This window comes from Electrona antarctica, assembly GCF_951216825.1.
Source record: "Electrona antarctica genome assembly, chromosome: 21".
Taxonomy (NCBI): Eukaryota; Metazoa; Chordata; class Actinopteri; order Myctophiformes; family Myctophidae; genus Electrona; species Electrona antarctica.
Window position 1 is genome coordinate 23018013 of NC_136802.1, and position 129534 is coordinate 23147546.

Here is a 129534-nt window from a genome sequence, read left to right on the forward strand (position 1 = left end):
CGCACCCTGAGGAACAAGGACTTCTACAATGTCAATGGCTCTGTGTACTGTAAAGAGGATTACATGGTAAGATGATGATTTGTCTCTGTTGCAGATGCACAACATCATGTCATAATCAGAGTTTCCAAAACATTTGAAAATAAATTAACTGTTTGGTAACAGTGCTACTTCCTGTTGCAGTTCTCGGGATTCCAGGCAGCTGCCGAGAAGTGTAATGTGTGTGGCCACCTTATTTTAGAACAGGTGAGGTGTGTGTGTGTGTGTGTGTGTGTGTTTTTATGGCTAAGATGCCCACGAGTCTTGGAGCTCGAGTCTGGAGTCTTTGGGGTTGAGCCCGAGTCGAGTCTAGAGTCTTTGGGGGTCGAGTACGAGTCGAGTCTCAAATCATTAGCCTCTAAACGTCTCTGAAGTAGATGTCTCCATTTAGTTTCCACTGAGTAACGGAGTTATGTCCAACTGTCCGTTCGAAATGTTTATTATCCATCTTATTCGTGCAATGGTCCAAAACAGAGCTACATTTATAAGTGACAACTTATAGCTGCGGCTATTTAATATCTCTAAGTTTACGGTTTACATCATTCAGTCTCTCAAACCCATGGCTTGTTCCAACGTGCGTCGTCTGTTATCCACCAAAAAAAACAGAGATACAAGTTGTCCACACGCCGTTTCAATGCGTGTTGACAGCTTGCAGATCTGTTATTTTGGACACAATCAATGATGCACGACGCGTGATGGCTACAACTAAGCATTTTTGTAACCAAATAAGCCTGTAGGTAGTGGTACTGTAACATTACTTGCCTGGTGGGCAACATATGCACAATTGCGCTGCAGGAGGGGAAAGGACAGGGATGGGATTGGATAATTTTTTCGGGCATTTCATTCATTAATGTGGGTCCAAAAATACGGTAATGACTCGTCGATACTCCACGAGTCATTTGAGAGTCGTCGAGTCTGGAGTCTTTGAGGGGGGAGTCCGAGTCTAGTCCCATTTGTGGCGACTCGAGTAGAAGACTAACTAGAGTCGCCATCTCTGGTCTATGTAAGGGAAGGGTGTCTGTGTCTATTCTGGGCATGTGATAATAGGCGAACATTTTGGGAAAATAGCAGATCTACAAGCTCACAATGATGTTTTGTAGGGTACACTTGTACAAGAAGATGTATTGTTTTTTTTAGATATGTATGCGTTTGTTTGGCACATGGTACCTCATTGTTAACAGAGTGCATTGGGCTGTGTGGTCAGATCCTTCAGGCTATGGGGAACTCGTATCACCCTGGCTGTTTCCGCTGCGTGGTTTGTTCCAAGGCTCTAGACGGCGTGCCCTTCACCGTGGACCAACACAGCAACATCTACTGCGTGGCCGACTACAACAAGTGAGAGACATGTTTTAAAAAACTGTCATTCTGATGTTACCCAGGAACGTTATGCTTCATGTGACCACTAACGCATATCTGTCCCATTTATAGGTGTTTAACCACATGAATTCTGGGGTGAACATTAGGCAAAAATCGACATGCTCGGAACGTGTTGCGAACCTGTGTACTATTCGTAAAATTATAGACTATACTGCTGTTTTCGGCTGCAAGATTAGGGAATAAAGGAGGCGGGCCTAGAAGTACAGACCCTTGCGGGACTCCTGTCAATAAAGTATATAGGGTTTAAATGTTAATGATGACAAGGAGGGGAAATGCCACATGTAATTTTATTTCCTGCAGGAATGTCACAGTACACGCATAATGTCCTTTCCTCAGCACTGTTCTCTTACACAAATTGCTATAACTAAATTAGTACTCTTGGTTTCTTTTATTGTTTTCACAGGACTTTTGCTCCAAAGTGCGCTGCATGTTTACAACCTATCTTACCTACTGAGGTAGGTGTGCCAAGTTTTTTTTTTGTGTGTTTCTTTAAGTGTAGTCACTTCTCTGTGGTGGGTGAAAATGTTTAATCAAACAGTCAATTATACAATGCAAGAGTTTATCACATATTAGCCATTTACTGTAATCGGATATCTGAATAATACAGCAACATGCAGTACAATAGATGGGTAGATGGATGAGATGGATTACTTTACCTAGCTGTTGAAACACTCAAGAAACCAGAATTATTTCTTTTTGCTATCAATTTGACTTGAACACTGGTGAATACTTTGGAGAACTCTGTACATTGCCAGTTACTACATGCATGCATACAGATTCAGTGGATGCATGTTGAAGGCTGACCAAATGAACCAACAATGTGTTTTTTTGGCTGTGGTGTTTGGCTTGTACTCTCTCTTGAGACCTTTGTCAAATAGTGTTTGCTAATACTGCTCATGGTTTGTTAGCCTACCTAAGAGCCAGCTGGGTGGGGTTTGCCAAGTGGGGCAATGCAATGACTGCTAGTAAGTTGCAAGTAAGTCAGTGTTGTATAAGCTACATTCTGTGACAACGATCATGATTAACCCCACCCAAGTGGTACTCCATGGACGATAAACAAATTCACATAATCAAGTGTAAATAGTATTTGAGCCATGTACTGTAGCTCCCCCTTTGTACCTCCAGTGTCTGTTGACTTCTGATCTCACCACTGTTTTTTATTTTACATCACAGGGCAGCGAGGAGATCCTCAGGGTGGTGTCTATGAACAAAGACTATCACTTTGAGTGCTACCACTGTGAGGTCAGTATGGCCTTTGGCTCATGTTTTACTTTTACAATAAGAAAACGCATTGTTCAACAACTGTTATTTCCTATTATTGATTATGGTTATGTAATTGATCAGAACACTGTAGATTTGTTTTGAGGTGTCCGTACCGGACACATCGTGTCATGTATGACACTTAAAAATTGGTTAACTCCTCAAGCGTGGAGACATTTACACTGGCTGCTTTTTCTTTTTAAGTGTATTTACTTTAACTACAATGGTCAAGAGGTGCACGCACATCCACAAATTTCAACGGGTGCAGGATCCAAAAGAATAACTAAGGAAGGAAAGAGGAGATCCGCACACCGTTTTAAAAGCTCCTAAAACTATTTATTGACAACAGAGTGGAAAACAATACAACGTTTCGGCCTCGGGGGGCCTTCGTCAGGTATACTGACGAAGGTATATTTTACTTTAACTATCCATCATATTTAAAACAGCCATTACTTCCATATAACTCTAGATACCCTCTTAGACATACTCAACAACTTTAGTTTACTGTGCCCAAAACATTGAATGAAATTGGGAGACGTGCTTTTCAGTTTAAAGCTCCATTTGACTGGAACAACTTTCGTTGATCAATTCCCTCATTTAATATTTTCAAGGCTTCATTGGCTGCCAACCTGAAACCCATCTGTAGTTGTTTCTGATTTATATTTGATGTATGTATTTTTGGTGGGGATATGTATACTTCAATGCTTGAATATTCAAATTATTTTACTGTTATTATGATTATTATTCCCATTATTATTTTCATTACTATTAGTATTATTGTTTGAAAGGTGTTTCATTGCAGATGTTACTGGTCTCAGATGTAAAGTGTTTTGAAGAGGTTGGGAGAGCCTCTGTGTATGTCCTCGATGTTATGCTTACTGTTTGTTGACATGTTTGATGTTTTGTCTATGTGTTGTGCCCGAGGATGATGGCTCTCAAGGGGATATCCTTTAAATAAAATGATGTAACATTTAACCACATGAACCCTCACACCGCTATTCTGGGCATGTACACAAAAATTTGTGAACATTCGTCAAAAATGGCCGATCTATAAGCTCACAATGTCATATTAAGTATAAATTAGCCATTATGCTTTTGTGAAGAAGTGTCAAGCAACATCATGTCATTCAACATTTTCAGAGCATGAACTGGGCTTTAGTTATCTTAATTTTTAGATGCTGAATTCAGTTGTGATGCCTTAAATGTCCATTCTTTGTTGACAACATGTGGGCAACGTTCCAGCCTGATCAGAGCCCCATTGGCTTATAAACTTAAATATTTCAAAAGGTATAACATTAGTAGAAGTGCCTTTGTGCCCTTCTGGAATTGTACATGAGAAATTTGGAACTAATCAGTCCAGCAGTTTGCAAGATTATAGACTGCTAGACTGCTGCAGTGCACACCATAATTACTCAGAATCTCCAATAGATTATAGAATCAATAGATAGAAAAACAGGACCCAGTAGATTAATTGAATATATTGTGGTCGTTTCTTAACACCTTGTAATGCCATAAAATCAATGATACCATCACATAAGTGACAGTATGATCACCCAGAATGGTCACTGCACTGTACCTGGTATGTTGCAGTGATTGCAATATTTCACATGAATATAGATAAGTAACTTAAGGAGAGGCGCCGTGAATCCATGGAGGGGTGCCCTGGGCGCTAGCCCCTCTCGGGACCCCCCGGTTGAGCTCTTTTTATCGTTCACCCGTAGGGTCCCTCTGCAGTTCGTAAGCCCACAATAGGACGCAGCTGTACATAACCTCCGTTGCGGCCGTGCTGCGGCCTGGTGGTGGTGGTGAGATGTTTCAAAAGAAGCATAAATCGGCTATAGGAGACAACGGAAACGTCAGAGAATTTTCCTTTGGCGCAGAAGCCGTTAAGTACTTTGTTTGACCGTTTTGGCTGCTCTGAAATTCTCTCTTCCTTCCTTCCTTGACTTCCTTATTGACTTCCCATTGTACCGCCTCCAGCACCGGGACTGGCTAGCTGAGACAGAGCAGATCAGAGGCAGGAACTTAGGGACGCGCAGCTAGCCAGTCCCGGTGCTGGAGGCGGTACAATGGGAAGTCAATAAGGAAGTCAAGGAAGGAAGAGAGAATTTCAGAGCAGCCAAAACGGTCAAACAAAGATTAAAAATACTTTATGGCTTCTGCGCCAAAATGAAAATTCTCTGACGTTTCCGCTGTCTCCTATAGCCGATTTATGCTTCTTTTGAAACATCTCACCACCAGGCCGCAGCACGGCCGCAACGGAGGGTATGTACAGCTGCGTCCTATTGTGGGCTTACGAACTGCAGAGGGACCCTACGTAAAGTAACATCCAAATTTCAGAAACTTTACGGAGGGTTCCGAGAGGGGCTACCTGGGCGCAGCCATAGCTGCAGTGTACCATTAAGCACAGCTTTACACTGCAGCACTGATTAGCTACACCTGGAGGGTACTGCTCCATGGATTTGTCTATATAAATACTAATGGAACAGTTAAATAGGTGACTCCCAAGGATGTAGTGTAACTTGTCAGTTTTAAAGCATTGTCAACTATTAACACACTTGAACTCCTTTTGAAAAATCATGTATGTGACCATTTAGAAAAACAGGTAGCACATACATTCTTCCATCAACCTGTGACATGTGCAAAAGATGTTTCCAAATGGGCAGTTGAGGTGTTATCCTCCTAGACCATTGCCATGTAGTGTGTAATAATGGATGTCTTACTATCTTTCTTTTCTCTCACCCATCATCCACAGGAGTGTGGGAAACAGCTGTCAGATAAGCCAGGCTCCCAGTGCTTTCCCCTGGACACTCATCTCCTCTGTCATTCCTGTCACATGAATAGAGTGTGCACCCCTCACAACGTTCCCGCTCACAACACACACTGAGGAACTCATTCCTGTCACACAAATCGTGTGCACCGATCATAACGTTCCCCCTCACAACGCATTGAGGAACTGGATGCAGCTGTGTGCAAAGTGCAAACTCGTCACCCTTATCTCTTCCAACATTCTTTGAATCACTCACACTTCAGATATACACATTCTTTGTTTCAAGGTCATTGTGGACGGTTCTAATTTCTCCAGTTTTATTTTGAACTATATGAACTGATACATGACTTTGTTGACATTTTTTTTGTACAGTATGTATGACTTGACTCACCTTGGATCAGTTCCTTAATCAGATGTATTTCCTGCTGTATCTTAGTTGTTTTTTGTACTATCACTGTACCATAGTTATGAGGGAACGGGAAAGAAAACAAACTACTGCTTTTACCCCCATGGCTACTGTTTGCTGTAGAAGAACAAGGGAATTTGCTTAACAGTTTTGTATATTTAATATTGCTAGCAAACAATTTGCACTTAATTTACTTTTGTTTATTGTATGAGATTTGTCAAGTGAACAAGTACAATGAGAAAAACATTCCTGTATTTCACTCTGGTGTAATTAAATATTTCTTTTTTGAGTGTTCAAAATGTATTGCCTACATTGTAGATGCAAGTATGGACCTGTAGGTGGCAGTCAACTTAACTCCAGCCAAACTTAACTAGATAACCATTCAACCCCACCCCACTATGGTATTGACTACACACTCCAAAGACTTAAGGTTACAATTTAAGCTGATAAACTATTTGTACAGCACTTTGACATGAAATGCAGCTCAAAGTGCTTTACAGAGCAAGAGAACAAAAGCAAAGGTAAAACATTAAAATAGTAGCAGTAATGCAATACAGTGGACAAGAATAACAAGGATTTTAAAAGTAGGTGTAAATGTCTACAGAGGCTGCCTGTTGAAGGTATAGTGGGAGTTTGTTCCACTCATCGGTCCATAGAAGCAGAACGCTGCTTCACCATGTTTTTAGTTGCCTTTTTTAAGCAGGCCAGCAGTGGAGGACCTGAGGGGACATATCTAGGCAGGCAGTCGTATGGGTTCCCTCATTTGATGAATTTAGCAATGGCAACCTAACTGAAAATGTGTATTAGCAGGAGAAACTCACTCATTTTAAAACAAAACACTATAGCGATTACTCAGAAAATAGCCGCAACCTTTTAACAAAATACTTTGTTTGAAACATACCACTTGCACTACCTTGATTAAATGTATCCATTACTTCATGATCTGCTCTGGAAGTCATACGCCACAATCTCATGAGCCAAGAAAGGCAAGCAGATGCATTTGATCATTCAAGTTTAAATTTATTTTTATGCTTTACATCCAGCAATTACAGGAGAATAAAAGTAAAATAAAAAAAAAGTCAACTTAAATCAAACTTTGCACTAATAAAAATGTAACAATATTTTTTTTTTCTTTTAAAGGATAAACTCTTTGAATTTTCCCAGACCTCAAGGAGAGCAAGGTCAGGGTAGGCATTTCTGAAAAGGGAATCAGTGCAGGGAAGACTTGCTTCCTGTCATTCTACAGATCCATATGTCCATGGTCCAGAATGTTATCCCCTCACCAAACATGAACCCGCTATAGACAGACAATATGTCCACTTCTATAATCAACACACACAACACTATGTCCTTCATTATCGACAAGACTTTGTCTTAACAGTGTTCTGACTGTAGCAGTTTTAGTGGAGGGACTTCAATTCACACACATGCTTAATGTGCTTCAAACACAACCGTCCATGAAAAAAAGAAAAGAAAAATTAACTAAAATAATGTACAAAAATCTGAGAAAACAAACCTTCACATCATTCTACAACAGAGGTCTGTAAAAATTGGTAGGGGACACACACAACTTAGCATTGAAAAATAGTCTACTAACATTGATTGTGGAACATTTTTGAGGGGTCAGATTCTATTTTGAGAGAGGATTATTACAGGGCACCAAGGAGGAAGGAACTGTGCACCCGCAGAACTAAAATAAAGAGGCGGGCCCCTCCAAACCTCAGTGAGGCCAAGACTAAAGGGAGCCAGCGTAACCAACGCCCTCTATACATCTGTTCTGCTGGACTGGGGCACTTAGCAGTACTACATATCATAGAAATAATGGAGGACACACTGCCATCTTTGCATTCAAATACCTCTTACTAGTATCAACCCATTATTGGACCTAGTAAAAGGAACTATAGTATATTAATCAGTGCCTCTGGAAGACAAGGTTGAAGCTAGGAGCTAGACTAACCTTAATATTTCTTAAAAAAAATTAAAAACCCTCAGATCAAAACTACAAGCTGTGTAAATGTATGTGAGTGTTGGGACAGGTGTTAACGGTATTGTGATGAAAGAAATCCAAGCACAGAGGGGAGACGAGTGGAACGGTCAACCGAACACAGCGAGAGCACGACACAACCCATCCATCCAGCTGCTATGTGCCGTCACCCCCCCAACCCACCCCTAAATCTGTATCTCCCTCCCCCAGCCCTCTGTCCCATCGTGGGCTGTCAGCGACGTCTGTCTCTGGCGTTGCTGCGGCTACGGGATCGCCGCCCACTGCTGGCGGTGGTCCTCTGGTCCGATGGTCCTCTGGCTCTGTATCCTTCCTTCCGCTTGTCTCCCTCTCGGTCTCGGCCTCGCTCTCTCTCCCTCTCCTTTTCTCTGTCCCCGTCACCTCCCCGCCCGGCGCCACTGGCGCTCGCTGAGGGTGCTGCGGCTCCTCCTTCGCGCGGCTCCTCCTTCACCCTGACCTTGAGACGCTCTTTCTTTTCCTCTTCGCGCTTCTTGTCCGCCTCCTCGCGCCTCCGCTCTCGCTCCTTCTGCCGCTCCACGCGGTCTAGGACCCTCTGTGCCGACTTGGAAGAGAGAGAGAGAACAAATATAAGAAAAGCAGCATCTTAGTTACTGATATAGCGGTGTGTGTGTGTGTGTGTTAAGAGACATGAGCGAGTGTGTATGAGGTATGGCTGACACATATTTGGATTTCGAAATTAATTTCAAACCAAAGTTTAAAGTAGAGTCATCTTGGAAATGGAGAAAACGGAGGATGCTGTACTCAATGAGTCAAGCAAGGTTAACGAGTGAAATCGCATTGCCAGAAACATCACCAATGGATAACCTTTGGTTTCTGGACCGCACAGGGGATCATGACAACAACAAGTAATATGAAAACTGCCAGAGTGACTAAAACCAGTTGATAAACCTGGTGAGACATCTGTAGTCATCCAGTTATCTGTATAATTACATTATACACATACGTTATAGCCTACTAATTATTCTGATATGGTTTTTATTTTGGTGGGTTTGTTTACATTTAACTAGTTAGTATTACTATCAAAATAGTTTTCCCTTATTTGACAAGCATAATAATTATTCTGCTAAATACTTTTGAAAAGGTTAATCATTGTTTTGCAATTTTCAAGCCCATTTTGTGACATGGACATTTTGAATTAAATTCCAATCTGTCTACAGTTCTGCTTCAACTATGGAATTCAGTGGACATGCATCATGGGTAAGGGTAGCTTGTGTGTAAAAGCGACAGCTCTACCAACTACAGTATGTGAATGAGTGGAGAGAACAGTGAGTGGCTAACCTGCTCCTCAGTGAGGGGAAGCCAGTATATGCATGGAGCTGCTTTGGTCTTCAGGAACAAGTCGTCTAGCAGTTTGGCAGGAGGCTCATCTGCTTTCTCTGAAACATTATCAGGGGATAATATATAAAATGGGTAAATACATAAAATCAAAACTATAGGTAATGCCAGAGAACATCAACTGCACAATAGAGGTAACCTCCTTAGACGTCGTCTAACAATGCTAGACACTAGCATTGTTAGGGGTGATTTATACCACCACTGACTCACTGCAAATTACAGATCTACAAGCCCAACGTGTTGTGAGCGTGCAGATCTGCTATTTTTGGTGTGTGACAGTGTGCAACAAGCATAAAGCAGGAATCTATGCCATTGCCTATTGGCATTACAAGTTATACATGTTATTTTAGTCTGGATAGTAGAGAAATAGATTTGGTCTAAAACTAAGGATGTGTTTCATAACTCATGTTTTTTTCCCCCCTCTACAGAAACAGTGACCTACATGACGAATCCCCATCTCACCCTTTTTGTCTGTCTTTCTTTCCTTGCTCTTCGCTCGCTCCCTCCTCCTCCTCTCTCTGTCTCTGGATCGAGAGCGCCGCCCCTCCTCCTCGGGCCTCCCGAACTCGCGGATCTTATCGCGATCCCACTCGCGCTCACCGCGGGTCCTCTCGCGTCTCTGCATTTCTCTCTCCCGTTCGGCCCACTGGTCGCGCACATTCGTAAACATCACGGGCTCTCTGTCCCGGTTCTCGCGGTCCCTGTCCCGCTCCGGCATCAGCGGGGGAAGTCGTGTGGGAGGGCCTCCTCCCAGTTGGACCCCGCGGTCCTCCTCTACTCGGTTTGGCTTCAGGAGACCCTTGTGGAAGTCCAGCTGCAGGACAAGGAACAAGAGGCAGAGTAAGATTTGTTGTTTTCTCAACCACAAATGTTCCATTTTTGGAGCGGTGCCTCTGCTCCATTACGTGGCTATGTGTGTGTGTCTGTCTGTTTGTCGGTGTGCATGTCTGTCTGTACCTAAAACCGTCCGAAATCCTCGCGTGCATGGTCGCGCACGCACGCGCGCAGTCTTTATGTGCATAGCTGCGTAAAATGCAATATTCAGGGCTTGATTAGAGCTTAATTTGACTTAGATATTCAAATAAACGATGATCGCATAGCATCCCGGACAGATGACTGTGTAACACAGTGCAGAAAGCACTATGTAAATAATCGATCATTTCAGTAGCAAGAGCTTCAAAACGTAGCCAACAAGGCCTGCAGTAGGCTATGCACTGGCTATGAACTAGAAATACGAGGAAATGTTAGAGGGAGAAACAGTATCCAAATAAGTCATCTTTAACAACCAACAGACTACGCTTACGGTAAGACTACGGTGATTAGTATTATTGCCATCACCTGGGTGGGTCAGTCGTGTAATCTTCGACGTTAAGCCGTGTATGTGTTCAACAATAAAGCCATGCGAAATAACATTGACATCTATGAGCCTGAGGTGTCGAAAGTTTGCCATCCTTAACAACGGTTGCCAAATTGATTGACATTGGACAATCACTTTTGGGGTGGGGTTTAGCGAAGGGCTAATTGGGTTCATGATAAATTGAAAACTATTAGTAAAGGAAGACTTGGAGACTGATAATAGGGTCCTGCATATTGCAATAAGTAAACACCTAAATAAAGGAGAGTGAAACCGTTTCTGTAACAAAAAACAAAACAAAAAACATCAAAGGTTAATGTTCTGACATTAATTCTGCAGTTAAATTCTATGCTAACTTCATGGCTACAACAGCATCTGAGTGGTGGGATACCTCATCCTGTTGACAGAAGTCCACGTGTAGGACCTTGGGATTGCTCTGTGGCCATTTCACCCCGTGGAGGGCTGTCCTGGTGGCTACCGCCTCTTCTGATGTGGTATACTAAGGACAAAAAAATAAAAAATGTATTATTGCCATGAAACACAACCAAAAACAGGGGAAACAGGAAGATCTTTCACTATCTATAACCAATAGATATGTCTGAAAAGAAAGATGATTTTAGAAATAAAATAATAAAAGAAAAGCGGCAAACATGCCACTCTCCATCAGGCATTAGAACTAAATACTGAATGATATACTGAATTCATGTTGATAGTAGGTCAATATGTGAGTTATTAGTAAGGAATGTTGCAATTACAATACAAACGATGAGGTGGCAGCCTTAAGGCGTGGCCACCTAATGAGTGCAATTTGCTATGTACTTTGCTAAAGCTGCAATACAGTCAGATATGTCTGCACTCTAAGCTCAGCACCCTCCAAGGTGACAGTGCTTAAATGTACACTTCAGGGATCTAAAATGCCTACAGTATACTACCTTGCAATTTGTTTCACATTATAGCCTCTCCACTTTGTTCCCACACAAGAACTTTGATAATGAAATCCATTTACATTTACAACCAGTGGAATACCTCAGTAGCACAGATCACTGACGCTGAAGGCTCTCCCATTTTAGAAAACGTTGCATTTTGCGAACACTATGAGGGAGTGCGTTACTCACCGTAACATAGCAGTGGGATTTGATTTTGTCAATCCAGAAGCCCTCCTCCACCATGCTGCCAGTCCGGTTCAGCAGCTCCTTAAGCTGGCCCAGGGTGAAAGGTCGTACCTAGGGAGGGCATGAAAGGGACCGTGGATCATTTAGGGTCAAAGGTCTTTCTAGGTCAGTGCGAATGGGCGTGGTGACGGAAGGTGGTGATAAGGCGGAGCAAGACGTAAGACGTCTTATTCATATACTAACTGACTCCATACATCATCCAACAAACATCTGGGAATGCCAACAGACCCAGGGAATGTTGTGCACAAACAACACTAAGGAAAACAGACAGGCGGAAGACTAACCAGGTTGGTGATGTGGACGATGTTGGACACGTCAGAGCGCGGTGGCGAGGGCTGCCTGGCCGTACGCACAGGGTCGTCGATGGTGACGGACACGCCAGATTTCTGTTGACTGATGGAGCGACGCACCAAGCTGTCGCTGGGGGTGACTGTGATGGAGGAACGGAGGACAAGATGGGTGGTGAGAGAAAATCATTATTGCATGGCTTACCAATCCTCTCAACATGACGCCTCACATGTGCTGTTTGACGACATGAGAGCTGCATAAAAATAACAAATGTGGCAGTATGCACACAACTGGCCACTGATTTTCTATTCACCTTTCTTTGCCTCAGCATCGTGTTTGACAGGAGACTGGGCATCCCTGGGTTCCTCACACTGACTGTTCTTCCTCTTGTCTTTGGAGGTCCTGCGCTGTTTCTCTCTCTCTGGCTTCACCACCTCTTCATCCTCCTCCTCGTTTCTCTGTCCATTCTCCTGGTTGTCAATGGACACCACCTAGGAGACCAACGGCAGGGACTGGTTATTCGGAAAGAGCAAAAGCAACCCTTTTCTGCCCCCAAAACAACAATGCGTTTTCACAGTAGCCAGTGCTTGACCTCCGCCGGCTGCCCATGCTGACCTGTGTGACGGTGCGTCTAATCTTCAGGCCTTTGTCCTGGTCGGTCCTGCTGTTGTCAGGGCCTTGACTGTCCTCGTCCCCGGAGAGCTGCAACTCCTCTGGGTGCAACTCCACCACCGCCTCCTGGTTCACCTTGATGTCCGGGATCAAAGACTGGGAAGGAGTGAGCGGAGGGGAGGTAGAAGAAAGAGAGTCATGGAGGGTGGTGAAAACCAGAGAGGGGGGAAGGAAAGGGTGTTCAAAGGGTGCAACATAAAGTTAGCTCATCTAGTATCTACTACAACCAAAAAGGTTGAGATCCACTGCCTTAGAGTGGCATGTTAGTTTAGAAAGAAACGCCATGAAACGCCATCAAATCAACTAATCAAATAATTCCAGAGTGCGGCACGGCTGCAGCTCACCGCTCCTTGGCTGCAGCTCACCGCTCCTTGGCTGCAGCTCACCGCTCCAAGAGATTGGTCAAATGCGGAGAACAAATTTCACTGCGGTAACGTGTGTGACAAATCGTACGACTTTGACCAAGTTATTATTTTTGTTGGCATGTAGCCCATATGAATTTAACAACATGAACCCTAGTCCCTATTCTGACTGAGCATGTCATAAGGTGAATATTCGGCGAAAATAGCCGATCTACAAGCTCACAACACATCGCATTGTGCAGGTTTAAATAGCTCAGGGAACTGGTTCACAGCAAGAATGACTTTTTCCTTCTATTTATTAAACGGAGCAGGAATTGTGGGTGAGAGGTGACCGCAAATGGTGAAACATATGATTGATTGACACTTCACCGTGTCATTGGAGTGAGTGCTAAAATGTGTTGGACATCAGTTTGTAGCTTCATGTCACTGCTTCCATTGAAAATTATTTGTAGCTCGTTTCATTGTCGCCACTAGTGTGAACGGAGTCAGTGCTGATGCTGATGGATCTGCTCTATGCCAGTAATCGTGTGTCAGTACCTTCAGTGAGTCTGTGGTGATGGTGATTGACGGCTTCTTGACCGTCACTGCTGTGCTGGAGCCCCATCTCCTCTTCCTCCCTGCTGCACCTGCCGTGTCACAATCCCCCGGTCCTCCTCCTCCTGCACCTCCTTCTGTGCTGACTGGAGACGTCTTACTGCCTGCTGTGAGACATCAGGGCCGGGTCACCACCACCAGTCAAGAAGATTGAAAACTGAACAAATGACACTTGAAGGAGCAGACATAAAGTCTATTCTGCAGTTTGGTGCAACCGATTGATTGAACGATTGAATAGATCCTCGGAGTCAGAGTGGAGATCGGTAGCAAAGTGACTATTCAGGACGGGAACCCCTTTTGGTGTTTTGACCCTTCTGGATGGGAACCCCTTTTTAGGTTATAACATTTAGCAGCATAACATTTTTGTAATTTTTTGAATACATTTTTCAGAAAACTTAGTCAGGATTTAGAAGGCGTTTTTAAGAATCGGCCCCAGTCCTAAATGGGTTAACCATTATAATGAATCACCTCCACATTATTGGATTTCTTAACTACACCAAACCATTTTTCTGGGCATTATTTGGAAGCTGTGTCATTACAAAATGTGTAATTGAAAATTCTTAAACGATTATATGATGGAAAAATAATACCACTGCCAACTCTAAATTTACTAGGCCCCGACCGCTGGCCTAGTGGTCCGGGCACCTAGGCTCAATGTAGCCTGACTGAATGTAGCGCACTGGAGGTTCGACTCCCGTTTTCCACGACCTGTGCGCTGCATGTCTCTCCCGTCTCTGTCTCCCTCTTTCCTGTCAATCTTCACTGAAAAACTATCAATAAAGGCAGAAAAGGCCAAATAACTAATCTTTAAAAAAATGTAAAAGAAGCAAGTGAAGTCTATGATTTGGGCGTGATGAAACCTGCATCAGCCATCAATCGTTGAAACAAAACCACATGAAGAGGAATACATCATTGTGAAACACAGCCTCTTTACAACAAGATCTCTGCCTCCATACAGAACTCTTGTCTCAACATCATGACAGGCACACAGAACTCAAACTACAAACACCTACATAAAGTCACATACATTTACTCCACTACCCATGATCATCCGATTCCTCACCTCCTTTTGAAGTAAGTGTTTAACCGATTTTGAAATCCAAATGGCATGTTCACTCACACACACACACACACACAATGGGTTAAGTCCCATTTGGGAGGCCTCCTATTCTACTGGCTGGTACAAATTATTCAACTTTTAATCAGCACATATAACATTTATGGATTGCAGTTTCAGAATCTCTCTGTTCTTGGTGTCCTAAAAAAGGGCATACAACACAACTAGGAATCTCAGTGGGGTATTCATTTCAGGATTTCACATCTCATTGAGCCAAAGAAAAGATGCAAGAATATTTGTTGCGTCGTGGACAATATGGGTTTGACGGGTTTTCACTGCGAGAACTGAGAGCTTGTGGACACAAAAGCCTGCCCATAGGGCTGGTGACAATATCAAGCACACTTGATTTAGTCTTTTAGCGATGTGTCTGTTAACACTAATCTGAGTCATGGTGGGTGTCAAATTTAACAATTGACAGTCGCAGGCGTACGTGGTGACCTGCCTATGATTTTCCTAAATTATACTGTGATTTTTTACATGACAGCTATGACCAAACTCTCAGGGAAGGTCATGCAGTCTGTACGTGCTATAAGCAGTCCTCCTAGTAGCGCCCATTATTCTTTTCATTTTCTCACAATTTAGTCATTATGCCAATTCTCCATTACCCATTACCCTTTGTACTGTAGTCCCTTGTCAATGCTGACCCCTACTGGCTGGCAACCATTATGTCTCCATCGCTCCACAATGTCACCACTAGCCACTTCTTTTCCCCTGACAGAAGAATTCGCTGGGAGGCATGCAAAGAAAACATGCTACTTCTCTCGATTCCGCACCCGGGCTGAACAGGCGCCCTGCAGTGATAAGAGACCGCCTGCCCAGCTTCCCTCCCACAAACACGTAAGCGTATTTGTTGAGTGCCCCCGGTCAAGCCAAATGCACTGTGGAAGATTCAAGTGTAGTCTTACTCTCTAGCACTGCACCATGCCCCTTATAGCGCATTCAATTGAGCTCTCTGTGAACTCTGTTACTGTGTCATTGATTGTTTTCTCCTGACTGGAAAGCACCTTGGATCAACTGTTGTTTTTAAGCATGCTATACAAATAAAGGTGACTTGACTTCAAAATTGACTCACTCTCTGACTATAAGGTGCACAATGTGTGACATTCAGGTATGTGTGTGTGTGTGTGTGTGTGTGTGTGTGTGTGTGTGTGTGTCTAGTTTACTCACAGGGCAAGGAGATCTTGCGAGCTGCAAAAGCCTTAGGAGTGGTACTCTGCAAAAAGAGAGACGAGAGGACATACAGAAACCCCAGGGGTGTGGGGTGAGATGAGATTGAGACCACACTCAAACAACTAAACAGAGAGGAGGAGATAGAGAAAGAGTGGGGAGGAGGGGTGGACGATAAAACAAAAAATAAAAAGAGGTCTGGAGGCTCCAATTTAACCACATTAATAAAGGGAGGGAGTGGTGCTTGATCTTCAAGACGGAGACTCGCACACGCGGGTCCTTCTCCACCTCTGCTCTGCTCAAAGATACTGCATGTACAGAATAGTGTGTGTGTGTGGTAGACTAGCCCCTGCTCTTGGTGTGTGCAGTCTTGTGGCGGGAGGTGCTGGTGTGCATTAATATCTTCAGCAGCTCTGTGTCAAACTTCTATCTTAATGTGGAATGATTCCAAGTACCTGTCGTGAGAGGACGCTGACAACAGGCCAAGAATAGCTGGCTGGGGAAGAAAATGCACGACTGCAGCAGTGTCCTTCACTAGGTTTGGGAGAGCACCATTAGAGCCATTAGGTTTGGGAGAGCACCATTAGAGCCATTAAACGCAAATAAATCCTGAGTGTCAATTCAGCTCATGAGAGTGTATACATTGACCCTTATGGGTCCATCTTTACTCAAGAGTGGACCTGTGAGGGTCCATTTATGCTCTCACTCAAGACTTAAATTGACACACTGGATTTTGCAGTGTACCGTCACAACATGCAGAATCACTGAAATCATGTGAAGCTGCTATACTGGTAGTGAAGACAAACACTGCCATGACGAACAAAATGGATATAATGACTATTTTAAAGGTAAATTAAATTAGAAATCAAATTGTGCGATGCACCACTACCAAGTGAATGATGTCAGTGTTAACAAAAGATCTGTAGAGCAGAGGTGGAGAGCCGTATGTTGGAGACCCCATCACTTGTGACCAAAGACACCTCCGATGTTCTATTGTTGAAATTCACTGGGAGTTCTTGACATTTATCAACAGTGCTATTTTTGCCTATGGCTAAAGATGACTAAAGTCATCTGGTACAAGATTGTTTATTACAACTGCAGTATGGGTGCCAGTAAAGTAAAATTGGACTAAGTTAACACAAAGTAGAAATAATTTAGTCCTCAGTTATAGCCAAAATGTCTGGACAAACAAAAATACTTTTTAACAGTTACACCTACGAAATGATTACATCTCAAATAGAGGAAAGAAAATGACAGGTCATTTCCTGGTACCATTGACACCTGATTCCTTACTGGCTTGGCTATGGCCCAACCGCACGGCAGTGTGCACTGTATCTAGGCAACAAGGATCCAATCAGAGAAGGCAGAGGAGTGAGGGCAGGGCTTGATTTGAGTGTGCCGATTTGCCGGTGGGTAGACAGGAACTGATCATAGATTTGGATTTTTTTCTTGATGGGGCAGGGGAGGACTTTTCTTGTTTGATTGCTGACAAGGGTGACATATCACAGTCTTTAGGCAAGCCAAACCAGTTGAATTTGTCTTGCGATGAATTCTGATGGAGAGGGGTGATGTCTGCATTGTTAGTGTTCATGAGGGTAAAGGGGTGAAGTCTTAAACAAAACAAAATATATAATGTCTCTGATCCCAATCCAGGAAAATGTTCAATCTGGCCGTGACAGTTATGAGTCGTCTGTGATGTTACCACTAAATGTTTATGATGAACTTTCCAATGAGATGTTTATTTGAGAATGTCAAACGTTAGCAGTTCATTCGTCAGTGTGTGGCGAGACTTTCTCCACACGTCTTTGTTTCACTTCCGCATTAATGTCCTGCAGCGAAAAGTCTGACTGAAACCGTTGGAGGAAAAAAATAATCCAGACAGTTCGTATTTATTGAACCAATTTACACTCCCTTGTCATGACAAAATATGGGTTTGGTGGGTGCTCCTTTGCAGAGAGTATGAGTAGAGCTCTCACTGTAGCCATGGGATGTAGGGAGTGTCCAGCTCCAGAGTGGAAAATGAAAATTATAATCCACTCTGAAACATCCAGTGATACAGACTAGCACTTTATTAATGGTGTGGTGGGGGGAGATTGTCCATTCAGGATTTCTAGTCACCTTTGTCCATGCTCGGATGATTGTAAATACATAATCCACACAATCATGTGTCCCAGATGACAGATGACTGTATTTCACATATTCTATTGAATGAATCAGTATGTGTCGAGACAATGTTCCAGGTACAAATAAAACCAGTTGCTCTTTTACTCAGTGTTCAGCTGACTAATAAAAGTCTCTATTGAGTGTTGCCAGCAAATCAAGACACTTGTTTACGGCTGGCAGTTAAAATTCACTCCATTACTGCTCACTCGGCTCATAACAGAAAAATGTTTTAGAATTGGCTTGTCGTTCAGTCCCAAAAAGATTTTTGCAAAAAAAGAAAAGAAAACACAGTCTTCCATTGGAGCCCATTCAGCGGTGAAAAACAAATAGTGTCCATACTAATGTTCTGGGTGAAAGTAGCCTATATTTGGGCTTAGTCAAAGAAGAGGTTCACAGTCCTGGGCAGAGTGCCATACTCCTTCCCACATGCAGGGGGCAGTCTAGGATTATAGGCACACAAGTATAGCAGGAACCGCCTCTGTCCTTTGGTTATTTCCCCCCAGGGAGCTTACAAGATGGGGTAACAAGCTCCCTCCAGTGTCTCTCTCTCTTTGAAGCTCTGGAGTGTTATCATTTCTCCAGAAGACTTGTATGTTTCTCCAGAGGGCAAAACTGCAGGATTCAGGTCTGGGAGCTCGTAGCCAGAACAAGCTCAACTCCCGTGTGTGGCTGGGTTGAATTGTCGCAGACAGCAGTAAGCAGCTCTCTCACTCTCCATCTCTCTCTCTCTCTCTCTGGAGACCAGGAAATCATCCTCGGAACAGCAGATGGGAGCAGGGGGTTGGTTACTGGCAGATGCACCCACCCCCATCCCACCAAAACCACCATGTAGTGCAACACAACATTGTACAGTCCAGTCCAGTTCTGCGAGTGGGCTTCCACACCCATTGGGGGTTGGTTACTGTGGCAACCGCGCTGCTGCAGTTACCATGGCTGCGGATGCTGTCGGCAGTGGTGTGATGCAAGCTGCAGTTCGTGCTGGCTCAGCGTGTCACAGGAGGACTACAGGGGGGTGGGGGGCGGCCTCAGCAGGCTCAGGCTGTTGGATTTACTCAGTGCCATGTGGCTGTAGACTCTGGGCCTAAGTCAGGTACCACCAAGGCGCTTGGGCATAGCGGGGCAGGAGGAAGAGGAGGAGGAGGAGTGGAGGTGGTGTTGGCAGTAGTAGTAGTACTCATCAGGTACCATTAGGGACAATGGAAGAGGCATGGGCACCTTCATAACAAAGCAATCAATGGGGGGTTTAAACAGCAGTCACACCATAAATAGAGAGCGATCATGATGGCGATGCACAAATGGACAGAGATAAGTGAAGGACAAAGCGGGGAGGGGAGACAGCAAGAGAGAAACGAGCATGAGAGACAGAGAGGGACTGAGCCAGGGAGTAAAGAAAGAGAATGAACACGGTGAAAGAAGGAGGAGAAACGAGCCCTGATGCATCTCTACACACATACTGTTAGTGGCCATTACTCATGCAGGGCCGAAGGACACAAGACCAGACACACAATTGCAGTGACATTATTTGGATGCATGCTTGCCTTAGGATGGCATCAATAGTCTAGAATAGTCTGGACTAGAATAACATCAATAACTTAAAATGTATGTCTGATAAGCTGGTATATAATGTGATTTGGAGGATCCTGTGATGCTGCTTTTAAATTGAATTAAGACTTGTTTGCTCAATTCAAAAGTAATGACACATTAAATCATTACGGAGCTTGCGGCAATGTCATCTCTGCTGTATTAGTGAAGCCATGAATACAAATCAGTTTAGGTGAAGATATTCCAATGCTCGCTGTGCGTACGGGTTCAATTAATTGCCGTCAACCCAGCTGACTCATTGAGGACATTCAAGATTTGTAATCTGATCTAAACCAAGGTTAAGTATCTTTGTGATAACTTGAAATATATTTGAGCCTAATCTTAAGATCGATCACACACACACACACACACACACACACACACACACACACACACACACACACACACACACACACACACACACACACACACACACACACACACACACACACACACACACACACACACACACACACACACACACACACACACACACACACACACACACACACACACACCCCTAAGCAAGCTGCTTGAGACACCAGACAAATAAGATGTGCACCAGACAGTTATCAGTGTCACATGATAGGTTAGTTCACTCTTTGCCACAGGACCCCAATCCATCTCAACCCCTTTCTACTCAGAACTAACCATGTTCAAATGGAATAGCATGATTAGCCTTTCAATGTCAAATTAAATTTTCACTTCTGTCTAACATTATTAGAAGTGTGCTACAAATCTGTACAAGTGCCAGATGCAGCAGTGGCTATGAAGCAGTTCGAGGTTGTGTTGGTATTGGACAGTTTTCTCTGCTTCATGCTGCTTACTATGGACGGTTTTATGTGCAGGTTAGCTAGTGACTGTTAGCGACACAGAGTGCACCGAAAGTTAACTTGCCCCATGCAGTTAGAAGCCCCCCTGTGCACCCACCCCCCTCCACAGCCGTACCTCCTCCAGACGACCCTCACTGTTCTCTGGCTCCGCCTCGGAGGCCGGTTGCTGGATCATGGATCCCTCCGAATCTGGGTCCGCCTCAGTCACCGCCGCTGCACTGGGCTCCGTCACCTCCCTGGCAAAGACAAAAAATAATAATTATGACCTTTAAGAGCCGTTGTGTATACCCTGCTTCCAAAGCTAATCACATTCTAAAAGATACCGCTATGGAGAACACTGCCCCTGGGATCTTCACCGAGGTAACACAGTCAGGGTGGGGTTAGTGCCAGTGGGCAGGCTTACAGTAGTAGAAGGAAACACGGGGACAAAGCACACAAGGGACAGAAGACACAGGAAACGTAGTGAGAGAGTGGCAGACTATGGGTGCTTGAGAGGCCAATGATCTGGGTCAACGCAGCTATAAATAACTCACCAGTCAACTGACACCGAGGGGTCACAAATACTCCTCAAACTAATTCATAGAGAATTCACACAGACTGGCTGCTGACTCTCGCAAGAACCACATACACAACATATGCTCTTAAAATAAGTCACTTACAACTTACAACTGGTGGTAGCCCCTCTCGGGACCCTCTGTAAAGTTTGTTTACACTACACTTTACATAGGGTCCCTTCCCATCTGTCCCAAGCTAAATGGTACACCGGCGGACTTACCTTCAGAAACGGCCGTGCTGTGCTGTTTGAGTAGTGGTGATATGTTTCAAAAGAAGCATACGTCTGCTATAGGAGACAACGGAAACTTTGGCTGGTCTGAAATTCTCTCTTCCTTCCTTCCTTGACTTCCTTATTGACATCCCATTGTACCGCCTCCAGCACCGAGGCTGGCTAGCTGCGCGTCCCTACGTTCCTGCCTCTGATCTGCTCTGTCGCAGCCAGTTCCGGTGCTGGAGGCGGTACAATGGGATGTCAATAAGGAAGTCAAGGAAGGAAGGAAGAGAGAATTTCAGACCAGCCAAAACGGTCAAACAAAGATTACAAATACTTAACGGCTTCTGCGCCAAAGAAAAATTCGTTGAGGTTTCCGTTGTCTCCTATAGCAGACGTATGCTTCTTTTGAAACATATCACCACTACTCAAACAGCGCAGCACAGCCGTTTCCGAAGGTAAGTCCGTCTGTATACCATTTAGCTTGGGACAGATGGGAAGGGACCCTATGTAAAGTGTAGTGTAAACAAACTTTACAGAGGGTCCCGAGAGGGGCTAGACTGGTGGCTGCTATCATGAAGTCTGTAAGACCAACCCTACCTGAGATGATCCTCTTTTATTATGTTCATATCAGAACCTACATAAAACCCTCACCTGCTCTGTATAGGTTATCAACAGCATTCCTCTGACACAACACAGCCTCTGGTAATGTTTGTTGTGTCTTCAAGTAGAGGCCGAGTTGTAACACAAGTCCAACCATGACTCAAGAACTGTACACTGGGAAAGCCGAGTTCAATGGGTTTCTCTGAAGATCAGTCACTGGCAGAGAGACTCGTGGCACATAATCCACGTGGCATATAATCTTCATTCTTTTGTACCAGGTTACCGTGTCCGTGTGTGTGTGTGACCGTGTGTGTGTGTGAGGGGTTGGGGGGGGGTTAAAGTCTATGGTCACACCTGCAGCAGTCTCTCGAGACAGGCTGTTGACTCGCGGCAAATTCAAAGCAAAAAGGTCACCGTTTTTCCTTTATTTTTTGCCAATGGGTTCTCATATTGTACCTGCAGTGACTGTTGGAGGAGACGGAGGTTTATTCATCCAACATTCAGTTTATATTTACCCCTGACTGAGTAGCTGCACATCACTGATAGGCTCTTTGAATGTATTTTTCTCAAAGCCTGTATCTGCTTATGCTTAACAAAAAAAAAGGGAAAAAAAGTTGACTGGAAAGAACCATAGCAACACCCAAGCCCAGCCGATCATTGATCAATTTGTTAAGCTTGTAAGCTATGTACGGCCGCTTGGCATTTCAAAGACAGAAACCTGCTTCCGTTTCACTTTTCTCCAATGCTTCACTTACAATCTTCTCAGATTCAATAGATTCTATATACCGGTAGATGCTTCCGTTTCAATCTTATCAGATTCTATACAGATGCTTCAGTTTAAATCTTCTCAAATTTCTATACAGTCACAAAATTATGTAACAACACGCACTCAAGGCAGGTGAAATAAATGGGACCACACTATCCATTATGACAGTCTACTACTATCATCCCCGGACACGGTGCTCGACATTTCTCTAAAATCCATAGTGATGTGTAAAATGGAAGTGTCCTTAGTTAACACTAATTGGTCAGCTTTTTCCAATCATATATTGTTTTTAAACGGTGAGCCTGAGGCTATAGGCTATGTAAAGAAGATGAACCAAAAGCTCATTATTACTAATCAGACGTGAAATGTTGAATATTCCCAAGGTACAGTGGATGAGATGAAGTATGAATGCCGGTGTCCTTTGGGAGATTATGTCACAGCAATGACAGCATAAGGACCAACCGTATTCAGTGTCTGGAGCACTACCAGATGTCAGCTTTAAACATCAGCCAGATCATTGACTCCACCCCCACCCAAAAAAAGACTGTTCTACAACTGCGGAATTACATCTTCATTTAATATTCAATAAGAAAAGGCATTCTGTTCATAGACCGCATTGTGGCAAATAAAAAAATATATTTGGGGAGTCATGAGGGGGGAAATACGTTTGTTTAATTCATTGATAAATGCTCATCGTCGTCATGCCATGAAATCTAAGCCCATTATTTATTTATGAAAACTGCCCCAAGTGCAGATCCAAATGGGTTAAGGAAGGGAGACCCCTGCATTTTTTTTAAATCCTTCCCCGTCCCTCCCAACAAAGGACACCGCGGTCCCACACCCGGTGTCCACATGGGCAAGCATGCCATGGGTTTGCAATCAGACTACGGTGATCTCATGAAGCGCCGGTCATTTATACACAGAATGAATGAGGGAGGAGGCGAGCTAGCATCGGTGCTTTCTCTCTACCGATAAAGTATAGCAGCACTAGCAACAACCCGACGCCGCTCTCGCTAACGTTTTAGCTCACTATCTTACCCGTTTTTGTTGCCTTCAGACAGCATAATGCCGGGCTAGATTCCCAGGCAAATAATGCTCTGTCGTTATATTCTATTCCGGTCAGACGCGGGGTGAAATCGGGGACGCGAGAAAAAAAATCCGGCTGCGGCTTCTGGGGCTTGAGCACTGCGTCGTTTATCAGAGATGCAATGCATGCATGACGGCCATGTTGGCTAGCGAGCTAGCGAGTGAATGAGTGGGGAAATTAATACGAAAAGGACAGGAGCGTGAGCAAGTGAGGGAGGGCAAGGACCCAGTTCATTCTCCACTGTAGAGAGAGAAAGGAGAGAGAGAGCAGGCCACACCGGTTGGGCTGTCGCATTGAACGCCTGACAAGAAATGATAAGGCTTCCTATAATATTAGGACTAGAGTAATTGACAAAACACTTGGAGAGTATTTACACACAGACACACACACACACACACACACACACACACACTAATAACTCATAACTGTAATAACTTAAGTGTTTGCATTTCAGAATAGTTAGAATAGTCTTTCATTACTTTTTTTGTTTAAATCGTGTTATTCCTAACTAAATAAATCAACTTTGTACATTGTAATAATCAGTTGCCAATTCAATTAACTGAAAAGGCATGTTGTTTAACTCCACAGTTCATGTGATATAACTATGACATACATCTGATCAAATCATCCAGCTTGTATTATTATTATTTCTCTACAACTCAGACAAAGGTCCTTTTAAATGCTTTATTTGAAACTCTTTGTGCTCCCTTGTATTTCAGAAAAATCAACAAAACAATGCTTCAAAATATACGATCCAAACCGCCAGGGTTTAGCCGCAATTTGCAACTCTAGATTTTTTTATAATGGGATGAATCTAGAGTTGCAATACCCTTCATTGACTCCCCATTCATCCAAGTGTTGGAGTTTGGAAGCACTCGTTTTTATTAACGTGTCGCACTGCTGCCTCCTGCATTATATGCAAATTCGAAACAGGTGGTACGCAGGGCCGTTCAGTGACTTCGACGAGTGCTTCCAAACTCCCAACACTCCCATCACCTGCACAGAATGTCTTGACAGAAAGTAGCTAATAACATGTCTACGGTGGATTTTTATGAAACAAAAGCTCGGCAGATTGAAAGGATAATTCAAGCTTGGCCTAGAGCTGCAATGTTGGTGAGTTTAACGTTGTTTAATACAAGCAGATCGCAAACGCAAAGTGGATGAATGGGGAGTCAATGGAGGGTATTGCAACTCTAGATTCATCCCATTATAAAACTAATTTGCATAAGTTGCAAATTGCGGCTACGCCAGGGTTCAAAAGAATCCAATATTATACGGATTATAATTATGCTGCCTTTATCAGTGAAATGGGATGAAAGTAAAGTTCTATGGTAGGAATCTGAAGATAAAGGGTGGCAATGGCTCTGAAGGTAGAGCAGTAGCTTAGGAATCAGAAGGTTCAATCGGTTCAATCCCCAGCTACCTGGGTTAGTGTCAATCAAAGTGTCCTTGAGCAAGACACTGCACACTATAAAATAATGTGTATGGACCAGAGACCCGCAGATGAGCTTTTGTGTCACCCGAATCGGCGTGTGTATATTTATAATCCGCCCGTTATCCGACTGCATTAATTAATAATTCAAATTTAGAAAATCCACAACCACCCGCGGGTTGCGGATTGGTTGCGGATTGCGAGATGTTGTGCGTCTTAAAAGCTATAATAAGCCTATAGATAGATGCCATTAATTTATTTCCCGCATTATTTCACTCGCGGTTTATCCAATATTAATTTATAATATATTTTAATGACCCAAATCCACCCTAAACTGTGGTTAACCGCGACAACCGCGGCTAAATCCATTATCCGCAGGTCTCTAGTATGGACCAACCAGAAGCAAATATCCATCTGCAGGCTGCATAACTTGCATTGTAGTTGGACGCTTCTCCATTCATGAAATAAATATATTGAACACAGCAGTTGCATCGGGTTGTGTGTCTCACACACACGCACGCATGCAGGCAGGCACGCACGCACGCGCACACACGCACACGCACAAACGTACCAGGTACAGTTGGAATAAAGGTTGACAGAGTGTCTCTGTGCGACTAAACAAACAACCATATGTCAATTAATTAATGGAGAGAGTTAGTAAACTTTGTCCACTGTGTCTGTCACCAGAAACAGACAAATCTCGCAGACACATTTTGTCAAAACTCTTCTGAGGTTGATGCAAACAAACAGCAAGGCTCTATGTTAAAGAACACCATTCCAGCAGTGACTGGGCGGGTCTAACGCTCAGAGCCGAGACCAGAGAAATGCACCTCATATTAAACAGTTAATAATGCAAACATAGTTTTTATGAAGCATATTTGATAGATAACAGTTAACAGTTAGTTAATAGAACTAACATCTCTTATGTAAGCACCATCATGACGCACTGTCATGATTTAATGTCAACTTCAGACAAAGTTCATATTTACAATATGAAAACCATTTAACAACGTACTGTATACACTTATTAATGATCTCATGCTGTAGCACTGTGGTAAAGAGAAAATACGTTAGCACACAGCTGTAGCTCCAATAACAAGTTTACTGTACAATAATCAGGCAGACAACGTTCCAGCCATGGGCGACGTATCTTCTCTTTACTGTTATTTATTTTATCTTGCTCCCTACTATACTGGATTCACAACATAGCTCTTTGATACAGTAGCGTTGTGCTCAGAACTGTAGTCCTACACACAGTCTGCAGTGTGATGGATTGTCCCTTTGTCGTCAATTAAAATAAGCACAGCGGTCATATGTAGTTCTCTTGAATGATTGATTGATTGATTGATTACAAATAGTACAGCAGTACGATTATACAATGATGCTAAAAGGATAACACAAAGAGCCCAAAGGGCTTCCATTATGGTCCTGTGTATTCAATTCATTAATGGATTCATTGCTTTTAAATGCTCAAAACGATTCCTCTGTTGCACTTCACTATGTAATGTGCTCTTAGCCTCTGAATCAGCACTGAAATGTTTGCGTTTTAGCCTCCTATCTGGTCAGTGGTCATAGAGACCAATTATTTTTAATAAAACGAATCGTCGAATATTCACATTCCAATCCTGAATCTGATTCAACCAGAGTCGGGTACAGCCCTAGTATAGTGATGTGTTCACAGTTCCATGCTCTGAAAACAATGCAGGCGTCTTAATAGGTAATGTGCGGTCTTACTGCCGTAAATTGCGAGCATTTCATGTGTGAAAGGTGTTTGAGAGAAGAACGCAGAAATACAGATTTGTAATTAAGGATATTTCAGTGCTTGTCACTGACCTTTTGGTGGGGTGACTGCTCTTCTTATCTGGTTTCTTCCGCTTTTCATCCTCCGCCTCCTTTCCTTGGTGGGCCATCTGCAAGATCAGAAGTTGAACATAATGAAAACCAACAACACAAATTAACAAAGAGCTGCAGTTAAAAATAAAATAAAAAACGATGATATGATTTCGACAAGACAGGCAATGTTGGGTTATTGAGGGGGGACACGGCAACAGAGGGGGTTGTACTTTAGTTGTAAAATGGATTGAGTTCACTGTGAAATTAATTGTAAAGTAGCGAATGAATAACAACATCCAGGTAGCTTAGCCGGTAAGTTAGTGGAATCTTGCAAGTATGCTGTATGTAACACCAGTGTGTGTGAATTGTGAATGACTGATATCTACCTTAGCCCAATCACTAACCTTCTGTTGCTTGACAGGGCGGGAGTTATCCCGGGACGAGGAAGATGAGCGTGATGAAGAGTCGGATTCGGAACCAGAATCGGATTCGGAGCCTGAATCCTGGGTCTTGGTCACCGCCACCGCCACTGCCACTGGCACTTGCTCCGTCCTGGGGAGAGAAACCATGGACTGTGCTGCGGTGTCGGAGAACACGCGTGACTTCTTGGCTGCGGGAGGCTCAGCGATGGAGGTCAAGCTGGGGGGTGGAGATGAAAGAGGATGTTCCCCCCCGACCTGAAGCGTCAGCCTCTTGGGGGGCTGGGGGAAGAGAACGGAGTCTTCGGAACCAGACCGTCCCCTCTTCCACGGAGGCAGTCGGCTCTCCCTGTCCTCCGCCTCCTGTCTTTTCTGCTCTTTTTCCCGGTCTTCCTCTAACCTTTTCTGTTCTCTCTTTCGCTCATCTTCCAGGCGTTTGTTCTCCATCTCCCTCTCCTCTTCCAGGCGTTTTCTCTCCCTTTCTCTCTTCTCTTCCACCCGTTTTCTCTCCATCTCTCTCTCCTCTTCCAGGCGTTTTCTCTCCATCTCTCTCTCCTCTTCCAGGCGTTTTTTCTCCTTTTCTCTCTCCGCCTCCAGGTGTTTCTTCTCTTTTTCCTTCTCCTCTTCCAATCGCTGCCTCTCCCTCTCCCTCTCCTCCTGTCGTTTCTTCTCTCTTTCTCTCTCCTCCTCCTCCTGCTGCTTCTGCCTTCGTTCTTCCTCCCTCACTTCCCTCAGCTGCTTCTCTCTCTCCTCCCTCCCTCTCTTCTGTTGCTGGCGCTCTCTCTCCATTCTTTGCAGTGGGGTGTCACTGGAATCAGCGGTCCTGGTGGAGCTGGAAGCAGCCGCTCCGGAGTGTGACATGTCCACAGCCCCGGAGTGCTCCGCCGCCGCGGGGAATGACCCCTCAGACTCCATCTTGCGGACGAGCAGGGTGAGGGGCCCTGGCCTGCGCTCCTGCTGTGGCTCTGGGCTACTGGAACGGGAGCTGGAGTCATCGGAGGACGAGGAGTCCTGTCTCTGCGCAGAAGGACGAGGCCGGGATACAGCACCTTCTGCCTCAGGCTCGCCTACATCCGGGGGACTCTGCTTGGGGGTGTCAGGGAGCGGGAAGGAAAGCTCGGGAGGCGGGGACGGAGGAGGGGTGGGGTGGCGCAGTTGCATGGGGGGCTGATGGACCTGCGGTGGTGGGATGTGCTGTGGCAGCTGAAGCTTGCGCCGGGAGCGGGCCGCGGCCGGCGGGACGCTGGGGGACGGCTGCTGCGGGGGCCGCGGAAGGGCTTTGCCACCCCTCCGCGACACCCCCCATTCCTCATCTTCATCACTATCATCCTCGTCGTCTTCGTCTTCGTCGCTGTCCTCCTGCGCGCGGCCTCCCGGCCCAGCCGACCTGCTGAGGTGGAGGACGGAGTGGGCAGAGCTGGGCTCGGCCGGCGCAGTGCCTTCCTTCTCCTGGGCTCGGGGCACAAAAGGAGGTAGGCCCTGTCGTTCCATCTGGCCCACAACACGCACAGACAGCGATGCGATGGCTCGGGGTGGTGAGGGCGTGGACTTGTCCTCGTGTCCTAGACGGAGGGAAGGCCGCTGCAACCAGGCTCCTGGGACATTAGGGGCCTCCTGGTGGTGTAGGACGGAGCCAGGGCCCATGTCAGGCCTTCGCCCCATCATGCCCTGCCCCATCAGCAGGCCTCCTCCTTCAACCTCCGCCCTGGCCAGCGGTGGCTGGGCGGACACAGGACGATGCTGCAGAGTGCAAATGAAGGTGGAGTTAGTTTGAAAGAAAATGTTCCACACAGGATCCCTACGCTAATCTTTTTACATTTTACTTTTTCTTTCTTCCCTTTTTATTACCATTATCCATTGTGTGAATTGTTATTATTTATTAAAACATTTGTGAACGAAAAGGAATCCATCATTATCAGATGCATCATATTTTATTGTATTATGTGATTTGGACATCCACCTTGAAAACAGTTTTCAAATCTCAAGATTTTTCTAGGTTTTTTTTTTCAACTTAGAAGCTAACGTGTTGCAAGTTGTAGATCTGCTGTACTACAATGCACCTACAGTACATGGAGCTTGAGTAGTACTTCCTATCATTGTTTCCTGTGAGAATGTGTGTGTCTGACCTTGTCACTGTTGTCTTCTGTGTGGTCGTCTTCCTCATCTGCCACTCCAGGGCTCTCTGTCGGGGAGAGGAACAGGGGAATAGGTTCAAAGTTCAAAGGTTGGACGCACAGCAAGGTCAGTACGATGCATTGAGAGCTTGCAGATCTGTAGTTTTCGCTGTTGTGTCTAACGCAGTTAACTTCCTCTGTACATTTTATTTGTAGTATGTACATTTGACAATGCTGCGGCACCCGATAGCCAAGTGGTTGCTCTCCATAACAAACTTGAGATTAGTATGGGGCTATGGGCATGCCCAAGAGTGAAAGAATTCTGGGAAGAGGTAAGGAGGGAGGTTCAAAAGATATTGTTGATAAATGTTGAGCTTGACCCGAAACTGTTTCTATTAGGTCTTTACCCTCCCGGCCATAAGATACAGAGTAGCGAACAAAGATTTATGCTTACTACAAGCCAAAAGGGCTATAGCTTTATCATGGAAAAATCACTTATACTCTAAGAATAAACAAAAGGTGTTTGAAAAAATATGGGGATGGTTTATCCAGGATGTTATGGTCAATGATTTATCTTATTGAGTCTGGAAATGTTTAATTGTATTCTCTGCAGTTGTTTGGTCTTGTGGCCATAAGGACTCTGTTGTTGTTGTTACCAGCCTAAGTGTCCTTATTATACTGTATTTATGTATGTACTGTCGGCGGTGGTGGTTCAGGGGTAGAGTGCCTGGATGGTAACCGCAAGGTTGCCAGTTCAAACCCGGGCTCCCAAAGAGTCACTGTCGAAGTGTCTTTGAGCAAGACACTGAACCTCTAATTGCTCCTGATGTGCTAGTTGGTGCCTTGCATGGTTTCCGCTGCCATCGGTGTGTGAATGGGTGAATGTAATGCACAATCTCTGTAAAGCACCTTGTATAAAGGTGCTATATAAATGCACCATTTACCATTTTACTGTTTTTGTTTTGTTTGTTTCTATTTGTATTTGTTTAAGTAATTGTATTATCTGATGTGTTGTTATGTATTGTTCTGTTATATTGTTTGTTTGGAGAAAAAAAAGGAAAAAGAAAAAAAAGGAAAATGCAATAAATATATTGTTTAAAAAAAAGATGACTGATGTTCTCCTCAGCACAGTGTTTGCACTCATTTGCACCCAATCTGGTGCATCAGAATTAGCATGGTTTCATCATCATGGGAGAACACACAGGTCCCCAAGCAAGGATCGAACCGGGTATGTTGGTAACTTGGTATATGTGATCCGTGCTCTTACTGGTTGAGCCACCCTGATGCCCTATGTTCTCATCACACCAGTCTTCAGTGTATGCATAAGCTAACAGCACAGACATAATGGGCCTGTGAATCCACAGGTAACAGCAACTATGCATCAGACAGGACCCATGAAACTGTTTAGGATGGGCTTGGTGGAAGACAAACGGTGTTGGAAATGTAAAGGGGAAAATGGTACATTTTTACATGCTTTTTGGGAATGTCCTGTGGTTATACCATTCTGGAAAGAGGTACTGGGGAAACTTGGAGACTGGATGGGGCTAATACTACCAGAATGCCTGGTTATGTCTCTTGGGTGATCGCACAGTGCTGCCACAGGGGGTCACCAAAGCACAACATGCATTAGTGACTGCAGGTCTTATTACTGCAGCCAGGTTGATTTTGAGAAACTGGAAGAGCTCTGTTACGCCAGAGATCACAGACTGGACTCAACTTATGACGGAAACTGCATCCTTCGAATACTCAATTGCCAGGAGGAACAATGTCAAAGGGAAGTTCCATGAAATATGGGACTACTTTTATTTGTATATTAAAGGATGGTTGCATTAACAATTTGTAATTGGTAATACATTACGGATATGATCACTATTGTCAACAACAGAATGTGGAGGGGTGTTGTCCATTGGGGTTTTTCTTTTTTGACTGCTAGTTTAGTTTTTTGTTTTTTTGTGTGTTTTTCTTGTCTCTTTCTTTTGTGTAAGTCATGTGTATTTTGTATGCTTTATTGTAAAATCATTAAAAAACTTTGATGACAAAAAAAAGACAGGACCCATGTCCTTTTGTGATGCAGCACAACGTGCTAATAGCCCTTCATTTACATACAAACATGTGACCAATGTAAATCACACAAGTCCATTGTGTATGTGGGGGAGAGAGAGACTAATCATGAAAGACTGATCTCGGGGCGACTGTGGCTCAAGAGGTAGAGCAGGTCGTCCAATGATCCATGGGTCGGCGGTTCGAATCCCGGCTCCTCCTGTCTACATGTCCTTGGGCAAGACACTGAACCCCAAATTGCTCCCGATGTGCTGGTTGGTACCTTGCATGGCTTCCGCCCAAATCGTTGTATGAATGTGTGGGTGAATGTAATGCACAATCTATGTAAAGCGCCTTGGATAAAGGCGCTATATAAAATGCACAATTTATTTTGTATCTGCATCGAGTGATCTTGGTACATAGAAATTGATATATTGGAGATTCTGACTTTCAATTGTACATACATTTTGTTTTGATTGTATTGTTCCACATTTTGCTTTGGCAATGTAAACTTTGTTTTCTCCCTTTGAATTGAATTGAATTAAAAACAACATTTCAAAACATTGAAATGCTGCTGTCAACTGTTTCAATTTGTATCCACGTTTTCCCCGCCAACGTACTGGGGCAGATTAATATGTAATTGTCCACAGACATCAATCTAAAAATATGTTGTGCCTTTTTTATTAAAATGTTTAAAAAATATTCAAAATATTTCGATTTTTCTCAATGTGTTTTTAAATAACAGATGTACAACCTCACAATGTGTTGCTGTGAGCTTGTAGATCAGCTATTTTCATTTGTGCTTGTTTTCATAGACCTGGCCACTTGTTTCTCTTGCAAAACTGGCAACACAGTAAGAGAAAGAGGAAGTTATGCACACACAAACGCAAAGACTTATGGGCCATATGAAAAAGGTGAATAGTTTGAAAAGATAGTCATCCCTCTAAGTTGCAATGCAACACAGCTCTGTTTTACACAGTCATTTATATATTCCCATTTATATGTCATTGTACATACCGGTACATTGTATTGTTCTCTCATAAAAACTGTGTGTGTGTGTGTGTGTGTGTGTGTGTGTGTGTGTGTGTGTGTGTGTGTGTGTGTGTGTGTGTGTGTGTGTGTGTGTGTGCACACAAGTGCATGTTCGTTCGCTCGTGCGTGACACAGAGAAAGACCATTGTTCACATGGCTTATAGTATGTTCATTCTTTGTTACTTCAGTTGGTATGTGAGCATGCATACCATCGGCCTCAGAGGACTGCTGCGCTTCTCTTTCCATTCGTTGACAGAGCAGCTCCTGCTGCTTGGCCAGGTACTGCTTTATAAAGCTGTTCTGACTCATCTCCTCCCCTATCTAAAACACAGAAACACAATTGATCATTGTTAATTTAAACAACATGCAAAAATAAGAAAACATAAAAAGGCGCTTTTTAACCAAGGCGCTTTACATTCACATATTCACACACTGATGGCGGAGGAAACCATGCAAGGCACCAACCTGCTCATCGGGAGGGGTTCAGAGTCTTGCTCAAGGACACTTTGATACTAACTCTGGGGGAGCCCGGGTTCAAGCTGGGAACCTTGTGGTACCCATCCGGCCACTCTACCCCTGAGCCACCACCTGCCCATAATATCATCCTTAATTAAAGCAGTTAACTACCCTAGTCCCTTGCTCCTTCCTCTGCACATTTTATTTGTAGTGTCAGTGTAAATTCGACAATGCTGCAGCACCCGATAGCCTCAAGCTCAGAAAAGCCCCCAAAATAACGCAAATGATTTGTTTTTAAATGCTGGTGTAGTCTTTCACGCAGAAAACGTCTCACAAAAAAAATCAGGTATAAACAAATCAGGTATATATTTATACATTCAAAATTCAGAATACATCTTGTCAAGAGATATACACACACACACACACACACACACACACACACACACACACACACACACACACACACACACACACACACACACACACACACACACACACACACACACACACACACACACACACACACACACACACACACACACACACACACACACACACACACACACAGGAGGTTGACTTATACCATAATAGGTTGACCATAATATTCTTTTCTTACCTGTGAGTTGGGCTGCAGCCCAATTTGGGAGGAGGAGGATTTCTGTAGGCTCTCCAACATCAGAGCCTGCAAGGAAAACTATTAGTTTAATTCACTTGCAAGGAAGGAAAACGATATGCACATCCCAGTTTCTGAATACGGTGCTGGACTCAAAAAGTTACTAAATGAAGAAAAAAGTGGAATGTCCGCACATAATATAATTCTGCTCCCCATCCTTTTTCTATAAGCAATAATATGTCAAAATTGTAATGACCTTTTTTGTTTGTTTGTTTGTTTTTGGTATTCAGACAGGCAGCAATGAGTAAAATGCTCCCAAAAAATGTGGTCTCTGTGACACATCTAGGGGCCACAATCTGCATTCAAAGTAGACAGGGAAATCGACCAATGGCAAAGCTTCTAGGAATCCCTAGATGTGTCACAGAGACTATTTTTTGGGGGAGCGTTATTCCCATTGCTGGCTATACCAATAAAAAATAAAAAGGTAATTCAAATTTTGACATATTATTGCTTATAGCAGCTTTAAGTAGCATGTGTGACGCGTCAAACTAGGGTTTTTTCATGATTCTGAAATCTGAATCCATTCCAAGCATTAGTTTTGCACAAAAAACTCTCCTTGGGCTGAAAACGGCCATAGCCGTCATCACAAATGTGATGAGGTCAGCACATTTTGGGCACATTTTGGCAAGTGGTTATAGCAGTTTTTCATATGACTCATATGAACAGTCGCGTGTCACATGTCTACCCTCTGTCCCTTGGTTCCCTGTGCCTCTATACTCTGCTAATGACTAATAATCTGAATAAAGCAAAAACATTATCACACCCGTGTGAAGTGAGGGGCGCTAATAAAGTCTATAAAGTATTTTATTTTAAAGTAAATAAAGTCTAACTCATGTTGATTAGGTGATGTAATGGTGATATAAAACAAACGGTGCCAACACAAACATTAAACGCCATTAACAATAAAGAGACAATATGACGTAATGAGGCACATTATGAAGTAAATTTTCCCTTCATTGTCAATGGCGTTTACAAATTTACAAAACAAACATTGAACTAAAGACAAACATAAAAAATGTATATAGGCCCTTAAAAACAGATATAAATCTTAAAAGAAAAAATAATGAGTTAATCAATGTAACTATTAATGGAGGTAATAGCGATTTAACCCATGCAGGGAGTTTGGACCAAATGGAATAGCTGGTTAGAATAAATGTTGGTCATACAGAGTTCATACCATAAGAGTTATAGGGTTCATAGTACTAACCCAAAAAGTACTGTTGATAAGGAAATGGACAATAGGCCTATGTGTGTTTGCATTTATATGTAGGCTATTATAGGCTATCATGTGATTCCATATGTGTTGAACATCAAAAAAATCACATCATAAATGTTAGTATTATGACAAAGCTGTTTGTGAACAATTACCAAAATATTATTTTCAAAAGAAAAGAAAGCAGGTGTAACGGGCCATGTGTTTTAAACGCATGCAATAAAATAAAATTCTGTACTTGCAATGAAGCATTCGGTGTTGGATGAATAATATGAATAATAATTGGATGAGATAAGTTGATTGTGAATTCCTGGATACAAATATTACGTTACGTATATAGGCTAGTGGTTGGTTGGTAGCTCAGCCAGTTGGTGCAACAGAGTTTGCAACTCTGAGCTCAGTTTCCTGTCTCTCTGTTTACCTCTAGCCTACTTTAAAATAAAAAATTGCCAAATCAAATCTGTAAAACAACAAAAAATCTTAAATATGTTATTCTTATCTTCAATAACTTTGAATTATTTAGCACCTATGTTACGAACTGAAACTGCTGTATATAATAAACAAAACTAAATATTATATATATACAAAAATATGAATATAAAAATCCAGGGATAGAAAACAACACAATGTGCAAAAAAAATGAAAACACAGTCTCCCGCTCTCGTAAAGGCTGTGTTTACATTAGATGGCGCGTCCCCGGCGCCCTGTGTCGTTTGTAGACTATCACACATGAAGCGCGGGCCCGGCGAAACGTACAGTACAGTGAGTACAGTACAGAGTGCGTGCGTGCTGGCTCGCTCTCATCCGTGTGCACTCACTCCACTAAAGGCCTAGACTTGACAGGTGCACAGTACACACACACTTCCAACTGTGTGCAACAACATGGTGCGTGCGGGAGTAGTAGTTTCCAGTTAAGTTGTAATTCGATGGGGTTTTTTTTTGTATTAATGTAATAATTGCGTAGTCTAGCGGACAAAGTGTACGTTTGTATTGTACGCGCAACGCGTGCAAGTGTATTTATTTTTATTTTTAGTTATTTTGTTCCCGCTTCTGAATGCATAACACCGTTATAACGTTACGGCCTCTAACATTAACCCCATATCTGTCCGCCTGCTGCTGCTGCTGCTCAACTTGGCCAGACTCGGAATTTGACGCGCAAAACACGCGCAAAAACTTACCCCTTTCAGTCGCTTTATGAGCGCATTTTTCTGCCCGCTCTTCGAAAGGTTTCTTTGCTCCAAAGCGGCCTTCAGGTCGGCGACCCGGAGAGATTGTAAAGGTTTTCCATCCAGCGTAATATCTTCATCCGCCATTTTGCCTCCCCTCTTCGCTGTCTAAACCCTGGTCTAAACTCCCCAACAAGCGTCGCTACGGCTTCTCCAACGTCACAGTTCGGCAATCTCCGGAAGAGCTCGGCTTCTCGCCGAAGCACAATGTGTACATTACGAGAGCGGTTCTCAAAGTGAGGTCCGGGAACCCCCAGGGGTCCTTGAGGGAGTTCCAGCAGGTCCCCAGCTAAATGATAGGTTGGAACTAAATGGACCCTGATGGGTCTGTAACTCTCTGAGTGTACAAATGGACCCCTAATGGGTCCATTTGTACACTCTCAGAGTTAAATTAACATTGATTTTGTATAAATTGGGGTCCTGGAGATAGAAATGCCATTAAATGGGGGTCCGTAGAGTAATGCATGTTAAACTGAGGGTCCTTGAAATTAAACCGGTTGAGAATCACTGCTAGAGAGCCGTAACAATCTTCTCTCCCTGGCATCTCTTCAAATGGGGGTCCGTGAGGCTAATTCCTTGACATGAAAAAGTTTGGGAATGCAGGGGGCATTACGGCCATGCATGAATTAGGTTGTCACTGGCCAGCATGCACACCCATAGCCCCTCCTATATAATAATACAGGTTTAATGTTTGTTTTTAGTTCAATGTTTGTTAAAAGAGAATTTAATGTTTGTTTTGACACCGTTTGTTTTACATCATTACATCACCTAATCATAGCACGAGAGCACCCCTCACTTCACACGGTGTGATTTTTACAACTAAAAATACATAAAACCTAATAATCATTTACAGACTAAAATATTGTAGTGTACAAATTGAACCAAATACACACAATGATCCATTTGGTTCAATTTGTACACTCTTACATTTTAATGAACACAGCATTTGACTGTCTTGTAAAAGTGTGATTTGCATTTCAACACTCAGAATTAAGTAAACATTATTTGACTGTAGTGTAAAGAATGCAAGAAGCAATCATGGACATATTTATGCTAATTACTTTGTGGAGAAAAAAAGGACATGTCAATAAATGAGACACGTTTTTTTATCTTTGAAAAACAAACAAAAAAAATGTATTTGTGCATTTTTTAAGGGAAATACAGGACAGACACCAAATTAGTGTTCTACTTCGATGACACATTTCTGACCTCAGCAAATAACTCACTCAAATGAGTTTAGTGTGGAGAAAAAAAAACATTCTTATACAAAAATATAACAAAAAAGCAATCATAGCTTCAATAATTTTTCCAGAAACAATAGTTTAATTCACTGAGTGAAAACGTCCCTGGATATATGTGCATATATAAATTTAAAGAAAATTAAAGCCATGCATATCCGAAAGCAAAATATATTATTGTTTGTTATTTGTTACATAATGGGAACCAATTTTGTCCGTTTTTGCCAGAGTGCAGGCAGGCATTTATTTCAGCAATACTGTGACTGTCCAGTAGGTGGCACTACAGGGCAAAACCAGTAGGGCCAATGTTGAGCAAGACGCAAATTGGAACTACAAGATATCAGTTATTTTAAATATTGTTTGCACAATGCCACTCTGCATTATTTTGGCACAGCGTAATGTAAATTATGTATTGTGACTCGATAATGAAAATGGAAAACAGCTGTATCAAAAAATGAAAAATGTCTATTTCAGATACTTGAAACAACACTGAAATATCACCAACTTGGCAAACCAAATAGGTGAATCATATCTGAGTTTATACAGCTCATTATAAAATACCTCCAACATCTCTCCAGCAAGACATGGCCTGCTCCAATGTCCATCATTCCATACCGCACACTGTAGGAAGCTTTCCGTTCCTACTATCACTCACAATCCCTTAAGTTATAGGTAGTAAACCTGGAGAATCTGTACATTTTTTGTAGTTAGATAATAAGAATTGTTAAGTGGTAAAATACTTTAGCGTCTTTAAAGGCAAAAAGAGTTAAAGCAAAGGAAGCGATGCAAAAATCACGCATGCTCACCAAAACAAGACAGGTAGAGACACGCAGACTTGGCCAACAGGTTTCTTATCCGTTACCAACCCGTAGCCGTGGGAAATAATTAGTCCTTACCTCACCCTACCATCACTCTCAATCTCTGCAGACAGGACTGTGGTTGTTCTCCTTCATGAGAAGTGTTAAGACTCTTTAGAAATGTACTGAAATGGATATAGCTGTTTCATTCCATAGTACTAAGGAGGGTGTATGGTGGCTACATTCATGTCTATTTTCCAATGGGAATTATAGGGGTTTTATAGAAACAAAAACTACCCCTGAAGTGAAAACAGCTAAAAAGGTGGAAGTTGTTGAAAAGAAATTGCGCCACATCACTTCATATTCAATTTCTGGAAAGCCCGGAACACTAATCCTGGAACCACGTCACTCTTAACGACATCAAGCATTCCTTTCAAAAACCACACTAACAAGTAAGCTAATACCGTTGTGTACAGCTTGTGCTATTTACCGAGCTATTTTTGGGAAGGGGGGTGGGGGTGGTTAAATAAATAGACAGGAAGGAAAATGTCTACTGGTGAGGGGCAAACAATATAGCAAATGTAACAAAGCAAAGCTCCCAAGATAAGTGGTCCATAAGGACACTTAAATGTCACAACAAGGCTTCAGAAAACGTATCAATAAGTTATTAACACAAAAAGACAAGTGTGCTTGGCACCAAAGCACAGTGGTAAGCAAAACAAAGACAAAACAGCACACAATCTGAAAAGAACAGCATCTAACATAATCAAAATCCAGCTGGGTGACAGCTAACCACTTCTTCCATAATTGTCATTGTTTTCTTCAAAACCCATTCCACTGAAATGCAACATAAACTAAAATGGAACAACAAATAAGGCATTTCAGAGAGGAAAATGCACATTGTAGTGTAAACAAAGTTTCACGAAAATGTGAGATTTATATCAGCATCATCAAGATATTTCAGCCAGTCGCTGCAGCAGGCCTGAGAACCCTGCCGCTTGCTGTGAGAGCTCTGCAACACGGTCAACCATTTCTTGGGTGGCTGAGACCGATGGGTAGTTCTGGGCTGCTCCCTTGGTTGCCACGACAACTGTCTTCAAAGCTTGGCACAGCCGTCCACCCGAGGTTGTGACCTGGGGAGGGGTGGAGGAAAATAATTAGACAGCTGTAAAAAAATAAAGAGTTGACAGTTGTCAACCCCCTCACTGCTATTGCTAATCAACCAAGCTAGCATTGAGCAGTGGCTATTTTCAAACTGACCTAATTGAGAGCTATGGTGCTTCCCTCAGAGAGGCAATGTACTTTTTTTTTTTTTTTTTTTTTTTGGAAACTTCAATGCTGTTCCAGTTTAATAATAGCAAATGTCTCTGCGACCACCCCACCCTCAACACATGGCACTCAGTTTACACACACATTTTCCCTCAGGGGTCCACAACAATACCCCTTGAGCTTTTTTGTGATATATCCTGTACACATTTGTACAAATATATATTCATGTGTATAATATATGCATGTCAATAAAAGCAATAATAACCTTGGCCCTGAGGTCAGGAGAGGTGAGGAGGCGGGACAGAGTGTCCCCTATAAACACCAGCTTGTGGGCAGTCACAATGAGACTCTTTCCCCTAGCAACAAAGATGCGAGGAGGCTGGTTCCCTTGCACACTGCTGTACAGCACATCGATGGAGTCTGCCAGACAGGAAAGGTGGGCCAGACTCTGAGAGGAGTAGAAGGACAGCAGCTCCGAGTCCTCCAGGGAGAGAGAGACAGGCATGGGAGGGGACGGGCTCAGCTAGAGAGAGGGAGCATAGAGAGAGTTTGAGGGTCATGTTCGAGAGTTTGGCAGCATACATTTCGAGTTAAGCAACCGCAGTATTTGGAATGGAATCGAGGTGGAGGTGGTTGTGTCCGAAACACATACGCACAACACACACACACACACACACACACAGATGAGACTATATTAATGCAATCTTCCTCATTCCTGCATTTTTTATTTGCTGCGTTTGCGTTCACACTGTGCTTTGGCAACCGTAGCAGGGAACTTAATCAATATGTTCAATTCATAAACTACACAGTGAAATCTATGGTGTTAAAAGCATACTTCGAGTAATAGTTAGGATGAGACTATATTAATGCAATCATGGCGGCACTGTTCTTGAGCGAAGTGAAACGCAAACTCCAAACGAAAGAGCAAGCCCTACAAGGAAAGTCAGATGTGTGGGACAGTTTTGTTGTGATTCTCGACGGCTCAGGTATTAGAAAGACAGTGCTGCTAAATGCACGAAGTGTAACACAGTGCTTTCCTATGACACAGTGAAGACTGGGGCACATCTTCACTGAAGAAACACTGGTTGCATTATGTAACCCTCCGGTGCGTCGGATAGGCGGGGGTGAAGCTGACGCTCCTGATACGAGCAGTCTCAAGTCATGGTGAAAATAAGCATAATGTCAGACACACTACGGGTCTTTCTGACCGGGTCTATTATACCTGGGTTGATTTAGAATCTGATCCTATTGTAATCGGCTCCATTTCGGAACGGGTCCAATCCTTCTCAGGGCCGTTTCGGGGCGGGCACGGTAAATTAGAATGTTTCTCGGGCCGTTTGATTCGGTCCAAATATCCTCGGTTCCATTTCAGAACGGGTCCAATGTTATGGATCCATGCTACCACACTAACCACAAGATTGATAGTATCCATCAATATGCACTGCCTCCAGCAGTCAAGAAAAACAGAGAGAGAAGTGTGTCTTTTTGGCAGATGACGAGAAATCAACACACAAGTACACAGATAAGACAAGTGTTGTATGGGTAACTTCGCTTGAGAAGCTACACAGTCGCAGATTCAGGGAATTAAAACAAACAAAAAGTATGTCATTGTCACCACCAAGCAACAGCAGGACAATGCACACTTTCAGAGATAATCTATTCTAAATTATATTCTAAATTATAAAGCTAACACCCAATCTGTAGTTAAAAGTAAAAATGTTATTGGTTATCTAGTAACCAATCAAGTGCAATTTATGTCGCAATCACACTAGTTCGGTAGACTGTGCGATTGGGGGGTGAAGTTGCATCATTCCTGCATTTTTAATTTGCTGCGTTTTATACTTGGAGTAATAGTTAGGACGTAAACTCATAAAGTGAGGGTAACGTGAATGCAGGGGGGGGGGGGGGGGGGTGTCAGGGACTGGACGTTTGTGTGTGTGTGTGTGTGTGTGTGTGTGTGTGTGCACAATAGCAGATCGCTACAACTTTACCAACATGTTTTGTAAAGTAGAGGCTAGCCTACATACATAAATAAACCTCGACATAGGTTAATGGGAGTAGTCTGTCTAGTCAGTGTCTAATGTCTACACAAACAAACCTATCATTTTTTTAAAGATATTTTTTGGCCTTTATTGATAGGGTACAGTAATTAGACAGGAAAGGGGGAGAAAGATGGGGAGTGACACGCGGCAAAGGCCGTCGGGCTCGGGAGTCGAACCCACAGCTGGCTTGGCAGCCTAGGTGCCCAGACGGTTGAGCTAACTGTCCGGGCCACAAACCTATCACTTTTAGTTGACTCCAGATCAGCGAAGCCATCAGGATTCCCAGTCCAGGTCTGTATGGCTCTTTACTTTAATGCGATATGCAACATTGTGCATATGTACGATGGAACCCAATCGCCTCTATTCTCTCGCTGAATATCGTACACTGCAGTGTTGTGTGTGCAACCATCAGCATTTAATAAATGTGATCGCTCATTGGATCACATCTGTCCAAGGGACATCTTTGCGCTGCGTAATAATGCCTTCTCCTTCCTCCTCGTGAGCCAAACACCAACTTCTTCATCCCACAGTGGCACATTATTTGGTTCATCCCCTATATTTGAAGCGATTGCCCCTCTGGTGCGCTTGGAAATGAAGCGAGACCCCCGTTTTGGGGCGATCTAGAATGCGTTTGTTTGATCCGCATCAGAATTCGAATAAGATAATATGTAGCAGGATTCATTTTAATCGCAGTAAAACATCCTGGTGTGAATGAAACCTTAGTCTTTAGAGTCAGTTGATGTTGCATCAACAATGTGAGCAAACACAGACAGGCTCAGACCAGATCCAAAGAGCAGATTATCCATCAACGTTCCAGCACGATGGGTCGATGAGTCACACTGCCCATTAGTAAACAGTAGACATACTCTCACGGAGTGAATCAATGACTTATCTATGTGCACTTGCTGTGTGTCTGTATGTGTTGTGTGTTGTGTGTTGTGTGTATGTGTGTGTGTGTGTGGACTTTCCGTCTCTCTGTGTATTGTGAAAATGCATGTGTGAGAGATTGTATGTCTTGTGGGAGCAAAGGCTTGTGTGTGTAAAAAAATAAAAGACGTACTCTGGGCTCCGTGGTGATAGTTTGTGTTTGTCCGTTCTCAACTGGAGCGTCGGGAGGCGGCTCTGGTTTTCCCTGTGAGGAGAGAGAGAGGATGTATGTTCAGACATGACTGCAATTAAGAAAACAAGAAATGTAAAAAAAATAAAAAGATAGTGACCCGACAAAGGTTCAAGTTTATTTGTAAATCCCTACAGGCGCACATTTAAAAGGGATACTTCACCCCTTTTGCGACCGGATATTATTGTGTAGAGTGTAGAGTATGTTTTGTCCGTGTGTCCGTGCGTGTGCGAGTCCGTCCGTCTGTTACCAGCTAATCTCCGGCACCGTTAACCCGGTCGATGCCAAATTTTGCACTATTATAGCGCCACCAGGAGGCCACAACCTGACCTGCCCTGGTGGAGACCTGTGCCCCGAGGGGCACTTTATCTAGTTGTAATTATGTTTGGGAGACAAGAAACACTTCCCTGGGGCTTTTATGTGGGTAATAATGTGTTTTTAATTATTTTAGTATTTCCAAGTGTCCATGATGTCATGAACACTGGGCTCACTTACTTCCTGGACAAAAGGGGTGAAGTGTCCCTTTAACAGGCAAGGGAAAACACCCTTGCCAAGAATGACAAAAAGTAAATAAAATACAAAAGAAACATCAGGAAGGAACAGTATAAGAGCAGTATATTCACAAAATGTACCCCATCACCATTTATCATGTAGCTCAAGCTGAACACATAAAGAAGACTGACCTGTAGCTTGACGTATCCCACACTGTCTCCAACAGGTAAGGGGGCTGGAGTGGGGGTCAGTCCAATGCCTGCATACTCATTAGTGGGGTCATCCTCTTCCTCGCCGAGGCCCACTGTGATGGTCACAGACGATGGTGCAGGAGGCAATGGGAAAGCCGGCTGGGGCGTTGGGGGCAAGGGCCTCTCCTGGATCCAGCTCCCTTTGCGCGAGCCCATCCCTCCCGTGGGTGCCTTCCCATCAGTCACCGGGAGGGCGGGCAGTGGCCTACGGGACAGGGAGTCCTGGGAAGGCAGACGGGGTCGTCCCTGTGCCTGTAAGAGCAGAGTGCTTTCCTCCAGGGCCCGCTGGACCAATGACAGGATTCCATCTGACGGAGGGGCATTGCCCACGGCTGTCAGTGCAGGCAGGAGGTCTGAGAGACGTGTCCACGTCTGCTGGAGCTGCGGCGGAGGATCAGCGGTGTGGCTAGCCTTCCACGCGGCCAGGATCTCGGCCAACGAGGTGGCCAGCTCCCGTGATGATAATGTGGACGGAGGGCAGGTAGCCACATTCAGCACTGCCTGCACCAGGCCAGAGAGGGAAACCCGCCAGTGGACGTCACCTGAACCATTGCTTGAAACCGAGAGACGGCGGGTGGAGGAGGAGGAAGAGGAAGAAGAGTGAGTCAGGACGTCAAGGGTGAGAGCCGGCATGTCGTAGATGCCGCAATCAGACTCCGAGATCCCCCCTGGACGGTCGTTGCCACTGGCACGTTTCTCTGGGCCAGAGACGGAGTAACCCTGGCCCTTCCGCGTGGCCTCATCACCAGACAGGCTAGCGATGTGTTCCCCTGGGACAAGCGGCAGACCCGGGAGGGTTGGGACACTATAGACATCATCCACTTCATCGGCCACTGAGCCGCTGTGCTGCAGATCTGATGTCGACAAATTCAGTGCAAGGGTGGGAACGTCATAGACCTGCAAAACAGGGGGATGCTGCTTAGAAATATAATGTATAATGTTTGTTTGTCAGTTTGTTTTTATCTGGAAAGGGGTCAGAATAACTGCAACTGGGGGGGGGGGGGGGGGGGGGGGTGGCATTGAGTACTAGTTCTATTTTTGCACGCACAAAAAAGATTTAGAGGAATGCAAACCTAACAGCTGTGGGAATCCAACCATACACTAAATTAACAATAAAACAGTCACACAGCCACAATGCAAAGAGGTTTGTTAAAGCCACTGTTTTGACTTACGTCGTCAATGAACCAACTTGGTGTCACCCTAACATTGTTCTTTTAAATCAGTGGATCATAAGGTCTTGAATACATGTTGACTGTTTTAGTTTCCATTCCCTGAAGAAGGCAGTATGGGGAGAGGGGAGTTCCACCACTCAGTTCACACGGGTGTGATTTTCATATTCCATCTAGATTCAGCAGATTGGCTTCCAAAGTTTGCAGAAGTGCTCTGCTAATCGTGAAATAACGTCCGGTTGCAGTGCAACTTTGAATGCACGCACACTCACACTACGTTGGGGAACCAATGTCACCTTTTTAACATTTCCCTAATATAGTGCCACAATGAGGCAGATTTTTGCTGAATATTGTTTTTTATAGGAGCACTTTTCTAGTTAACTATGTATTGAACAGTGGGCAGTGGCAGATTTTACACATTCGTCAAATTGTATCACTACCATTACATCACTAATATCGCTGTGCACTGCAGACATGATTGTACAAATTAACTGCCAGGGTTAGTATATCATGGAGCTTCAGTACCAAGAAAAGAACAGACTAAGGAAATGTAAGTCAAATGCACGAACAACAATAAGTAATGACGTAGCTACTTAAGAGTAGAGTGGCAGTGCTTAGCAGGAACCCAGCCATGCTATTGGAGAGTGGCGCATGACAGGTGGGTGTGACTAGGAGAAAATAGCAGTAGCAGCAGCTTTCTAACCGGACAGACCGGCTTCCACAGCAGACAGAGACAGGTGTGGCCTTGCTCTAAAGAAATGGGGGGTGCAGACTGCAGACCAATGATGGAATGTGTGGAAAGAAATGGTGCAAGGACATTTGATAGTCATCCCTTGTTGTGTCCTACTTCGCTTCTATAGGCATGAGAAGAAAGTGAATCCCCCCCCAATCTACTGCAAATATGTATGTGTATGAATATGGTAAAAGATTCATATACAAATTCCTTGCATGTGCTAAGGACTAAGGTAAATGAGAACAGTAGTGGATAACATACGACAAGACAAATTAACAGACAGTAGTGAGGTGACACTGAAAGACTTGAGCTCCTTTCACACTTGCACTTAACTGTATTATGCAAGTTTTCCAGACTTTAAACAGAGGGGCTGTATGTATGAACTAACTGTCCAAAACAGTAGGATTTGACATGCAACAGACTTCACACTGCCAGCTCCCTTGAGTTAAGTTGTGGTAATGTCCCATTGAGCCCCACAATGGCTTGATATGTGAATGGATAATTGATTGTTACATTTAAGTGCGAGTAGAAAATGTGTGCGTCTCCTACACAGACACCACCCCTCGCTTATCAAACAGGCTATTTACCGGACATTGGACAATGTCTCAAGTTGAGAAATGAGAAAGGGTCTATGGAGTATTTACCTCTGACTCAGGGTCAGCTTGTGGTGGCAGAGTGCGGGGGGTATCATAGATGCCGTCATCGTCACCGAGGGCTGAACGCTGCCATCTACCACTGGGAGGAGTGTCATATACCTATACCAAAAGAACAAAACAAAGTTAGCCAATTCAGGGGGGGAAAAAATTATAATCTTCCAAAATATGGGTTCTATAAGAGAAACAAACTGTCTTAATATCACTCCATTTAATTTGCCAATTTGACCAGTTAGATTTCACCCATTGTTGGTTCACATAAATCTGTTTTTCCACTCCACAAGACACATTTCTTGGCTGAATGTGCCCTTCCTTACTCAGCTGATGGACCATGGGCAATCTATTTATCAATTTGAGAGTCTGGCAGGAAACCAAACTTTCAGAGTTTGAGAACACCTTCTGTTTATAATATGGAACATGCCGGTGAGCATGACTTGTTTACAGATGTGACTATGGCATTGTGTGAATGTTTTCTTTTACCTGGTCATCTGTGGGATCCTCATAGTCTTGATTCTCTCCACTTTTGTTCTGTAAATTGTTCTTTCTCTCCAGGCCTCCATTCACCCTCTCCTCGTTACCCTGAGAAACTCCCTTCTGTTGGTCTCCTTCCAGCAAACTAGCAGGAGCAGCCTGAGGGTTGGTTCCGAGGGCGATTTGAGAAGACAGTACAGTGGCATCTTTCCTAGTGACTCCCCTCACTGGAGGTGCTGGCGGAGGGGGCTTTCGGGCAAAGTTAGGCGACCCAGGAACCCTGCTCTGCCCTGCTCTGACCAGCAATGGGGACCCCCGGTGAGTGGCCAGGCCAGGCTTTCCCCGAGCAATGGCGGGGTTGCAGCCAACACCTTTCAAGTGAGGTCTGGGGGACGCTTGGGCAGGGGAAGCTGTGGCTGGAATCCTGTGAAGTCCAGCTCCCACAGGGGTTGGCGTCTGGTACAAGCCCGGAGTCTCCTGAGCCAGTTTGGGCTGGGGTGTGATTCCATTGGCCAAAGTGAGGCTGCAAACGGCAGCAGTCTGGCTAGAGGCAACTGTAGCCACGCCTCCTGTTGGGGTCTGGTAGACCTCGTCACCGGCCAGCGGTGTGCCCCGGGGCACCAAGTAACAGCCATCAGGTTGTCCGGCCACTACCGTTTCCCTGGGGACCAGGTAGGTAGAGTCATCTGGCTCCTCAATTGATCTGGGAAATCCAGTAGGGGAGAGGTAAACAGACTCAGGAGCCAGCAGAGCAGCAGGCTGTCTGTGATACTGTGCTGCAGCAGGACTAGGAGTTGTGGGCGTCTGGTAGAGCATTCCAGACTCTGTGGCTCGTCCTCTGAGAGATGGGGAGCGGGGACGTCCTGCCACCCCGACATCCCAGTCGGGCCGGGGTCGCGTACCTGAGCTCGAGTGGGAGCGCGGCCGGCCTCCATCGACCCTGCGGAGCTCACCGGGCCTCGACACAGATCCAGGGCTCTGGTATAGCCCGTCGCTCGCGCCGGTCGGAGAGTGGTAGACCCCGTCAATGTCCTCCACCAGCGAGGGGCCGGGAGACAGGTATACCGAGTCCTCGCTGACACCCCGGCGGAGATCCGAACCTGCCACTGCCGTCTGGAGGAGGCGGAGGCGGTTAGCAGGAGCAATGCCCTGCCTGCCGTGTAGTGAGCAGAGCCACCATCCTGGACCTCCGCTCTGCTCCTCTTCCAACACCATTAAGATGTCACCCTTGCGGAAGGCCAGCTCCTCCGGGCTCTCTGCTGCATTGTCAAACAGTGCCTTTGCCAGGACCGTCTAAAGAGCAGAGATGACAAAATGAGAGGAATGGAGGGATACAAACAACACACCCAGCAGCAAATGTCCATGAAGAAGCTGAAGTAAACGGGTATTAGTAACTTCAGACAAGTTTGTGTCTTGCATCTGCGTACGACAAACAAACAGTACATTGACATTGACACAAAGTCACATGGGGAAAATGGCTGATTGTTTACGGCTGTTGAATGGAGAGAGAATAAGAGAGAATAGGGACGATCCCGTCAAGCAAATACATGAGAGGGAGACAGAGAGGAAAATGGCACGAAGTGTAAAAATGTAAATGTGAATTCACTGCACTTCTGGTAAAGGAGAGAGGGGGGCGGGGGAGATCAATGGTCGAAATGGACAAGAGGGGGACTAATGGTAATGAGAGAAGAGCGTGAGGGGGGGAAGGGAGAGGGGCCACATCTGTCCCTTGTTGTTTGGGGTTTAATTGCCAAAGCCCCCTTTCATTTTCCAAACCAAGCCCCCCTGGGGCTTCATTGAGCCATGTGGGCCCGTTTGGGATGGTAATGGAGGGAGAGCAAAGACAACAATCTCAGGAGGACCCAGACAAAATAAAATATCAAAATCCCATTCACCATGGGACAGATCCAATCCCAACAAGACCATATTTTGGTTTCACAAAGTCTTCTTAGTTTACATTGTTATACGGTACATCATACTATGACATATTACTATGTCATACACATACTATCATGTCAAGAAGGGGGGAAAGTACATGTGACCCACACACAAAGAAACACCGTTCACGTTACTGTACTCACCGAGAGGGACATTTTGCCGTCTGTCAAGACTACACTGTAATGTAATTCCTCTGTAATATTCACACGCTATAAGAGGCCATAAGAGTCGACATGGCCCTGGTTCATCCATCTAGATCAGCCGTGGATCTGGTAGACAGCTCGGACCAACGCATCGGCCGGTGGACTAACTTGCTCGGGGATACACCGCTGGGTCTGCGTGGTGGTGGGACACATCTCTGGATACACAGGCAGTCACACACACGCCTGGATCAATACGTCCCGAGACCTGTCGCCAATGTTCATTAAAAGAAAAGTCAAAAAACAACACTTCAGTCTTGACTCCCGTTCCAAACTCAAAGACACTGTGGTTAAGTTAAAAGACACACATGAAGTAGCGCAGGGCTGGCTGGTGGAGCGGCAGCTGTCTGCCCTTTCCTTTCCACGCCCAGTCAGTGGTTGTTGCAGAATGCTAACCGTTAGCATTGTTAGCAGCAGTGATACCAGTCCACTACTACGTGGCGTCTATTAGCGAACGATGCGGCAGTTTAAAGGTAGCGTCGATGCGGGTTCAAATGAGAGCTAATCGTGCCGCTAAGCAGCCGAGGCCTGTTCGCTACCCCGTTATTAACCCGTCATACCATGCATAAACATTTAAAAACAACGCCGAGCTATGCTAACCGCCACAGCATTGCCTGCACAAGATTGCTAATAACCACAGTACCAAAGTGTTTTTCTTACCGTCACCAGACTTAAAACTTCACATTGATCAATGATGTGTGTGTGGTGGCCGTTGCTCAAGCCACTTTGTTTCAGTCGACTGAATTCAAGGCCAATAATAGGTGGTCAATAATATTCCTAAAACGGTGGCAACAAAAACGAAACACGCCTCCTTGGAGTCGTGCGTCCTCTCGCTGATTTGATAGCACATGGATGGGTGTCGCACGCTCCCCGTGAAGCTCACATGGGTGTTGAGATCGCGTAGTGAAGTGTGCGCAGCTCAGACAAGAGCGATCCGATTGGCAGCGGTTTGGATTGAGACGTCATCTTGGGAAACGTTCACTGGCGTGTGCAATTAATTTAAAAGCTGCACAAACCCAAATAAATGCAGTGGAAATGCTTTCGGTGTTTACTTGCAGCTCACGTCTACGTGCACGAGCGGAGTGGTTATTGATGATGCGATGGTTTGAAGAAATTGCTTTAAATAAGTGGATAACTATTCGATTTAAACTCTTATTTTGATATAATAGCAACAAGCGGTGTACCCGGAAAACAGACTGCATCCAATCACAACACATGACCGTTCTAGGTTGTAAAATAACTTCTGTGATCACAAGTAATAAGTAAAGAACCTCAGTTCCAGTTTTGCATGCGCTTAAGGGTAAGCTGTAACTACCGTACGCATATTAGTTAGCCCTAATATCCGTAAATGCTGCCGTTTTAACATTAAAATCCTGTTTTACCCATTCATAGCACAATTGTTATTTTGTGACATTGCTTCATCCTGAGATGATTGTGATGTTGCCAGTAACGTTGCCTTATGCTTTGCAGTAATGTGTGATATATTAATTATCGCGTATACAGTGGCATACATTGCCGAGCATGAATAGAAATAATGATTTTACCGATCGGCCTTGAGGCAATCAAAACCACTCCACTTGGAGGACAATGAGTACGAGTCCAGAAACGTGCCCAGCAACCTCTGCCCTATATAATAATGCCTTCAGTTACTATCTGATTATCACTGTTTCTGATCTCGGGGTGATGTTGAGGAGTGTCAAATCAGATCCATAATATAATATCACTGTTTGTTTTCTGTTCAGGTGATGTTGAAGAGTGTCTTTAGGGGCCTTTTGACCAATCCTGTCACTGGGCGTAGGAACATGACTCAAAGTAATCTTGCAGGAATGGTTGCCATAATTACTGCTTCTACAGATGGGTAAGAAATAAAGTGGTATGGTGCATATATAGCCTACATACCTGTACCTTTTGTTAGGCTGGACCTAACATAGCACAACTTCACTAACATTTACAGAAAACGATACTATGATTCTGTTTCCTGATCTGAAACGCATCACCAATTATTATTTTCACCTCAGAATCGGTCTGGCTGCAGCCCAGGCCCTGGGCCACAGAGGGGCCCACGTGGTGGTGAGCAGCCGGCGCCAGGCCAATGTGGATAAGGCTGTAGAACTCCTGCAGAGCCAGAGCATACAAGTGACTGGGACCACCTGTAATGTTGGCAAGAGTGAGGACCGAGAAAAACTAGTTCAAATGGTGAGGCGCATACTCAAGTGGTTCTGAAATTTAAACCACAAAGACCACTATCTAGGTGTGTTCAGTGCTGCTTGCCTCTTGTATTACTGGACCTAGTCTTTTGCTCTGTTTTAAAAAGTATAATTTAAGCTGTGTTTCCTGCAGACTCTGGACCAGTGTGGAGGTGTGGATATCCTGGTCAACAATGCTGCAGTCAACCCTTTCTTTGGAAACATCTTGGATTCCACAGAGGCTGTTTGGGACAAGGTACAATTATTGTGAACTTCTCTTACTTTGGAAATGCATCCCCCATTCTTCCCTGCATTGATGTGTGAAATGGCTAATGCTGCCATGCTGGTAGAATGTACTGAGGTTAAATAGTAGTCGAGTTTCATTCCTCCCTGTACATCTAGATCCTGGATGTAAATGTAAAATCAGCCTTCCTTATGACCAAACTGGTGGTTCCTCACATGGAGAAAAGAGGGTGAGAGAAAGATGTCTTTAAGGAGACCATCTAAAAGAGTTTGCACCTGAAGGGTTTTCTGAAACTACTACAAGTTTTGTATATCTTCCAATTGAACTTTACATTTTCTTTCAGAGGGGGGAGTGTGGTGTTTGTGTCATCTGTAGCTGGGTACCAACCCATGCAGGTTAGTATGTGGCATACACATAGCTAAAATGTGCTGCAAATGTATTAAAGATCTATATAAAACATTGTTTCTTTGTATGCTCTCTATTTTTTTTAAACAAGCACTTGTACATCCTGGTTTCTTAGGCGTTGGGTCCTTACAGTGTGAGTAAGACGGCATTGCTGGGGTTGACCAAGGCACTGGCCCCAGAGTTGGCTCATAGTAATATAAGAGTCAACTGTGTAGCCCCCGGAGTCATCAAGACCCGCTTCAGCGCTGCGGTACATACAAACACACACCTTATCTTACACTCTAGTCTAGAGCTTCAATGTTTCATTTAAAACGTTTTATCAATTCATTCGTCTTTTCTCTCAGTTATGGCAAGATGAAGATGTTGCGGACGAGTTCAAGAAGCAGCTTTGCATCAAAAGGTATTTCTACATTTTGGGATCTTTCACACAATCCTGCTGCCTGCACTGTCCGTATTTGGTTAGTGGTGTATATGATGACTAATTTTTTTCTTCTTCTGCCATTCAGAATAGGAGAACCAGAGGAAATTGGTGGAGTGATTGCTTTTTTGTGCTCGAAGGAGGCTTCTTACATCACAGGAGAGACCATCACAGTTACAGGAGGGATGAGCTGTAGACTCTGAATCTGTAGTTATGTCAAAACAATATTTGTACTGCAATTAGTATATTTATATTATTTTCAGTGTTCAGCATACATGAGCATTTCCTTTAAGAAATGGCTCTCATCCCATTTACAATGTTGGGGGAAATCTCATCCTGTGCTGTATTGTAGAAACTCAAAGATGGCAGGTGGGAAATGCTGGAGTATTCTGTAATACTGATCATGCCTTACTGCCAGTTTTCTGGATATAGACATATTTAAATGTTGTTCTTAGTCTGAAATGGATCAAAGTGAAAAAGATGACAAACTGCCTACTAATCACATCTACGTATGATGCGCTACACTAGAGTGAGCTTGGATGGAATTAAGATGGAGGGCTCACTATTTTATGTTAAAAAAAAAAAGGCTCAGTCTTGAGCCTAATCTATACTTGGTCATACAAAAGTGTCACTCACAAAACACAAATACTTTTGGAAAGCAATGAAATACAAATTAGTGTCACCAGCTGTTTGGTCATTACTTCAGTTTGAGCTGTCCATGCAGAATGTAATTGACATTTCTCTTATCTAAAGCTTCCAGTGAAAAATGGATACATTTCTTGGATGTAAATACTGCCATCGTCTGATAAAATGTTAGGCTTTTTCAAATGAACGATTTATAAAGGACCTACATGGAACTTTTCTTTATCAGTTACTAAAGTCTGACTGTTGAGGAAATAGTAATATTGCTCAAGACTGGTGGTCAAGTACTGTGATCCATCAATGATTGAGATCTTGTGCAGTGCATAAGCATAATTGGATTTCACCCAATGTACCAATGATATAAAATATTTTATTGTATAAAAAAAGACCACAAAACATGGGATTGCATACTATTCCCAACTTGTATATTACTAGAGGTTCACTCACATAATGGTAATATAGGCCTGCTCACTGTCACACGAAGCAATGACATTCTGCCAATCGCAGCACTGATATCAACAAACACATTTTGCCAATTGTAAATATTAGAGATGTCCCGATACTGTATCGGATCGGCCCCTTATTTGTCGTATCGGTGAATATGCCAGTCTAACCACCGATCCGACACAGGGGTAAGGGGTTGACACTATGGCAGGTAAATAAAATGTTGGGACATGCTTTGGAGTTGCCCAAACCGTAAGTGCACATTTGAGTGAGGAGTCTGCTATAAACACAACACGAGATATATAGCTAGATCGCTATAAACACATGAGATCACAGCACTGGTATCGGGATCGGATCGGAAGCGAAAAAAGTATCGGGACATCCAAATATAGATTGCTGCATAGGGCTGTCATGATTACAAATTTAAGCTGACGATTGTGATTAACGATTTCATTGTTTTTGGTATTGAACATTGTGGAAAATATGAATAAAGAATACATTTCTGTTGGCCTATACTACAAAAATAATGCACAGGGTAGATATGACAAATAACTGACATTCAATGTTATAATACTTAAAATGGCAAAAAATAAATAGTGCAAATGGCTGATCTGCTATTTCAGCCTTTTTTTAATGTATGAAACATTTTCAACATTGAAATGACAGTTTAAAATAGTGATGATTTCAAATAATTACAATTAGATGATCATGTAATAATTGTAACGGGCCTATTGCACAAGTTCAACGTTCAATGCATTTTACTTCTTCAGAATAGGCTAATATGAAGCAGGTTTTACTTCTTCAGAATAGGCTAATATGAAGCAAATTACATTTGGTGTAATCAACATTATACAAAATCTCAGGTCAAACTCACTGAAATCCAGGGCAGAAACTAATACATTAATTAATACATTTAAGACTCAACGCTGGCTGCGTCTGTGAGTTGGAGAGAACCAGTTCTTCCTAGTTAGCCCAGGCATCCAAAACTCCCTCAAAGTCGGCACGTAGGTATCATGTTTGGTTTTGAAGTAGCGCTTCACAAAAAGCTGAGAGATGGAGAATCATTAAGCACACAGCACGGGAAAGAATGGTGTACAATGACCTGGATTAAGATGTGCCTTACATACCCTGTCTTTGAAGTTCTTTGTGGCCTCGTCTTCAGAATCTACTATGACGTCGTCCTCAGCATCTGTTGGAGAAAATGTCTATAATAAGACAAGTTGCCTACTCCCATTCATTACCACGACCACCAACACATCCACAACCTCAGGCTTCGTCTCATCCGCCTTCCAAGTCAGCCAGTTACTCCACTCTTTAAGAAACTCTTTACCCCTCTGATATAAAGAACTACAGACCTTTATCACTCCTTTGCTTTCTTAAAACTCTTTAACAAAATATTTCTAACCAGTACTGAATAACCTTTTGATCCCAACCAATTCAAGCCATCCCACGACACAGAAACGGTGCTTCTAGGACTCCCCGCTGCCTTAGTAATAATCCTTCTAACTAGACCACAGGTGTACAGCATTTACTTCCAGAGGGCCATACTGACTTCAATAAAATGAGCAAAAGGGCTGAAACTTGAAACAACATAGTGCTGAATATTAAAACTGCATGAAAGTGGTAGACAAACAGCTGACCTTTTTTTCTTTTTTAAATAGCTGTATGTGTCACTGGTGTATACCGATACTGAAAATATTACATATAACAATGCTCCTGTGACCTGAATACAGTATCACATTTTAAATTAACCCAATTCATAGCTTGCAAGTTGTCTTATATGCACCACTTCATATACAGTAGCAGTAGGTCATTGATGAGTCACCATTATTTTAAATATACAGCTACCTGCATCGGTGGAATGTAGGTATGGACTCAATTTGTAAATATCAATTGCCTTAGTATATTTACCAGTAAGACGCCTGAGGGCAAGAAGCGACCTCGCCCTTGCGTGCACTAGCCATATATTGAGCGTATTTCGAGTGTACCGGGTGTGATGAGGTCAGATCAAGATATAGAATGTCAGAACAGGTCAGCTCCATATATGGAGATGTAAGGGATTTGAGTTAGGTGACGTGACAGAGTGACGGGGATTGTGGGTGAGGTGTCAAAAACGCAAGGTTTCATAGTTAACTGTGACCTCCGGTCGCAAAAAATGGGGCGAGGCGACGGCCCTAGTTAGTTAGTTGAATCGTCAAAACTCCTGCATTTGATCATCAATTTATTCCATTAGATTAGACCATAGGCCATTTTACGGTTTTATCCAGAATGAAAACGAGTTAGTGTACATTCCCCATAATAGCCTATAGCCACTATAATGGTTTAGTTATTATATAACTTAATATGCTACTGCCTTTCCCTAGTGGTTCTGATCGAGGGTAGCTACTGGGACGTAAGTCGGGACTTGATCACCCCGGCTGGGTCACCCGAGTGAGGGGTATGATGACCTTGGGATACATCACTGAGGATACGTCCCAGTTGCATCCAGGCGATGTATTTTCGTTCTGCCTGTATTCTTCTTGGAAAAATATAAAAAGATACTCCTATGGAAAGGCTATATCATTTTACTTATATTGACCAATAGTATAATTTAGTATAGCCGTTGATATTTGTAGGCTACTGTCGTGAAAGTTCACAATAGTTAGAGAAATTCGAAGTTTCAATACCAAAGTAGTAGTAGTTGTGAATTAGCAAACCAGACATTTGGACTGAATGTTTCCTTTATCCTCGTGTTGGGCTTCTGTTTTCGCCGAAGTATTTATTTGTGTTGTTTCTTTCAATACGTTGTGCTTCACGAGTTCACGTTCCACAGCTGTCTGCCTTGACTTGTGTGCGCTGACTGCGGCGGGCACGGTGTGGGCTAGCCCCTCCCTCCCCTCACTGGTGTGAAACTGGGTAGTAAAAATGGGGACGCCTCTGAGCCACTGCCGTCATTTCCATGACTTCAAGAACTACAAAAATTGTCCAAGACCAAACATTTTGTGACAAATTATGGAAATGCAGCAAAGGCTGGATTTAAGTGTATTTTAAATGAGGTATCTCAGATATGATCACATTCCCTACTTACTATAGCGCTCCTCCACACATCTGCACTATAGATGTTAAAGGAACACTATATTTCAAGAGGATGTCAGGTCTTCAGGTGGCTTAGTTAATGTGTTGTCGCTTTCAGAGACGTTGAAATAATCAGCTGCTACACCCTATTGGCTCCTGTTAAGAATTGCAAGTGAACCTGCCTCAGTCATTGTTTTATTTCTTAAAACTCACCCGTGTTTCTGTGATGGAGAGAGGGGGGGCTGCTTATCACTGGTGATACTGGATGATTCCTATAGTGACAACACATTAAATCATTAGTACAATAAAATGAGATAATTTTAATTGTAAATAGGTTTAAGGTAGGTTAAGTGATTTGTTTAGTTAAAATAAGTTAAATAGCTCTATGTTCTTAGCCTGGTTTCCAGCCTGATTCACTGTGTTCCGTGATTTGTTTAGACGTAGCAGTGACAAAACAAATCACAGAACGCAGCGAATCAGGCTGGAAAACAAGCTACTATATTCTGGTAATCATTGCTACAGTAACAGGAGTCTCCCCGTCTCTCCAGCTCTTTAGTAAACAGAAAATGCATTTTCATGCCAGGATACCAATGTTATCCAATCAGGAGCGATAACTCACAGTCTGACATAGGATACAGATTAAACAAGAGAAAATGGAAGGGATGACACAAAGAAATTAACTAGAACACTATACATTTTAAGCTGATGAATGGGCACTCTCTCCTGATGGCTGAAAAGGTATTGTTTCTGTTTAAGACCTTTGTTACTGAACAAACACTCAAGCATAGAGTGTTTGTTCACTATAGAGTCTATAGTATAGATAGCAATAATTACTATCAGAATATAGAGCTTTAACCTTAACAAAAACCTTTGTTTTAACCAAACAATATCACTTACTCTACCTCTAATGTAGGATTTTGTTTTGCTTAGGTTTCGTGCTGGTGTTGCACACCGAAAATAGACGATCAAGAACTTGTTGATATACTATTTCAGTGTGTGACACAGCACACAACCAGGTATAAACATTACACATTATGAATCATTATGTCAACATTGTCAGCAGGACCATGCGTTACTCTTATGTCTTACTCTTTATCTTTATCACCGAAGTCAGTAAGCTCCAACTCGGGCATTCTGGTGTTGCTATCCTGGTTCGCCTGCGTACAAACCATGACAGTCGACTTCCTCCTTCCACCTTGTGGTTGCCCGACGGCGGTCTTCTTTGCTTCACTATTCGGACTGTCAATTGTGACCGAAGACCGTTTGAGGAGAACTTTGGGTGAACCCAACAGACAAGAGGCCACAATGCGGTAGAGGGATGGATGTTCAGGTAGCTTCAGTGTTTCCAGACCCCGCTGGAGCATGTGGTTCCTTAGTCGCTCTCTGCTGGACTCTTTTTCTCTACCGCTCGGCACACCATTTCTTGCACGCCCTTTCATCAATTTCCTCTGACTTCTTGTGGCCCTCCTCACCTCCTCCTCCGAGTCAGATTCACTTATATGGGGTTGTTTGCGTTTTGCACCATTGGTTCCTTTTGGTGCTACCCTCTCTGCCTCTTCTTCATCATCCCCTCCTACTCTACTGTCCCCAGACGTTTCCTTCCGTCTGACCACGGTGAATTTGGAGCTCCCCTTTTGTTTACATTCCTTGTTGGTCACGTGTTGTGACCTTGCCAATTCATCCTCTCTGGATTTCGTTTTATTGGATTTGGATGCCATCATGGCTGGCACATCTTCATTGCATATCAGTCCTATTACAGGTGTTATAAAGGGCGTCTTGTGATGAGTCTCTGACACAGGACTGGAGGTGATGGACGTTGATGATGCCGTATGTTGCGTTTTTTGATTTGAAGACACTCTCCCAGAAGGCGGAAGGGAAAGTGAGGTCAGGATACAGTCTCCCATGTTTTGAGGAAGAGAAGCTGCAAAGATTACGGAGAAGATTAAAAAACAAATATGGGTAATGGTTAGTGGTTAGTGGTTTGGGGTGATCAAAACTAGAGCTGACGGCCAGCCAGCAGCAGTCTCATCACGTCTCATCACGCTTACAGAAAGCCAGCTTACAAAGTCAGCTAAATAGATGTTATAAATGTTTTCTACTGCCGTCTGCTGTGGTTTTCTAGATGTCTCTGTATAGACAACGGTTTCAGATAAAAGCCTTTTGTTTATAAATGGAAATTAAACTTTCGTGGATTTTATAGAATAGGCAAAGAAAACTGCCGCTTGTTTTGATATCAATTAGATTGCGCGGAGGCAAGCAACATTGGATAATACACATGTCCACAGCCAATCGTCGGGGCAGTGTGGTCCTGGCTTTACAGTGTCTATACAGAGCGACTACCCTGTAGTATTGTGACAGCACCAGATTGCTAAATCGGGATTGGAAGTTATCCAGTGTCCCCCCCTTTTAGATTCTGGCAATGGACCTGCATTGCATGTCATGCCATCTCTCTACCCTGACTTTCCAGTCACTCTTTATGGTCCTGTCCAAATAAACTCTAAAATGACATGAAAATAGCTTACCGGTATATTAAAAGTTAAAACGACACATAAGGTGGTCTTACTGTCATGTACTACTGTACCGTATACTAGTCTTTTTATTGTGAATAACTAATTGATCTTGAATGGATTTTTAAAAACACACACTGAAAATATGAATTAATGTGTACTTAAAAAGTATGTGTCTGTGTGTGCCTGGCTGGTGGCTCAGCCAGGTAAGTGCACAGACCATAGATAGAGGAACTATGTTGTCTCGCAGGTCTCTTATATCTCTGTCCTTAGTCTCTTGTCCCTATATATACTGACCTGCACCTAGATTTCTTATATCCTATGAGGCATACAAACTATTAGATTGTACCTGCTGTCTCCAAGTGGCCCAGACAGGCCTGGTGCTGGAGCAAAAGATTGAGTAGCTGAGGCTGGGTAGCTGCACGTGCACACTCTTCCAGGACAGGCGGGGCGGCACTGAGCCATGACACAGTCTGAAATCACAGAGTTCAGATGGTCAAACAATTACTGAAAAGGAATTAACATAGGTATTAGACTAGAGTGTTGTTGCATTATGTAATAATGTACATCATAGCAGCACCTGCCTAAAAACTGGAATTAATATGGCAATAATAAGGGATGCAGCTGAATATACCTGAGCTAGGTTTGGGACTGGAAGCAGCTGGTCCATGCGGATTAGAAACTCCCACAGTAACTTCTCCAGTGCCTGATCAAAATGGGGGCCATAATCCACAGGAAAAATATCCTAGTAATGACAAGAAAAGAACACTTTTGATGACATATGGTTATGAAAGTAGTTATGAGGTTATGAACAATATATGGATTTGTCTATGCAAAAATGTTTTATTGCGACATTGAAAACATTGCAGCTTTAAGTAATACAGTACAATTCAAAATGTTATTGAATTGTGTTATGGATAAAGAAAACACGACAATATTGAGATGCATAAATAGTAATACCGATACTCCATAAAAAGATATTTGGTTGCCATTAGTAATTAATACAATTATTGGTGGGAAATAAGTACTGTGCACTATGTACAGTACGTTTGTATTTATATTTTGAAGAAGGCTGACCTTGAAGAAGTGTTCTCTCTCAGCTGGGTTCCTTAGAAGCGTCTGAACAAACTCATGGAACGTACTGACCGTCTTCTCAATTTTGACATCCCTCTTCTAAAGACACAGGAAATCTTTATTTTACTTTAGTCATTGTCATAGTCATTGCATTTACAAATAGAATGACATAAACATTATAATGAATCTCAAGAAACTTGAAATTGTCTGCACAGATTTGGCATACTATAGCATTCAAGAGTATTACATTACACAGACAAATGGAATGTGGTTTTGGGCCACCAATCTGAACTACCTTTTGATACGCTGACGATGAAGTTAAGGCTGCAGGAGCACGGATCCGTTCGAGGTGTGGGGTTATCACCTTTGGTTCTGGATTATCACCACCACGACAAAGCTCCAAGATTAACTGTCAGAATGAGAAGAATGAGAACTAAACTAGCGCATACTTTACAAGGAACATGCATACAACACTCTGATTAAAGCAGTTTAAAATGTGACAACTGTTTTAAGTGGTGACTAAGGTATTTCAGATTTAACAAGCAAATCTAGCACATGGTTATCAATATTATACAATATACAACATTCTGATCATTGAAATTCTGTTGAAACAGGTTTCAAATTCAGTCACTGAAAATCATCCATTTGTTTTGTCACTACATTGTCATGTGTGTACTGGGATATATCGGCTAGTCAAGGTCTGTAGCTGTTAGTTGAATTAAAAACTAAAAAGGTACCCCAATTCCTCACTTCTTCCCCAACACTCACCCGTGCTCTCAGGCCCAGTGTAAGCTTTCCCTGATGTCTGTAGGTGAGCAACCCAGGGACTGTCTCACAGGCAGATGTTACCATCTCCTCCACAATCCCATACTGCATCACATCCCTCTGCTTCACCACTTTCCACATGGCAGCAGACACCAGACGGATAGGAGGAGCCAGGAGCCGCAGCGCGGAGAAAGGAAGGGTTGCATCTGGTGAAACATCAAGATGACGTGACATCATCATGTCCCTGAACTCAGTGCCGATACTAGACTTGCAGATTCATACAGTAGTTAGTACACCTACTAACCACACCAAACAAAAGGGTGTAAATAGGCTTTGGGCCAGGGACTCACTGCAGTCTCATCAGGACCGAAATGGTTTGCCACCCAAACAGGCAGTCAGACAGCAGGACATAACACACCTGGCTGAAGGTACCATAAAATGATCATTAATGGTGGTGGTGGTGTCTGTGTGCCAGCATGATGGAAGTGGAACCCCTTTATGATGAATTCCTGTTCTGTTCTTTGACTATATAGAAGTGTCTATTTGTACGTCTCTAAATGTTTTGATGAATTGAACATGGTGGACCCTCTTGTAAACAAGTGTAATGCTTAATTGGGTCGTCCACTCACAGTTAACAGTCTTTGTATTGAGTTTGTGCTTGAAATGTACTGTAATTTGCCTTGCCCCTTCCTACATTTCTGATCTAATAACAGCTCCCCCTACCACCAGGACACTCAGATCCTCCACTCTCAAACTCATTGCAGTCCCCCCTTCAAACCTGAAAACCAAAGCTGATCAGGCTTTCTCTGTAGCTGGTCCCACACTTTGGAATAATCTCCCAATCCACATCAAGGTTAGCCCCACCCTGGAGATTTTTAAATCTAACCTGAAAACACACCTTTTCAGTCTGGCTTTTAATACAGTGTGAATTTTAGTGTTTATTGTTGTTCATTGTTTTTGTTTGCTTGTATTACATGTTTTGTTATTGCACTGTGATAGACGGTCTACCTATTCTGGAAAGCACTTTGGGTCAACTGCTGTTGTTTTTAAATGTGCTATACAAATAAAATTGACTTGACTTGTAATTCTGCAAAGTGCAAACTGTTAATAAATATTTCAATCAATCAATCAATCAATCAATCACCCTGGAACAACCTCCCTCCCCCCGCGGGCCGAGGATTTGCTTGATAGGCGGTCTATTTGGTTTCCCACACGGGAGGGTTCGAATCCAGGGTGGTTGAGTTGCTGGTCCACAGACAGAAACCAACGCACCAGAAGTTGTGGACCACTAGTTCATCCCGACTCCCGAAATAGGCTAAGTGCTGAAGTTGGTTACCCTTTGGGGCCGAGTATGAATCACATCCGTAATTAACGGCATCGTTAGTTTGGTGGATCTAGTTACAGTACAGTACACTAGGTCTTTAAGTGAACTAATATTATATTACGTTTATAATAACACAGATCGGCCTAGATATTCAACCATATTACATACCGTTATCTGTAGTGTCGCGTTTCTCTGACATTTTCACAACAGTTGCGTGAACGTTTAGTTGCCCCGGTCCCGGAGATCGAGTTTATACACTTATCCGCAACTCAGCGTGCAAAAAAAGCAGCATACAAAGATAAAGATTAAAAAAGAGAGTTTAATCGCTGACGTCTCGTATTCACCCAAGTTATTGTCGCTCTGTGTCTGACATACTTTACTGTCTGAATCTGAATCCTAGCTGAAACTGCTGTTTCTACCCGGGCTCCCGCCTTCAACGAACCTATTTCGCAGTATGCTAGCTGTAACATACCGAGCACTCTGAGCGGGCGGGGCTTAATTAATGTCTAGTATACAATTCAAATTGTGTGCTTAAAATCTAAACTCCGTCCACGCAGGCAACATTGCGTTTTGAAACGAGTACAACCAATGTTATTCTGGATATGACGTATCCTTTGTGGCGCTCAGCTGTTTTTACCATCGTTCATAGTCCCTCCCCTCCCTATGCTGAAAGTAAATACACACACACACACACACGCACACACACACAGGGTTGCCAGTGCCAACATTGGACTGTGAGAATCCAGGAGATTTGTTTGGGGGGCCCGGGGGTCCTCCCCTGAAAACAGAGTAGATGTAATCAAATGTCCTGTGTTTTGGTGAATTTTGGAAGTTTGATACTTTTACTTTTACTTCTGTATATGTTTCTTTTCCCTTTTTACCTCCTCTATGATGATTTCCTGTTTTGACTATAGTTGTGTATATTCGTACGTCTCTTAATGTTTTGATGAATTGAAAATGGTGGACCCTATTGTAAACAAGTGTAATGCTTTATGGTGTTGTCCACTCACAGTTAACAGTTTTTTGTATTGAGATATACTTGAAATGTACTGTAATTCTGCAAACTGTTAATAAATCAATCAATCAATCAATCAATATCAGGCTTGCTTGCATTGGAAAATGATGGGTACCCGCAAAAAGGTAGGCCTACAGAAATTGATTTGATGCTTGAAGCAAGTGATCCCAGAAACCTTTTGAGTGATACCAAATCCAGGAGAAATGACAATGCAGGAGTCCTGCAGGATCCAGGAGTGTTGGCTGCCCTGCCCTGGCCCCTGACACACACACACACACACACACACACACACACACACACACACACACACACACACACACACACACACTCACACACACTCATTCATTGATTCTGGAGGCCTCTTATTCAAATTATAGTATTCTACACATATTATAGCCCATCAGCATCACCAGCAGAAATGTTACCACATTGGGGGGTTTGAAATTGATGATTGAAATTTGTATTCACATTTTGTAGAATGGGTACAGTTCAAACGATAGTACCTGTAGTTAAAATCAGAAAAAGCACTAAGACATCTTTACATCAGGGTCCTCCATTATACTTACAAATTTACAATGTGTGTGTGTGTGTGTGTGTGTGTGTGTGTGTGTGTGTGTGTGTGTGTGTGTGTGTGTGTGTGTGTGTGTGTGTGTGTGTGTGTGTGTGTGTGTGTGTGTGTGTGTGTAGCTAATACACCAGATATTGTTGTGGTTGATGAAGAGTCCAGGTGCTATAGGTGCAGACTATTTGTCTTTATATTTGGCAGCCTAGGGCATATGCACAGACTGGTTGTTAGAGGGTTCCAACAACTTGGGATGCCCAAAAAGGAGGCAAAAAGGCTGGCAAAGTATTGTGGTGTCTCTGCTATAATTGGCAGCCGTCATATATGGCGGAGACGCTGTTACTTATACCCATAGAGTACTGTGTGACATGCCTGTTGTATCATGAAAACACATACCATGACTTTGCAGATGTAACTTTAATGCACCTATAATATTTGTGTCCTTGTATGCATACCCTTTGTGTGGACATAAATAAATGGTTAAAATGTGTGTGTGTGTGTGTGTGTGTGTGTGTGTGTGTGTGTGTGTGTGTGTGTGTGTGTGTGTGTGTGTGTGTGTGTGTGTGTGTGTGTGTGTGTGTGTGTGTGTGTAGTGTGTGAGATTTATAGATTTTAGGGCATAAATATATGCCCTAAAATCTAAATATAAATATATTAGAAGCTTTTAATCAAGATCAATGTCAACCATGGGCCACTGTACACTGTACAAAATTAAAATAAAATTAACAAAAAACTAACTTTCAAAGGGGCACATTGCTGTCGAGAGGGCAAAAGGGCAGATGCTCTGTTGTTTGCTGCGAGAGTGAGGTCTAGCAGCGAACACCAACTCGGGATTCCTGGATCGTTGCCCTATCCAACATCAGGTTCTTGAGCTCTGCAGTGTTGTCAGCCAAGCTGTCGCGCCGCAGCACGTAGGTGGTACGCTTCTTTCCCCTCCTGGCTTTGCCCTGGGTTGGCTCCCATAGAGTCAATTTACTTGCCTCAAGTTCTGGGTGCCTGACGCAGTGCCCTGCCAGCCTCATCCTTCTTTCTCTGACTTTGTCCGACCCGTGGTAGGTCCCCATAGATGCTCTAGTGCCACCTAGTGTCTATCTGTGCACGCCACTGCCTGTCGGTTAACAGCACTGATGGCAAACAGTGTTCAGATGGGTTTAAATTTCTCTAAAATGCCCACCCAATCAGAAATGATAAATGGTACTGATATTTTGTGGTATTTTTTATATTGGCTAAAAATAAATATTCTCCATAACGTTTGATTGGGTGGGCAGTTTGGGTATAGGCTCTGCACACCCCTGTCCCCCCTAGAACCAGTAAGTGGGGAGAGTGGGAGACCCCTGCTACTGAAATAAACACGCTATGGCAATTTTTACCAGAATATTGGAATACAGAGATGTTTAGCAATTAGCATTGATTAAAAGTAAGAAATCATAAATGAATGGAGACAAAAATAAGAATATAAAGGAAAGACGATACTGTGTATGAATTGTGAGTCTGTCCAACGCCTCAGTGAGGTGCATAAAGTTCATGCAGGGCCAAAACAAACTTATTTTGGAATACTGTAATCAATTGTTCATTGTTATTGACTGTCCACGTCAAATGGTGAATATCAGCAGTCAAAGGACTTTTATTGCAGATGATTAAAGTACAGTGTCCTTTGGCCTTTTGATAATGCTTTTATATTGTTTATGCAGTATATATGATCATCCGTGCCAACTTCATTCCATTGACTGCAATAAAAGTCTTGCTTCAACTGTTGTCCTTTGACCGCTGATATATATTCACAGTTTGACGTATAGGACAGTTAATAAAATGAACAAATTACTTCATTACAGTATGTATATATATATATATATATATATATATACACACATGCACACACCCACACACACACACACACACACACACACACACACACACACACACACACACACACACACACACACTTTGTTTTTATATTCGGCAACCTAGGGCATACCCACAGACTGGTTGTTAGAGGGTTCCAACTTGGGATGCCCATAAAGGAGGCAAAAAGGCTGGAAAAGTATTGTAGTGTCTCTACTATAATTGGCAGCCGCCACATACGGCGAAGACGCTGCTACTTAATTATATAGATAGATGCTGAGTGACATGCCTATTGTATCATGAAAACACATGCTATGATTTTGTAAGTGTAACTCTACTGCACCTTTACTATTTGTGTCCTTGTATGCAGAGAGAGAGAGAGCATGCGCCTAACACAGGAGGAGGTTCTGCTGTTGTCCATCTGAATCATTGGGTCAGGGTAAAAGTCCACAGTGGGATTGCTTGGTCAAATAGGTACAAGCAGGGTAATTCCAATACAGTAACTCAACTGCAATCGGTGGAACACAAAGAACTATAGTCACTGAGAAATATAAACCTTTTAGGAGGAGACAAAAAGAAGAATGGATGTAACATCTTCATTGTTAAAGTAAGTGTAGTCTACAGATAATTATTTATCTGTAGACTACAGATTTTATAATTATTGTGTGTGTGTGTGTGTGTGTGTGTGTGTGTGTGTGTGTGTGTGTGTGTGTGTGTGTGTGTGTGTGTGTGTGTGTGTGTGTGTGTGTATGTAGGTCCATCGTGATTCTGCAACAACCTATGTTAGACAATATAGATGGAATGTAAATTAACGTAGATTTTAAACAGATTTCCAATTTGCTTTCGGTTTACATATCCGATATACGGATCTGAATTCATGAGTGGAAATTACCTGATATCTGATATCACATATACTACCATGATGGACAGGGACGACCCTGCCACCCGCCACACCCAGGTGCGGCCATCTGTTTGCGGGGAAGGAGTGGGTAGTAACTAATGTGTAATAGCAAAGCTTTATTTATCTGTTATTACAGTGCAATCCTGACAGCATTTGGTGACGATGCAGTTATATGGTGTGATGTGTGCTGGCCTCAAAGTGGCCCTATATCAAGCTATGATGCCTCCACTTGGCTGGACATTGACACTGCAGGTCCTTGTTTGGGGAAAACCTGATGTCATTCTTGGCTGTTGGTGCGTTACCACTCCAGACGCCTCGTGGTCCATTCTTGAAGTGGACTGCACCTTTGACTCTAGCTTAGAGGAAGCTTTTATGACTAAAGTAATTAAATATCAGCCGCTCCTCCATACTATAGTATCACAGATCTAGGTTATAGTAGGTGCAATCTATTTGCATTTATTATGCAACGTGCATGTGTGTGTATCACTTTTCACCAAGATAGATACGTTTTAATTATTTTCATGTTTTTCATTTTTACAATCATGTTATTATGAGATGGCATACAATTCACTTTCACACTTTGTCACAGTGACTTCAAGGCAAACTTTTGGTCATTCTGATTGATATGCCTTCATTCATCATCATTATTCATCCATCTTCTCTCATCACAGATCAGTGACCAAGCGTGTATGGGCCCCTCCACAACGACCCTTCAGAGTGTGTACCCACAACAGGGCGACCCGAAAGGGCATCACAGCAGGGACTTTAGAAGAACTGAGAGAAAGGGTGAGCGTGACATCACAACTGGGCAAAGGGAGTGAGAATGAGAGCTAAAACAGCAGAGTTTAAGCATCTGGGTGGCATAGAGATAAAACACTCGGCACACTGCCAGGCTGGATTACCAGCCAAGGTGCCTGGACCATTGAGCCTGAAAAACACTCTTTAAGAAATTAACCAGCTGCCAATTAGGTTTGACATTGCCAATTTAACGTTGAGGTGCCTACAAGGTTAATGTGCCCACTTGATTTCTAACTGTTCCAGTTACAGGGCATGAAACCCTAAGTAGAGTATTTTGTGTTTGTTTTCCAGTTCAGGTTACAAACTACATAAGATTCAAAACAAGTTTGGTAATTACCAGACTGACCCTTGATTGCAATTGACAATTTAGGCATTTAGTAGACGCTCTTAATCTAGAGCGATTTACAGTAAGGAATAACAAAACATGGTAATATATCAAATACAAATACATCAAGAATCATATGTACAGTAAGTGAGTACTATATAAAATGTCTACATGAAATGCTATCTAAATGACATAAGATGAGCCTTAGTGCTAGGGGCTAAGATGGAGTCTGCAGAGGTGAGTTTTCAGACTACAGCAGCCTAGTGTGGGGTTTCACCTATAGCCTCGTGTGGCCAGACTAGTGGCCCTACCTTGGGCACGCCTTACCCTTTATAATTAAACTACCATCTTGGAAAAACATTCTAAAATAGTTCAACTAGCCAATCTACATCGACACGCTTGTAGATCAGCTATTTGAACTATTTAAATTTTTAATTTTACGGATAAGGGGTGAGGGTTGGCGCAAGATATAGCACTATATATTTTGCACCGGCAGATTCGTCTGGTCCCCAGGCTAGGTTTAACCCCCTTTAATTGCTGCTATATATATGTTTTTTTTATATTGCAGGTATGCCAGGCATTCCTGCTGTCCCTGTCTGCTATATGTGTTTCTCTGGTGTGTGAGGAGGATGGTACAGAGGTGGATTCAGAGGAGTTCCTCATGGTCCTGCCTGACAACACCATTCTCATGGCCCTAGAGCCCGGACAGACATGGACACCTCAGACAGTACGTTGATACACGTCCTCCATTGATGATGGAGAGGGCCACTATATTTCCACATTCACTCCAGAAGGCCACATTGCATAGTACTGAGTAACATAGCCGATCTGTAAACTCAAAACGCGTCGCAGCTATTTTTGCTATTATTTGAATTGAAATCCTGAATTATTTTTTACTATTTTTCAATTGGAATCTTGAAAATTAACATTTTTATTTCATTTCAAATGCCTTTAATTATAGTTATGTTAACTTTATAAACTAAATACAAATACATTGGACATAAAAAAAGACATTTTAATACTACTCATTAAGCTACTAATTTAGAATTAAAAGTAATTAAAGCGGGTCATGTTTTCAAATCAATAATATATCAGTATTCTGATATTAACCTGGGGACCACATTAAGTGAAGGTGGGCCCCCGGGCCGCCAGTTGCCCATGTATGTCCTACATCATCAAACTAAAAAGTCTACCCCAAAGTGTCAAATAAATAAACACTGTAGATTGTATTGTGTATTATTACCCCTCTGGATTGAATGAAATGTTATCTTATCTCTGTCTGTTTGATCACATAAATACTCCTCCCCTACGTTGAATAGAAAGAAGTGCTGCCGTGGTCCGTGCGGTTGTGCAAACTGTAAACAGGTGCTCGTTGGCGAGGGTTCGATAATGAGAATACAAAGAGGTCCAAGGCACTCTGCTACAGTAAAGTAAAAAAGCCTTTATTTAAGCGGCAAAGAACATTAAAAATAACGTCCTACGCATTTCGGCTGTAAAAGCCTTCGTCAGGGTCCCATGGTCCCCTCCTCCCCTACATTTCTAATCTGTTTTGACTTTACCCGCCCTATGATTGTTGGACAATGGCAAATACATGATTATTTTGTCTGTTCTAGTGGTGCACTGGTCCAGTGGTTCTCAAAGTGGGGTCCGGGAACCCCCAGGGGTCCTTGAGGGAGTTCCAGGGGGTCCCCCAGCTAAATGATAGTTATGAACCCTGATAGTTATGAACTCTGAGAGTGTACGAATGGAATTAATGTTTACATTTGTACACTAACATTGATTTTACTATGTAAATTAGGGTCCCAGAGATAGAAATGCCATTAAAAGGGGGTCCGTAGCCTAATGCATGTCAAACTGAGGGTCCTTGAAAATAAAATCGTTGAGAATCACTGCATAAAAATATTCTTTTATGGGGGCCCCTGGCATATCTTTTCAAATGGGGGTTCGCAGGCTAATAAGTGTCAATTTAGGGGTCCTTGATATGAAAAAGTTTGAGAACTACTGTACTAGACTTGTGCAACAATATTCATCTATTTTTCTTGCTCTCAGATGCTATTCATAAAAATGTAACTTCTGTTTCACATTTGTCTCTTAGGCCTACCACCAGGGTGCAGTTGTCACCAAGTCTCAGGAATATAACAGGCCCCGGGGTGGAAAAGACATAGCCCGTGTTACCTTTGACCTGTACAGGATGAATCCCACGGATGTGTTTGGTTCTCTGAATGTCAACGCGACCTTTAAGGGCCTTTATTCTATTGGTGCTGAGTTCCAATGTCTGGGCCCCAAGAAAATACTACGGTTAGTTAAAGAGGAACAGATGCAAGTAGATCTGTAGCCTAGTTGAAAATGCATACCTGCACGGAGTGTAGCTCTCACCTATGGTGGCCGTAACATATTTTGGTATGATACATCTTCCAATTCAGTAGCTTATATCCAGTTATATGTGACCATACCATTAACAACCTATAGGCCCATAACCATAAGGCAACATTTCCAAATTTCATTATGCTTTAAGTAGCTCATGTGACGTGTCAAACTACAGATTCTGAATCCATTGCAACTTGCAAGCATTAGTTTTGTACGAAAAACATTCCTTGGGCTAAACACGTGTTTTCCATGCAAAACTAATGCTTGGAATGGATTCAGAATCATGAAAACCCTCAGTTTGTCACATGCTACTTAAAGCATAATGAAATTTGGAAAGGTTTGCCTTAGGGTTTTTAATGGTATGGTCACATAACCGGCAAGAACTTGCATTAAGCTACTGAATACTTAGTACCTACTTAGATTTTGGTACCTTAGGTGGTACCAAAATCTGGCTCGGCCCCTGGACTAAGTAGAGTAATACAGAAAGACTCACACCAACATACAGTATGCAGGTTTATAAGGTTTAAAAATGTAATCCTTTGATTCCTGATTAGCTTCTTAGATTGTAATTAGTGAAATGAATTACTTTGTTAAAGTAGTGTAGTGTAACATGATGATTATACAATTGGTTGATTACTTTCTAAATTAACACATTTATTAGGCCTAAAACAGGATCAGTTCTTGTCAGCAAGCAGCAACACCGTCTAATCATAGTTTAATTTAGTCTGCAAGCGGGGTAATTTTAGATGACTCTCTCTTTCTCTGTCCTTTCCTCAGAGAAGTTCTGCGTGTAGCCTCCACTTTGCTCAGTGCAGCCGGACACCTGCTGATCAAATCCGCTTCCATGATGCGTCGCATCATTGAAGGAGCTGAGTTCTGGCAGCCACAGAGAGATGAATACATAGCTACCTGGAACTAAGCTTGGAATCATCCATTTAATTGGATATTAACAACACACATTTTTTCTTTTTCCATATTGAAGCTCCTAAATAGGAAGAAATTTGTCAACAACGCTGGTATTACAACCTATCGTAAGCAAGGATACCTTAACGCTGATCAGTTAAAGAAATACAGAAAAGAAGAAAAAAAGGGCAAAAAAAGTAAATCTAACATTTAGTGACAGGCTACATAGCATGACAACAATATCTTCAAGATGATGTATGCTTTATATGGCAGATTGTTATCATAGCATTGCTAATCTGGAATACTTTCTGGGATTGATTGTATTGCATAATGTAACCTACTGTATCAGATATAACCCTCATATACTGTGGTGTTATTTTGAAAATAAATCTACTTCAATGAATAATAAATAAATTATTAATACATTCATTTCAGTTGAACAGGAAATGAAAAACAAAATGTTTTTCTCACAAGAAACATACATGTTGTATGTGCACAAACATACAGATACAGAAACATAACAGAACAGTACTTTCTTTTAAGATCTTATGAGCTGCTCTCCCACAGTAGTGCTTATGTGAATGTGTAACTGTGTATATCTTTAAAATAAAAATAAACACAAATGAAAATGACATGTCGCTCCGTTTCCAGGTTCACCTTCAGTGTTGGTTTTCCTTTATCGCTTTTTCCTTAGCCAGTGCCTTCATCTTGTCCTTGTACTTGATTCTTCGACGGATAAGGTGACATGTACGCTTCGTCAGCCAGACTGGGTTGTTGCCGTGCTTGATCCGGAAGCGTAGATTTGCAAACCAATTACCGACGCAGTTACGTGAGAGTCCGATTTGTGAAACGAGGATGTCGTAGTCATCGCTGGTGGGGAATGAGCGGGCCATAAACATGTCTCTCAGCAGCTTCACCTGATCCATGCCTTTTGGGCATATTGCCTTCTTCTGTTTCCTTTTCGCAGCCGTCTCCGTTTTCTTCTTATCTCTGTACCTTGCCTTTCTTCTCTTCTCCGCCTCTTCCATCAATCTTCCCAGCTTCTTCCTTGATATGCCACCTCGCTCCTGTCCCATCGTCTTTCCTTCGCCATTCCCTCCCTCCCGCCTTTTCTCTGCCACACTCACCCCTTCCCCCTCCACCTCATGTTCCCCTTCAGGTTTGCCATCCATACGGTCCTCCTCCCCTTGCCCCTCGCTTGCCTTTTCTCCACTCTTGTCCTGCCCACCCTCCTCGACCTCGTCCCCCTGAGTCTGACCCGAGCAGGATGCTGACCCGGGCAGGAGTCTCTGCCTGACCTCACAGATATCCTCACTGTCCCAGCTGAGGCCATAGCGGAGCCTCTGGATCATGAACCACACCCTAACTTGGTCCAGGTGCAGTGAGCAACGGAGGGCCAGAGCAGCCATCTCCCCCCTGGTCGGGTATGGGAACGTGTTGAGGGCCTCAACCAGCTCTGCCACGGTGTCCAGCTCCGCCAACTGCTGACACGCCTGGTCTGAACGCACCCACAGCGCCCTCAGGCTGTCAGTGAGCACAGGAAGTGACAGCATGTTGCCCTGGTTGAGGAAGGAGGCTGCTGGGGCAGGAGCATGAGGTTTCTGGAGGGGGGTTGACTGGGGATGTGTTCCCGCTGAAGCTGCAGTCCGTAAGACCCGCATCTCTGAGTGGAAGTCAATATTTCAGTCTCCTTTCTGAGTCACCCACTGTGAGGGAAGCATACATAAAATAATATGAACAATGTCCCCCCAAAGTTAAACACTTATGACACTGTTTATATGTTTTTGCATAGTACTGTAGACTATTTGTGTCATTAAATGTTCTGATGGATTTAATATGGGAAACAAGCCATCTTGGGTTTTAAATCCCCTTAGCAGACCAGACCTTATTGAACTGTAGTTTCCTGAGCTTTTTCTGCAAACATTTAATAAGTATTCAATCAATCAAAATCTATCAATCAATCAATCGCCATGAGTGCATATTTTAGCAGCAGGAAATAGGCCTTAATCTCTGTTTGGGCTGTGCTGAACATTTTCAAAAATAATTATGCCTTAAATCACAGGCAAGTACATGAATTGTATGGTGTGGCTATGTAGGAGGAAAGCTAGAAGTCGGTCTGGTCTGTGACTGTGTGTCTGTTGTCATCCACGCGGTTATTAAGTTAAATATGGATTGGCTGAGCCTGAAACCAGCCGATACCGAAATTGGTATTATTTTCACCTACAAATTCGACCTAAAGACTCAAGTACCGGTAGGCGATGTGCAGAATTAGGTCTTTTTTTCCTTGTTTTTAACCAATTATGACGGTAACCGGAGTTGGTCATCGTCGGTCTACGTCTACCATCTTCTGAAAAACCTGCTGAACGTTCAATAATTCGATAGTGTAGTGTACAGTGCACCCACTGCACCGCTGTTGTTTCAATGACAATGACTGTCGACAATACAATGAATGATTAAAATTGGTATTAAACATCCTTAACTTACCGCAAAGTGCGTTAACTTGCTAGTTCTGCTGAGTTTCCACTGCCGGGCCGTCGTCAGGGGGTGTCGCTGCTGCACTGTTGCCAGCGAGTCTTCTTGAACGCTACCAGCTGATCGGTTGATTGATTGATTGAATACTTTACAGTTTGCAGAAAAAAGCACAGGAAAGGACTGTAGGCTACAGTTCGATACAAGTTAAGAGGATTTAAACCCAAGAAAGCCTATGGCTTGTTTTCATGTTGGGGTCCTTCATATCTGAATTCATTGAAACATTTACTGACATACACATATACAGTAGCCACTATGCAAAAACATCATATAGCTCAGCCTCAGTTCTGTCCTTCAGTCACAACAGATTATTATGAGGTTTTAAGTTCCAACACACCAGTAAGACGCCTGAGGGCGAGAAGCACTGGCCATATATGGAGCGTATGTTGAGTGTACAGCCAGGGTGTGATGAGGTCAGATCAAGTTATGGAATGTCAGAACAGGTCAGCTCCATATATGGAGAATTGGAGATGTAAGAGTGGCAGCAGTGGCAGTATATTGAATGTACAGGGTTTGAAGAGGGCCCAGGTAGGGCCGGGACTTAATTTTCGGGCCTGTTGAGAACTCTAGTTTTCGCCGGCTGCCAGGCCGTGGCTGCACAAATAACTTTGGGGCAGGCCCATCTAGAGTTTAAATGGATAGGTATCGGTGAGAGGGAAACATTGAAAAGGAAGGATGGATGAGGAACATATGGAATGTCATATTGTCACAAAGCTTGTCGACATTCAAATGTACAACTGCATTATACAAGGCGTGTCCCAGACTCCCAGTGCAGACTGTAACAAGAAAGTTAGAACTGGAGAGTAGAAAATACTTCTGTTCCAAATGCAAAAAAAACGTTACAGACTTCTACTGAAGATCAAAATAGAAGACTCTACGGACGAACTATGGGTGACATGCTTTAGTTCCAGGAAACCGCGGAGGTCCTGCTGGGTCACAATGTACAGTCACTGGCAGAACTGACACTAATGGGACTGCAATGACTGCATTCGAAAATGTCTTTCAAAAAGTAATCTCTACCAAGCATGTCTCCATAAACAAAGTCAAGCTGGACAACAATAACGATCAACTGGGGACCATAGTAATGGAAATCCAACCAGAGAATAGAGATCTCAACAGGGCCGGAAATTAAGGTCTGGCTCTACCTGGACCCTAAATGGGGTGGACCGAGGCCCCACCTGGCACACATTTTACACACTAAAACTTGCCCGAAAACATGAACAAAAAACAAAATATAACAAAAAATATATGTGAAAACGTGAATTAAAAAAAAGAAAAAAAAGGGGGGGGGGGGGGGGGGGGGGGAGTTCCATATATGGGCATTCCCATCTGATACCCTAATACAATCCCTGTTATGCCCATATATGGAGATCCCTGACTGTGATCAATATTAAGCCCATATATGGGACTGCCAATATATGATCATATTGTGACTTGCTGTGGTTGCCGCAAAGGTCGCAGTTATGGAATCATCATGATGACCTGGGCACCTGGGGGCTTGCCTGGGGTGAGTGGGATTTGAGTTAGGCGGCGTGACAGAGTGACAGGGATTGGGGGTTAGGTGTCAAAAACGCACGATTCCATAGTTAACTGTGACCTTCGGTCGCAATAATGAAGATGACTGCTGGCGCCTGCAGAACTCAGAAGCCAGACCTGGGGGGATGCAAGGTTTCATCTGTTAATTAAAGGTCTGGGTGAAAAGGGAGGTGATGTAACGTCCCGACCCCAAGAAGTAGAAGTGCTCTGGAACATGCCTCCTCCATATCATTTTTCAACAGGTGTTGCAATCCCAATCATAGCTATAATATATCGGGTTCAGCCAGGTTGCAATGCAGACTAGAGCAGAAAGAACAGTCCCAACAGCAATGGTAGTGTCTGTGTGGAAGTGTTTACAGTAGTAGGCTAAATGTGGAAAAATAAAACCATTACAACAGTTACAAGTTTGAGTGCTATACTCTGGTCATTCAGACTCAATCTGGCAGAGTTGTGGTTCATGTGGTTGAATTGTTGGTGAGTCACCCATCAGAGGTTCTTTGTGAACTACTAAAGGTCAAACAGCAAGGCCCATAGCTTCCATTTGATTTAAAAAAAGAAATCTACCGTGGATGCTACTACATTCCTTGTTTTTGTGATTGTTTTTAGTGGACCGTGTTTAGTAAAAATGTTTTGAGTGGCATAACAAAACTCCTTTCTGGCCTTGACAGTTAACAGCCCATACATCCAAACAGAAAAGTCCTATCTGATTGCATTAAACGACATTTAACTCACTTTATGCATACGCATACCCTCTATACTCTTGAATGCAACATATTTTATTTGTGTCTGTTGTACAGATTTTGTGGGTGACTTATTCATAAATAACAAAACTAAGATGTTGTATGGTATTCTTTTTTTATTGAGAGTGAAAAAAAATTTAATGACAAAATGTGACATCCGAATTGCATGTCATCGCTTTTGGGTTGAAACCTTGTATGTACAAAACTGTTACTAACTGTACTGTTATAAATGGAATGTTCCGATGGACCCACTGTATTTATTATTTAGTCACAAGATCCTGTTAATACTTTTCATTGGTTCAATATTTATAAAACTCACAGACTACTACCAGACTACTTTAACCAAATTATTAATTTAGGAAGAAAAAGTCAGGCAAAAGAAAAATATGGAGATACAAGGTTTCTGCCAAACAGCAAAGATGTAACATTTCACATGCAATAAAGCAATAGTTACATAAATGGAATTTTACATTTTAAATGAAACAAAACTGGACCATAGTAAGTAAAATGGCACTATGTCAAATACTGGTAGCCTATTCTAAAATACCTTCAGTGACTGAAACATTTAGGTCAGAAGTAGGCTACAATCTAGAATATCCACTGTCACATGGATACAGCAGCAGAAACATCAACAGAACAGAGATGTGCTCAGCATCTCTATGTTCAATCAAGGCTGTTAAGGTTCTTTCAAACGGGCAGCGATGAACGCAGACATTGTTGCCTGGATCAACGACAGGTCTGCTCATGAGGGGTGCAACAACACAAGTGTAAAAAAATAGCTAAACAGAATCCAGGTCTGGTGAGTCGCGGGAGTGTGCACGAAACGAGCACGTGGGCGACAATTTCACGGGACCTCGCCCACATAAATACGCTTGCGTTGTTGCCCCTCGACTTCTCCGCGCATACAGAAAAAAACGCGGGTCTCATTGAAAATGAACTATAGGCGCGTTAAATCACTGCCCGTTTGAAAGGACCTTTATGGTCAAGGCAGTTTAATTTTCACTGGATGCATACAGTACGTTGATTGGAATGATGATGACTGTATCACTGCATATTGTAAGTAATGATATTTTCTCATGGATATGCTGGTTTAATTGCTCCAGCATGATCATGAAAAAATAAGGGAGAGTAACTATAATAAACCATTTCATACTCCAAATCAATAAAGTGCAACACTTTCAAGGGAACAATTGAGAATATAAACACATTTCACTCTCTCACTGGTTACTATACTGAATACATATTTAACCTAAAGTCATTTAAGACATGATTTGGCCAGGTTGTTACATATTGCATACCGAGGTAGGCATACCATCTGTGTATGTGTATATACTGGATGATGTACACACACATAATCACTGACAGTATGTACTGTTAACTGTTTATGGCATATGGTTTTATATCTTGGCAGTGAGATGCAAAAATAAAAACGCATTTTGCATTATAATTTGAGGGAAGATTAAAAGCTCACATGGAATGATAAAAATGTAAAAATGAGATGGAAACATACTTGAACTGTAGAACCCTAGAACATGAACCGTAGATTACTGAATCACGAAACACTTTGTGTGTAAAATAATATATCAATCATATACTGTATCAATTTATGGAATAACTTAAGACTTGGGAGTGGAGCAAAAATATTTTCTAGTCATACTTAAACAAAGTAACTTGAAAACCAAGGCAGTTGTGGATGATCAAGAAGCTATATAAAGCTATATTTAGGTAAGAAATAGTGTGTGTGTGTGTGTGTGTGTGTGTGTGTAATACAGTATTTCTGCGTGTCAGATGCTGACCAGGCAGAAAAGCAAACACATCCCCTGAGGAGTGGTTTAGCTACTGTTACCGAACACAGTGTTGAGCTGCTGGGTGACCCTGATAAAGGTGGTCCTACGACTCAGCTCCTTGAGCTTGCCAGCTCCCACGTAGGTGCAGGTGGAGCGCACTCCACCCAGGATGTCTCTTATCGTCTCCTCCACTGGGCCCTTGTACACAACTTCCACTGTCTTCCCCTCAGACGCTCTTGTGGGTACAAAAGGAGAACTGGATAAGAACTAATAACTGTGTCACAAGTTTAACACAACTTGAATAGTGTTTGCCTTTCTTAGTAAAAAGCATGTGCTTCTTATTCTACATAAGAATACCTTTTTCTGGCTTTTAGCCAGCCTGTTTGGACCTGTTAAGTATTGATTCCACTTCTCGCTATAGATCAATGGCACCCTAGAACCCCAGATCCTTACCCACAGCCAAAGGAGGCCAGACCTAATTATACGAACAGTGTTCCAAACTTAATTACACTTATTAATCAAGCCCATGCCTAAACATTATGCTTTCTAGGGTGGCCAGTGGCCACTCATCTAATGAAAACTCATTATGCAACACCCCATTCGCAGGAATAAATACTAAATTCACCATAAAACTGTATTTGTCTGACCTGTACTCAGCCACGCCCCCGGCGTGTTTCTTCATGGCTGTGTCAGAACTCATGCCATAGAACTGCTTGAACTTCTTGCCATTCTTCTCGACGACTTCGCCCCCGCTTTCTTCATGGCCAGCCAGCATCCCACCCAGCATCACAAAGTCTGCTCCCGCACCTGTGAGTCAAAAGGCAGTGAAGCCAATTTAATGGTGAAACGATGGGGATGTTTTAATGATATGCTGTTATATTATGTATGGAAGGATAATTGTGTTTTCCATTTGGAGTGTCATTTGAAAGTGTTAATCCTACCAAAAGCCTTTGAGACATCTCCTGGACAAGTACATCCTCCATCCTACATGAAAGAGAGAGAGAGAAAGAAAAAGTGTACTCTTTCAGTATTAGTATGTATTTGCATTAGTATATTAAAACCATCCAAATATAGAATGTGCAGCTCAAAGAACATAATGTTGAACATTCTTGGGGTCATTGCTAATTTGTAACAAAAATAGTGTCTGCATGATACAGTCCCACTGACAGAGAGCCAACAGACCAGACCACCCCGGTATAACAAACCACACCTGACAGATTTTCCATAAAATGATACTGTTATGCAATTAGAGTAACAGAAGTTTATGCTTAAAGTGGTCTAGACATGTTTAGCCCATTGAATATGACTCATGGTATACTTCACATTATGCCGACGATTTTCCAATGAATACCGTGGTGTGTTCAGTTTTCGAAGGCAGCATTGTATTCTATTCATTTCAAACTTGAAACTTTCTTAAAATATGTAATGCAACACAAAAAATATCAGTGTGTGATAATGTTGTCAAGATCACGCTATAGGTGCATTTTAATTTGAAAGGTTTAGCTGAAAATCCCTGAAAAAAGTGCAGAACATTCATGTTTAGCCATCATTGACTCAATAATTCAGGTAAGTTCGGTAACATTTTAATGACTTTGGGGGGAAACAAATATGAAATCCAAAAACACAGAGTCCAGTTCATGTAGAAAACAATACAGCATATTAGAAGACCTTATTAAGGAGGCAGCTAGTTCAGCCGATGAACAGTCTGGATAACCTTAACTACAATTAATTCATTACTTATCATATCATTATCAATTACCATACTTACATTTAACCACCTGCAAGCTTTATAAGCGTTTGATTTGGTTGGTGACTAAAGCAGTGTCCAACAGCATAAAACTTTATGGAGTTGGAACAACAGATGTTCAGGAGGCAGAGAAACACACATTGACCCTGCCCTTCACGCCACACCACTCTCCGCCCTCCACGCTAATCTACCTGTCCCCATTTATACCTGCCCAGTACCACCCAGAATCCTCCACGTTTTGCCCGCCTCGCTGCGTCGCACACTAGCCACCTTCCTACAGGCTTCTCGCATCCCACCCCGACCCCCTCACCTCCATAGTAGCTCCTTTCCCCGCTCCCCTCAAAGGAGCTTATCGGCACTAGAAATACTACATTCACTTTGCCAAAGTGGAACAAACGATTAAAACAAAACTCTCTTCTCTCCTACTTTCTCCCCCTCTCCCACTTCTCAGGTTCCTGCGAACGCCATTCGACCTCCTCCCCAAAGACCTCAGGGTCGGCGACCCCCCCTGGAACCTACACAACCGATTTCATTCATTCATCCCTTCATTTCTTTACCGTCAATAAATCCCTTAAAACTACCCAATTGAGTTTCTTCCGACTAGTGAAATGATCCATCATACAATGGTGTCACGCACCGGAAACAGCCGAGCTACAAGCCTAGAATGCGTATGTGACAGCTTGTAGATTGTCTATTTTAGTCTTATGACAAATAATTAATCGGGATTTAGATGCTCACAGAGATGATGTGTCCACTCAGGCCATGGGCGGCATCTGCACACTCGATTACAGCGCTGAGCTGAGGGTACCCTACCCCTGTCTTCTTGCGTGTGGTACACACTGAGCCTGCACAGAAACAGACAAGGAGTAGAAGGTCCATGAGGTTCATCTACAGATCAGGGTCCAGGGTCTGAGTAGCAATAAGTGTTGGTGAGTGACATGCTATGATCACCTGGCCCGATGCCTACTTTGATGATGTCAGCACCAGCCAGGATCAACTCTTCCACCATTTCTCCGGTCACCACATTCCCTGCCTAAGGGAGGAAAGAAATATCAAAACGATCATGTGATACGATGAAACAGTATGTGATTAGTGTGAGTGACTGGGTGTTAATGGGAGAGTGAGTCAGTGTTTGAGTGAGTAAAAAAGCCAATATGATTGTTTGCGAGTGTTTGTATCCGTGTCTTTATATGCAAACAGAACTGCAACCATACTATTATTACAGCATGCAGTGCAGCCACTGACCATTATAGTGTGTGATGGGAACTTTTGCCTGACGTCTTTGACAAACTGCACAAAGTGTTCAGAGTAGCCGTTGGCCACATCCACGCAGATATACTGTAGCTGAGGCACGGCCACAATGATGGCTGAGATCTTCTCAAAGTCTCCATCACCGGTTCCTGTGCTGACTGCTACGCTCTGACAGCCAAAGAGAGATATAAGGGAGGCAGGTTAAAGGAGAAGAAAGATAGAAGGATAATGAGAGAGTCACTAGTACTATACAATATTGAATTAAGAAAATACTGGGAGAATTTCCATCCAATACATGTCATATTACAGTAGTTACCTGGACACACTCTGGATGTTTTTCTGCAAACTCCTTCCAGTCATCCACAGAGTAATGCTTGTGGATGGCGGTGAAGAGAGTGAACTAGTAGAGAGAGAGAGATAACAAGGTACTGTAATTGAAAGGTCACAGTTTTGTGTCCCTATGTTGTGTCCTGAGGAACTTCTAATCTACTCATCTGAACTCTAATCTGCTCATTTGTTTCATGTAAAATGTTATCATATTCTACAACTGTGTTACAAAAGTGATATGGGGTTTTGCTCTATTTGAGCAAATAAGCAACATGACTTGTCGAGCACATAATGCCATATGTACACAGATCTATACATTTGGGCTTCCTTTTTGAGAGCCCTGAAGGGGTGTCTTTAACACGTTCTTTTCTAGAAACATGGCTGCCTTTAAGACTACATTCTGTAAAAAGGTTTTTATACTGCATGTAGATGCTAGGTTTACCTTGTGCAAAGCTAGAGCCATCTCAAATGTTCCCACAGTATCCATGTTGGCAGCGATGATGGGGATACCTCTGTAGCTGCCCTTTGAGTTCTTGAAGGTGTAGCTCCTCAGGAGATCAACCTAGGAAGAGGGGAAACAGGCATGTGAACTGTAGGATAATATGAACTTGGGTTAACCTGGACATTTTATAAACTAGTAGTGCTAGTGTTCTGTATCATTTTGAATCTCTACTTTTGCTACATCATATTCTGCAGTCTTTAAGATGGCAAGTGAAAAATGCAAAGCAATTAACGTGACACCATTTGCATGACAACACACTTATAGACTAAAAGGTCTTCTGACCGGGTAGGCTATCACTACTACGGGCGACTGTGGCTCAGGAGGTAGAGCAGGTCGTCCAATGATCCATGGGTCGGCGGTTCGAATCCCGGCTCCTCCTGTCTACATGTCGAAGTGTCCTTGGGCAAGACACTGAACCCCAAATTGCTCCTGATGTGCAGGTTGGTACCTTGCATGGCTTCCGCCGCAATCAGTGTATGAATGTGTGTGTGTGAATGGGTGAATGTAATGCATCTATGTAAAGCGCCTTGGATAAAGGTGCTATATAAATGCACCATTTACTACAAGGCAAGCCTGGCTGAAACCTCAGTCCATGAGATATATTAATAAACACTGTATGAATACTTCAAATCAGTCATGAATGGATAGTAGTGTAGTGGAGCACTATAGAAACACAACATTGTGACTGACATATACTGTACCTCACTGCGAGACTTGAGTGTGCTCCGCTTAGGCCGAAGGAGCACATCCTTGAAGTCCAGTTTGATGTCATTTTCAATGCGAGGCATTCTTCTGTGTAAAGGATACAATGGAATGTATATCTGTTGGAGGAATTAAAAATGTTCGATCATCTCTTTGCCTCCTGAGTCCTGAGTACAACATGTACTTTTTAAGTCAAATCTCCTAGCAGCATAGTGAAAGCATAAACCCAGACAAATGATTTCTTCCCTGTCCGCCTGCTCCTCCACCACCAACAGCACCACCATTCTCTCTCGATGAATTGAATACACAAAAAGACAGCAGGAGCCCGACCACAATGGAAACAAGACCTCAGGGCTTTTTTTGTTTTGCTATCCTTAGCACCATTATCTAATCGTAGATTATCGTACCACTATTTGTAGACTGTTAATAGTATTCAGTCACTCAAACATCTATATCTCTAGTTTTATATAAAATGACAAGAAACAAGACAGTCAGTATTTGGCCTATAGGCTACTCTAGATTTTCTCTCACGTCACGTGTAAATAAAGTGTATAAGAGCATAGAATAAGTTTAATGGCGATATATTTCTCTGTAGCGTACATAAAACAATGCCATTGTCGTTTTTGAAATGACAAATGCCAGTTGTTTCTTAATAACAAATCAAATATGCTGCAGTAGCAGCATATCTGAGCGCTGCTCATCTGACAGCACGAACGAGTTTACCCAGCCCGTCAAACATCAAGATCATATACCACTCAATATGGTCCAAATCAAATACCGGAAAACAGTATTATCACGCTGTATGTAATACTAAGAGCAGGAATCTAATGTTTAATAACGTCAAGAGGAACAACTTACCTTTATAAAGGTTATGAGGCAAAAGTCTACACGCAGTGCTTCCTCTACCAATGTCCAAGCGGGAATGTTTACGGGAGCGGACCTCTTGACTGACACATATTGTAGTTCCCGTAGGCCATACACCCGTAGACGGAGAGTCAGCGAGAACTACAATCGTGTCGTTTTACTGCCCTGTCTGACGGCGTGATATTAGTGTCGTAAAGCCCGTTTAACCCTCTGAGCTAACCATTAAAACGGCACTTAATTTGCTTACCGTGGGACCATATAATATAGATAACATTTAAATGTATGTTTAAATATATTTAAAATGTATGTTTAAATAATAGTTCAGCAGGAAAAACCATTATAATAAACCCGAAATCAAACTGCGGGAGTTCGGAACCCTTGAGCTTCACACAAGTATCTGGTGGGATTCTTGAGGAGTGGGACACAAGACGTAAACGCTAGTGACATTTTCAATTTTAGGAAAGACATGAAATACAATTTCTTCACCAACACCAATTTATAACTTTGAAAACAAATACAAAATAGACCCAAATCTACCGCACAGACACATACTTATATAATAGGTTTTTGGAGAACAAAGAAGTCATCATGTTGATCAAAGTGAAGGTAAGGCGATTCTACATGCTGTGATCAGTCATCGCAAATAAGGGGGTAGTAGCCTCAGCCTGAACATTTGTTTTTTAATGCGTGCTAAGCGATTCAGTGCTGGAGCCAGGCCAAGGGGGTAGGCTACATTCATTATAATCTACGATTCAGGTAGCCTAAATAAATCAGGACCCTGTGTTTTTTTTTTTCTTTCCACTTCCAGACACTTACTGGCAAGGAAATCGAGATTGACATTGAGCCCACAGATAAGGTATGCTATTGTTTCTTTTCCAAAATGGAACCAGGCTCATCAACAATCTCTTTGTTTCTGACGACGTTTTGTTCTTATTTCTATTAAGGTGGAGCGGATCAAAGAGCGGGTCGAGGAAAAAGAAGGCATCCCTCCTCAGCAGCAGAGGCTGATTTACAGTGGCAAACAGATGTAAGGCTGAGATTCCATTGTTGTAGATGAGTTATGGCCTCTACAGACTGTAGGAGTTTTAAAGTTGTCGGCGAGTCATCAGATCGTTATGTATTTCACACTACAGGAGTCTTTTTTTACACTAAACGCACTAAACAATTGATAGCCGACTAGGCATCACACACTACAAGAGTTCACCAAGATGCGATCCAGACCTGATACATATAGGCTACATCATTTGTTTTTTATTCCAATTCATTTTGACATCTCACGCACGTGCAGGATGCAGTGATACAAGCGCCAGACTGACACAGGACACCTCTCTTTCTCTCTCTCAATCTCTCTGCATGCACGCCACACACAGGAATAGCCAGGCTACACATGGTGAAATGTTTGTGATAGCGTATAGCCTACGTGCGCTATAGCGAGACGTTAAATCTTGAGTCTCATTAAGTAACTCTGTGTCTCTCAGTTTGTGTGTGCGTGCACACGCACGGTCCACAAGGTCCAAAAGTTTGCTCTGCACTGTTGATTCCGATGCGGGTTTATCAATATTATTCAAGTGAAATGCGTTGGTTTTACAGACCACCAATATGTACGACACAGGGATTTATCCAAGGAATAAATGTTATATATATTATCATCTATCGATACAGTCGACAGACAGACAGTGTCAGTGAACACATCTGTCCTGTGCTCTCATTGGCTTCCTTCTCGTCGCAACCCAGTTCATACTGTTTGATGTCCAGTCGGCACTTTTATCGGCACTATCTTCTCGCAGAGCCTTTCACACACAGCGAGCAAAACCTCGGCGATCAAAGCCCGATCTTGTGTCAGATCGGGAGTTTTGTCGGCGAGCGCCCAAAATGGCGCTCGCCTACTTTAATTAGTAAAGTAGGCCTATACATTGAACAGGATATGTCAATGGAAGTAGATAACTGCTGACAACAAAGACAGTTAGGAAGGGCCTCCGACTAGAGTCGTTCTTCATCTTCAGGCAGCATTGATTGTCAAAACCAAAAATATCAAACCAAATTTTTAAATCCAGTTAATCCACATGTAGTCTATGCGTGGTGGGCCTGGCACACATATTTGCATTGTAAGCTAAGGGGACTGCCCATAGATCCGAAGTCCCGTTAGTCTGCATTAAGGTTGGCGAACATGCAAAGTCCACCACCACACCCCACATACTGTACATTCGGAAGGACCTCATCCTGTCTGTCACCTCTTCTTCTCAGGAACGACGAGAAAACGGCAGCAGACTACAAGATCCAAGGTGGCTCTGTTCTCCATCTGGTCCTTGCACTCCGAGGAGGAGAGGAGGTCCTCCACTCTGTCAGAAGTTTCTACTCCATGGCTGCGTTGTAGCTATCTCTACCAAACCTGTCTTAGCCTCTGTCTTAGTAGTGGTTGGAGACATTGAGGATGGTATTGTTATGGGTTTCTGAGTAGCACCTACTGAGTTGATGCATTGGAGGTCAAACGGTGCCACTGATAAGAGTTTTGCTATGCTGTGCTAATGGCCAAAATGTTTCTGCCTGTATATGGCAGCCGACAGTCAATTTTAATGAAAACCAGACAGGAAATCCAAACTTAATGGCCATTGAGCAAGGTTTAAGTGGCTGCCTTAAATGCCCAAACTCTTGTTTATCCATGGCTCCAGGCCTGGGTCTTAGTTGGGTTAGTCTTGTCCTATTGAATCAAATTAAAAGAAAGATTCTCCCATGGTGTTTTTTGTTTTTTTTCTCTCTAACTCTTTTTGAAGAGGTATCCTGGAAAAAACAGACACAGGTGCAGCGTTACTGTTCTTGTTAAAATCCACCATTAAAACAATACTTTCCACTGGAGCATCTTCCTGGCTCTCTTTTACATATCTTCAGACTATTGGATATAGTCATTCCATATAGTTTCATCAGATCTGTGAAGGATTAATAAGGAGATATAGGAAGATAACAAACTATGTAAGTACCGGTAACTGACAACCAATTTGTCTGAAGTTGTATACCGGTATTTAGCTAGTTGTTCCTACACATCATTTTCTGGCTTCTCAAGTAGAATGGATGGTCTGCTTTTCATTTAAATACAGCCCCCTGCTTGTCAACCATGACTGTGTTAGCACTGAGCATGAAAGATGAATGTTACCGGCTCAAATTATATGAATACACTTGCAAGAGGTATTGCCAATGGTGTAACAAGTTGGCTAGGAATACAACCTATGTGGTTGCATCAGGACACAATTGTTATGTGACTTCATATTTCTCCCACTCCCAGAACAACAAACTGAAGGGGATTTTGAGATTAAGTTTACTGTTCATTTCTAATGTCAATGATGAATAAGTGAATAATTTTGTCCAATAAACGTATGGAGCTATTCAAATGAAATGTGCCATGACGTTTTTGTAACCACTCCTACCCACTCTTTGCATAAAGGCAACAGTTTTCAACACAATAATGCGAAATGTATGTAACTCACTTACAGTAAGTATATATTTATTCTCGTCACCATTATGTACATTTACTTTTAAACAAAAATAGTATTAATGTTGACATAATGTTAAGTGGAATGTGCCTACAGTGGTAGGCTGCAGACAGCAAAAGACAACCTACAATAGAATAAATCATCTGACATCAACCAGCATATAATACGTTCACAAAGTAGCACTTGTATCTGATGACATATTGCTGGGACTTGAAAACATAATCGGTATTAATAGAAATTACTTTCCGGCCTTGAGAAGATAATAAAAGAGCTTCCTTCTACAGACACCAGAGGCTTGTTTTTGTCTGTATTAAAGCAAGAACTGGCAACCTGACTTGCAGCTTATCAAGAACTGGGCAGCAGCACAATGGAAATATACTGGACAAACTAGCTATTGTCAGTTGTCACTAGCTAGAGCTAGCTAAGCTATTGAATGGGGGGTAAGTCATAACTCGTGGTGTATATGATCTTTGTAAAAGTTCAAATGGATGCCACCAGGGTGAAAATAACAACTTGTGTCTACTCTAATGGTTATTTAGAGAGACATAATGTCCTGACCTGATCATGATATCTGTTTATGGAAATATGAACCATACAGTAGTACATACACAAATCACATCAAAGATGAAGAAACCCTGCTATCCTTCCATCAAGCTAAGCAATAATGGCCCAAATTGATTCTTTATCATGTTATGTGCATCTCTGACCAAGATATGACATTGCCTACTGTTATCTAGAGGTGGTGATTTATAAATGTTTTATAACATGTATGGGATTAAAGTTGTCCCCTGAGCAATTAATTTCTAATGCCACAGGTTAAAGATTTTAAGACTTTAAAAAGCTTTAAAAAAATTGGCAGTGTGGGTGTTTAAAAAGGCAGTTTGAATGCTCTGAGAATTCCAGTCGGTATACAGGAATATGTCTCTCTCTCTCTCTGTGTGTGTGTGTGTGTGTGTGTGTGTGTGTGTGTGTGTGTGTGTGTGTGTGTGCACGCGCGCGCGCGCGTGTGTATGTAGGCCATCGTGATTCTATTCAACAACCTATACCTATACTTATATACTGTATATGTAACTCATTAGACAATATAGATGGAACAGATTTATTTAGGGGTGACATTTCAACCATTGCCAAGGCAGTTGCTAATATTGCACTCACATTTCTAGTGATAATGTACAATAAAATAGTTGACTGGACCCCTAAATAAAGCCCTACCAGCGTCCTCTGATATTTAAACACAGATCAGATATATAAGTTACAAAACACATGTACTGATTCACAAAGACATCTTCATAAACAACACTAAAGCCTAATTCATAAGAAGTATAAAATAGGCTTAACTCCACAGACTTGACTTCCACATGAAAGACAATGAGCCCCTACAACTATTTTCCTCACAAGCATTCATGTGTCGGTGGTGGTATTTGCTGCAGTGGGGTGCACAACATTAACAATACCACTAATATATTCTGCCTGCTAGTCTATAGACTATGGTTTGTCTTGAGAAGGCTAACAAGCGCATTTGTGAAGCAGAACGAGAACGTGCTTTAATGTAATCTTCTTTGTAGTCCTTGCCCATGTTTGATTGTCTGTTTCTATGGGTAGATTAATTCAGTAGTGTCCAGTTTAAAAGAAACCCGCTGAGTCAACGTGAGATTTCAAAAACGGATACTTTCAATTTTTGTTTCCTTTGACATAAAGATCTATTAAAACAAAAACAAATCAGTATAAATCATCTCTCTACACCAATGATAACAATACTGCACTGATACCTACAGTACGTACAGAATATATATCATAATTAAGGCAATTCAAAATAACTGATTTTGCAGAATCCACCACTAATTGACAGGTACAAACCAAATCAAACATCAGTTTTTAGGTTAATACTTCTGCAGAGTAAAAAAAAGATCCCAAATGTTATTGGAAAAAACAAAACTATAACATAACATAATATATTATAACTATAACTACAATAATAATAAAAACAAATGATATAAACAATTATTACAATTACAAAAACATTTTGGAATCACAGTCGTTTAAAAAAATAACATACAGCATTTAGTGTACTTGACAATGTGAAATAACTTGATCTGAATCGGATGTTTCGACAATCGAAATATAGCTTTGACATTTTGAATGCATGACAAAGAAAATGTACAATGTGACAAACAAAACGTTAATGAATAAACACAAAAGGTGTATCCACCACGGTAGAGTAAGAGTCTTTAAAAAACAAAATGAAAAAAAAAATTGCTCTTACAATAGGAGTGTACAGGAGGTGTGTGGGGGAGAAAAAGTGAAGACGAGGAGAGGATGAAGATAATGACAGTGGGGATGTATGTGCCAGTGGCAGGTGGGGTGGAGGGGCCATGTTATAAAGAATGACCAGCTTCCATGAAGCTTCCATTAAACACCCCAAATTATAGCAAGAGAAGTTGGTTGGAGTCCTCCAAACATCTCATGATATTTGGCACAGTGTGTCGCGATTGAGAGAATGCTGAAATCAAACGCAAACGCTATGAGGCACAAGTGTTTACCAGAGAATCGACCTAGCTACTAAGTCACCAGAGTGATGTGCACGTGTCTTTGTGCATGTATGCACGGTGCGCACGCATTTGACAGCATAACGTGTGTTTCTTTGGGGGCAGGTGCTGGCAAAAGACAAAACAGTGTGTTTTTAACAGTCCCCACACTTTTGCGTTTCTCTGTCCTCCTCCCTGGACAGAGGAGCACGGGCCTCCTTCATCTCCTCGCCCTCATCTGCAATCGCTTTAGTTTCTGCCGGGTACACCACCACGCACAGCTTCTGGCCCAGGTACGTCATCTTGTCTGGAGGAGGACAGAGAGATAGACAGACAAATAGGAGTTTTAGGACACTTCACAATCGGGAAGCTAAAGGAAGACACATTGGACCATTGGACTATTATGGTAGAGTATTGTTATGAAATCAATCAAAATATGTCACACATAATCTCCCAAAACTATTTACAGTACAAAACAATATTACTGTAGTTTTGTAAAAATGATGTCAGGTAAGCACTTTATTTTTTTTACAAAATGATAGTACTTACAGAATGACAATATCCCTGTGTTTTGGCATGTTTAGCCAATTGCCTACATGTGATGCAGTGCCTACAACATACTAAAATGTTCCTGCTATGTATGCCTGCATAGAAAAAGGACTAAACATGTTATGAACCAGAATGGTCCTTTAAGTAGGTGTGTCTGTAGCACGAAATGTGATGATTTTATTGGCAGATGTATGATGATAAGACCGCCCCTCACTTCACACAAGTGTGATTCTCCATATACTGTATTCGCTATGATAATGCTCACATTGTATTCTGAGTGAACATTGATTTGAACTCCTACGTACGTATTGTACCCGAAAGCTGGGAGTGAGACCGTTAAGTTGACCTACCGACGAAGGCATCGAAGCACTGTGGCTTGTTGTCCCAGTAGACTCCCAGGAAGTACACAGGAACACCAGTCAGCATGATGGCCAGGCCGATGCCGCACACCACGGGCTCGGAGTAGAGTGAGAAGATGAGTAGGAAGGCCCAGAACAACAGGTAGATAACTGGCCAGATTAGGCTGATCTGTAGAGGAGATAGATGAGAAATGGAAAGAGGGAGTGAGAGAAGAGAACATTAATTTGTACAGCCATGTTGATCAGGCCGAGGGTTAGACAGTTTATCTTTAAACTGTTTGGAGGCTCAGATGCTAGGAGCCTGCCACATCAGGACAATTTAAACAGCGTCAGTTAAGTTAATGTCTACGGCTGTATACCTGCTAATTGTTTATTCTATACAGTATGTATTGTACACATCTTCGATTTTTCTCTTGGCCTGTTTCTTTCGAAAAGTTTCTTTCTGTGTTTTTTCTGCTTGCTCTTCCTCTCTCTACGAACGTTGGAACTTGCACAAAAAACGATTTCACCCAATTTACACCTGTACACCTGTGATGTGAAGTTTATTCAGATTGTGACTCTTTAAGCATAAATGTTTGGCTTGCCTCGTATAGCTCTGTGTGGCAAAAACCACACTCCAAGCAAATTATAGCAAACAAACTAAAAATAAGAATGGTATATTCTGTAATCTCCACCTGACTGACATGCTGCCTTGCTAGTAGGTTCACCTTATCGAGCAGAGCTGATTGACTTTCCATTAACAGCAGAGCTATTATACTTAAACTAAACAGCACAGCATTGCTAACACGCTACTTTTGGCTAATAAGATTAATGTCAGCATTAGTCGAGTCAAGAAGACAAAGTGGCGGCAGCGTATAGAGAGCACTGGGGCACAGTGCCAGCATCTCCATGAGCACTCACTTTAATTGGTCGGACCATATTGGGCTGCCTAATGCGCAGGACAATCTGCCCGGCGACAGTAACTCCATAGAAGAGGTAGTTGATGAAGCCCACGTAGTTGATGAGGGTGTACATGTCACTGGTGCACAGCATCAGCAGGGTGGACAGACACTGGAGGAAGACAAAGGATAGTCAGTGGTGGGTGACAGCATAAAGGGACCGAACTTATTATAGCCACATAGACACTTTACATTGGTGGCCCCATTTGAGTTAGAGTTAATTTAGAACAGTGGTTTTCAACCAGTGGCTAAACCAGTGGCTAAATGATGGACCCTTCCGGGTCCATTTGGTTTCATTTTACGCTATCAAGAGTCAAATTATTGTTAAACGCCTGTTATCTCTCCTAATGGTACCAACATCAATACAGCATGGAAATTATCCGACGATAACAAAATATTCTTTAGTTTTGGGGTCTGAGAGGCTAAAATGTCATCAAATGGTGGCCCGTGGCTCAAATGCAGAATAAATAATGGGCCTTGATATGAAAAAAGGTTGAAAACCATTGATTTAGAAGGTACTCACAGTGAAGAGCAAGGCAGGGATGGGGGTGCAGCGCTTCACATGAATCATAGCAAGCAATCTTGGGAGGTGGCCTTCCCTGGCGCCAGCAAAGAACAAGCTGTTAGAAAGAGAGAGAGAGAGGGGGGGGGGGGTATATCGTCAAACAGACTAGCTTAAACGTTCAACCCAGTGAGATGTCGGATGCATGAGATATTTCAATTGCGGTAAATTATCTAAATTATCCTGGCAGGAAGAAAAGGACGACGGGAGATTTAAGAAACAAGTGATTATAGGTATGAAATTGTAAGCTTGGTACCCAAAAATCAAATGATAAAATGACACTTTCCCTTGTTCAATTCCGCCTACATACTGTAGATGGCAGATGGTGCTGCGTTCACCACCACCGAGGAATCGAGGATATACCATGAAAGCCAGAACATCTGGCTTTCGTGTCGCGTGCATACTTCACGAACGATACACATGCAAACATTTGAATTTAGAATTGTTTGCCACTCTTCAAACCTAGGTCAGGAAGTTATGATAGTGAGCTAAATCAGGGGTGGGCAACTTTGACGAAGGAGAGGGCCACTATATTTCCACACTCACTACAGAGGGCCACATTGCAGATTACTCTTGTAGCAAAAATAGCTCAAAACGCGCCGCGTCGCGTTTTGAGCTTGTAGATCAGCTATATTTGCTATATTTTAATTGAAATCCTGAATTATGTTTTTCTATTTTTTAATTGTAATCCCCCCCCATTGTCAAGGTCAATGCTGACCTTGACAAATAAATGCACAGAAACTCTCGTTTGAGGCCATGGAAAAAAGTGTCATACTTTTCCATGTCGTTTCGTTGTCACCTCTGTCACCTGAGAGGAACTCTTTCTTCTCCTGTTCTCACTACTGTAGGCCTCTGCAGAAAACTACAGTAGGATATTTGTATATCTTATAGTGCAGGGGTGGGCAACTTTGACGATGGAGAGGGCCACTATATTTCAACATTTCATATTTCTGTTGTAGCAAAAATAGCTGATCTACGAGCTCAAAACGTGTTGCAGTGCAACGCGTTTTGAGCTTGTAGATCAGGTATATTTAATATTTGAATTGAAATCCTGAATAATTTTGTCTATTTTTTAATTGGAATCCATTTTTTTCAAATGCATTTAGTTATAGTTACAGTATGTGAACTTTATGAACTAAATGCAAATACATTGGACATAAAAAAGAAAATAACATTTTAACAGTAGTCATTAAAGCTACATAATAGACTGAAGTAAAGTTAAAGTGGGCCAGTTGTATGAGCTAACTAACCGTGAGGAGGTGAAGAGGGAGCCGTTGACTCCTCCGAAGGTGGAGAAAGCCACGGAGATGGGCATGATCCAGGACATGGGGCCGAGCAGCTTCTCACCAAACGTCTGGGATAGACAGATGGAGTTTAGATAGAGGAGAGAGCGAGAGGGAGCAAGGGAGTATAAGGGACAGACACTGTGATGGTTAGCCACGCCAAAACAACAACAACCCCATATGTAATAATATATTGACATATTAATGTCACACTGCACTGCATTGGCTTCGAAAAATTCCATGTTGTATGTGGGCTGGGCTGGCAAAACACAAAGATTTGAATGATAATATAACATTAATGTAAAAAAGAAAAAAAAAAGAAACGCTGTGTTTCTTTCTTTAAAATCTTGAAAAATGAGACTTGTACATGTTAAAATGACATGGTCCAAAACCCCTGCGTTAAGTGGTCAGATATTTGGGCCCTGATCCAGAAAAGGTAGGTAGGTATTAGCCTGATTGTCAGACTCTTAGAGCCACTCAGTCGAGTGGGTGGGGTCTATGGGCTGGAAACCAGGCTAACATTTCATGGCATGGAGCAAAGTCAGAGCATTTGACACAGTGAGGCCACTAGAGAGCGTGAGAGGCCTTCCACAGTCCAGGCGTGTGTTTGGTTGAGATCACAGGACCACTCTGCACCAAGCCGCCCTGGGTGGGGCTACTCACCACCAGTGGTGGAAAGTAACTAAGTACATTTAGTACTGTAGCCTACTTAAGTACAATTTTGAGGTATTTGTACTTTACTTGAGTATGTCACACTTTCAGTCCTTTTACCTCTACATTTCAGAGACAAATATTTTACTTTTACTCCACTACAATTATTTGACAACTTTTAGTTACTAGTTACTTTGTAGATTTTGATTATTATTACAAAACATACATTAACCACTTCAGCCCTATGTACACATTGTGGACATTTGAAAATAGCCAATCTACAAGCTCACAATGGGTCGCATCGCGTACATTAAGTACATTTTGATGTCGATACTTTTGTACTTTTAGTCAAGTACATTTTGAAATCCGGACTTGTACTTGTAACGGAGTACTTCTATATTGCAGTATTGGTACTTTTACTTTAAGTTAAAGTAAAGTAAAGTTTAAGTTAAAAAACGTGAGTACTTTCTCCACCCGCTTCTACTCACCACGGCAACAGCATTAGAGGCGAGCAGCTCCTGAGGGCTCATGGCCGTGACGTAGGCGATGTTGGCAAAGACGTAGACGAACGTCACCAGGGGTATGGAGATGAATATGGCACGAGGAAGGTTCCTGGAGAAGGCAAACACAGAGATATTAGTGGAGAAATAAAGTGGGGAAGAGAAGGAAGGAAATGGAGGAGAGAGATTTGAAAGCATGAGAAAAGAAAGGAAGATAAAAGATAGAGCGTGCGTGCGTGCGTGCGTGCGTGACCGAAGAACAGAGAGATATTTGAAAGAGGATATTAAAGAGGAAGGTTTGATGAGGGGTATTATTGGATATTAAGGTTAACAAAAGGACATGACAATCATATTAAGAAGGGGCAGGAGAAAAATATATTAACAAAAGGAAATGAGGAAATAAATCAATGATCTATACAAAAAATGAAAATGACAAAATTGCATTAATATTTTCTGAGCAAGAATTTCTCTCATGCTAAGTGAAATTCTATTAAGTTAAACCCAGAATGACTGAAGAAAGTGGACCAGGTCTGTTACTGAAGTGGATGATAAGGAAGGAACAAAACGGACTATGTAAATCGAGGCCTCCACTAACTACCGGTGGCTAGACAATGACAAGGGTTTGTCCCCAATGTGGACCAACAATGACCTAAAAAGTGGCCACCATGTATATTTTACTTAACATTTCTTCAGTGTTGTTTGAATCAGAGGTTCTCAAAGCCAGGTCCGACCGTCCGGGGACCCCTAGGGGTCCTTGGAGTCGTTCCAGGGGGGCACCATGAAAATGATTGATAGGAACCAAATGGACCCTTACAGGTCCGTAACTCAGAGAGTGTTCAAATGGAACCAAATCCATTTGTACACTCAAGAGTAATGGGGGTCTGTGGCCTAATCACGCATATAATCTGGTGGCATTTCCAGCGACCACAAAGACAGTTGTTCTTACACATAGGGGTCGACCAGCTCCTCTGTGACGTAGTTGAGAAAGTTCCATCCTCCGTAGGCGAAGGAGCCTTGTAGGAACGCCAAGGCGATCAAACCCACATCATAATCCTGGAACGGCTCAAAGGCATTGGCTGGTTCCAACCAGTAATACTCTCCTGTAGAAGGGTTAAGGACAAGGTCAATATACAATATTAATGGCATGAGGTTTGCTGCATAAGAAATCTAGTGCATTTCTTAAATGTAATAATAGAGGAGAAGAGATTGGCATGGCATATAAACGAAGAGAACATGAGGGACAGAAAAAGGTGGGAGAGAGAAAGGAATATACAGATTTATTTTAATTCTTTTGCATTATATGGCATAGTTTTGGTTTAAAAAAAAAGAAACAGATATTGGATCACTACGTATCAGTCTGTACTTCACAATCAATCAAATAAGGCAATGGACGGGTCTGTAGTCATCAAGCTTGGGATAAAAATTAGGAGACCTGTGCTAGATTTCTACAGCTCACAACAAGCTCACAACACGCTACGACAACACACATTGTAAGCTGTCAGATCGTCTGTTTTCGCTATATTTGAAATACCGAAATGGTCCGTTTTCTAGTTCCCCTGAAATGACACCTCTGCATGAAAATGGGTCGCCTATGACTCTTTCACAACTGAATTCTCCCGTTGCTCTCAGAGGGCAAATCACCCATTGTGCTCTGCATTGTCGTCAAAGGCTCAGACAGAAATCCTCCCCTGCATTTTGCTGTGTACATAGATTATTAGCCCAAGCTGTAGCCCCATAGTCACCACGGCTGCTGTGAAAGCTGGCCCCCTGCCGTGTTGTGAATGCCAACCCACAGAGACGTGCTGATATGAAAACGACATTAGTGATGTGAGTTTTAACCAGAGGGGCCCGTCAGACCAGGAACTCACTGACCCCACTGGTCATTCGTAGGGAGACTCCATAGGGTGGAGAATGTGTCCCCAGTGACCTTGTGCGCACGTACTTATGCGTGTGCGTGTCTGTCTGTCTGTATCTGTTACAGTTACTGTGCTGTCCTTTTTTGTCCTTAAAGGGACTGCATAACAAATTTTGATTTGCAGTCCATTGAAAATGGCATGGTTGTCACAGTCTAGAACAGTCTACAATTGCTATTGTAGCAATATTTACAATATTTACCATATTTGACTCCTTCAACACCGCTCTCAAAGAGCACTTACGGGGTGGCTGCAATTTGAAACTGGCCCCTGTAAAAAAGTTAAAGTCCCCCCCCCCTTATTTTTCTATACTGTACTTGTTTTCCCTTATTTTCTAACCGTGTATGTGATGATTTTTTTTCCTTTTTCCTTTTTTTGTAAGTGTATATCTGTATAAATGTCTTTAAAATGGAGGACCCTTATGTAAACAAGTCTTAGGTGTAGGTTGGTGCCTTGCATGGTTTCCTCCGGCATCGGTGTGTGAATTGGTGAATTTAATGCAAATCTCTGTAAAGCGCCTTGGATAAAGGCGCTATATAAATTTACCATTTACAAACTGTTAAAACAATTATCAATCAATCAATCTCTGTGTTCCTTTAATTCCTGAGATGCATTTCATGGGCAAGCATGCTATCTATATGACCGCCAACATGAACCTGATACATTATTCAAGTATACAATTTTGCCATAACAACAGCTAACAAGGACAATGCGACAGCCACAGAAGGTAGTGATTAAAGAATCAAGTATTTCTTTTTACATTCACAGATTTGACCACACTGACATCACTGGAGTAAACCTGTCGGAACAATTTTGGTGGCGTTTGACCCTACAGCAAATGTAATACAGATACATGTTGAAAATCAAATCAGTCCCTTTTACGCACGCACGTACGTACGCACGCACGCTTGCACACACACACACACTCATGCTCTCACACACACACACACACACACACACACACACACACACACACACACACACATAGCCTAGAAGGCGTCAGCCAGCCTACCCTTGCAGATCTGCACGATACCCATGACGATGATGAGAGCCAGGGCCAGCAACTTGCCAGCAGTGAACAAGTCCTGAACCCGGGTGGCCCATCGCACGCTGGCACAGTTCACCCACGTCAGCAGCACTAGAGATACACACACACACACACACACACACACACACACACACACACACACACACACACACACACACACACACACAAACACACAAACACACACACACACACACACACACACAGGGAGAGAAAAGAACATAGTTAGCATACAGTATATTTAATTTCATTTCTATTCATCGTTGTGTTAATTGGAAGTAGGCTATTATATTGTTATTATTTGAAGTATTTTGATATAACGTTAAATTACATGCCTTTCTTATTTAAGGTCCTACGTGAAGAATTGTTTTGCTGTGTAATTTTGCACAATTTTATTAATTAACGTTAAGTGAGTGAACAAATGACTGGAGCCATTTTGTACATCATGTACAAATGGCAACGTGAAGTTATTGCTGTGGTGGCGTTCTCACTACTGAAGGTGATCGACGAGTGGTCGACCTGAAAATGACTAATCCAGCAACTGTGAGCAACGGGAACTTTAGAAGTTCACAGGTGTCAATGTGACATGTCATAAAAGTCAGCGACCTTTGATTCCATCGCATCATGACAATGAACTTCACCCCTAATCCTTTATGCCTTACATTATACTGTACTGTATGTTCTTTAGCTAAAGCCTAATTCATAATCGTGACACAGCTTGTAGATCAGTAATTTCTGGCAAAGCTACACCCTCGCACTGCACAATGGGAGCCATACTTTGGTTAGACATAGAATTGGTTAGACATAGTATTGGTCCGACTGGATTAAGGTTGGTGAGGGGTGCGTTAAGACGACTGCACATGGTGAGGGGTGCGTTAAAACGACCGGATTAAGGTTGGTGAGGGGTGCGTTAAGGGTTGGGAGAGGGTGCATGCAGCTGTACATACATTTCTCTTTGTGTCAAATGTTTTCAGTTCAACACAGACATCTAAGGCTCTATTTTCGTCCATGCTAAATCCCTTATCCCTAAACTATTTTGCCTTTTTGTCAGGTGAAACCTGACCTACATTCGATCGGTTTGGCTTTGACGACCTAGTCGTGATTGGCTGACCCAAGTCTGAACCCATACTCTGAAACGCCGCCTAGCCAATGGGAGTGCCTCCTAAGCCCTGAAAGGCCGCAACGCGGAAGTGTCAGAGCGCCTCACAACCTTATAGTAGTGGCTAATGAACTGGAGCTTCACAACAAAACACAGTGATTGAACCAACCAAAGCACGTTGGAAACGAACGCAAACAACGGCCGCGAAGTTGTCACAGAGAAACAAAGCACAACGGAGACAGACAGCGCTTGTTTCACCTGACAGTTAATGATGTGTCATTCTTGTTTACTATTTAGAAAAACAATTTTGAATATCGGTAGTTGAAATAGCCAATCTACATGACACATTGTGAGCTTGTAGATTGGCTAATTTAACTATTCAAAAATGTTTTTTAAAATAGTAAAGAATAAATAAAAATAAGGCAAAGTAGCCCAGATGAAAGACACATATAATAGGCTACTCTTGTTTGACTCCATGGGAACACAAGTCTTTACATCAAATGCAGATGTGCTGAGCTGCTTTCACAGCCAGGGAACAAAGGCAGATAGCACAGCCAGAGCAAATCTTGTTTTTTTTAAATGACACATGAACAGACCTGCACGGCTGCACATGGAGTTACATACATAGATGTGTGCACAATGAAAATAGTTGAAAATCACTGCTAGAGCTGTAAAAATGTCTGCACGGGACCATCTTTTTACATGTTTACTGGATGTAGAACTGCATGGATACTAAAACAAATAGAAACACACAATACTCAGAAGGAAAGACTGTGGTGTGCTTGTTTACGGCCGTTGTGGAAAGGTTTACGACATTGTGGGACTCTAGTCTAGAACAGGAAAAGTACACATGTCTGCTGCAGACAAAACAGTGTCTGCAGATGGGGGGGGTGGGGGTGGGTTACAGTACTGTACCAATATCCCTCTCGATAGCAAGAAATTAAAACTAAGTTATGTGTGTACTGTATATGGGTACATGTGTTATATATATATACACACACACACACACACACACACACACACACACACACACACACACACACACACACACACACACACACACACACACACACACACACCGTCAGTCACGCACACGGCGGGCCACACGCACATGCTCACACACGCATGCACGCAGTCAGTCAGCCAGTCAAATTCAACAGGTTAATCCTCAGATCAGCCATGAGTGAACATGACTTAAAACTCTTTCGTCGTTGTACATCAAATATAGCCGATCTACAATCTCACAATTAATTTTGAGCTTCCAGATTCGATATTTTAGCTACTTCCAATTTTTGGGGAAAATTTGCCCAATGTGGTTCAACCTCTTATAACGCAACTCTCATTCCAGTGGTGTGCAGTGGTGTGCAATCGTTGAATTCCTTGAAAGCCTTTTCTCTATTTTGTTTTGCGCACACACACGCTCTCTCTCTCTCACACACACACACACACACACACACACACACACACACACGCACACGCGCACACACACACACACACACACACACACACACACACACACACACACACACACACACACACACACACACACGCACACACACACGCACACGCACACGCACACGCACACACACACACACACACACACTATATATGATCTGTCACAAACAACATTGCTGCCTCTCACTTGATCTTAAGTGGAACAGGCTGAATCAGATCCGTCATAAATGCCTGGGGACATGTTCCGAGAAGCCAGGAACTGGCTGCTGCTGCTGCCCGGCTGTCTGTAAGCTGAGCACTCACAGAGTGTTCTTTTCTTGTTTACAGTATCCCGCCCGCTCACAGGCAGCGGGTAAATTATGATGAGTTTCAGTTAGCTATACGCTGGAAAGCCTGACCTCCCTCCCTTTCAACCATCTGTAGGAAGAGGTAGACCTCTCAGGCGATCTCATGTGTTGATGAAACCATATACTTTTATATAACCCTGGTCTCTTGTAACACGCAATGGTGGGACAACTGGTGTCAGCTGGCTGTCACTAAATCTGGTGGTGGTGGTGGTGGCTGGGTCATAGAAAAGTAGAGTGGCAATTATGAGACATACACTAACCTCAGGTTATTGGAAGGCTTATGAAATAACAGATATCCTGTACAAGCACACACGCACACACGCACGCACGCGTGCACACACACACACACACATGTACACACACACACGACCACACACACGGCACGGCACGCCACGCCACGCCCACAACACAACACAACACAACACAACACAACACAAGACACACGTATGGATAACAATTTAACAAATATGAGGCTGGAAGGGAGCCGGAATAACCTCTCACCCACTTCTCGCCATCAACAACAAACAGGTCGATCTGCTGTGTCTGCCACAGAGATTTAGGGCTCCATTTTCGTCACCGCTAAACCCCTTATCCCTAAACTTCTTTGCCTTTTTTTACTATTTTGAAAAACATTTTTGAATAGTTCAACTAGCCAATCTACATTGACACGTTGTGAGCTTGACTGGCCATTTTAACTATTCAAAAATGTTTTGCAAAATAGTAAAAAAAAGACAAAGAAGTTTAGGGATAAGGGGTTTAGCGGTGACGAAAATGGAGCCCTTAGTGTAGAGGGAAAAAGGATGGGGGGTAGTATTGACACCTGGGGGACTCCTGTCACTGAAGTATGTAGGGTTTAAGTGGTAAAGAGTCGACAAGACAGGTACAGTACATGAACGTACAGGAACTGGACTCAATTTGTCTGCATGTGTGTGCGTGTGTGCATATGTGTGTGCAAATGGCTGAAGGGTCAAACGGTGATGTCTTGTGCACCACGGAGTGACCAAACAGGCCTGCCATGCCAACCAAAGACCAATAACACCACGTCACAAGCAGTGGTGGAAAAAGTGCTCAAATGTTTCAAGTTTTCAAATGTATTAAAAATCTTTTGAAACGATAATCTAAATCTACAAAGTAACTAGGAACTAAAGTTTTTAAATAAATGTAGTGGAGTAAAAGTACAATATTTGGATCCAAAATATAGTGAAGTAGAAGTGAAAGTATTTGGAGATTATAAATACTCAAGTAAAGTACTAATATCCCAAAATTGTACTTAAGTACAGTACTTAAGTAAATGTACTTAGTTACTTTCCACCACTGGTCACCAGATACTGTGGCTGCAGGTGCATTCTAACCCCCGTGGATCAATCCAAACAATGGCATGGATTGGAAATAAACACTTCTATCTTCAAAGAAAACCATTTCTTTCTGTGTTTTAGCAAGACATTTTTTTGAAATTGTAACAACTTTGTTGGTAGTTTGAAGGTAGTCCCTCAAACAACAACTGCATCAGCTGTTCCCCCCAGAGTTTAATTATTTGTGGGGCGAATAAGGCCACGGAAATGGTATTTAGACATTGTGGCACACACCACAAATTCCTTCAGGCTGGTTTATTCATTGGTAGGGATCATAGAAGTCTACAGTACCAGACTTTTTTTTTTAAAGGTGATTTCTTCGATGGCCTGGGGTTTAGGTTACTATCGGTTAAACCAATGGAAAGACCACCGCTGTGGAGTCATTATCGTTAGCATGTTCTCTTCTGTGATGCAGAATTGAATAAACACTCACATATATACACACACGTCACGTGGACACGCACGCACGCACGCACGCACGCACGCACGCACGCACGCACGCACGCACGCACGCACGCACGCACGCACACACACACACACACACACACACACACACACACACACACACACACACACACTTTGTGTCCCTGCCTAGCCTGCTTTGACTGCCTGATGACAACCCGTGGTATTTGATCAGTGTGTGCAAAATTCCTAGCGGCGGAAACAAAGTCATCTGTTTGTTTTGACGCATTCTCATGCGCCGCTACACTCCTCCAAGCAGGCCACTACGTCGCTCTCTCTCTCCGTACCTTAGATGACACCGGGCCAAAGGTTAAGTCACAGAAGAGCATCAGAAAGTAGACAGAGGTAGATAGAAGAGAAAGTTCTAACTAATGTGTCCGAAGCACCTTTTAATACTTTTCATTGATTCAATATTTTTTTAACTAACACACAGACGTAAAGGGTGTTCAATAACAAAAAAAAAAAAAAGCTCAAAATTACTGATGGTTCCTCCACGAAAGCAATGATATATTATTTCAAAAGTATTTTATGGAAAAAATGAAAAAATAATAGAGTAATTTCCATATATTAAATAGAAAGTTTAGTGGAAATCCTGATCTGCTCTTTTCTCTAGTTTGGGTCCATGCAGGCAAACGTCAAATTTCTCTTTTGGATCTTGAGCTCTCTCTACACGTTAGATTAGACAGCAATATCGACAAGCTCACAACATGTCAGAATGCGACGTGTTGTGCATGTAGATCTGCTATTTGCGCAAAATGTTTACCGCAGAATAGGGACACTGCAGGGGTTCATGTCGTTCAAGTGTGTGACTTTGTGAAGAGTACTACAGACAGTATTGGCAACAAGGGCCAACAGTCCCATAGTGTCACTGTCATTATTTGATCCCCTTACAAAGAGCAGCCATTTGTAAACCAGAAACACTAAGCACTTCCAAACAAGCTGCCCTCCCCTGTATCCGCATCTCACTGAAGTAAAGAGAACTGACAGGGGCGATCCGTCAGGGGGGAGTTCGGGGTATACGGCCTTTCCCCAGCCCAGAATTCCAGGGGCCCGGCCTTCTAGCTGTCACTGATGATCACACAGTCACAGACCTTTACTTGGTGGCACTTTGCAAGCCATGCCTCTTGGTACGAGCAGCAGGCAGCGGGCCCATTCAAACCATTATCTCAGGGTCCTACAAATGTCTATCTACGTCCTGTAAGAAATAAAACTAGGGTTGACCAAATGCCTCTTATTTTGAAGAGGAAGAGGAAGTCTGTTTCGGTTGTAGCCAAACTGCCATGACAGTTGTTATGATGCCGGGAAAGAACCCACAGTGATTAAACACAAGCTTTTAGCCAAAGTTCATATATATTGTATGTATTTACAATATGAAAACCATGCATCTGTGACTTAAACAATGTACACACTTTGGAAGTATGTGAAACATGGAACCTCTGCGTCATTAGGTGAGTTTAATTGTATATTTCTCATGCTGGCTCACGCTGGTAAAGTCATCATCAACAACAGCTACCCAAACAATATTAACAGGTAGGCTACAGTACAGTACAGTACAGTACAGTACAGTACTGTTACTGTCAATATACCTGCAAGAATGTATAGTAGTTCACTTCAGCCTGCTTATATCATACCCTTAAATAGTGCTTGTAGGCCTACTTGGAACTGTTTGGCTGCCGTGCCAATTCTTATAAACATTTGAGTTCATCAGTTGAAGTGAGTCCGGTGTGCACTGTGGTGCTGAACTCTTAGCTCTCAAATGGTTTGAATTTGTGTGAGAGAAAACTGCAGTAGACGAGGCTTGTAAGACCCACAGTTGTGGGGATGTGTTTATCTTATAGCGATGTATGTCTCTTTAACCACATGAAACCTAGCGTCTCTGTTCTGGCCGGGCAAACATTCAGGAACAATAGCTGGTACATACAATGTATATTTATCTACCTGCTCACACCGTGTCATGTAATATAGTACTGAAGTTGAAAAGCTTCAATACATTGTTATGAATTTCCTTCTAGAATGTGTTACACGGGGACTTACCTAAACTTTTCTTGCATCTGACCTGTTGTTTGCTACACTGCTGTGCACTGTATGACCTGTATGACCTTTATTTTGCCTAAATATCCCTTCCTATCTTTCTCTCTCATGGTAAATTTATATAGGGCCTTTATCCAAGGCGCTTTACATAGATTGTGCATTACATTCACCCATTCACACACACATTCATACACCGATGGCAGCAGAAACCATGCAAGGCACCAACCAGCACATCAGGAGCAATTAGGGGTTCAGTGTCTTGCTCAAAGACACTTCGACACAAACTCTGGGGGCCCCCGGGTTCGAACTGGCAACCTTGCGGTTACCATCCGGTCACTCTACCCCTGAGCCACCGCCGCCCCTCATGCACACAAGCACGCACGCACGCACGCACGCAAACAAACAAACAAACACACACACACACACACACACACACACACTTTTTCCTCTCTTGCCCGCAGTGTTGATTTTGACAGCAAATATTGATTTTAGTTTTAGTCTTTTGAAAAGTTTAAATTTAGTTTTACAGGTTTTTTTTTACATCTTAGTCACCTGGAATGTTGTAGTCATAAGATTTTAGTTGACTAAATCTACAGTTAATTTAGTTGACTAAAATGTATTTTGGCTGGCCTTGATGGCGTAATGGCTGATTTTACACTTGTCATTTTTCGTCATAGTATTAGTCGACGAAATCAACACTGCTTCCCCGTCTCTTGCTCTCTCTCATGATTGAACACATGAGCTGATCAGGGGTGCCCAAAAGGTAGATCGCGATCTACCAGTAGATCACAAAGGCTGTGCAGGTAGATCACATGACATGGCCCTAAAGAATATTTCAATTAAATATATAAAAACCTATTTCTCCCCCTCTATTTCCCATTCCAAGTGCATTTGTCTTATATATGTAATGCCAGCGCCGCTATTCTAAAGCACCCTCAGGTACATATTTAAACTATTTTCAGCAATGGTGGGTAGATCTTGTTGAGCTGGTCATTTAAGGAAGGAGTTCTCAAGTCAAAAAGGGCACCCCTGATCTAGATGAAAGTACAGCAGCGTTGCTGCTACGCGGCAGAGAAAAAAGCCAGAGATCAACCGGTTCCCCACCAGGGTGACAGATTTTGAAAGACCTCTGCTGACTTGACAGAAACATGTAAAAAGAGAAGCAGGAAGGTTACATTTCTTGACAGGCATAGGATTGCACAGGGCCGGCTGAATTCCATGAATGTGTTCACTATAATGTTTTGGGCCTACACACCAAGCAGTGACTGCCAGTGGTGTAAGTAACACTTACTCAAGTACTGTACTAAAGTCCGTAACCAATGATTCGCCGTGCAACTCCTTGCAACATGCGACTACTTGTAACCATTCTCCCCAATGGCAGTTGCAAGGAGTTGCATTGGTGCGGTTGACCTTAAAATTGTTTTGTTGCAAGGAGTTGCGACAAGTTGCATTGGTGCAGCTTGGGGTTTAAGACCTGAGACCAAATGTCAAATGTTTTTTGAAAAATGTATGTTGCTACGGTATATTTCAGTGGTGCTCAAAACGTTTTCATATCAAGGACCAGAAGGAAAAAGTCCTTATGACAACTAGGTGCGTCGGATAAATGAACTGGAAGAGTAGGAGAATCGCGCACACTGTCTTCACTGTCTTTTCAACCAGTGGTCCGGGGACCACCAGTGGTCCTTGAGAGGGTTCCAACTTCCAGCTAAATGATGTAAATTAAGTAATAATAATAATTTAACTCTTGAAAGCGTGAAATGAAACCAAATGGACCCGTATGGGTCCGTTTGGTTTCATTGTACCCTCTCAAGAGTTCAATTATTGCATTACTTAATTTACAAGAAGTCTACACAATTAGAGAATGTAGAAGAATTGTTATTTTGAGCCTGTTATCTCTCCTACCAACTTCAATACACCATGGAATTCTGGACAAAATCCAACGACAACAAAATATTCTGTAACTTTCACATCTAGTAGTTGTCACTACTCACACAGGCAGACGGCGGCCAGCAGGCGCAGGCCGTTCTCTGGGGCAAAGCAGGTGGGGAACAGCGGCTGCAGCACGTAGTTGGAGAAGGTCAGAGCGATCACGGCCTGGTTGGTCGGGTAGATGACCAGCACGGCGATCCACAGACGCAGGAACCTTTGGGAGACAACGTACGGAAGATGGGGAAAATAATGTGTTAGTTACACATAGATGTATATGGCGTCTGGATCCAATGGTGATGAACTACGTACACATGGACTCAGGATACTGGCATGCATGCTCTTCCCACTCTTGTGGATCCCCCATACAATCCACGCATTTTCATGCGTTGCATTGTCTATACACCGAATCTTAACATTTGTTTTGGTATTTTAACCACTAGCTAAATCCACTTCGCTGACTTACATTTGCAAGAATAACTGCTCACTTAATATAACCATTTCTCTTGTCTCTCCCCATACTATGTTATGATGTTTAATTATTTGGCATCGTGGACAGAGCAAGCCGCAACATTCAATCGGGCCGTTATGGACACCGACTTTGCTCATTTTATTAAAGTAACGTCATTGTTTACGGAGATGACCGGCTGGCTGTCGTATACTACTCGTAGATGTCAGAGTATCCCTTCAAGCACACGGCAACGGTGGCATGAGGGCTCACAGAGCCTCCACTAAAAGATGAATTGTGACTGAGTGAGATGGAGGACATTAAGGTCAGCTGAGTTTTAGCCACATGAACCCTAGTGTCCCTATCCTGGGGGGAACATGACAGGAGGGAGCCTAGTATTAAAGCCCTTGGGAATCCGGTCAACTAAGGGTTTGAGTGCTTATGTTTTTTTAATTTTTTAATACAATTGTGTTCGTGCCAAACAATGGTGGTGACCCAGAGCCCAACGTTGGCAGACTGTAGTGAGAACATATTTTCCACCACATGTCCATAAGCTTACATACAGCAGAATGCTCATTACACTTCACTGAGTTCTCCTCCATTAATAGGATTGTGTCTAATAGGAATGTGTGTATGAGCGCCATAAGACTGTAAGCACAACGGAAGCGGCCAAGGCGGATTGACCCCCCCCCCCCCCACCCCCACCTTCAAGAAAAAAAAGCCTTTGTGTTGAACCAAGCTTATTTATCTTACAGAGAGGGCACATTTAGACTGTACGCAGTGTACGGCCTCAACACTTCAAACCAAGCATTTGAAACGACTCACTACAAAGAATGTCTGGGTAATAGTACAAAGGGACACAAAACAATCATTGGCTGTTTTGTCTGCTTGAATTCCCTTCCCAAAATACCTTGATAGCTAGTAGATGGCTAGTTGTAAAAACAATCATCTAATCTATGTTTATAGTCAAGGCAAAAAAAGCACAGCTTGTATGAAATCCAATCGAACAAAAGACAATGTTTCGCGGAGGCATTCCTATGGTCAAGGATGGTTCCCAGGAATTATTCACTCTAAGTATAGAGCACCTAAATTACATACCTTAAACATTTCCATTCACAGATGACAAGACAAAACGATTATTGGATTAGTATCTCTAGAGGAAAAATTTGTGTCTTGAGAGATACAACATTTCCAGATCTGTACATCATGTGCCAAAGCAAATGTAGTTGCAGTAGACTTTGGGGAGCCTAAATTATGTATTAGTGAAAAAAGTTGTACATGCATTGAGCCATTAAAGCATGACACTTACTTCCTCCTTAATTTTGGATGTTAAAATCATAGTTATAAAGGATAGAGGGAGGACCGGAGCGACAGTCCGGGATGACACGTATGGAACGTTACGCACATGACGTCACTGAACGTCCGTCCGTCCATCCACCTCCATGAACGTGCTGCAGTTCCACTTTTCGCCAATAGGTAGTGGCAGCTTCAACGTTGGATAGCCTTACTGGGGCTTTGTTAAAACCAGTACTACTGTACTTGACCAGGAGATACAGCGACCGCCCTGCTCTGGATTAGGTGGTCTGACCTAGATCGTGGGGCTTTCTCATTCATGGGGATGAAAGGAGACATGTTGGTATGTTCGCCTAAATCCCTGTCGTTTTAAATCTAATTGTAAGAGAGGCCCTCATTTTTCAAAACTGGGTCATACAGGGCGTTGTTTTCAGACAGTAGTCATGAAAAAAAGTTTGTTGAGGGTTCACCAGTCCTCATGTACCTTAGAGCCAAGACTGATATACACAACCCTAGTCGACTCCCAAGCTGCAAATATGCCTGGCTAAATGTAACCTAGAGACATGCACCACAATAGATAAGAAAGGCTAGATGGCTCGCCCGCGCTGTGGGCCAATGGAGAGCGACGTCGTCACGTAGCGGCCATCTTGCTTCAGGTAGCTCGCCCACTCATAACATTGTGTCTGTCTACTTTTTAAATAACCACAACTTGCCAACCGATTTTCAAATGGTTTGGTTTGTTATACACGTCAGATGATACTGCATACTCATAATGGAGTTTCATATAAAAATAACATTAAGCAGATAAGCATCCTGAATCATAGCCACGTTGATAACATTTGTAATAAACCAAACCGTTTGTAAATCTGTCATATTTCAGGGAGTTAAGAGTATTTTTGTTTGAGCTGATCACCAGCTACCGTACCAGAAAAGTTCACTGTAGCAAGATGGGCGCCGGGAATGATGCCGGAAACTCCGCCTTGCGCCATCTAGCCTTTTATATGTCTATGTGCACCACTATGTTCGAATAATAGATTTGGCGTAGAGAGGGGATAAAGGTCTAGTATAGATCCCTGGGAGACCCCGGGCAGTATATTGTATATTGGATTAAGTGGTTAGAATCGGATCGCAAAACAGAAACTTGAGAGTCACCATGCGAAACACGGTTCATTCATTCACGTTTTACCCCTACAGTGTGTGCTCTAGTGTCCTCTTACCCAGCCAATCCTCCGAAGATGTCCTTGACATAGGAGTAGTCGCCTCCAGACTTTGGGATGGTGACACCCAACTCAGCGTAGCACAGTGCACCGATGGCGGTGATGATGCCAGTGACGATCCATACGATGAGAGCCAGGCCCACAGAGCTGGCATTCTCCAACACTCCCTTTGGGCTGACGAAGATGCCGGAACCGATGATGTTGCCTGGGAGAGGGACATGTTTGAGGAGGGCCGTTATTAACGTGACACGCACCGGTGCAACGTTACAGTCACCACTGACGTTATAGTCACCAGCAGAACAGTTTTATTGACTCAGAATGAGAAAGATATGTTATGATCTGACCATTTGAGTAAATGAAGCAAAAATTAACAAAATGGTTAAAAGAAAATTACTAGAACATAACACAACTAGGGGGAGTGACTTTGATGGAGATGGGCAGTGATTGGCTACAGTTGGTGTGAATGGTGGATGCGTTCTAGACTATAGTGCATGCGCGTGCACCGTTCCGTACCTGCGTGTGCACGTCACAATTTGTTTTGGTACCACGGTGTGGTACTGCGTTCTACGACCACGAGCTCTTCCAGTTTCTCAATTTCAGCCTGGCTGCAGTGATATAAGGCCTGCAGTCACTCATTAATGCATCATGCATGTTTGTTGTCCCTTGCCCTTGGTGACCCCTTGGGGCAAAAGCGTGCGATCTCCCAGAAGACATTGGCGATTCTGGTAGTCTTCATGTCCCAACCATTCTCCAAGTTTCCTCTGTACTTCTCTCCAAAAGGGTAACACCAGAGGACATTCCCAAAAAGCATGTAAGCCTATAATGTTCCAGTTTCTCCCTTACATTTCCAACATCTTTTGTCTTCTACCAAGTCCATCCTAAACAGCTTAACAGGTAGAATCTATATGTATGATTTTGTAATGGGTATTTTGCTTCTAATAGTAATATATATCCCTAGTGGCCCACCCAACTTTGGAAATGATTTGTTTGTTGCACTTCCCACACTACTCCTTAGTTGAAGATATTTCCAAAATTCAGCCCTCCCCATCAAATTAAATTGAGTCCCCAACTCCTGATATGACTTAAAAGTTTGCATCCTTATATAAATCATCAATCACACATGCCATTCCTCTGCCAAGGCTCCCAACAAAATGTTTACCTATCAAGATAGGTGGGTTGTCCCATATAGAAGAGTACCCCTGTTTATATTGGGATTTCCCCATCAGCCTATGGACCTCATTGGAATGCTTCAAAATGGGATTCTTTCCCGCCTCTACCACTCTAATCTGAGAAAGAGAAAGAGCCTGTATGGCTTTGCAGGGTTCCTATTCTAAATAGTTTGGTGTCGGTGAGACTGTGATGGAAAAACATGACCATAATAACAAACAACAACAGCTGAGGGACAGGAACAGTCTGACCGACACCCTGGTCAGAACAAAAGCCATTGATGTGCAAAATGGTTGATTTAAGTCAAGTCAAGACAGGCCTTCAGACCAAAGTGTAAAACAGCTAGAGCAGACATCAGGACCGTGTGTGTGTGTGTGTGTGTGTGTGTGTGTGTGTGTGTATGTGTGTGTGTGTGTGTGTGTGTGTGTGTGTGTGTGTGTGTGTGTGTGTGTGTGTGTGTGTGTGTGTGTGTGTGTGTGTGTGTGTGTGTGTGTGTGTGTGTGTGTGTGTGTGTGTGTTTACACGTTTATTTTATTGTTTTATCTTGATTGTTTTGTTCCACTTTTGCTTTGGCAATAAAGCTCCATTGAATTGAATTGAATTGAGAAACGGGGAGAGGGAGAGAAAGAGAGAGATTAAGAGAGAGAGAGAGGGAGAGAGGGAGAGAGAGAGGTGACAGAGTGCAAGGATGTTGGGATAAGAGGAGAGGGGAGGGAGGCAAATTATGCCCCGACAAGCTCAATAATCATCAGAGTGTAAGGCAGTTTACATAGGATCCAAAAGTGTGTGTGTGTGTGTGTGTGTGTGTGTGTGTGTGTGTGTGTGTGTGTGTGTGTGTGTGTGTGTGTGTGTGTGTGTGTGTGTGTGTGCGTCTGTGCGTGCGTGCGTGCGTGCGTGCGTGCGTGAGAGGGTGCGTGCGTGCGTGAGAGGGTGAGAGTGCATGAGAGAGAGGATTCAGGTTTGACATGAAAGATGCCGCCTATACTACAGGCTCAAAACGGATTCAAATGACAGGTTCATTCATTCTAACCAAACAAGAACAGGACAGAGTCAGAGGTCAGAAGCTTCCAATCAGATGCATGCGTAAGTGAAGTGACTGTGTGTGCATAAACAGACAACAATAAAGTGTCAGGGTCAAAGGCTGCATGTCGTTGTATCGTAACAGCATGATTAGATGATAGGCACTGAATGGGCTCGCACTTCGCACTGTACAAAGGTTAAAGATGATAATGTCACATCATGAGGTGTGTGTGTGTGTCTGTGTGTGTGTGTGTGTGTGTGTGTGTGTGTGTCTGTGTGTGTGTGTGTGTGTGTGTGTGTGTGTGTGTGTGCGTGCGTGCGTGCGTGCGTGCGTGCGTGCGTGCGTGCGTGCGTGCGTGCGTGCGTGCGTGCGTGCGTGCGTGCGTGCGTGCGTGCGTGCGTGCGTGCGTGCGTGCGTGCGTGCGCATATGCTGTTAATTGTATAGCAGTGGGGTACTAATCAACATTATGCCACCCGACTAAAGCATACTTCCTTTAATTTAACTCTCAACTATTAACTCTCAACTATTACATTTTATAAATTGACTCGAGTTTTACAATTTCAGGGTTTAATTAACACTCTGGATTTTACTGTGTACCATAACAGACAATGCCTCAAAGCAAACATCAAAGAATCCTTACTCTGAAAAAAAAGGTCCTCCTGTTAATTTGAAGGACAGACAAATCACACTGCAACATCTTTCCTTACATGGTACAGCCAGTACTTCCTAGAAAGTACAGGACATTGCAACATCACCCAATCTTAAAAAGTTCCATATGCATCACGTTTCCAGTGTGTGAGGTTAGCTGCTTTCACTTATGTAACTCCGTTTGTAGGTAAAAGGTAAAGGGGTGATAAACAAACTGGACATTTTCTAACTGCATTGACATCTTTATTGTGGCAGTGGTGGTCCTTGGTGTATGACCTTTGACGTCTATGAAAAAGATGGTTGTGCTTTGGACTCAGCACTTTTCCTATGTGCGTCTGATTCCCTATGCTTAAGCAACAGAAAAAAAGTTGACTACAGCAAAGGCACTGGTTTGGACTGGTTTGAATCAGTCTGCAGTATTTAGACTTGTGTGTCTGCAGTCGGGTGTTTGTGTAATGAATGCATTTTTGCTTGTGTCTGTCTGTCAGTGTGTGTGTGTGTGTGTGTGTGTGTGTGTGTGTGTGTGTGTGTGTGTGTGTGTGTGTGTGTGTGTGTGTGTGTGTGTGTGTGTGTGTGTGTGTGTGTGTGTGTGTGCGTGTGCGCGTGTGTCGCACATGCGTGCGTCTGCATCCTTTTGTTTGTGTAAGTGTGCCTCTTAAGTGTGTCCACGTATATGCGTACAAGTGTGTGTGGTTCGTGTGTTTCACATGCTGACTACGGTGGAACTCCCATGTTTCCTGTTCGTCCCTTTACTTCCCTAGCTGGGACCAGACGAGGAGTGAACATGACCCCTTTCTAAAAGTCACTTCTGTCAAACTGTCCCCCTCAACGAGGTATCCATGCGACCTTTATTGTCAGAGCAGAGGCCTCTATTTTGCTCCCCCCCCCCCCCCCCCCCCCAATGCTGACCTTGACAAATAAATGCACAGAAACTCTCGTTTGAGGCCATGGAAAAAGGTGTCATACTTTTCCATGTCGTTTCGTTGTCACCTCTGTCACCTGAGAGGAACTCTTTCTTCTCCTGTTCTCACTACTGTAGGCCTCTGCATTAAACTACAGTAGGATATTTGTATATCTTATAGTGCAGGGGTGGGCAACTTTGACGATGGAGAGGGCCACTATATTTCCACATTGCATATTTCTGTCGTAGAAAAAATAGCTGATCTACGAGCTCAAAACGTGTTGCAGTGCGACACGTTTTGAGCTTGTAGATCAGCTATATTTCCTATATTTGAATTGAAATTCTGAATTATTTCTTTCTATAATTGTAGTTATGTTAACTTTAAGAACTAAATACAAATACATTGGACATAAAAAAGACAATAACATTTTAATAGTAGTCATTAAAGGAACACTTCACCACTTTTCAACCTATCTTCATGTAATAGGTCCTCACTAATAATCATGAGAAAATGGCGCATTTGAGTCTGTGTCTCATAGGAGGGCTGCATGTGGGCAGTTCAGAAACCGTCCTCCAGTGACATCATCGATGGGGAATACAAGCTAATAGAAACTGCAGGCTTTCTCGTCCTGAAAAGTTGCAATGCGAAAATGGAAGCCATCGTTCTCACGATAATTAAATCGTGATGATGATGTCACTGGAGGACGGTTTCTAACCTGCCCACAGACCTCCTATGAGACACAGACTGAGTAGAAAGAAATCGGGCCATTTTATCATGATTATTATTGAGGACCTATTATATTAAGATAGGTTGAAAAGTGGTGAAGTGGTCCTTTAAGCTACATACTGTATATATACTGAAGTAATTAAAGCGGGTCATGTGTGCATGTTTGGAATTGTAACAGCTGAAATCAACAATATATCAATATTGTGACATCAACCTGCGGGCCACATTAAGTGAAGGTGGAGGCCACATGTGGCCCCCGGGCCGCCAGTTGCCCGGCATGTATGTTGTAGTGAATGTTATTGTATAGCCATTTTAACACGGGACCTCATGTGACGCTTTGGTTTTAAAACAGCGTTCAGAGCAGATTTCTGTTCCCCTTCACTTTGCGGTTTATTAGCAGTGCACTGCACACACACTATGGCAAGAGGTTTAGCTGCTGAAGCTTACCGAGACTGATGCCACATTAGACAAATGGGTTTAATGCTTTGGATCAGCCCTCCTAAACTGAACAAAGATATTCTATTAACAGCCATGGACTTATAATTACATGTTAATACCCTAATCAGCCTGATACACTTTCTTCCAAATTCCTAAAAGTGGGATGACCTGCTTCTGGGCCTGCAGCCAGAACCCTGGTGTATCACCTCAGCCTGTACAGTACGTGTACAGAGACAGGCTGGCTGTAATGGGTTCAAACAAGCAGCAGACATAGAAAATGACATAATCTCACCCAAGGAGATTGGGTTTGTTGATTTGATAAGATTGCTTCGTGAGCTGAATGACCTTCTCTTTCTCTTCTTTCATGGCTGTCCAAATCCCACAATGTTACCGTTAAATGTCAGTGCTATTTAGGGCTGCAACTGTCGATTATTTTCTTTTATATTAATATCAATATTATTGATCCCTCTTTCGATTAATCGAATAATTCGAGAAGCACACTTTTTAGATCAACAAATCTGTCCAAAATAAATCTGAATAGATTGTTTAGAATCAACCCAATTTGATTAGTCTGAATGACTACTTAAGCCCTATTTCATACTTCATCGTACAATTGTGTTGCACCAAAGCATATAGCCTATCTACAAGCTTTAATTTGTGAAAAAGAAAATCAGTTAGTTAAATAGCTGTAATGTTAAAGAGCTCTCTGAATCAAGTTCATTTAAAATGACGTCTGTGAAAAGGAATAAAGCTTAGTTCAGCCATGGCTAAAGCCGGAGCAGCTAATAAAACAGCATTATCAGGGAATCTATTCCAAGTGGTCAAAAGTTCACCTACTGTACGTGTACGATCCTGATTCCTGTGTGTGTGTGTGTGTGTGTGTGTGTGTGTGTGTGTGTGTGTGTGTGTGTGTGTGTGTGTGTGTGTGTGTGTGTGTGCGTGTGCGTGTGCGTGCATGTCCCTGTGTATGTCGATTGTGGATACGTGACTGCCTGAGTGCCTGTGCTGTACCATAGCCCCATAAAACTTTTTTTTTTATGTTGTTAGCCCACTTCAAGGAAATTCAGCGGGCCGCTCACAGAACAAAGCTTCAGTTGAGTGATTGAGACAAGTCACCTGATCCCCCATCGCTTCTCGTGCATTCAACGTGAGCTAAATGTGGCCGAAGGAATCAAATCTCAAAGACTCAGGATGGCCAAGAATCCAATGAAACCCATACACACACAACCTTATAAAGGAGAGAGCTTCTAATTATTCGAATTAACAGTGCATCAATTAAGCGATTAATTGTTTGCCAAATTGTTCATATACTAACCCATTTTGGGCGGGAACCCCTTTTGGTGTTAGCATTATGTTATGCTTTAGCTATTGAAAAATAGCAGATCTACAAGCTCACCGAGTGGCGCGCTACGAGCTTGTAGGTCTGCTATTTTTGAAAAATCGAAGAACGACTGTCACAACTGTCATTTTCAAACAGACATTTTTAAAATCTGATCTCAGGTCAACATATAAGGGAGTCTACCAACGCGCCTCAAGCCTGAAACGGCTGATCCGGTGCTTCACAGGGACAGGGACATACGTTGCAGAAGGAGGAGGAGAGGACACTGGAGCAGCACGGACATTTAGAGCCTTTTATTAGGTGCTAAGTATACAGAACCACTAACGTTTCCACCTTGCGGTCTTCATCAGAGTCATAGAGTGGCAGCATTTGGGCATGTCTTTATATACAGGCTGGGCTATCAATGAGCCAATGACAAGAGGCCATGTTACATGTAATAACCAGTTACTACCAGCAGTCTAAACAGTTAAGAGTGTGGCTATGAAAAAAAACGGTGTTTAAAACATTTAGGAACAACAGTGCTCATACATAATTAAGGGCCTTGAGGCCAAATATATAGAAAAAGGAAAATGCAGGGGCACAACAAAAACATTACAATAAAACACTCTCAGAGCAAGAAATGAAGACCTCAGGGACCGTCTAAAAAGGGGCATGACTATAGAAAACATGAAAGGCTCAGTTCTTCATTCAGGCCATTAGGTTCTCTAAAGTGTCAAGTGTATGTATCCACAGTGCTTCTCTGCGGAGCAATTTGTTAATTATATCACCTCCCCGTGGCGGGGCTGTTTTTTTTTCTATTTTTTCTATTCCCCAAAATTTGAGGGATGCTGGGCACCCATGATTAGCAGCTTTATAATGCCTGGCCATAGCATATTCAAGGTTTTGGGTTCGAATGGCGGTTTTATGTTCTCCAATTCGTAATTTTAATTGTCTTTTAGTTTGGCCTATATATGCTAGTCCACATGGACATTTGAGCATGTATATTACATGTGTTGAATTGCAGTTAATAAAGGATGATATTTTGTGTTTTTACCAGTGTTACTAACATAGATACTTTTGCACTCAATTTAGAAGTGAAATTCACTTTTAATTGCGACCGAAGGTCGCAGTTAACTATGAAACCTTGCATTTTTTTATCACTCAGAATCCCCATACATGGGGAAAGCTTGTCACTCAAAATCCCCATACATATCCCCATACGTCCCCATACAATATATGGGGGAAAGCACCCATATATTGTGCCCAGGTCTTGTCACATCACTATGACATAGGTCTCGGGACATCACTATGACATCATCAGGGATGATAGTAAATCAGTGATCATATCATAGTAAATGTGACCTTTTGCTGTCGCGAAAACTAGAGTTCTCAACAGGCCCGAAAATTAAGGCCCGGCCCTACCTGGGCCCTCATCAAACCCTGTACACTCAAGACACTGCCACCACTGCCACCCTTAGATCTCCATATATGGAACTGACCTGTTCTGACATTCCATATGTTGATCTGAGGGTTCATATATAGGGTTCATATAGCCTACTTTCTATAGTATGGACTTTTTCTATAACCTTACCATGTCACGGAGATAACACTATTCCTGTTCACTCTCTCTTTCTCATTCTCCTTCCTCTCTCACACACTCCACCTCCCTCATCCTTTTTTCTTGCTGTTTTTCCTCTCACTTGTCCTCTCTCTTTCTGTGCCTCTCTCTCTCTTACCCTCTTACACCAAAACCCTTGGGGACAACCTCGATCTTCCCCTCACGCCCGTTACCGTGGAAACACAAGAGTGAGTCACCGCCCGATTCCGTGCGGCCAAGGTCAAACAATGAGACCACACAGTTGAGGGACCTACCTGGACAACCCACTGCATTGCAGACACCATTTCCTATATAAACTAATGGGGTGGAACATGAGGTTTTAATTTCTGCAGCTAATAGCTTGTAATTGCTCGTGGAGAATGCCCAGTCTAGCCAGTAGCCAGCCACTAGTACTACCATAAAGTTGTCCAATTACATTGAATTATACAACTTCTACTATAACACTATACAGCCATCACTAATCCAAGTAGTTCAATATGCTATAGTTTAATATGCAAAGAGGTTGTAATGTGTCTGTACCAGAACAATAGGGTTTTGTCTGCCTATACACTATATGAGTCTGAGTAACAATTTAACTGGGAGCGTGTAAAAATGGGCGGGATGATTGTTTTTTACACTGATAGTGAACTGACTGTGCTGCCAGTGCCAGGTTTCCATATCAATGTCCCTTCATCAGTGGTTTGAATTTTCACATCAAGGACCCCCAAATGTATTTTGCCACAGGCCCCATTTGAAAGGATTTTGTGCCAGGGACCCCCAAAAGGAGTTGTCTCAATTCATTGTTGTCCTAATGTCCAGTATTATTACTGTATGGATACTGGATTTTTACTATACTACTTTTACTTTTACTGTATTGATACTGTTCTTACTGTGTACATATATACAGTAGTCCAAGTATGGTAACCTGTTATTAGTATTTTGTTGCTATACCCTTAGCTGTACCACTTTGCATCTGAATCTGCCTTGTGTTTGTTACTGCTGTACTGTCATTTGCAACTGAACTTCCACTGCACGATCAATAACTGTCTCTCTCTAGTTATATACCTAAGAGGAGAGTTGTCAAATGTCAACATTTGTCAAAACTATATGTGAAAATAGCCAAACGTTTAAATTGGGCTCAAGTGTTCTCATTCTGCCGCAGCTAGGGACCCCCTGGAACCCCCAAAGGATCCCTTGGGGTCCCCGGACCCTACTTTGAGAACCAGTGCTCTACATCAAACCAGGTTATATGTCATTGAGACCAAGCTAATCCTGTTAGCAGGATGACTGTCTATATGGTGGCATTTGGCTCATGCATGATACAAAGACGTGATCAAAGGTTTACTGATTAATGACTACAGGGAGAGGAGAAAGAAAGGGCCAAACCCATTCTTTTTTTATTTGAAGAGAGCTCACAGGAAATGTGAACTGTAAAAAAAAAAAGAAAAGCTACTGGTATTTATTTATTCACCATGCAAAGCACAGTTATCAACTATTTCCAGTTCAACTGCAGGTTGATGAAGGTGCAACAGGTATATTTTAACACAGACCCAGAGTTTTGTCACCCTCTCGTTACAAACGTACTCAATCTCAATAAATGTCTGCACTGTATCTTATCAGTTGTGTTGCACCTGAACCAGACCCTTTGAAATGTGATCCCAATTCCCAAGTTCCCAACAGTTCCCCTGAAATTGAATGCCTTGCAAATGGCACCATCACAAGTTCACAACACAATGGACAACTGAACCTGTGCCCTGTCTGTCTGTCTGTCTGTCTGTCTGTCTGTCTGTCTGTCTGTCTGTCTGTCTGTCTGTCTGTCTGTCTCACACACGCACGCAATAAGTGTGAAAATTAATAAATAAATAAACGAAACAACTAAAACTAACACATGTAATGAAATAGAATAAATAAATGTGTAAACAGAGCTATCACATCAAATATGTAGCCTAAGTTTAAAACTATAGCTCACAAAACCAAAAGATTGTGCATCTCTCCACACACACACACACATACACACACACACACACACACACACACACACACACACACACACACACACACACACACACACACACACACACACACTGTATCTTAATAAATAATGCAAGACAGTAGTAGGCTATGCCAAAAATGTTGTAGAGACACGTACTTACCAACAATAATACCACAGGCGCTCACAAGACCAATTTCTTTTTTCAGGGCCACTCCACCTCCATCTCCCCCGGACTCCTTGCCGGAGTCCCCGGCAGCAGAGCCCGATGCGCTCCCTCGTTGCCTCGGACCGTCCGTCATGTTGCTGCTTCAACAAGAGAGGCCGGCTGTTCACTTCAGCACTTGATGCTGTCTGTCTTGAAGTCAGTCAACTGATCACGATGTCTCAATGTGCTGCCACAGCAAAGCGCGCGTACACGCGTGTTCAAACGCGACTCGCTGATCAATTGTCTTTTTTTGTCTTAGTGTCTTTTTTCGCACCCGTCTAAAAATAGCCTATACAAAAGGTCGCCAATCAATAAAAAAAATTATAGAAATCGACGAAAACATGTAGGCTGCTATAAAAAACAAAACAAAACAAAAAACGCAGTGCGTGTATTGTAAAAAGTGAACAAGACCCGACTGTATTGGATGTGGTACAGAAAGTGCAGGCGATATAAATAACCAGATTAATTCTCACACACTCACAGGTGGCCAAACCTTTCGTCAAAATGAGCCAAAGTCACATAGTCCAATGATATTCTGCAATGGTAGGGCTATTATAGTCAGCAATTATTTCCTTTTTTCTTCGGATATAGGCTAACATGCAGCCAAAACGCTTTCACAGCTGGTTCCTTGTTCCAGGTATGAGTTCGAGAGAACAGAGCATCCTAGCTCAAAACAAAAGCTTCTTCCGAATGAAGTTAGCCTCAAATGGCAAATGACAAAAAGAAAACAAAAAAAAAGCTCTTTAGGGTCGTTCAGAACAGAGTTGTAAACATCCGAGCAGTGTTGTTGTAGCCTACTACTTGCAGGAAAAGTATTTGAGTAGCCTAAATATACAGTATGAATACAGTATAGTGCCGCCCCCTTTATGCCGTCTACCACGCCCCTTTCCATGCCTTCTTCAACTCAAGGCTTGTTTATCTCCTTCAGACGACCCTCCCATTCTTGTCATCTATAATATATCTTCTCAGCAGGTTTTCCCCTCCCTCCCTCCCTCCCACTCAAATATATCCACTCATGTGCTTCTAAGGAAAAAAAACCCACAGATACATGCCTACCTTTTTTCACCTTCTCCTTGTCTGTCTGTCTGTCTGTCTGTCTGTCTGTCTGTCTGTCTGTCTGTCTGTCTGTCTGTCTGTCTGTCTGTCTGTCTGTCTGTCTGTCTGTCTGTCCTTTTAACTACAAAGTGCAAGTGAGTGCGCTACTACACTGTAGGGAGGCTGTAATATCCTGTACAGTGACACTGACAGGCCATGCAGTCTGCATGGTGTCTTGTCCGGCCACATTCCTCCTATCACACATGTGATTATGTAAACGAGTGCAAAACTAACCCTTATCTTAACGCACATGGAAAAGTATTTGGCTCATTAATTAATTAATTCATGAATTAATTCACTTTGTTTTTTAGTGTGTGTACCGGTATTTGTTTGTTTTTAATCCATTGGATTATTTCTCAGTAAAACAAATTGTAATGTTTATCATACAACAGTTGTGTGATAAACTAGCCTTTACACAGGCAAAAGCCCTGCTTTTATCATCACTTAAGATGCCACGTAGTTTTGTGAGAGAGACCTTATACTACATAGGCCATACACTGATGACCTTGTTATTCTTTTTTTATAAAGTATATTTATTGGTTTTTAACAAACTTAAAGACAACAAACAGACATTACACAACAAGAACATAATAACAAACAACAAAAGAAAAGAAAAACAAAACAAAAAAAACAGCTCAGGCACAACATCATTATAAATAAAAAGATTGAACATACAAAGACATGGCAAGGACAATGAACCATAATGACTCTTGAGTTTGGATTGACTCCCATTCAGGAAATACATCCATACAGTATATAAATACATGTTAAAAAGGCAGACAATACAGTTATCATAGGCACAAAACATTACAATAAGAGCAGACCCATGCATACTCCACTCAAAGGCGGCAACCGCCCCCCCTCCAGGCGGCAGGGCCACCGCCCCAAGAAGCGTCCCCGATGCAAATGACCTTGTTATTCTGATGCCCCATCTGAATACCAATGTCTTCACTCACTGCTGATCAACATTCTGGGATATGGCTACTCCCTGAATCATTGATGATCACTGATCCATCATTGTGTGTGTGTGTGTGTGTGTGTGTGTGTGTGTGTGTGTGTGTGTGTGTGCGTGTGTGCGAATGTGCGTGCGTGCGTGCGTGCGTGCGTGCGTGCGTGCGTGCGTGCGTGCGTGCGTGCGTACGTGTGCATCTCGTATCATTGTGCACAGACGTCAGTCTCTCTGATAAAGCAGTGTTGATGGTCATCGTATCACGGCTATCAATTATGCTTAGACTATACGTAGATGGAGGGATGAGTGCTTAACCACACGTGTGTACTGCATAGGTCAAGCAGATAAAGGTCATAATTCATGACTCCATCTTTACAAATCATGACCTTTATTTGAAGGTCTGGCCCACATTTACAACTCTGCAATAATCATACGATATGATTCCTGTTTTATAACCTGTCTGTAAAGCACTTTGTAACTATATGTTTGGAAAGGTGCTATACAAATAAAATTCATTCATACATATTACAATTAACAAGTAAGTAAAAGTAAAAATCTAAAGAAAATATAAGACAATAAAGAGACATTTGACCCAGGACATAACCCTCTGACTGTTTTGGGCAAACTGCTCTGCATTGTTGATGCTGTAACAAGATATAAGGGTGGGTCACTTACTAACTTTATTGTTTGTTCACAACACAGCTTAACATGGCATTAACTTACAGACAGATCATATGTCACCAAATTCAAAAGTGTGTCTGATTCAGGGTGGAAATAGAGCTACGAGTGGTAGGATTTTATGCTAGCGTACGATCAGAAATATTAGACTTGTTGCAGTATAGCCAGTCTAATCATAGATGCAAATTAGTTGAAACATGATATTCTAAGCTAAAAGGTTTTTGTGGCCTCATCGTCATGATCAAAACAATCCTAAAATCCTGTGTAATATTTGGGAACAGGTGCTTGCTTGCTTCAGAGCCTCAAGGCTTTCTCTGTTCAAAACTGGTCAAGGAGCACACGTCTGCTGTAGTTTTTCTAATGGGACATTGTTAAATGTTTTGGATTTATAGATTTATTGTGGTTTGCTGTCTGTCATTATATGAATAAGGTTTATATTATAGTCATACATTCTTCTATAAAATCATAAACATACAGGTAAAAAAAGAAATGCAGATTTGTCCAGCGGAGGCTGGCCTTTCCTGAACAACTGATAATCTGTCCAGAACAAAAAGCAAGAGTTATATAACCTTTTTTCCTTCTAATAATAATCTCTCCTGTTGATCTACAAATAGTGCTACTCAGCACCAGCACTCTATGTGAACAGAATCACAAAGTCACCTTAACCACGTTCAACTTGGCGTCCCTATTTTGGGCATGCGAAGATTATTATATTTGTTTAACAGAAAACGTTTTTCTAAATGTTCATTATGTGATACGTTGTGAGCTTGTAGATTGGCTATTTTTGCTATTCGTCATAAGTCAAAGTATAGGGCTAAAATGGTTACCACCATCCCAACATCTTTCTTTGTCTACACAATAATGGAGGCTTTCTTGTGTCTGTATCCTTTTTAATTATTTTGTAATAAAGTGTTCGTTCAATCAATCAATCAACCAACCAATCAATCAATCAATCAATCAATCAATCAATCAATCAATCAATCAATAAATCACAGCTTTGGCCATATACTTTAATGGACTGTTTTTCTAATGGCTTCTGATGTGTTATATCCTGCCCTGTCAGTGTTTTTGTATAATATTAAAAAAAACATTTACATTTTACTTATTCAATATAAATATGGAGGAAAATATTTTGAGAAAAATGAATACGTCATAGACATTTGAATTTTCATACATATTTTCTCCAGGGTCTACTATAGACAAATCGACGTGCACTTTAAAATGCTTTAATATGTGACAATGTAACATTTACAAAAATTATGATGCAGTGAAACGTGTTGGATTTCCTACATTATGTCTAACAAGTTGATTTTCATTTGTACGGTACGGTACGGTACGGTATGGTATGGAAATTTGTACCGTAACCGGTACCGTACAGTTAATGAGCTAAATGTTAATGTTCTAAATGTGCCAGACCACCAGTATGACCCTTTATAACAGCTATAACTGGTAGTGTTCACACTACCCATCATTACCCTTACGTTACTGCGTTGACCCACATTATTCCTATTGAAACAGTCCTTCCTGGTTTAGTATGTTAGTTCAGTATGGTTCAGGCATGGGAAAAATGACCCTGACATCAAACTCTGACGTTTTGGTAAGGAGTAATTACACTGGTCTGGCCAGTGGCCACCCAAGCATAGTGTCGCCATCCACATGTCACAACTCTTATCTGAATACTATGAGATGTCTTCAATATTCCAGTGGCCATTACACTGATTATTTGTGTCAATAGACCTTGTTGTTGTAATATGCCCAAGGCTTGACCCACATCCCAGTATCTGTGCATAACATGATCTACAACAGTGTTGATTTTGACAGTAAATTTTGAAAAAGTAAAAAGTAAGCCTTGCCGAGCCATGAGGCTCATAGGGCAGGAGCCTATCTCCTGTTTCTGTAGCGTGAGGCAGCTTGTTGTATACAAGTACACCCCCCCTGGACATGATACCCCGTGGACATGACGCTATTATGTAGCAGGGATGTACCCCAATCCAACCCTTGATGGATACTGTCAAGCAGGGAGGCACTCGGTCAACTAAATCACAGTTGATTTATTCTACTAAAATGTATTTTGGCGGTGCCGTGATGGAATTGAAATGCCTGATTTATACGGAAATAGCAGATCACACTTTGTGAGCTTTTACTTTGATTTCGTCAGTGAAAAACATTTTTCGTTATAGTTTTAGTTTTAGCTCTTAAGCTTTCTCTGTACTTTGTGTTCTAGTTTATACTGCATTTGACATCATGTTTTTTGTACGTATTCCTATTTCTGTCTTGCCTGTCTGCAGCATCAGTTATGATCGTACAAAAGTATATATATTTTTTTCTCAATTAAACAGAACTACTGAAGTGAACAACTATTCATTTAGGTGAGGTTGATGAAAACCCAGAATTACAGGTATTTCAGGAAAGCCACTCACTCACTGATTGAATCTGAATAGCTATATCTGCCACTGTTTCGTTGATTAGACTGTTTCAAAGCGTAATTGAAGCATGCGCTTCTTAAGTTCTAACACACAACTTAGAACGTGGTAAAATAATTACTAATGAGTTTGGTAAACTGACAAATGCTTGGCTGTTTGGGTGGCTGTGTGTGTGTGTGTGTGTGCGTGTGTGTGTGTGTGTGTGTGTGTGTGTGTGTGTGTGTGTGTGTGTGTGTGTGTGTGTGTGTGTGTGTGTGTGTGTGTGTGTGTGTGTGTGTGTGTGTGTGTGTGTGTGTGTGTGTGTGTGTGTGTGTGTGTGTGTGTGTGTCTGTGTGTGTGTGTGTCTGTGTGATGGATGGAAGATAGATAGATAGATAGATAGATAGATAGATAGATAGATAGATAGATAGATAGATAGATAGATAGATAGATAGATAGATAGATAGATAGATAGATAGATAGATAGATAGATCATAGAGGAAAGGGAACACAAATATCAAGTGTGACAAAGAGATTTATTTAGCATGCATGAACTTTAGGATATTTTCAAAGGTCCAAAAGAAGAACTAGGAGATTCGAACAAGTCAAACAGAGCAAAACAAACAACAAAAAGCCCAAAAGCTGTGAATAAAAGGAGAGAATTGTTGGAAAAGGAAAAGAGAGAGAAGTGTCTGCACTCTGATTTAACAATGTCCTGTGTGTGAACCTGTGTATGTCCTCCTGAGTCAGCTGTTACTGGGACCTTATCACTGGTGTAAACCTGATCCTGGGCCTGCCCTGTACTGTGATACCACCATGCACACACGCAAGACACATACAGTATGGACAGGTGGAATAATTGAACACACGACATGTGCATATACTGTACACAACTACACATACTCTCACTCATCCTCTGCCTCCTTGGCAAGTGACAGAGTGGGTATACATGCAGTGATTCTCTTAGTTCTGTTAATGAATAACATGGTGTTTGAGGTTGGTTGCTGCTCAGTGGTTGGAAAATTGGAACAATAACATGCAAACACAGAGGTAATGGCTATGGGGCCAGCCAGTCAGACCATAGACATTGAGAGGTCTTCAACCCAGGGCCTGCCAGTAGGCCTTAATGGGTGGTTTAACAACCTTAATTATACAGACTGTATTACAGATGGCTTTATGCAACAGCCTTCGTTCAGATAGTGCTTTTGAGTGTCGTATACTAAAGTGCTTTACAAACAATGAAACAAGAATTGATGAAAATCGATTTACAGCTAAGAGGCATGATTTAAAAAATGTTACCCTCCCACACCTCAGATGATTTAGTGTAGGAGGCAGAGTATTCCGCTTGCTCCAAGGTCAAGAATCATCTTACAACTTAGAAACTCAGAGCCTCAAATCATTGATGATTTCCTACGCACATATTTCGGGAACATGCTACTAATTATTATTCCCACAAAGTTGAATGAAAATCCAACCCATCTGTTCTCAATTTAGATGATTATTATGACCTTGACCTTTGACCTTTTCAACACAAAATTTAATCCGCTCTGTGGGGCAGCCTACTGACCATTCACAAACATCTGTCTTGCTGTTCTCAAGTTAATTTGTTACAAGTCAGACAGGCGGACGGATCGGAAAGGACGAATGGATGAGCAACCCCCATCCAGCCCATATTGACGGAGGTCAAAATGCACCACTGAACTGGGCTACATGTTCTGCATGCCATCGGAACTTTGATCGATTGATTGAAAAATGTTATTCACAATATGTAGAATGGGTACATTTTAAACGAAAGCACAAAGACTCAGGGAGCTGAAGTTGGTCCAGAACCCATGACAGGACCTCTCTCTATAGGAAGAACTGATCCACACCTAAACTGTACTGCCTCTCATCTTATTGGTTGGATCACATCGCCAGTGGCAGTGTCATATATGTCTATTTTTGTCATTGTCGCTTGCTGACAAGAACAGTAAAGGCGACACCATCGTATTACAGATTAGAATATGAATTAGGCTTGGGTGTGAATGTTTCAACGTATGTCACATGGTCCCGATCTAACGGTCATGTTGGATGAACGATGTGACAATTAAAATAAATGAGATCAGTAGCAATTCCTTTGTTTGATTTTGATGAGCACGTGGCGGGACCCCAATTGCTAATTACTTCCGTCTTTCATCATCATCATCAAGGAAGTTCATGTCATCACTGTCAGTGTGGCTGATGAAAAGGTCAGGTCTATTGTTAGACGTCCTCGTGTAGTGGCCCTCTTAGACTGTCCTTTTAATGGGATCACAGGGGTGAGGGCTGGATCTGTTATGGATGATGAAGGGGGGGGGGGGGGGGATGCATGATCAAGTGTTTTTGTTGACTGTCATTGTGTTAACATTTAACTTTATAGATCGAACCTCTTGCATGTCTTTGATCATGGTCTTGGTCTATTATGTGGATGCATAATCACTAATCAGCTATATCCTATGGGAAACTGAAGCAGAAATGGGTACACACCACCTGTGGAAGTTGGCAGCATAGCCGATTGCAGTGTTTGAGCATGGGAAGCCGACATGGTGGCATATCCCTGTTGCTGCACTAGCGACCCCTGCTGTTTGTTTTCAGTGCCTGTTTAGCCTGGAGGGGATCTGGTCTGTCCTGTCCTGGCGGTGAAACTCTTCAATGTGAGGAGAAAATTGGTAGACAACTACATGGCATGCATAGATGGTTGGCTGTGACAAGGACAAGTACAAGGAGTAATTTGGAACGACTATAATATGGTGACTTGGTGAGAGACCGTGAGACAATTGTCATTAACGTCCACCCCCCATTTTCCCCCTTTGCTTTCCATTATTCTCAATAAAGGAAGAAAACTAAAAGATTGGAAGGCCCTAAAACACATATTGTCTGATTCACAGTTATATTAGGTTAGATGTGATCACTTAAGTTAAAAAGTCTTAATCCCTATTAGTTTACCAGTAAAGGGCTCTATACTAGGTCCCCTCCTGTTTGCACTCTAAAATCTTTGCTGAAAACTGCCAATCTACCAGCTCGCAGCTTGAAGATCGGCTATTTGCAACATAATGGTTAAGAGACTGCAAGCAAAGGCATGCAGGCTTATGGTCTTCCTCAGTAAAGCATAGGCCTATAGGTATTTGCTGACTAACCGTGACTAGGAGTCGATTCCAAACAGGACTCAACACCCCGACATTGGGTCGAGAGGAGGAGGAGAGGAGGCAGGGAGGAGGAAGAGGAGGAGGAAGAGGAGGCGTATCTGTAATTATGTCACATGCACAGATTCTTTTCCATAGATGTCTTTAATCAGGAACACAATGAACTCTTTCTGAAAATGGACAGAACTCCATGAATGGATGGGAGCAATCAGTGGTCCTGATTGAATCAAATAAAGTTGATAAACAGAAATACGTTTTTGTGTTTTTTTAGCATCATAATGGATGTCTGGTTTTGTGTTTTTATTGCATTGTATGTTTTATCTAAACAACACCACACAGGAAACAGGAGAAAGGATGTTGATGTGTGAGTGAGATATCGCCGCCAATTTTCCTAGAAATCTTGCAGAAGCCCAGCTGGACAACACATTAACCCCATGTGGTGTTTGTGTGATGTAACAGTTATTAAAGCTGCATGTATAAATACTTACAGAAACACAAGAGGGGTAGCTTGGACGGCATGTTGCATGTGTCGTTTATGGGACTTCTGAGTAGTGTACGCACATGGATCCATTTTTACACTGAGTTATATTATTAACACTGCACATATTGCAGTGCCCAGACACGTACACAGAGGAGCAGATGCAAGGGGTTTGTGTGTGTGTGTGTGTGTGTGTGTGTGTGTGTGTGTGTGTGTGTGTGTTGTATGTTGTATGTTTAAAGAGGAATGGGAGAAAGCAAGAGAGAGAAAACTGAAAAGAAGAATGAGGGATGGTGGGATAGGAGGAGGACAGAAGGCAAGGGGTGCTGGGATAAGAGGTGAGAGCGGTGGAGGGATGGGGGGTGGGAGAGGGGCGTGTACACTATGTGGGAGTGTAGATGGTAATTTGACCCCCGTGTTTACCATGCCTCCAGAAACATGTGTTCCGGGGACAACGTGTTCAAAATGTTCGCAGCCCAAACAAGCCCACCAATGCCATCAAAAGTCCACAGCCGTAAGTCATGAACAAACAACTGCTCGTAAAAAACACATTTAATAAACAAACAAGCAAACAAATCACCCACCTGTACTTTTTACTTCATAATTCAATAAATCAGGATCTCAGCAAAAGTTGTCATAAAACTTTATTTTTCGTTATGCTTTAAAAGTCCCATAATGGGATTTAATTGTGTGTCAATCGATAAACAATGGTCAGCCCTCGTCCATTCACCAATTTGCTGGTAGGCTATGACTTGCCACAGTGAGACAATTAAATGGAAGATGAATGTCTTTCTTTGGATGTCTTTCTGCTGTGAACTATGGACACATCTTGTTACCTGGTGCAGATGTGGGTCATTGCCTGTGACTGTTTGGAGTCTATGGAGGAGTAGGTGAAGGTGATGGGACACAGGTCTGTGTCTACACACTGCTCCTCTGCACCTACATTGATGCTGACGATTCTGTAACTTACATCTAGGCCTACAGCTGAAGCCACATCATCTCTTGCTTCCATAACCTATACTCATGTAAGATCAAGTCAAGTGACTTGATTGTGACATTAATGTGTTTATGGGTGTGTCAATATATGTTCATTCACCAATGTTTGCTATCATTGCTGAGATTACGTGAGAACGTTCTCTGAGTCAACCTGGGTGTTAGGCTACAATAAAGGCTCTTATACAATGATCCACGTTCAGGATCTTTTGATTTCTGTGCATCTGTCTGCGGGACGTCCTGCTTGTCTGCACTCTGCCCTTGTCTTCCCACCCTTTCATCACTCGCCTTATAGAGGACTGTGCTTCCGAGCTGTACTGGGGGTTGGCAGTTGGCACGCGTTTCTCATCCGTCTTCTTGTTTACCTAGAACCATAACACTGTTGACCTTTTCTGAAACACAGCTATTACAAGAGTCAGATACACCTCTCATGGTAGACCAATACAGGATTCCATGCTGTTGCTGAAAGGTGACAGCCTGTATCCGCCTACAGCAAGCATATCATTAGATATCATGTTATCAAGGAAAATAACAAAGATACACACATGAGGTTTCAGATTATCATTTATACTACAGTTTGGGAATGAGCCATGGAACTCAAACTCAACACATACATGATGATGTAAACTTAAATAGTAAAGGGAAATTAGAGTTAGGTGGACTTAAAACTAGAGGCGTTGTTTTCCACTTAATCTTTAGCTTTGCCTAAAATGTGCACACTGTATAACACTTCTGACCAGCCCTGCCCAAGTGTTTAGCACACTCACATGTATGTTTAATCTATGATGTATGATCTGTGGACAAGACAATTAAAGCACTCAACCCCACTACTTGAGTCAAAGTATAGATGCTATAAATTCTGGTAAACAAAACAAAAAAACAATTAAGTGAAAGTCGCTCTGTCAAATTTGTATTTGAGTGTGAGGGCTGGAATACTTGCTTAATACTTAAATATTCCAAATACATGCTTTTAAAAATACTTGAGTACAAATTACAACATAACATACATTTTCTTTTTAATGTCAATGCATTGCTGAAAAATCTAATAAATACAAATAAAATATTAAAATGGGCTTAACCGGCTGGTTGGCCGACCTCTGACGTCACACTCATATCACCATGACTTAGCCATAACCATATAAAGAGTTCCCCATGCAGCTGCCAGCTACGCCCAAATATGGGATGGGGGGGATTCATTGTACATCGGGTAGTTGTCTAATCTCAATGTGTCGTCATTGTCAGCTCCATATATGGGCAGAAAAGGGCGCGCACATATGTGGTAACACCAGGGATCTCCACATAGGCCCAGATATCTCCAAGCATGAAATAGACAAGGACAGACGCAGAGATCTCCATATATGAGCATATCAGCATGCCCATATATGGGAATATACTGATGGCATCAGAGACTTCCGTATGTGGCCATAAAAGGGACAAGGACTGACGGATACAGAGATCCCCATATATGGGTATATCAGTCAGATCGGCGGTGCGGCGTGAGGGCTACACATCGGCCTGAACCTCTAGTTTTATAAATAGGGCTTAAGTGGTTAATTCATAATGTTATTTAATACGTTTGTATCCAGGGGATCCATTCCTAGAACTGTAGAGGAGTTACAATATGTGTCTTTCAAATCAAATGTAGTGGAGTGAAATGATAATGATCACCACTTTATATGATAGGCCAACAACTGTATGTATCTGCTGAGAGGACCAGAATCCGTTTATTGGTCAAGTACAGTACAGTACAGTGAGACAAGGAATGTCTCATGTATTGCTCCTGATCATAGGAGTAGTATAGGTTGAAATCTGTTTGTGGTTGAAATGTAGCCTATAGGCCTACGTCATAGATATATGAGAAAACTGCATGCGGCTGGGCGGGGTGGGGATTGAGAGCGTGTGCACGTAAAATGCAATGCAATGCAGTTTCCTCATTTATATCCCCCCCCATCCCCCACATGGTTGGCTGGTGGTTTTCAATGCTGTTTTTTTCAAGTCTGGCTGAATCCAGTTCACACTGC

The 129534-nt window shown here is 42.6% G+C and overlaps 10 protein-coding genes across 16 annotated transcripts in view; 4 read left to right on the forward strand and 6 right to left on the reverse strand.

Annotated features, from left to right (window-relative positions):
• Positions 1–6148, forward strand: part of ajuba (ajuba LIM protein) — a 12137-nt gene extending 5989 nt beyond the window's left edge. For 2 of the 5 annotated variants that reach the window (XM_079490825.1, XM_079490826.1), the window contains 6 exons: positions 1–66; positions 181–243; positions 1241–1371; positions 1817–1868; positions 2587–2655; positions 5429–6148. The exon at positions 1–66 is cut by the window's left edge and continues 2 nt beyond it. In XM_079490825.1, the coding sequence (XP_079346951.1) occupies positions 1–66; positions 181–243; positions 1241–1371; positions 1817–1868; positions 2587–2655; positions 5429–5560 (513 nt within the window). In that variant the 3' untranslated portion in view covers positions 5561–6148. The other 3 variants (XM_079490828.1, XM_079490829.1, XM_079490827.1) reach the window with 3 other exon arrangements.
• Positions 6149–6848: 700 nt separating this feature from the next.
• On the reverse strand, positions 6849–36271 carry acin1b (apoptotic chromatin condensation inducer 1b). 2 transcript variants are annotated; one of them, XM_079490815.1, is made up of 17 exons: positions 36123–36271; positions 33675–33740; positions 32812–32923; positions 29543–29598; positions 27402–29156; positions 26998–27074; positions 20626–20746; positions 15934–15979; positions 13593–13753; positions 12637–12789; positions 12335–12512; positions 12018–12163; positions 11677–11784; positions 10953–11060; positions 9670–10021; positions 9151–9248; positions 6849–8413 (listed from the first exon to the last, which is right to left on the reverse strand). In XM_079490815.1, exons 1-17 carry the CDS (start codon positions 36255–36257, stop codon positions 8066–8068), a joined length of 4020 nt encoding a protein of 1339 aa, XP_079346941.1. In that variant the 5' UTR covers positions 36258–36271; the 3' UTR covers positions 6849–8065. The 2 variants fall into 2 exon arrangements, with proteins under 2 accessions (XP_079346941.1, XP_079346940.1); XM_079490814.1 differs by having other exon boundaries at positions 13593–13756.
• A 1346-nt stretch (positions 36272–37617) lies between these two features.
• On the reverse strand, positions 37618–49353 carry efs (embryonal Fyn-associated substrate). The gene is made up of 8 exons (XM_079491202.1): positions 49201–49353; positions 48484–48748; positions 46412–47695; positions 45923–46033; positions 43317–44273; positions 42577–42648; positions 39740–39997; positions 37618–39338 (listed from the first exon to the last, which is right to left on the reverse strand). The coding sequence occupies exons 2-8, from the start codon at positions 48493–48495 to the stop codon at positions 39156–39158; spliced, it is 2877 nt and encodes a 958-aa protein (XP_079347328.1). The 5' UTR covers positions 48496–48748; positions 49201–49353; the 3' UTR covers positions 37618–39155.
• Positions 49354–49593: 240 nt separating this feature from the next.
• dhrs4 (dehydrogenase/reductase (SDR family) member 4) lies at positions 49594–52478 on the forward strand. Its single transcript, XM_079491204.1, has 9 exons — positions 49594–49840; positions 50283–50398; positions 50559–50736; positions 50881–50982; positions 51129–51199; positions 51314–51365; positions 51491–51625; positions 51720–51775; positions 51882–52478. The coding sequence occupies exons 1-9, from the start codon at positions 49829–49831 to the stop codon at positions 51994–51996; spliced, it is 837 nt and encodes a 278-aa protein (XP_079347330.1). The 5' UTR covers positions 49594–49828; the 3' UTR covers positions 51997–52478.
• On the reverse strand, positions 52064–62051 carry tinf2 (TERF1 (TRF1)-interacting nuclear factor 2). The gene is made up of 10 exons (XM_079491203.1): positions 61772–62051; positions 60283–60485; positions 59810–59923; positions 59518–59613; positions 59075–59185; positions 58790–58913; positions 57023–57854; positions 56147–56205; positions 54007–54068; positions 52064–53925 (listed from the first exon to the last, which is right to left on the reverse strand). Exons 1-10 carry the CDS (start codon positions 61800–61802, stop codon positions 53800–53802), a joined length of 1758 nt encoding a protein of 585 aa, XP_079347329.1. The 5' UTR covers positions 61803–62051; the 3' UTR covers positions 52064–53799.
• A 3552-nt stretch (positions 62052–65603) lies between these two features.
• On the forward strand, positions 65604–70335 carry cideb (cell death inducing DFFA like effector b; the record flags this gene model as incomplete). The annotated part of the gene is made up of 5 exons (XM_079491072.1): positions 65604–65629; positions 66595–66709; positions 67615–67773; positions 69142–69344; positions 70191–70335. The coding sequence occupies 5 exons, from the start codon at positions 65604–65606 to the stop codon at positions 70330–70332; spliced, it is 645 nt and encodes a 214-aa protein (XP_079347198.1). The 3' UTR covers positions 70333–70335.
• Positions 70336–70376: 41 nt separating this feature from the next.
• Positions 70377–72858, reverse strand: homezb (homeobox and leucine zipper encoding b). The gene is made up of 2 exons (XM_079491071.1): positions 72801–72858; positions 70377–72022 (listed from the first exon to the last, which is right to left on the reverse strand). Exon 2 carries the CDS (start codon positions 71975–71977, stop codon positions 70976–70978), a length of 1002 nt encoding a protein of 333 aa, XP_079347197.1. The 5' UTR covers positions 71978–72022; positions 72801–72858; the 3' UTR covers positions 70377–70975.
• A 2361-nt stretch (positions 72859–75219) lies between these two features.
• On the reverse strand, positions 75220–82403 carry gmpr2 (guanosine monophosphate reductase 2). Of its 2 annotated transcripts, none has more exons than XM_079490881.1 (10): positions 82296–82403; positions 81437–81556; positions 80676–80795; positions 80223–80306; positions 79901–80074; positions 79607–79688; positions 79394–79500; positions 77850–77892; positions 77556–77715; positions 75220–77143 (listed from the first exon to the last, which is right to left on the reverse strand). In XM_079490881.1, exons 2-10 carry the CDS (start codon positions 81521–81523, stop codon positions 76954–76956), a joined length of 1047 nt encoding a protein of 348 aa, XP_079347007.1. In that variant the 5' UTR covers positions 81524–81556; positions 82296–82403; the 3' UTR covers positions 75220–76953. The 2 variants fall into 2 exon arrangements, with proteins under 2 accessions (XP_079347007.1, XP_079347008.1); XM_079490882.1 differs by having other exon boundaries at positions 81437–81527; positions 82296–82347.
• A 294-nt stretch (positions 82404–82697) lies between these two features.
• nedd8 (NEDD8 ubiquitin like modifier) lies at positions 82698–85032 on the forward strand. The gene is made up of 4 exons (XM_079490418.1): positions 82698–82907; positions 83110–83157; positions 83246–83328; positions 84546–85032. Exons 1-4 carry the CDS (start codon positions 82890–82892, stop codon positions 84673–84675), a joined length of 279 nt encoding a protein of 92 aa, XP_079346544.1. The 5' UTR covers positions 82698–82889; the 3' UTR covers positions 84676–85032.
• A 745-nt stretch (positions 85033–85777) lies between these two features.
• Positions 85778–118538, reverse strand: slc7a8a (solute carrier family 7 member 8a). The gene is made up of 11 exons (XM_079491403.1): positions 117713–118538; positions 107742–107946; positions 104849–105000; positions 96079–96204; positions 94100–94253; positions 93142–93265; positions 91970–92073; positions 90681–90777; positions 90120–90269; positions 89211–89388; positions 85778–88618 (listed from the first exon to the last, which is right to left on the reverse strand). Exons 1-11 carry the CDS (start codon positions 117849–117851, stop codon positions 88467–88469), a joined length of 1581 nt encoding a protein of 526 aa, XP_079347529.1. The 5' UTR covers positions 117852–118538; the 3' UTR covers positions 85778–88466.
• Between the last annotated feature and the right edge of the window lie 10996 nt (positions 118539–129534).

Coding starts and splice junctions, on each gene's coding strand:
- homezb (XM_079491071.1), bottom strand. CDS start 71,977: ATGCGGGTCTTACGGACTGCAGCTTCAGCGGGAACACATCCCCAGTCA.
- gmpr2 (XM_079490881.1), bottom strand. CDS start 81,523: ATGCCTCGCATTGAAAATGACATCAAACTGGACTTCAAGGATGTGCTC. Junction 77,893..79,393: donor TGAGTGGACACATCATCTCT/GTGAGCATCTAA, acceptor TCTTTCATGTAG/GATGGAGGATGTACTTGTCC. Junction 77,716..77,849: donor AGATGTCTCAAAGGCTTTTG/GTAGGATTAACA, acceptor TTTGACTCACAG/GTGCGGGAGCAGACTTTGTG.
- efs (XM_079491202.1), bottom strand. Junction 46,034..46,411: donor AGGATCCCACAGATGACCAG/GTAAAAGAAAAC, acceptor CTTTTGGTATAG/GTATATGACACTCCTCCCAG. Junction 39,339..39,739: donor CTCCTGACCTCAGGGCCAAG/GTTATTATTGCT, acceptor ACCCCTCCCCAG/GTCACAACCTCGGGTGGACG.
- dhrs4 (XM_079491204.1), top strand. Junction 50,737..50,880: donor GAGAAAAACTAGTTCAAATG/GTGAGGCGCATA, acceptor TGTTTCCTGCAG/ACTCTGGACCAGTGTGGAGG. Junction 50,983..51,128: donor CAGAGGCTGTTTGGGACAAG/GTACAATTATTG, acceptor CTGTACATCTAG/ATCCTGGATGTAAATGTAAA.
- acin1b (XM_079490814.1), bottom strand. CDS start 36,257: ATGGCGGATGAAGATATTACGCTGGATGGAAAACCTTTACAATCTCTC. Junction 33,741..36,122: donor TCATAAAGCGACTGAAAGGG/GTAAGTTTTTGC, acceptor TTTTCCTTGCAG/GCTCTGATGTTGGAGAGCCT. Junction 8,414..9,150: donor TTCCCCTCACTGAGGAGCAG/GTTAGCCACTCA, acceptor CTCTCTTCCAAG/TCGGCACAGAGGGTCCTAGA.
- nedd8 (XM_079490418.1), top strand. Junction 83,158..83,245: donor ACATTGAGCCCACAGATAAG/GTATGCTATTGT, acceptor ATTTCTATTAAG/GTGGAGCGGATCAAAGAGCG. Junction 83,329..84,545: donor ATTTACAGTGGCAAACAGAT/GTAAGGCTGAGA, acceptor TCTTCTTCTCAG/GAACGACGAGAAAACGGCAG.
- slc7a8a (XM_079491403.1), bottom strand. CDS start 117,851: ATGACGGACGGTCCGAGGCAACGAGGGAGCGCATCGGGCTCTGCTGCC. Junction 107,947..117,712: donor CGCCTGTGGTATTATTGTTG/GTAAGTACGTGT, acceptor TCCCTCTCCCAG/GCAACATCATCGGTTCCGGC. Junction 90,270..90,680: donor TCCCTGCCTTGCTCTTCACT/GTGAGTACCTTC, acceptor GTCTTCCTCCAG/TGTCTGTCCACCCTGCTGAT.
- tinf2 (XM_079491203.1), bottom strand. CDS start 61,802: ATGTCAGAGAAACGCGACACTACAGATAACG. Junction 59,614..59,809: donor CATCGTCAGCGTATCAAAAG/GTAGTTCAGATT, acceptor CTGTGTCTTTAG/AAGAGGGATGTCAAAATTGA. Junction 59,186..59,517: donor AGAGAGAACACTTCTTCAAG/GTCAGCCTTCTT, acceptor TGTCATTACTAG/GATATTTTTCCTGTGGATTA.